Source organism: Colius striatus, chromosome 2 (assembly GCF_028858725.1).
Source record: "Colius striatus isolate bColStr4 chromosome 2, bColStr4.1.hap1, whole genome shotgun sequence".
In the NCBI taxonomy this organism is placed as follows: domain Eukaryota; kingdom Metazoa; phylum Chordata; class Aves; order Coliiformes; family Coliidae; genus Colius; species Colius striatus.
Genome location: NC_084760.1, coordinates 102739394 through 102875264, shown reverse-complemented (window position 1 = coordinate 102875264; position 135871 = coordinate 102739394). Strand labels below are relative to the sequence as shown.

Below are 135871 nucleotides of genomic sequence, written 5' to 3'. Positions count from 1 at the left end.
AGGACCTGGGAGCCCGTGGGGAGAGAGGAGCCCAGGCAAGAGCAGGTTTGCTGTCAGCGCTTGTGATCCTGTGAGGGACTCAGGCTGGAGCAGTTGGTACCTGAAGGACTGTTCTCACAGTAGATGACTCATATTGGGGCAGGGTGTGAAGAGCTGCCCCCGGTGGGAAGCCCCATGCTGGAGCAGTTCATAAGGAACTGTAGTCCATGGGAAGGACCCATGTTGGAGAAGTTCATGAAGGACTGTCTCCCATGGGGAGGAACCCCACAGTGTAGCAGTGGGAAGTGTGGGGAGGCCTCCCCCTGAGAAGGAGCAGCAAAGTCCATCTGTAATGAACCAACCACAACCCCCATCCCCCATCCCCTGTGCTGATGTGGGGGGAAAGAAGGAGAGTCCTGGGAAGAGGGAGGGGTGGGGAGAGGTATTTTAAGATTTAGTTTTATTTCTCATCTCCCTGTTCTGTTGGTTCATTAATAAATCAAACCCTTTTCTCCCAAGTTGAGTCTGTTTCGCCTGTGATGCTAATTGCTGGATGATCTCTCCATCCTTAACTGACAAACCTCTCCTTATATTTCTCTCTCTCTCCTGTCCAGTTTAGGAGGGGGAGTGATATTACGGGGCATCTGGCACCCAACCAGGGCCAAACCACCACAACACCGAGCTATTGATTCAATGGCATTGTCTAAGTGTCTTTCCTCATTCAAGTGGTCCCTATTTCATGCCACCCAAGTGCTCAGGAACTCATTTCCCAGCAGGGCAGTGTTTAATGCCCAGGAGTGTGACGAGCTCGACTGCCACTAGTTGCAGTGGCATTGTTGTGAAGCCATGGCTGCTGAAAGGCCTAGTGCCCACATCAGGAGCAGGCTGGCAGCCTCTGCATAGGGATGCCGGACATGTACATGGAGGGGACTGTCACAACTGCTAGAATGCTAGCACTCACCCTGCCAGCAGCAGGGACCAGGACAAACCCCAGACATCTCCTGAGCTGCTCATCCCTGAATATCTGCTGGCTTCTGCTGCACCCTGGATGGATGGCACAAAACTATCACTCCAATGCCTCTCTCTCTCTGTTCCCCTGCTCCCATCTTTTGCCTTTCCAGGAGCCAAGACACATCCAAGAGACCTCTGTTCCAGCCCTCCACTGTGAAGCTGCCCATGCACATACCATGGCTCAATGTGGGCACCGTGCTTTGAATGGAAGTTAACAATGTGACTTAGCAGAGAAAGTGTCAATGTTATGGCTCTGGAAAAGTGTAATGTGTTGTAACAGGTGTTTTGTGGGCTCTGCCAAGGTAATACCTAAGTGCATTAGGACCCCTTTCCAAGGACAGCAATAAGAGAGGTTTCTCCTGCTTTTCTTCTTTCTTGACTCTCCTTCTTCTCTTGCTCTTTCTTTTCATCTTCTCTCCCCCTGCTCTCCTTTCCCTTCTTTCTCCTCCTCATCTTCATCATCCTCTTCCTTCATTCCTCCTTCTCCTCCCTCTTCTCTCTTCTGCTCCTTCTTCCTCTCCTCATCCTTTTACTGCTCTTCTCCTTTTTTAGACTTGTTGAACCTGACAAATGTAAAAGCAATCTCTGTGATCTTTATTAGAAGGTAGCCTCCTTTTTCCCCTTCCATACCTGGCCACTAGCCACTGTGGTGACCACTTCCCTGCTGCAGGGAGTTGACACATCCCCTCAGATAGCCAGCAGGCCTGTAGCCACTCGTCTCTCCTCTACATCAGGATCTGCATCATCTTCTATCTGAAAACAGGGCTGTCCTGATCATCATTCCCACTCTTTCCCTCCCTTCATACCTTTCTTCCCTGCACAGGTACACAACCCCTTGCTGAGACCTGCAGAGTAAATTTAGCTCACTGGTGTTTCCAGCTCCTTGCCCTGGAAATAGCCCTCATAGAGGGCTCTAGGCCAGCATTACAGTTTTGAGCTAGAAGAGGCCGTGCTGAGCAGCAGTATGCCCTCTCCCCTGTGCTCTTTCCTTCTTATGTGAACACAGTGCAGGAGGGATTCTCCTTGGCAGCCCTTGACTTTCTCCTGGTACCTCCTGGCTTCTGGCACATTCTGGGAAGGGGAAGCTGTGGCAGTGGAAGAGGCAGACAAGGCTACCTGAACAGCATCTAAAGCGAGGAAATCAGTGATGTAGACTTTGCCAATGAGCTGCGCAACCCTGCATCAGCAATATCTGCTGGTCTTTGCACCTCTTCCAGTATGCAGAAAAGAGATGAAGTGGTTGGCTATAAGCACACAAAACTTTAGTGCTCTGAGGTGTTACCTGGGAAGCATCCCCTGTCCTCACAGAAACTTTAGCATTTCAATGTGTATTTTAGTTCTCTTCAACAAAATGAAAAAACAAAATATTGACAAGTTTTGGTCAAACTGTTTTGGTTAGGCATAGTTGAAACACAAAGTTTATTCTATAGCATGACACCAAGTGAAGAAAATGGAATCCAGCATAAAAGACCCACTTGAAATAAAACACTACAATGCATTTTAAAACCATTTTATTGACACTTTGATGAAGATCAGTGGATTCTCCTAAAGTATTTCAAGTGAAGTGAAGGCATTTTTCTAATTGAATATTGTTGTCTTGAAAACTTTTCACTGTCTTTGCTTGACCTAGAGCATTGTCTATTCCTGCAGTTTATCCATTCACCAGAAGGTGGGCTTAATGCCTTGTAAGTGAACTAGAATTGGAAGATAATTTTTACACAGTCCTTTGGATTAGAGGCCTTGTAAGTGAACTAGAATTGGAAGATAATTTTTACACAGTCCTTTGGATTAGAGGCCTTGAAACATATCTTCTCTCCTCCCTGTTTTGCAGAGGAAATCCTTTTCAATTATCATGACAGGTCACTGAGCCATAAAACCTTTTAGTCATGAGACATAAGCGGTCCCAGCCTGTCTGATCCCAGTACAATTTAATTGAGCCAAAATATCATCACCTAAGAAATCTCCAGTCCCAGCAGGCACCAAGTGCACTCCCTGTGTACCTGCAGGCCAGAATCTGGTAGCTTGATTCCTGCACGGTGGGTCGTGATGCTGTGCTTTGTGCACCTCTCGACAATCTTGGTCTACAAGCTCCCAGAAAAGCTCTGTCTGGCATCCAAACCACTGCTGCCTTGTAGGGGAGAATGCTGCTGCACAAAGGTCTTAACTCATCAACTGCTAGCCATTACTCTGCAAGAGCAGGAAGTCTTTTGGATAGTATGGACCCAAACCACACTGTGCCTCAGGGACAAGTCTCTCAGATATCCAACCTGAATGAATTCTTTGTGAGGCCATGACAGAGCAACTAGGATGCTGCACAGCAATGAGCTGCACCAGAATGAGCTTTCTCAGTGTTTTCTACTTACACATACAATGTTGCATAAGTCCAGTCTGAGTCATGTTAGGTCACATAACTGGAAACTGCCTAGCTTTGGCTACCTGCTTTATGAAAGTGCTCAGGACAAAGACTTCATATTGAGCAGCACTTGGCTAAAACCATAGCATGTCCTGCAGCTTTCCTCAGCTGCAGTCTGGGAGGAAGGATAGCTGCCTTCCCTGAACAACACAAGGAGTGTTTGACTCTAGACATCACTTGTTCATGGGCATCTTTTAGGGGCCAGAACAATGCAGTTTGATTTCAATTTTCTTAGGTGTAATTTAATTTAGGTCGTTTTCTTGGAAGCTGTGGGTGGGATGAGGTGCTGAAACCTCCTCTGTGTTAGAACTTTCCACTGAAACTGAGTGACCAGAGCAGCTGCTCTTCATAGTTGCAACTCATATTGAGGCCACAGAAATGTCTGGTTTGGGTCATAGCAAAGTTTGACCTTGATCGATGTTCTGTCCTTGGCAATGGCTGATGCTGAGGCAAGAGGATAAGAATAGACCAAATGTATAGTAATTGTCTCCTACAATACTTGTCCAACCAGCAGTGATTTCCAGCTGAAGGATTTAGGTGCCTCTAATGTTGATAGCCCTCTTCAACATTTTGAGCAGTTCTAGTGGGCAGTTTCCTTAGCTCCTGTTTGTTCTATAACTGGTTTCCCACTGGTTTTAGGAACAATTTGAAATTTGTTTTGTTCTAATGGACTCACTGGAAATTGCTTCAGCTTTGAGTGTAACAAATTCCTTTGGTTAGCCATCTGTGTGCTGGCAACATTGATCAGTAAAGATCCAGTTCTTTCTGTTTTACACCATTCATCAACCATTTGCTCAAAATACCAAAACCCAAGAGGGGTGGCCAAAAAAATCAGCCTATTGAATCCAAATAAGTGGTTCAATGTCATCTTGCGAAAAAGAAATGAGAAATCATTTTTCTGCATATTTTATTTCAAAACAACAGTCTTATCTCCACTTCAATTAGTGCGTGGTTTCTTCCCACTGCCTATTCAAAACAGGCCTCTCTTGCATGCTGAAAAGCAATCAATAGACTCATAGTGATATTGGCGCTTAGCAGAAGTTAACCACAACTAAGAATGATGTTAACATGGCAAACCTACTTGCTCAGGAAGTTCTTGAGACAAATCTGAAATGCAGTATTCCTGTCTGGCAGCAGAGGACAAATTAAGCATTTTTCTTAGCTCTTAAAATGCAGTTAAATGCCAGCATTCTCATGGGGAAAATTTGTTTCTGAAAAGAATTTGCTCAAAATGATCTTTGTACCCACTTCCCTAGAAAAGAATTGACTGTCTTTTATTTTCATAACCTCTGTGCCAAGTATCCCAAATATGAGGAAATATTGAGTTCTGCATTTTACTTGCAGCAGCAATTTGCCTTCAGACAGCCTCTTCTCCTGCCGGAAAACCGATGCCCAGTTCCCCTTGCAGCACGGTGTGGATGGGGCATGGCTACAGACCTCGTTAATTCTGGCTGCCAGAGCCCAACGGAGGTTGAGGTCTTGAGCTGTTACACCACGGGAGAAAAAGAGATGAACCCTGCCAAGAAATGCCTACGGGCAGAAAAAGGAAAGATGTACAACATCCAGGCACCAAAGGCTGATGAGAAATAACCATGCTGTGGTGAGAGTTTTTCAAAGGTAGATGCCTGTGGAAGTAGTCTAGATTACTTGAAAGTGCAAATGTGAAGGGAATCAGTTAAACCTCGTCTCCATGAGTCTGCAAGGATGTTTGCATTCAAAGTGAAGGTGTCTCAGTTGATGTTATTAAGCCAGTTTCATTTGACAATTTTCACAAATTCCATTGAAATTTTCTGAGAGTCCCAATGTGGATAGGCCATTTTTTTTACAACTACATTTTCCAAGGCAGAGCTAGAGGAAGGGAAGACAGAAGGAAGAGACGTCATTCTGCTTAGACAGGTCAGAAACAAGAGAGATGAGTGCCTTGTTAAAGAGATCACAGAATCATAGAATGGTAGGGGTTGGAAGGGACCTTTAGAGATCATGTAGTCCAACCCCTCTACAGAAGCAGGGTCAGCTAGATCAGGCTGCATAGGAACATGTCCAGGTGAGTCTTGAAGACCTCCAAGGAAGGAGACTCCACAACCCCTTTGGGCAGCCTGTGCCAGGGCTCCCTCACCTGAACAGTGAAATAGTTTTTTCTTACGTTTAAGTGGAATTTTTTGTGTTCCAGCTTCATCCCATTACCCCTTGTCCTGTTACTAGATACAATAGAAAAAAAGGGATGCCCTAACCTCCTGACACCCACCCTTTAGATATTTGTAAATATTAATAAGATCTCCCCTCAGTCTCCTCTTTTCTAGACTAAACTAGATGAGGCTTGAGCAGGGACTAGCCCTTCTCAGCAATTTGTCACGTGCAGAAGATCTGTGCATGAGAAAGCAATGTCAAAGGCTGAAGGATGTGAAGGAAGTACTGCGAGAAGAAATGGCAGATTTTAGAGAGATGGTGGAAGATGAAGAAAACCGATACATAGAAACAGTCATATGCAGAAGAGGGAGCAAGGGATCACGTGAAAGATGATACCCAGGAAAAGAACTGAGGGAACTTAGTGGAAGCCGAGATTGAACCACCAGATGCAGAGAGAAGAAAAGCCCAGCAGCTTCCCTCTCCCTGGAAGAGAGGGCTAGATCTGGTTGCTAAGAAAGGAGTGGCAGAGAAAAGGTGGGATGCTATCTGAGGATGAGGAATGAAAGGTAAAAAGGCAGGAAATGGGACTAGGCAAATGAAAATGGAGGGAGAACAAAGCAACGGGACAGGAATGGACAGGGAGATGAGTGCAATTGAAGACCTTTTGAAAATGTTACTTGGACTTCAGGTTGCTTTTATTTCCTAACAGAAAGGGAGGGAAATGCAGGTCTCTGAGACACAGAGGTGCCTCTTGCAGCCACAGTGCACTCAAGCCATTTCTAGCTCCTCTTCACCAGTCTGAGCTACACCTCCCTATGTGGCACCTGGATTCTGACAGTCCATAATTCACTCTTTTTGAGGCCCAGGTACCTCAAATGAAAGTACCTCTTCCCTGAAGCAGAGAAAGAATTTTACCATTGCAAAACTAAAGGATAAAACATGCTGAGTGACACAAATACTGCAGGAGAGATTTTCCCTATGCTGTGTTTCCAAACTGATACTTAAAGTACGCAGAGCTATCATATGCTGGAAAAGTCTTTCTCTCTATGGCAGCAGCAGCAGAGCTGTCCCCCTCAGAGCTTGGAGTCTCATGTGTAGAAGAGCAACCCCCTTGTTCTTGGGTTGTAGGCAGAGCCAGAGCATGTTGGCAGCGTCTTCCAGCCCCATTCAGCAGCCCAAGCTGTGCTTGGGGGGCATGCTACCCTCCAAACTGTGCTCCATGAGACCAGCTGGGTAATGCAGTGCCACTTTGGGGCCATCCATCTGAGTCTACGGGTCTGACAGAGACGGTAACTATATGTTCAGGGAAATCTTTGGGCAACAAGACAAAAGAGCCAAATATCAGCAGTGCCTGCTGCATAAATACTCAGCTATTGCAGGGTGGCAGCCAGGGTTTGGGGTGGGAATCTGGCCTTCCTCATGGCCCTGGTGACAGGAAGACCATTCATGGAGAAATCAGGCACAACCCTTCAATGTTTTGAGGGTTGGCTTATGCAACAGCAGTATTGTTTCCAGTCTCCAGGCTGACATGAAGATTTAGGCAATCAGGCTGCTTGTCAGGAGGGCTCTTTCTGAAGAGGAAGGGGAAGGACAAACATCTCATTACTGCAGGAGATTTGCTTCCAGCATGTGAGGAATAGCGGGGCAGGTGGGGGCCCTCTCACTAATTTGTGTATACAGAATGAGTGGGAGGGAGGAGGCCTTGTCCAGGATCCCCTTCAAAAGCTGGCATTAAATAGCCCATGCTCTGCATGTGTCAGTCTGCTTAATAGGTCTGAGTGATATTTTGTCTTCAAGTTCATCATGTAGCATATTGTAAAGCTCTTTGGGAAACCTTGAGTTGCAAATGTCTTTAATGACTTTTGTTTTGGGGGGGGATTATATTTTTTGAAAGATCTCTTGACCTCAAAAACGTTCATTTGTTCTTCTTGTCCAATTAATGAAAAGTCATGTCTGGTTACCACTTTTTCAATTATCCTTTTAAGATCTGCAACCACAAATAACTCCAAATATTTTAACGTTTTGCAAATCCCTCTAAAGTTTGAAAATCTTTTATCTTTCTTCCAAATGTCAGTAGGCACACCCACAGTTAATTCTAGATATTAAATACCACAGGTTCAAAGACTCTTAACTCTGCAGATCACCATTTGTACTTTACTGTGGTTTTGAGGTAGTTACTGAGGGATAAAGTGACCAAGCTACTGCTGCCAGTTTGACTGGCAGCAAACTGATGGGGTCATGCTGTGTAGCAACTGGAAGAATTAGTCTTGACTCATGAGATGCCTCTCTGCCTTGTAGCTGACAAAATGAAACACTAGTTTGAAATTCACTGCTTTGGATGCTTGCCAGAAAATGCAATGCAATGCAGTTTATTTGAATTCCAAGTGTTCTAAGCAGGGCTGAAGCTGGAGTAAACAATATCTCTAAAAAAACATTAAGAGAGCAAAGCTGTTGCAGTCATTAAGAAAAAGTAACCCCAAACCATTGATCCAATCTTAGTTGTTCTCCTTGCCAAGTGAAGACATTACAATAGTCTGCTTTTTTAACAGGAGGACCTTAGAGAAGGAATATGCACTACTGCTGTAAGAAATGCAGTTGTCTTCTCACTCTGGAGTTTCCAGGAACGTGAGTTTCTTGGAGATGCCTCTCAGGAATGAGCTGTGCTTGCTCTCTGATGAGGGAGCAGAGGAGCCCTTAAGGAAAAAATGAACTTGGGCAAGTCTCTAAATCAGTGGAGTTTATATGGGTCCAGTAGACGTTTATTAGAGTTGGGAGATGAATCCTATGAGGCTCTCATCTTCACGAAGTACACCTGAGACTCTCAACCCTTGTGAGTGCTGAGCCTAACAAGAGCCCTTTCCTCACAGGACCAGAGCTCCCTGTCCCTGTCCCTGCCCCTGTCCCCATCCTGATAGCTGTCTTTGGGCCAGCAGCCCTGGAGCTTCCCTGCAATTGCTACTCTGAGCTGCTGCCTCTGGTGTTACCAAAGAAGAGCAGCCCCTCCTGTGTCCTCAGCTCTCCTAATTGCTATCAGAGTGCTGTAGCTCCTGCTGTGTGAGTTAAGGGGAGGAGGGTGAAAATGAGGGTCTAGAAGTCCTAAAGTCTCCATCATGTAGCCAGGCTGTGCTGCACAACCCGTCCATGCAACTCAGATGTCCTCTACTCCTTGGTTCTGTGATAAAAATCTGTTTATTTTGCAAAGTGGCATGGGTCAGGGTTTTGTGTAGAGGCCCACACTCTATCTCCACTTGAGACTCTTTCCAGGGCCAGGTCTTGATGTTAGCACCAGCTGCAATGTGGACACAAAAAGGCCACACAAGAGCTGCAGCTTTGAACTTCTACGTGCCTTTCCAGTTCAGTGGTCTTCTGTTGTGTGGGCTCAGTGCAGAGGGATGATGTATTTTTCCTGTTTTAGCAGCAGCCATAATCATGTTTAAATTGGAACAACCCATGGTAAGAGTGGCCAAGTTGACACACCTTTTGTTAGACTGCTGCTTGACAAGATGAGGCTTTCAGGACTCAATACTTCTTTGTGGTGACTGTGAGATAATAGAAGTTGAAATGGTCTTGAACCTGGTCATCCAATGTTTCTTCTTTCATGGTGTCCATAATCAAAGTTCATTTAGTCTTTCTCCTTACAGTTCCCAGGGTGTGAACATTGATGTTCAGGCACCACACTGGCAGGGGTCCTGTACTTCTGAGGACTGCATGTTTCAGGCAGTCAACAGCACCCAGCTTGGACTGGTTTCAGGTCTTGCTTCATTGAGTTGTCAGTCCCAGAGCTGGGCTCAGGTTTTGTGACAGCATGACAGAACACAGGGAACTTGTTGCTGAGGCTTTAAATGTAAATTTTGCAAAGACTTTCATAAGCAGCTATTTTATTGCTGACTAGTTTGGTGCTCAAAGGTACCTGGTGAAGCAGCAAAAGCTATGGCTCTATGTGACTGAATTACATCAACTCCGTCTTGGCAATAAATGAAGAATGGGGAATTATGCCATCCTACTCTTACACTCACTGTCAAAATCACAGTGTAGAGTAACACAAAGTGTAGAGTATCTCCTTACCATAAAAACTAAAAGGAAAATATTCATTTGCTCTAGCAGCTGAAGCTGTTTAATAGAGAGGAACAATCTCTTACTGCCACTCAGTCTCATCATGTCAGATAACTAGTGTTTATGTAAGCAAGAGTATTAGAGGAGATGGAGAATCATGATTTGCAGGCGAATGCTACTATCATAGCAACAACTAAGACATTCTTCCCAAGGCAGACTGATAAAAAAGTGAGAAAAATGGCTGAAAGAGTCTTAGAATAAGTAGACTAATATAACTAACTTCTGGAGGCAAAAGGCTGAGGTGCTGTACCTTCCTGAGGCTGCAACCCCACAACCTCCCAGCTCCTAGCATGCTCTCACCGTAAAACCATATGCCTGAACAAAGCCGCAGCGCATTCCAACTGCTCATGCTGCTCTGCTTCATGTGGTGGGCTCAGTCTTCACAAAAGACCAAACAGTGGCCTGACCAGCTGTCTCAACAGCCATTTTCATGGGGTTTGCTCTCTGGACCAAGGTGTGCTTGCACGGCACGTGTAGGCAGGACAGTGTCCGCTCAGGAGGAAAGTTACAGCTCATGTCGTGACTGGAAACCAACTGTCTTGCCTTGGCTTTGTGGAAGAGAGGGGCTGCTAAGATGGAGCCCAGCAGAAGAAGCCTCTGGCATTTTGTGCCTAAAGTCACAGAATCATAGAATTGTTTCGTTTGGAAATGACCTTTAAGATCATTGAGTCCAACCAAAGTCAAAACACTGTCATTTTTGTGAGGAGAATAGCATGGAAAAGAGATGATTTCAGATGTAAATTATTCAAGAAACAAGTAACACCAGCTCTACAGCTGCCTGAAAAAATGCCTTAATTGCACCTTGCTTGTGTGCAGGCATTCTTTAATAACACAATCTCTTCTTTAGCTTTGTTTAAATGAGTCTACTAGATGGGCACACATGAATTCAGACTGCATTGACATTCACCTGGTCATTTAATTTAACTTAAACAATTTTTCAGTTGCTTCTGACAGATTATTTTTTTCCTGAACCTCTGTCTAGAAGCTGAACTGGATAAATATCCTAAATAGCTTTATGAGCATGGGCCTGAACCATTTCATTATTAAAATTATGGAAATATTTCCTTTGGTTTCAGGGGAAGGATTATCAAAGCATGTAAACAGAAGTAATTAACAAATACAGTAAACAAATTGTTTGCAAACAAGTGATCGCCAGAAGAAGATGGAAATTTCAGCAAAGACATCACTGACTACTGGGTGATTTGCCCATTGCAAGTAAATATTCTACCTTGTCTTCTTTTTAAAAAATGAGTATTTTATGTGATGCAACTATCTATGCTTTGACGAACCTGTGCATATGCTCACACTGAAACAGGACAACCTGCAAGGAATAGAAGTGCTTATCAGGTGCTCATAAGAGTTTTACATGGCTGGAAGGCATTTATATCTTGGCTTTCTTCCAGCTTCCCTTCTTTCTGTTAGTGGTCTTCAACAGAACTGTGTACTTCAACTCAAAAGCATTACATAATTAACATGCTTAAAACTGTTTCTGTTCATCCTGAAGTGAAATAGATGCTTAGGCTTATGCATATAAATAATCCTTTCACTTTGTGCAGCTTTAATGTTAAACAGATGCCAAATGTTTACAGGAGAAGAGTCTCAAATCATTTAAACAAAGTTGTGCTGAGGAATGATTGTCACTAGAGTAAGTGGTCAGAAACTGCCTTAGCAGTGTCTAATGCAGTACTCCTAATGCAGTACTCCTACTTTCTTGTCCATGAATAAAGCAAATGTCACTGCAATTGAGTGAAAGGCTGCTATCGTTTTGCTCGGATCCAAAGATGTGGTTGCAGCTTGCGTAGAGAAGGCAGCTCTCTCAGACACTTGTCACAGCAGATGTGGCTTTGGCTGCTGAGTGTTGAACCATGCCTGTATGGTAGCTCGCACTGCCACACCCACACCTGTGCTGATGCTGCTTTCTTATGCCTAAGTGGGCTGCAGACAGTGCTCCATATTACAGGGGAGAGAAACACTGTACAGAACCCTTGAGGTTGCCTATAGATACCCAGGCAATTTGACTTACTAAAATTCTTCTTTTACATGCATCTCTGTCTCTTTCTTCTATTTATAAACCTGCCTCTACTAACTGGTGGGATCACCATTCCTACCCCAGAGCCTGCAACTATCTTTTCTTTGCATTAATGACAAACCTTGTAGAAGTCAAGAATGAAAAAGCTTCTTTGACAAATGCAAAAAGCTGTTTCATTAGCTAATATAATTAGAAAAGCTCAAAAGAAGAGGAAAGAGGATGAGGTAAGAAGCTCTGTTGTATTGTGTCAGCTGAGAATCTGCTCCAATGTGTTTCTTAGAAATCCAGAAAGCGAGCTGCTGATCTGCTGCATCTTCTCTGCTTAGGGATTCTCTAGCATACCTTTCATATGTGACCTGATCTAGGTGGACCTGCTTCTGCAGGGAGAGTTGGACTAGATGATCTCTAAAGGTCCCTTCCAACCCCTACCATTCTATGATTCCATGATTCTATGATTATTTGTCTAGCTTCATGTAGCTTGAAAGAGAAGAATTCATATAAACAAGAGAGAAAGAATTAGCAATCCCAAATACCCCTTGTCTTGGTTTGGGCTATAATTTATTCCTAGATGTTACACTAATGTCAGCTGCGCTAATTACAGAAAATGCCTTTGCTGAAAAGAAAAACAAATTCCACATTACCATAGGAACAAGTTCACACACATTGAAACATTGGTCGGTGCCTGAGTTATTCACATTCTCCATGGAATTCTGCCTTTTAAATGAAAAACATCTAAGGCTCTCCAGCATGTACAGGTGAGCAGGGTGGGTAATTTCTTCCAGGTGGATGGTTGCACTCTTGCTTATGCAATCCTCTCTCTCCCCTGGATGCACTTGCACCAGGTGAGTGGTGAAGAAGCAAATGAGGGAAGTAGAAATCATTCCAGGTTTCTGAACTCTGAAAAGAATGACCCTTTCCAGTACATCTACACACCATTTTGTCTCCAGCTGGAAATTGCCGTAGTTTTCTCTTTTCAAAGACATTATTTAAAGAGCAGCAAGTGGACTTGAGCCTGATGAGTAATATCAGTTCCTGTGGAGGGTCCACTGTGTTGCCTCTGCCACCCATAACCAGCTAGGGGGTGGGGTGGGCATGTGGGTGCTGGAGGAGCATGCTGAGGCTGTGCCTCCTGCCTTGCCAGGTATCATTTGCTCCTGAGGGTGAGCTCATATGTCCCTGTCAGGGAGTAATGGCACAACCACCTTGTTCCACATCCACATTCACTGCGATTCCCAAACGGACATCATGTCCAACAATATCTTCCTCACACAGAAAGGCTCTTACTACAGATTTTAGGCAGGAATTAAACTTCTGCAATGCTGAGATCCCTGATTGTAATAGATCCTTCCACAGGTGTATTTGCTAAAAGTTTTGACCCAAATATTAAGATGTCTCAGTTTGGTCGGTTTTTTTCTCTAGCTGTCATGCTTTGTTGGTGGAATTTACTATCTCTCAGGAACAGCTGGTGCCCTATGTGAGAAGTGCATATGTAGTTAACTAGTCAGCGTTCAAGTCAGTCCTTGTTTCATAAACCAGAAAAGGGCTTTCAAAGTTGCACTCAGGGTGCAGGTGGCATTTAATGTAGAAGGCTAGGTAAGCTCAATACCTCACTGCATGACTGCTGCTTTTGCACTGTGAGCCACATCCTTGAGAAGGCCTCTCAGAAAGGGAGAATCAAAGACAAAAAGGGATAATGAAGCCATGATGCTCATGAAACAGGGGCAGCATTCAGAGCAATGAGGGGAACAGTGAAAAGACAGGAGAAAGTTACCATTGTTGCTCAGTTGGATGTAGAGCCAATAGGCTGCAACAGGTAGCAAGATATTGAACACTGGTACTACAGATGTACCTTACCTTGAGCTGTCTGAAACCCTGTCATCTACAGACTCCTTCTCTTTGGTATGTTGCTTTGTTTTTAAAATCCTTTTCCATCCTGTAACAGTCAGACTCTAGGAGGAAATATTCCAAAAATGGTGAAAAAAAGTCTTCTGGAGGCCCCTACAGCCAAGGGCTGGGACCAGCTCCCTTTTTCTTATCACAGTGTGCCTATGCCATTACATAGTTTAGCTTCCCGCTTCAGTTCTGCTCTACAGTCCCCACTTGCACACTGCTACAAAAGCACCATTCAGCTCACTAGTTAAGTCTGTCTTTCCCTCATTTCAGGCACTGCAAACCAACAAAAACACACATATGCAGCACCTGGGGCTGTAAGAAGACTATGTGCTGCTGTCAGCAGTGGAGGCACCAGCAGTGTGCTCCTGTGGGCAGGCGATTTGAATAGAAGGCTTGGAGCAGTGAGTGTGGCCAGAGTCCTGGGAGGAGGTATGTACAGCAGCAGAAATGTAGTCTGAGATTTCTGAGCCACCTCTGTGCCGGTCCTTCATACAGTTGGGTCACGGTGCTGTGCAGCAGCATGCCAGGGCAGGTGTCTGGGCAGAAGCAGGTGCGGAGCCAGATTCCTCTGCAATGCCTGCTAATGCCTGTTATTTGACTTTCTTTGAATCAGGCTTTTGCTTGTTTGGGCCATTTGGGAGGTTTGGTGGGGTTTTTTGGGGGGTAGAAAATGGGGGGTTTGCTTTTCTCAGTGCCTGTAGAAACTCTTGTATGTTATCTCTCCCTCCATAGTAGGCGAGCACTGTAATGCCCATCGTTGTTTTGGATTGGTGTTCACTTGGTTTTCTTTTCGTTAATTTCCACAGCAGAGGACCTATGAACATTTGGGTATCCTTCAGAGATGCAGCAAAAAGGAGACGAGGAGTGAGGGTTGGGAAGTGGGGAAGAACTGGACAAATCTGAGAAACGCCTTGTTGATCTAATTATGTATCTCTCCAGTGTGAGATGATTGAAGCAACAAACCTGGCCAGCTGTGAGGGTGAAAGTTCACAAAGAACAAAAGATGATATGAAGAAGGAAATGCAACCCTGTGCTGAAAGTTCTGTACAATCGTTTATAAGCGTGAACCCCGTGGTGGCCCAGGGCCGAATACCCACCTCAGCTGGGAGGGCGCAGTGCCGCAGGGGACGAGACCAAAGGGAGTATGGCGCGTTTGTAACACGCGTGGGCCAGCTGAAACACCCCGGGTGCCGGGGGTCTGGCTCAGAGACCGCGATCCGCTCGGGCAGAAGGGTTCTGAAAGAGCTCAATGCGCGCAGACCGAGGATGCGCCTGGGACCGCCGGGGCGGGTGCGTCGGGGCGCGGGCAGGGCCGGAGCCGGGGCCGGGTCGGCGGGGCGCGGCGGGGGGCGGAGGGCCGGTGCCCGCCTCCGCGGGGCCGCCCCGCTGCAGTGTCCCGGCAGCCCGGGAGGAGGAGACGGCGGGGCGCGCAGGAAGCAGCGGGGCAGCCCCGCGGAGACGGACCCCGGGCGGGCGGCAGCTCCGCGCCCCGCCGCTCCCGCCGCCCGCGCCCCGCGGCACCCATGGCGGGGCCCTGGCTCTCCCTGCTGCTCCTCGCCGCCCTGCTGCCCGCCGCTGACACAGGTAGGCAGTCGCGGCGGGCGACCGCCCCGAGGTGCCGCTGCGCGTCTGCTGCCCCCACGCGTGTCTCCGCCGGTCCCCGCGCTTGGCGTGCCCTGCTCGCCCCCGTGGGCTGTGTGGCGGGGACGGGCGACCGGGTGCTTCGGGGCGCCGTAGCGCGGGGCCGTGCCGCTCCCTCCGGCCGCCCGACCCGAGGACCGGCCCCGCAGCGGCGTCGTGGGGGACACCCGACCCGGGCTGCATTCCGCGCCCCGGCGCCGCGGCTGAGGCACCTGCCGCTGCCCCGTCCATGTGCCGGTCCCGCCGCCGGTGCCAGTGCGGGACGGGCGGCCCGGCCGCTGCAGCGCTGCTCTCCCGCGGGCAGGGCAGGCGGACCCCAGCGGGCAGCGGGGCAAGCCCCGGCATCGAGAGCCCCGCGGCTCGCGGGGACCGGGACTCCCCTTAGGTCAGCCTGCTGCGGATCGGCTGCGCTTGGCAAGCCCCTTCTGGGCTTGACTGGAGAGACCCGCTGGTATTGACTCCGGGCAGCCCTGGCGGTGAGCATCTCTCTGGAAAGTCCGGCGAGATCTCTCTTTTTTCGGACCCTGGCTCAGCCTGGGCGAGGCTGGGGCTGCTATCAGGATTCCCCGGGTTTTCAGCCTCTAGTTTAGAGTGCTCTGAAGGTGGGTTTGTGGGGCACTGTGACAAATCATCCCCCGTCCTTTCCCGCGTGGCAGCAGTGGAACGCAGCCCCCCCGCGACACCGTTTGCACTGAAAGCCGTGTCGAGCCTTGCATCTGTCTCAGCTTGTGCCCGTAAGGTCTTTGCACCGGGGCACGGCTAGAGGCAGGGACACAGGGAGGCATTTCAGCACCACATTTTGGCTGATGAGGGTTGCTATGGCCAGGGCAGTACGGGAACACCTGCTCCCTGGCTCTGAGTGTGATAGCTGTCCCATCTCCATCCCAGTGCTGTGGTTGCAGAGGAGACTGACAAAGATCTCAGCCCCTGGCAGCTCTGGGCAGGGCAGGAGTGCCCAGAATCTAATGTCACCCTTGGCTTCTGGTAGGTTTTACTGCATGCTAAACAAGATGGAAAGATCTACTTAACCTTGAAAAAGTAGAATATCTTTGAGCCCAGTTTGAAGACCCTGCACAGCCCTTTCTTTGTGGGCTGCTGACTGTGTGTGGGTGGCTCTATGGAAGCACAGTTGCAGAGTAGCAACAGAGTGTGTTTATAGGAGGCTGTATGCAGAGCAGCTTTGCTGACAGGTTCCTATGTATTCACTGCTGTCTCGCATTCCATGATGTGATGTGCTGTGCCCATCTGGGATAAGCCTGGCATCACTGTCGTGGAAGTGGATTTGTAGTAACGCTGCTCTGTGGCAGTGGAAAATGGAGGGGGGCAACCAGATCTGCTGTCCCTGGGGCTGCCTGCAGGCAAGCGAGAGGAGAAGGAGGGAAGGGAGCGAAGGAGTTTGGAGCTGATAGCATGGGTGACATCCATGGGAAATGTCACAGCCTCTGAGGAAAAGTGTTAACTGTTGAAAACAGGCAGGTTTTTGCTTCGAGTGGGCAGTGTCTAAAGTGATCCTAGGGGAGTCTGAAACTTCACTGAAAGTTTTGGATGTAACATCCATATAGTCTTCCTCCGTTTGCAGTCACACACCAATGTGCTGTAAAAGCAAGCCAATTTCTGAACAAACCCAAATGTCTTGGCATAGCGCTGCACACAGCTCAGTGTGCATCCCAGCTATGGACCTCTGGAGCACACCAAAACCTGCTGGGGTGGGAACACTGCACAGTTAACCCCTGAGCAGCTGTGCTGGGCTGAGGGTGGGCTGCATGCATGCTCCTTGTCCCTGGTGGGGTGCTAGCCACTCTGAGTGGGCACCACTTTCCTTCCCCAGTCTGGGGAGCGGTTTGTATTCCAGTAAACCCAGACCATGCCCTAAACAGGTTCAGTCTCAGGCAGGGTGGGCTGGTGAAGGTTAGATTCCTTTCTCAGGGGGTAAACGCTATTGCTGAGCACCTTGCTGCCCTTGGCTCTGCTTTCTCATCTTCTACCTGTGTCCTTCTTTCCTCCCCTTTCTAGCACATGCTCTGTGTAGGTGACCTGTCCCAAACTCACTTTGGTCTCTATGTGAGTACCGTGTCTGGGAGACAGGATGGCTGTCTTGGCTTGGCAGAGGGGCTCCAACATAGGAAGTGAAAGAGCCCTTCTTTTTTTTGTCTGTAGAAAGAAAGAAAACATTTTTCCCCAGTAAGGGTCTGGCATTGGACTGGTGCTGCCATTGACTGTACTTCTATTTATCAAAATGGAAGGTCAACACAGAGCCTGTGCCCGGTATTGCTGTGGACAGTCTCTCGGGCCAAGAAGTGTAAGAGAGAAGGGTGTTGTGCTGGAGCCAGCTTAGGGGGCAGATCCCATTTGTGTATTGCCAAGGGAGATTTTTGTTGCTTGCTGACAGATCCTGCCTGTGGAATGATGGATGCTGGCAGCAGAAAGCAGTCTTCCTTTAGAAACCCTCCTTGGTTGCTTTTATACAAACAATATTCGAGCATCACCTGTGGCCAGTGGAAGAAACTGGGAGGAACATTAAGAAGAGGCTGTGCTCAGAGCAAGAACCTTTCTGACGGTGGCACTAACTCTCATTTTTCCTCCTTGTCTAGACTGTGTGACATAAACAGAAGGGTCTCCAAGGGAATTTTCCACTTCATCTAGCTCTAAGAAATGTATCTTCTCACTTATTTAGGACAGTGCTGTAATGGTCTTAACTGTATAGCTCTGTACCAGCCTCTGGGTGTGTCAGAGGTATGAAAGCCCCTGTGCCATCAAAGTCAGTAATTCCAGATCTTCAGGCAGCACATGCGCTGAGGTTGGCTGGACATGTGGTTAAGGAGATGCTTTCAGAAACTGATCTATACAGAGGAAAATAGAGGGGGGGCTGAATAAACCATGCAGCAAAACAAAGACATGGCATGCTTTTTCTCTGCCTGCAGAGGGAATGGGATCTGTCTGTATGATCTTGTGCCCCAAAAATACATCTCCCTCCTCAGACATGTTCTTTGTGTCAGTGATATTTCTTATGCAGGACACTTAAATGGTAAATGTGGCTTCTGAGTTTCAAGTTAACTGAGACTGGACTTCATGTCTGCTCTGAGTTGCAAGTGGCTGGCTGCAGGTGGTCTGTTGTCTTCAGATCAATGAAGCAAAACATTATTTTCACCAGGCTCAGTTTCTGGTGCATGTCCAGGACCCGTGTGCTTTCTCCAACTGGCAGCTGTGTCACCCAGTTCTCTCCATCAGTTGGGAAGTGCTCAGGAGTGTTCTCTCCTGCCCACGCGAACCGTTCAGAACTCGATGCGTGTGTGTATCACGGGAACATTTGCTGCTTGTTGCATGTGTGATTCCCACCTAAAGGTGGGAAGGAGCCAGGATACTTGGCTACGCCTCCAGTACACCGCTAATGCACTAAGCCAGTGAAACGGTCACTCTCCCCAAGGGAAAGGCACAGACCTTGATGTCCCTTTCTCTTGTGCAGCTCGAAAAGCAGCAGCTGCTTTCTCGCCGAAGCTGCAGGCGTGCTCTGCTCTTGTGCTGCCGTGAGAGGGCAGTCCCGGCCCTGCGGCCGCTGCGCCGGTCCCTCAGGAGAGTACCAACCCTCCCCGATGTGCTTTTCTTTCCCTTCAGATCCCAATTTCTCTTATGCCTTTAAGTGCAGTTGAAATTTTAATGTGTTTTTATTGTTCCCCAAGATAAGAGAACGCATCACCTCTGCAGCCCGTCCTCTGCCCAGCATGGGAGAGAGGGATGAACTGCCTGGTTGTGAGGCTGCAAAATCCAGAGGAGAGCAGCAAATTGTGAAGATGTGGAGTTTCTTTCCCTCTGGCTCATAAGAAGCCCAACTATTTTGCTTCCTTGTGGGCTGAGAACTTGCATTTTGTCTATGTTTGCACTGACACCATAGCCTCTGAGGAGTAGTATGGCTTACATTTTCAAGGGCAACAGAGGAGTGATGGGTCTCTTGAAGAAATGGGAGGTTGTCTGGAAGATCCTTTGCTGTGCATGACCCAGTATAAAGCCTTTGAAATTGCGTTTACGTTTTCTTGTATTTGTTTGCTATACTGCCGCTTATTCTGCTGCGCTGTTGGCTGCAAAACCTACAATCTGTGTTGAATGTTCACAAACAGCAGTGCCAAAATAAGCACTGCCAAGATCAAGACAGTGGCTTAAAAAGCACAAGATTTTAAAAAGAAAAAAAAAAACCCAAGAACTGCTGAGATCTTTTGCTTTGCTGTCTGTTCTCTGAGTCTCAGGACACACATTTCTAAGATTTCCTCCACGCCCTGGATGTCTGGGGATTTGGAGGGATAGTGTGGTTTAGTCGGCATCTCCACTGCCTGTCTCTTACCAAAAAGGCACTCAGACCAGCAAGGGGATTTTGCACTGACTCTATACCTATCTAGCTGGATTCCTGATGCTCTGATCCCATCTTTGTCATTTACTCTCACTTTCAGGCACCAGCAGTATTTGCCTGCATCTTCCTTTGGAGATGTACAAGCACGACCTGGAAATTGCCAGGTTTCCCTAGTTCCTCTTTAAACTTTAGAAAAGATTATAATGAAAAGGAGCTTTTTTATAATGCACCACATGGTTAAGTGCTCAACTACTGTTACTGGTAGCTGAGTTAACAGGAGCAACATCAGCGTTTACATGGTGGCTCCTTTATTGCATCATCTTGTCTTGCTTGGGGAAATAGGAGTTTGTGCTGACAACTCATGTGCCTCTGGTCCCCAGAAAGACCTGTACAGACTGCCGAGGTCCCTCTGCATCCTTTGTCCTGGAGGGGATCCTGGTACCCACCTTGCTCTAGACCTCATCTTGTGTCCTGCATACATGGCACGTAGCTTCTTGGTTTCTTACATACATAGCTCTGCAGATGCCAGTTCCTCCTCCCCATTTCTCTGGGACTGTTCTCTGCCTCTCAGAGTTTCTGCAAATGTATGTTAAATTTTCAGTGTGTTTTGTAGCATTTACAGCATTTTCAGGATGGCTAAAGTCTATGTCTATAAAGTCTATCATACATTTCTTGAGCAGCAGTCACTGTATCTCCCTCTCACGGAACTCGTAACCGCTGTTAGCTCTTCGTAGGTGACATCTGTGCTGAGGGACATGGGAGCTATTTCTGTGTGCCAGGCTGGGGTGCATACCCTCCATGCTGCACGAAGAGCTGACCATGCTTCAGTGTCTCTGAAATCAGTCTCTGTATGTGGCTCTCTTTTGTTGTAGGTGCTTGCGTTTGGCAGAGTTGGTCTATATGTAAAGCAACGAGCCCCAAGGAGTGGAGAAACAAGGAAAGGTGGAAGAAAGACCCAAGTCATGTAGAAATTGTGTGCTCTATAAACAGAGAGCTTTTCCTAAAAAAAGACAATTTGTTAGTTACATCAGATGCAATACTGAAATCCTGTTGTATCACAGAATCACAGAATGGTAGGGATTGAAAGGGACCTCTAGAGATTATCTAGTCCAATCTCCTGCTAAAGCAGGCACACCCAGATCAGGTCACACAGGAACGCATCCAGGCAGGTTTGGAAACCTCCAGAGGAGACTCCACACCCTCCCTGGGCAGCCTGTAAAAGGAACGTAGCCCAAGCTTCTTCTCACACTGGAAGAAAACCTAAAAGGTACATCCAAATATAACTCTCTCTCTCTCTCTATATATATATATATATATATATATGTATTAGAAAGCAAACTGAAGAAGTGTGCATTTTGAGTCACCCCTCCTCAGTGAGTAACTTGATCATCAAATCAGCTCTTCATTAAACTGAGCAAATTACCCTTTGAGGACTGTGGAGTGTGTTCCTATTTTATTGTTCCAGTGCAGCTATTTCACTATTACTTAGTCATTAAGTCCTCTTGGACATCTCATAACAGTCCTGGTTTCAGCAAATCTTTCCAATGGTTGTATTCTTCTGGCATTAAACTCATTATTTTTCCACTGGAGGAGTCAGTCATTCTTAATACATATATCTGCTGTAAAATAAGGTACAACAACTCTTTAAGTGGTTATTTGCCATCATATTTACTGTATAGTCAGCTGCAATGTTTTGGCTGAAACTTTCCTGGGGAAAGAACACAGAATTCCTGGAGCTGGAATGTTAGTTTTTCATTTTCTCTAAAAAGAAGATTAAAATGTGAGAAATTAAATAATCAACATAATTTGTTGTGGTACTCCAATGAATTGCTCTTAGAGTGACATATGCAGTGGGAAGGGTCTTAGTGGGTAACAAACAGCAGCTACTGAGCTTACCTTAAAACTCTAGCAACAGAAAGCAGCAGATGTGACTAGCAAACTGTGCTTCCATGGCTGGTGGCTCATGATGCCCAGCATCTGGCCCCAGCCCTGCCTCCCACCTGGTCAGCCCTTGCACAGCTCCTGGATGCTCAGGCTGTGGAGGGAAAGGAGCGTGGGAGCAGCACACTGCCCACAGCACTAGAAGCAGTGAGCCCTGGGGGTTTGCCCTTTGGTCACTGGTTTCCTGCAGCAGAAGTAGCCTGGCCTCAGTGTTTTCAGCCTCAGGAAGCCAGCATATAGTTTTGCCTGTGCTGCTGAGGCCCTTGAGCCAAAGCGTCGTGGCACGCAAGCTGTAGCCAGATAGATGGAGGACTGGATTTAGATGCTATTGTTCCTGCTGGGTAGTTTCTTGCCTCTCATGGCAGCCCCACTGAAATACCTAATGGTGTCAGAAGCTGGCCCTGCATGAAAAGTTGAGCTGCATTTTTGCATGGTCTGAATGCCTTTCCCTTTCATCACCTTTGGAAGCTGTGCCGATAGTGGTGAGATCATTGTGTGGTCTTTAGCACTGGATGCTTTGCAGATGGCCCCACAGCTCACAAACAGAGAGGCTGTAGCAGCATGAAGCCAGTGGCTGGCCAGGCACTTGGCAGGAGACTTGGCATGTTTTGGAAGAGTGGGTGCTCTAGGTTATGTGTCACAGACTTACTGTCTGTGCCAGATGAGCTCGTGTCACCTCACCTTCTCTCCTCCCTGTGCTATTGGTTAGACATTTCTGATCTCCCAAAGTAAACAAATAGAAGTGATGGAAAGGCTCCATCTGACTTGTCTTCATCTGGGTCTTCATCCTGATTTCAGGTTGTACGTATTTTAAGATATGTATTTAGTAAGTGTCTGAGGTCTTACTACTGGGGAGGTGGACTGGCGATTACAATACGTGGTTTCATTCATATGTCCGAGACAAACTTTCAAAGTGGTATCTCACCTTTGCTGGCCTCTGTTGGTGCTGTTTTAAACATGACCCTGAATGCTTTTTCCATGCTGTGGTGCCGGAGAATTGCCTAACTGCTGTTTTCTTCTACCTGAAACTCTCCAAACAAGAGGTAATGACTAATTTTTTTGAGTGACATGCTCAGTAATATCATTGCAGGGTTTTATCAAACCTCACTAAGAGATAGTTGGTTTTGTACTGTCATCACAAGTATCATTCTTGCAAAGCAGTGAGCTGACTGTCCACTGAGGTGGAGAAGGGTGCATGGGCTCAAGTTCCTCTCCATGACTCAGGACAGATGTTTGGGTTGTCCTTCATGTCTGTTATGTATTGGACTGTGATTTGCAATACACTTACACACATGCTTATCTGTTGTGTGCGTTGGTACTCCCTGAAATCACTGAAAGAAGTACATGCATATTGTTTTGCCGGATGGACCCTGCAAACTTATGTGGCTTGATGTCTGCTTTCCCAGTCTGGGGATGTTACTCCAACAGCAGCACAGAGAGGTGTTTGAGGATAAATTCAGCTTGGTGATCAGGTTATGTTTCTGTGGTGAAAGGAAGAGTGAATATAGGCTTGGAGAGCCTGAAAATGTAGAGCATCCCAGCTTTCCATTTATTTCAGTCAGTAAACTCCAGAGTCTGCTTGGGACTGTTCAGAAAGTGATTTTTAATTCCCGATGTTTATTTAATTCTATGTTCTTTAACTTGAATTGTTTTGCAAGATAAATTATTTACTGTCACTCTAGATACTTGCTATGTTGTAGGATCTTAGAACAGCTTTGGTGATGCTGGAGCCCGAGTCTGAGGTCCAAATCTGTATGTATGCAGAGAAGAGAGGAAAAGCTGCACTTAGGCTGAATGTCTGTAAAGACCTGAATATCTTTTCCTAATATGATGACCGACCAAGAAGCTCATCCAATGGAATTCATTCCTTTGAAGCGTCTGGTGCTTACAGACACAAAAGAAATTGTTCTCTTGCCAAAGAAACAAAGCTAACAAAAAAAGAAAAATGGAAAAATAAGCTCTTCTGTGATGGCAGAGCAACTGCATTGAACTCCTAGAAAGCCTAAACCTTATACAGCAGTATTAGCAAACCACATTTTCTTGTTAGATGTGTATAGTAATGTACCTTTTTGTTTGCCACATGATGATTGCTGTGGCAGGGTACTGAGTTCCTGTTCTTCACTCTTAATGACTGCTGTAAGCCAAGCTGGTCCTCTGAGAACACAAGTACATGCTTAGATGGGTGTCAGGGGATCAACTGCTCAGCTGGCACTCTGTGAGTCTTTGTGAAAGCCCTTCCTAGTCAAGGTCAGAGCTGCCAGCTTTCAGTTGCTGAGTGCAAGGTAATACCTGTGCCTTGCCACGAGATGTCTCAGACCATATGTGCTCCTCAGCTGTCCTCCCTGCAGTTCCATCCCCAGTGCAAGACAAGGCATGCCATGACCTTGGAAGTGCTGATTGCAGAGAACCAGACGTGTCCACAAACACACTCACTTTCCTTGGCCAAAGCAGCTGTTTAAATTGCCCTCAAGGAGGGACAACGAGTGGTATGAGACATTGTTGAGTTCTGGTCATGTTTGGTACCATACTGTGCAGGTCAGGCTGGAAACCTGCAGCTGATGATGTGACATGGGAATGGGAATGTGTGTGAAACCTTGGAGTGGTGGAAATCTATTTCAGACTACCACTTTAGTAAAGTTAAAGGAGAAATTGCTTTGTATTGATGTAAATCTTTCCTTGTTGTGATGACAAACCATCTGTCCCCCACTTTGCTATCACGGGCAGTTGTAGCTGTGCAGGAAAGCTGGTGTAGACACAGCTGTGCCTGCGCAGCATTGCAGTGGGCATGTCCGGGACAGGATGGTTTCTGCACTCCCTGCTGGGGACGAAGGGAAGGAACAATCTGTGTTAAGTGTCAGCAGAGGGAATGAAGAAGGAAAGAAAAGAGAAAATAGGGATTTTTGTTTTTTCCAGCACAAGCAGGGAGAGAAAAAGGATGACAGCCCAGTGGAGAGAGCAGAAGTGAGAGTTCAGATAACTGATGGGATCTCAGGGTCTGGTGGGGTTAATCATCAGGGTAGCTTATGAGTTAATATGGATGTATCTGAAAGAAAGTGGTGTGCCTGAGGAGAGGGGGGATTGTTTTTAGCATGTTCCCACCATTCTACCTATTGCTTTCTTTGGGGAGAAGCCATTTTTTATTAAAGACCAGAGCCTTGCAGAACAAGCTGCTAATAATTGCAGTAAGGGTGGCAGAAAAAGACCCTATGAATCCCAACAGAAGAACCTCCATAAAATTAGCCGTAGGGTTTGCAAGATTTTTGGCAATGAGAAACAAGCCATTTGGCTTTCTCAGAAAGAGGGGCCTCTTGCAAATCTATGTTTTAAACTGCTTGTGCTGAATTAAAAAAACATATTCTATATGTATATAAAAACCAACCATTTGTTATGATTACAAGAAGTTCCTGTTAAAACCGAGAAGGCAAATAGTGAAACTTTGAAATGTCTGTAGGAGCTTTTGAGTAATTTGGGGCCCTTTTGTATAGAAGGAAATCACTGGGTTTCAGGAAGCTTTGCTGCTTTAACTAAATGTTTGTGCTACTGAACGGTAGCAGATGGCCAACCTAGAAGACGGTACTGAGTTGCTTGAGCTACTTCTGAAGTATTGCAAAATTCTTTGCCTTGCTAATAACAGCCAGCCTTGGTTTGAGGGATACAAGCTAGGGCTTTGTCTCTGCTGTCACTACAGGGCTGCTTCCCCAGCAATGGCCATGCTGAACATCCAGATACAGGCTGCCTATAACCATATTAACATCTCCTTGCATGCCATGCAGGTCTACTCAAAGCCTTGTGAAAATAGATGTTACTGTTGTAGAAGTAAGGGTTGATTTTCAGAAGGAGACTAGCTAACCCTGGTGATAGGAGCTCACAATCAAAGGAGGCAATGCCAGGGAGATATCTTGTTATTTTTAAAGCTTCATCCTTCTGAACAGCACCAGTGCCAGCTCAGTGTCAGAGGGTCACATAGCAGCAGAGTGCACCGCAACAGTACACCCTTTCATTCCACCCCTCCTTTGAAAGCTCTCACTTTGGGTGTTGAGAATGATGCATGAATGACATAAAATAGGAGTCCATGCACATTGATAATCTATGGGTCTGGCAGGCTGCTCGCTATGGAATGTTAAAGACTCTGGAAGTCTACCATCATCCTTCCTGAGACTTGGTCTCCTGATTTTTGCAGAGGCTTTGTTGACTTGAAGGGTTATGTTTCTTCCTAAGGTGTCTCTCTTGCTATATATCACACTGGTCAGAGATGCTCTGTGCTGCTTGGGAAGAAGCTGCAAGTTTTGCAACCTCAACATTGAAGGCCAAGCCTTCAGTTGCTTTGTATTTGTATTTTCAGTTCCAGATATCTAGATATCTCTGGGTAAACCAAGAAAGATGGCATGGATTCTCTTTCATAAACCTGCAGAGCTGTGAGTGCATCATTTTGTATGTTCAGCTGCTTTTCAAGGGTATTAATTAGCTAAAATCTTTGCTGACCATCGCAGATAGTTGTTCACAGAGCATAATTTGTAGACTGACATAGTGATTGCAAGTGGCTGCTGCCATTTGCCTCAGCTGTGTCTGCTCAGGTATGATAGGACTAGTTGTAGAGTAATGTGCAGGGCTCTGCATGAAGACACGGCCTTGAATATGACTGCAGAGGTTTGGTTTTTGAAAATGAAATGAAATAAGGTCATTTATTAGTAATGAAAGTCTGTGCTAATCCATTTCCTATCTGAGACCAACCTAGTGTAGAGCTCCTAAGAATAGTGATAATACCCTTCTGGCCGTTTCCTTGGCATGCATTTTATCTAATACCTATGAGTTTTGCACTTTAGGAGACTTGGAGTGTGTGTTGCCAGCTTCCCTTTCCAGAGTACAAAGCTACATATGTACTTTTTGTAGTTTTACAATAAATACTGTGGAATAAAGTTATTTAGAAGAGTCAGGGGTGTTGTTATTTCAAGACAGGAATCGTGAGCTGTTGGATATTACAGGTAGATAAATAATGTTTTAGTATCTTTTATTTTCATTTTTTTTTCATGAAGAGGAAGAAGTAAAGTGTTGATTTGGGTTATTTTTTCCAACCTTACAAAGAAACATAATCTTTGAAAGAAAGAAACATAATTAGAGCTGCTAATGAAAAAGCAGAGATTGACTTTGAGACAGTGTATTGTTCTTAGCAAACTTGTACCTTGGGAAATACTAAAACTTCTCTGATTTATGAAACGTTTGGAATAGGACATAAAAAAAGGAAAGTTTTAACCTTTCTTTCCCTCCAGTGCGTGATAAAACTTGAATTCCTACTCTGACTTTGTGAGTGAGGCATTTTTGTTAGTAGAAAGCTGAATGTACACTTCAGCTAGAGATGGTATCGACTTTACATAAAAATGTGAATCTTTAGTAGACTGAAAAATCTGTGCTACTTTAAAGGACTCTAAGGGACCAGGTTAGATGTATTGAAGTAATTTTGAAGAGAGGTGTAAACCCCTTACAAGTAACCCAGAGCCCTTAAGGAAGATGATTTGGGTAAGTTTGTGATATGCATGACAGAGTGAACCAGAAGTAGAACCAGAAGTAGAGCCACATCATCCAGATTACCAACACTTTGGGTCCAAAGTTGATCTTTACTTCAGAAATGGCTCTCTGCCCCTCTTTTTTCCTTTTTGTTTTTTATTTGTTTGTTTGTGCATTAAAATCACAGGATCACAGAATGATAGGGACTGGAACGGACCTTTAGAGATCATCTAGTCCACTCCCCCTGCTAAAAGAGGTTCACCTCGATCAGGTTGCACAGGAACGTGTCTAGGAGGGTTTTGAAAACCTCCAGAGAAGGAGACTCCACACCCTGCCTGGGCAGCCTGTGCCAGGGCTCCCTCACCCTCATGGTAAAATAGTTTTTCTTTATGTTTAAATGGAACTTTTTGTGTTCCAGCTTCATCCTATTACCCCTTGTCCTGTCACTAGATATAATAGAAAAAAAGGGACATCCACCATTTAGACATCTGTAAATATTAATGAGGTCTCGCAGTCTCCTTGTATCTAGACTAAACAGCCCCAGTTCCCGCAGCCTTTCCTCGTAAGGAAGATGTTCCAGACCCTGATCATCTTGGTGGCCCTGTGGTGAACTCTCTCCAGAAGTTCCCTGTCCCTCTTGAGCTGGGGAGCCCAGAACTGGACACAGTACCAGAATATGCCACTGGTTGTGAGTAGACCTGATCTAGGTTGACCTGCTTCTGCAGCAGGTTTGGACTAGATGATCTCTAAAGGTTCCTTCCAACCCTACCATTCTATGATGATTCTATGATGAGTATGGCTTTTACTGCTTTTGTTTTTTTGCAAAATGTAACTGGGCCAAAAGGCAGCCTGTATGTGGTATTGCATGTTACTTCTTTTTTTTTTTTGGTTTGGAGTGTTGTTTTTAAATTGGGAAAAGCAAAGCAAATCTATGCTGCAGTGAAATTCTCCCAACATAACTTCATTAGCTCTTGGTTTGACTGACAGGCTAGTACCATATGACACTTAGATTTTGAGATAAATTTCTGTACTCTGCATGAATCACAGTTTTCTGGGATTTTCAAAATCCTAGTTCTTATCTAAAGAACAGATGAAGCTGTGAGTTTTGGACTCGTTGTGTCTTGGTTAACCCTTGTTGCTGTTTCCACAAATGGCTGATGTTTTCCATTTGGTGGGTGTTAAAGTGCCCAAGATGAACAGGTCTTTCACTCTGTAGGGTGTGGATGTGAAGGTGAAGGTGGCTGACAATCCAACACCTCAAACCAATACAGAGAAGGTTAGCATTTGTTTCCTGCTTTGAGTATCTGCCATAAAACATCCCAGCAGTCAAGAGTTGAATGAGGTTTGGAAGGAAACAAAGACTTTGAATAGGAGTATTTCATTAAAAACACAATTCACAGATGAAGTGAATAATATGAACTAAGAATATAAAGCTTTGTGCTTTATGGATGTGGGTAACCACTGCTTGATGAGGTTGAAGTGAAAGCCGGTGAAGAAAGAGAACTGTTCTGCCTGCTGTAATTTTCCATAAGCCTAGTCGATATCTCCCATCAGGATAATTATACACAGTGTTTTCTTCAGCCTGTGAATGAGCAGGGCCTCATTCTTCACTTGACTGCCTTTGTAATGTACCAGTGATTTTAACAAGATTGCACTAATGAGGAAGCAGATCAATGGTGTGAAGATTTAGGTTCATAAGAAGCAATCCAGGTGCGCAGCATAAAGTTACTGCCATGGTTTAGTTAGCCTCTTAACAAGCAGTGCAATTTTAGTAGGTGCGTTTTCCGCCCTGGAGATCTATGACCATACCTGCAGGAAGCAGGACAGAGGTTGGCTCACAGGAATGCATGCTCGGGCTCTGACTTATGTCCCCTGCCAACCCACTTCAAAGCTAACTTAGTGTGCTGGGACACAGGGAGGGGAGCAGTGCTGGAGGGGATGCACAACAGCCTGGAAACAATATTCTCTTGTTTTTACTCCCTCACCTGTGGGCATCCTTTGAGGCCCACCTAGAGGGGAATAGGCTGGCCCACCTGCAATCCATCTGTACAAGGTTAGGCTTGTAAATGTGGATAGGCTGCAATCCAATGACTCGCAGACCCAGGTCCTGTGTCCGGACTGTGCAGTGGCATAAGATCTATGTTTGTGTCAGTGCTGAAGAGAAAAGTGTACGTGGGCTTGTGATCCTGCACAGATGGGTTGCCCTTCCAATCTAGCCACATCTGTGTGGGCATCAGCTGTGGGTGGAGAAGTACCAGTTTAATTTTCAGCTTAAAGAAAGCTCTGCATGTGTTCCCTCATGTGGAAATCTCTAAAGAAAACTTTAACTCAGTGGCAGCTTCACAGAATATGAGAAAGCCACTGAGATTACATCAGTCTGAGAAAAGTTTTTGTCTTATTCCATGTTTTCATGAAACCATCAGAAATTTCGGATAAACAAGGAGATGCTAGCAGGTAATGTCATTTCTTCCTACAGCCACAGTGGATTTTACCATGTGCATTCTTCTTGAAACACACATAGAGATTATGGCTCAGAAATGGCAGCTCCCAGTGTGGGAGTTAGTATGTTTTACAAGAGGTTAATATTCATCCTAGTGCAAGTTTTGTGCTATCTTTGTGCCCCCTTCTGCTGTTGTTGTGGTCAAAATTGCCAAGCTGTTGGAGGAGAATGAGAGTGTTGCATGGGTTGTGCAGCCAAAGTCCTGCCTGGGCTCCAAGAGGCGCTTCAGGTAGCAGCAGGCTGGGGCAGCTGAGAGTAGAGAAGTTTTGCCTTCCAGGAGCTTTCAGTGAAAAGGCCCGTTGAAACCTACAGATTTATCCTGGTGACTAATGGATCACTTTCTGATTTTGTCAAGCAGGTTTCTTTCCCATCACTGTACTCCTGAACAGGGCTAGAGAACAGCCTATGTAAGGATTATCTAGTGGAAAACAGGCTGTTAACTTTATCTTGTGCTTTTGTCATGTTTGTGATTGCAGTCAGATTAAATTCAGACCTCACCCCTTACAGTACCCTTAGGCTCTGATTTATCTCAGAAACAGGATTTAAGGTGTTGTAAATTGATATTTGTGCTATTTCTGCAATTGAATATCCATTGAAGCCAAGGAATGTGAATTTCTTGCCCGCTAGGAAAGATCTGAGCATGATAGGAGCCACCAGCTGAAACAGCCAGGAGTCTTGTGGGTCAGTGCAGTCTCAGCACTGGGAAACCTCAGGTGCATCTTGAGGGAGATGCACTAATATCCCCTCTTTCCTGAAGACAAGGGACTGAAGAGATGTATGTGGAGTAATTGGTTAGGATCAATGGCTTTATCAGGCCTGTTGACAGCTCTTGCTATTCTTCTTTGTCATATGGATGGTGTAAAATAAATAGGTTAGCTTTGCTATAAACTTGTTTACCTGTTAAATCGCTGAGTATTCCTTCTTGCAAACCGAATTTCCAGTGACAGGCATGAGAAATGAGAGATTCCCACTGAAGCTAGGGAGCTTTGGGTCAAACCTGGAGTACCACAGAAGTCCAGTCCCTCCTTACCTCCTTCCAGTTTTAAGCTCAGAAAAGGTTAAAGTCAGTAAACACAGATTAAAAGGATACCTGCATATACATTTGAAACTTGCACAAATATTACTGATTGGATATTTATTTGTTATCAAAAGTTTAAAGGTTCTGAGCCTAATTCTGCTGATGGTGCCACCCAACCCTCTGTGCTCTTGTCTTGTGACTGGACTCTTGAGGAATAGCTGGAGTCAGAGTTGTGGCTTTGTCCTGCGTGAGAAGACGAATACTTGCATCATCAGTAGTTTTGGTGGTATCTGCGACCAATATGGTTGAGCCATGCCAAAGAACAATATACCAGAAATAAAGTTGGTTTTTGAGGATGAAGAACTTCAAATACTTCAAATGTAAGCAAGCTGATAATATCAAGACCTTGAAAACCGCACTGAAGGGAATCCCAAAGGAAAATTAGAAAGAGCCCTTCTAGCAAGAAAAAAAAGGGCAATACCAACATGAGTATCAGCCAGCCAGGTTGAGGAGATGTATTTAGACAAAGGGATAGTTCAAGTGGCAGGTTTAAAAGCCACTTTCCAATGCTGAATTTGAAGTAGCAGACTTTGAAAGACCTTCTAAAATGGGTCTGCCTAATATTAAGCTTTTTCCATTTTCATTTATTAGGGAGTGGAGGATAATTACAGTTTTTATGATGTGAAGTACATTCTTCACTAAATGTCACTCCACTTTCTCTTAGCAATTGAACATTTTATTGACGAAGGGTTACAGCTCTACATACCGTACTTGACTTTCAGTCCATGCTGTATCTAGCCATGTTCACCTCACTGCCTTATGCTTGGAAGTGTTCACGAGGCCTAATGCAGGAAGGGGTTTCATGTGTTATTCTCCCAGAAGTGACTGCTGAGTCAAACAGTGGGGTGTAGTTGTCCAGGAGCTGAAACAGTGGCCTGATGTAAACCATGTGTTTTGGAGCCCAGGCTCTGCACTTTGTGTGGATGGCAGCAAGGAGCCTCAGGGGCCACAGCAGCCAGGAGAGCTCACAAACCCTCACATTCAGTTCTTCTGAACTGACAGGGTGGGTCTTTTGTGATCTTGATGGACCTGAAGGAGCAATGATTTGACGTCTCTCCCTCTCTCTCCAGAATGGGAGTTGGTTTCAAATTCAGCTGGAGACAGAGGGTGCTACTGAGGTTTCAGCTCTGAGTGTATGTGTTGAGGGACATTTTAAATGCTTGTAAGACTTAAAGTCTCCCAGTGGTGATCAGAAATGAAAAATACATGCTGCAGTTACACAAATATCTAAAAGAAAGGAAAAGGGGCTTTTTTTTAAGGTGTAGCTCTCCACAGCATCTCAAGAAGAGAATAGAAAGGGAAAATGTAAAATACAAGCTTTCCTTTTTAAAAAATTGTAGCAATAGTGGATCTGGGAGCTGTGTGGCTCGGAATGGATGGCTTTTGTCTCAGTCCCTGGATGCTATGATGTTTCTCCTTTCTTCTAGCTCCGAGGTCAAGTTTTCTAGATCTCTTGCTATGTTTATAACTCTCCTCCTGACTTTCCTCAGTGGGCCTGTATCTTTCTTAAAACATAGTGACTGACTGTGGAACACAGTACTTAGAGCAGTGAGTTTTCACTCCACAATGGAGTAAAAAAACCTTCACCTGACCCAGTCAGAATCACATTGATCTTTTTTATGACATCTCATTGTTATTAATCACTGGGCAACTACAACCGCCTTGTCTTGAGTACTATTGCTTTGCATGATCTTCTCCATTTGATGTTTACTTCTGTGTAGTGTCTTTGATTTCTTTCAATATGTGCTGTCTGTTCTAAATTTCATCTGAGTCATATATCTCTATTTTGTATCCATGTGTATGTAACTCTAGGAAAATGTGAAGTCTGCAAAAACATACATATTACTAGAATGTCTTTATTGTTATTTATCTATCTTATTTTTGAAAAATCGTAGTGTTAAAAAGCCTTTAACAATAGACATTCAGGAAACTCGAAAGTTGCAGTCTTGTCCCCATGGCAATGTTAAAGTCTCACCCAGAGGAGGTGGCAACATCGAGTCCTCTGCCTGCAGGGAACAGCCCAGCACCGTTTCTGCAGCAGAGCTTGTGGAGGCCTGTTCATGTGGTCGGTTAGTTGAGTAAAAATTCAGTTGAGGGTAAATGTTAAATGGTTATTATGATTTACAGACCAGCTACCAGGCTCTTTTTCGTAGTCTGGAATAGTGTTTGGAATTATTTTTGCTGGTAGATACTATCATAGTAAAAATACATACATCTATCATTTTGGATGTGTCTGGAAGACAGGGATGAAGCTGTAAGTCTGTTACAGGTGCTGTGGCATCCCACAGAGCTGTGCCACTTGCAGATCTTCTGTCTTGTCCTCCAAGCTTACTGAGCCGAGCTGATGGTAGGAAAAATTCTTGGTTTAGGGCATGTCTGACAATGGAGACATGGAGCTTGCAGAGCAAGGCACAGACTAGTTTTGATTTTAAAAGATTGCTCTGCCATGCATGAGATGGTCCAACAACCAGGGCTGCATTGTCAGAAGGGGATCTGCGGCAGAAAGTATTATGAAATAAACTGATTGTACCTCCTTTGCCCTGTAGCAGAAGTGCTTCTTAATCTCCCAGCTCAGCACAGTGCCACAGGTTGGCCATTGTCAGGGCATCCCATACCTTTGTCAGCTGGTTTCACCTGCTCTGTCCCCGCAAGGAGCCGCCAAAGGTGATGTCACTCCAGTACCACCTTTCGTCTAACTCAGTGAAGAGGTGAGTGTCGGAAAACAGTCCAGATGGATGCTTGCAAACCAGGGCCATGGCTGCAGCCTCATTGGGATTGCCGAGGGGAGTTTACAACCATGGTGGTTTGGTCAGTGGAGAGGCCTGGATGGGAGGTATGCAAAGGCAGCAGGTGTGAGAGACGAGGGTAGTCAGAGCTCAGTGGACTCCCTTCAAAGGACACTGATGCAGGAGACGTGTGTGGGTATCAATGGGAGAATGTGAAGCCTTCAATAACTCATTGTTGGTTGTTCTTAAGTCGTAATAAATGTATTAATAGTGTAGAAATATGTTGTTGAGTTTGGAAAATGCTCTAGCCCTACTGTGCTAAGCATTCAGAGGGCTATTCAAAGAGAGCACTGGAAACTTCTGTTGACAGTGTCAATTTAAAGAATGTCCTCCCTACGCCAGGTAGCTCCTCTACAGATGGATAACGAATCGCTTTGCTTAAATCAGACATTACCATTGGATGTTGGTCCTCTGCCCAAAACTCCTGGCTGGGGACTGGCGAATTATGGCACACTTTCCATTGTGCTTTGCAGGAACTAAAGCGTTCCAGTCCTTGCTTTCTGTGCCAAGCCAAAGTGTGTGGAAATGTGCTGAACGACTATTTTTTTTTCTGCAAGAAACAAAGGATTTTTGTGTCGCTTGCCTCCACTGCTTTAACTGATTGGCTTGTTTCCAGGAGGAGATCTGATGCTGAGTGTATAAATTAGTGGCTTTTGAAAAGTTGATCAGCCCACAAAGGGACAAGGTTGACAGTGCATGTAGGAGACCTACCAAACTGGTAAGCCTGAGGCTAGATCTGTTCTCCTATTTCCGTCCTACTTTCTCTGATTGTACCTTTACACTTTTGCACATTTTAACTGCTACAATGCTGCAAAGATCCCTGCTAGACCTAGTGCCATGGCTGATCTGAAGGAAATCATTGAGCCTATAGTCTTCTGGAGTTGGAGTAATCAGCACATCTCAGTTCAGAGGGCCACATCAGCACTGTTTGAGCTGGCTCACAGACTGCAGGAAATATCTTTGCAGAGTGAACTCTTCGCAGGATGGCCCTGATCCAAGCCCTCATTGAAGCTGGTGGAATTGCTCCCATTTTCTCAATAGAATTTGGATCAAAGCACCAACTTTAAAAAAATAAAAAAGCCAGTCGTACTTTGCCAAAGTGACACGGTACATTAACTTTTTGGGTGGAAAATGAGTATCTTCCTGTGGTATTTTGTCTATCCTTTTTTTTTTTACTTTTCTGCTGATGTGGCTTTGAGATAGCTGTATGGAGATAAGTAACAGTGAGAGGATGTGAAGGTGAGGAGCAAAGCAGCCACCCCTGTGTGGATTGCTGGCTTAAGAAAGGTGGCACGTTCTCTTTCCCTTGTGCTACTCAGTTATGGTAAAATGCTGTTTTTCTTTTCCTGTTCATGAATAAGAGCTGAACTGAAAGCCTTGATTTGCACAAAGGAGTTCAGATCTTCAGACCTTTGGCTCAGCTAGTAAAGCTCTACTTTCTCCTTTTTTCAAATACACTCTGTTTTGTAATGTATTTCAAATCAGGTGAAAAAATAAAATGATATATTGGAATTGTCCCAATCCTTACAGACAATGCACAAAGTGATTTAGCTGCTGGAAGATGGAAGAGCATCATGTGGAAGACAACTCCCTTTGCAGGCATGAAGAAGGGTGAGGTGATCACATTACAAAGCAGTTTTGAAAACAAGAAACTATTTACCCTGGTGAAGGGCTGGCCATGATACAGCCCTCAGTATATGAACACTGCTGCCTGAGCACAAGACTTTTCCCACCTGTCTTCCCTGATGCATCCTGTGTAGCTGATGTCCCTCAGTCTTTCTGTACCCCTGGGCGGATGCCTGTCTTGGTTTCAAGAGCTGCCAAACGAGGGCAACTTAAGACGTGCCCTAGGATGTATTTGCCATGTGTGCTATGAACTCGAGCATCATCACTCAAGGAGTTGCATTTAGGAGAGGCCGATGCAATGGATGTTTTACAAAGGATCTTACCTCACAAATGAAATTAGTTTTAGAGTTGTCAGCTGAAGAATCCAATAAAGTGCCTCCTTGATTCTGTTTTCTTTTTCACCATCATTCTTTGCTGCAAGTAGAGCTGATATCTTCATGGTGGTAGGGCTTGGACACTTCTGAGAGTGTATGGTATACGGGAATGTTATATCCCAAAGAAATAGCTCAGAGATCTAGAAACAACAGTTGGGTTCTTTTCTAGCCCTGGTGGTGGATTTTGGGAGGGACACTGCAGGCTGTTTGTAAACTCAGTTGCTCAGCTCAGAAACTGGATTGCTCTTGAATATTGGCAGCAATGCTGGGTTACTACTTCAGACGACAATTGGTTGTGCTTAGGGAGCAGTTAAGGACTACTTAAGACACATATACTCTTTGAGGAGGGTGAATGAACTGAGCGGTTTGGCATATTTTATTTAATCTCCTGTTCTGTTTTGTCTGGTAAAGCATCAGTAGTCTCAAATCCAGGATGCAGAGTCAGTCAGTCTCATTTGATGCTTAGAACTTGAGTTTTAAAAGAAAAATAAGAAAAAAAACCACCCCACCCCACACTAACAACAAAACTAAAGAAGCAAAAATTCCCACCAGTTTGCAGTTGCAGTGTAGACTATGATGTTTTCTGTTCAAGTTGCCCACGACAAGATTTAATTTTCCAGCTGGCATTTTTGGCCTTTTCTAATGAAGGCAGCTGATCACTTTCTGATGAGTTTGTTATCTCTAAACAGCAACAACTTTTGTCTTCAAGCTGTTACGTTGCCCATGACTCAGTCACTGTGATTAGCCTCCCAAACTTCTGCCTGAACTGAAAATAGAGGTTGGTAGATGTTTATAGACTATATTAATATTGTCTGCTGTGCCAAATTTGTGTTCTCTCTGCATTAGAACACATTTTATAAATTCAGCTTTTCAGTCCTGAAGTAATAGCACATAGAGGGAAATGTAGAAAAGTTTTTGCTGACTAGGCAAGGCAAAACCAAACATCTTGTACCCAGACTTGAGGTGGTAAATTGAAGTGCCTGTGTTTTTGTGACCTCATGTTTTGATTGATTACTTTTTTTCACTTGTATCCTAATATGTTTGAGTTGCTTTGAGTTGTTTTTCCCCACAGTTATAGATTGATTACTAGGGTCAGTGCTTCCCTTTTCTTCTCAAGCTATTTTGTGTTTTTCTTTACTAGATAATTGATGAGGTCCTCTGAAGAATCTGTGTGATTTGGCAAGTACAAGCTGCCTCCTTGTGTGGTTGTTTAGAGGATGATTTACCCTCAGCTTAAACCTCATGTTCTGGGCTTACATAATTCATAAAATGTTCTCCCACAATTCTGACACACGGAGAAACTTTGGCAACACTAGTGGACATTTCAACTGTGAGAAGTCAATACCAAAGCTTTAATCAGCCCTGCATTTTTGAGGCCAAGATACTATGCACAAATTCCTGCAGCTGTAGGTAATGTTGGATTTCTACACTGAAGGGAGCACAAGGGAGTGACTCTTTCTCATTTTCTAGAACATAGAAAAGGATTGGATTTTGTTTTAATTGCAGGTAGCTCTTTAGATGAGGTTTGAAGATGTTTACCAGTTGATTTAGTTTGGCAAGAACAAAGATCCATAAAACTGTTAAATCCATTTTGGAACCAAAAGTGAAAAAAACACCACCTTAGTGATATTTATAGGGACAAATAGTGGGGAAATGGGGAAGAATCCACCTTCAGTTCAATCAAGCACTTGGTAGCTATTCACAAAATTTGTTAGGAAAAAAAAAAGATTGAGAGTGAATGCATCTGAAGACTTAGTTTTTCCATTGCTACTGATCTGGGACCTCATCCAGACTTTGCTGAAATCCAATTGAGTTCCTGGTGTGCCAGAGTAGGTGTTAGATGGGAAACAGGCAGCCACAGTCCAGTACACTTTCCTAAAGGCCATATCTACTGTCCATGACAGGAGAAACCACAGGTGCTGTAGTAGTTGTCAGCTGTGCAGCTTTCATACTGATCCAAAGTCTTGTCTTGGGATCTGTTAGGGCCATCTTCATCTTCAGGTAACCTGCTCAAGTTTAGATGATTGCAAAAGGTAGGAAGAGATACCTGGCAGGATGAGACTGCAGCCCAGGGAAGTGCTGGAAATGTTCCCCACTTCTCAGAGCCCCTGAAAGTGATTGGTGTCCTGGGCCATTTCTGGATGATCATTTATCTGGGTTGAACTCAGCTTGCCTGAGTGGAGCTATGCTGCTGATGCTGGAAGTGGGTGGCAGTGCAATATATCCATTTTTTGACATGAGGCTGTGTTATGTCAGGTAGTGAGCAAGATACTGAGGTTTCTGTTTGTACTTGGTCCTCCTGATGGTAAATCTACCACCTCCTGCATCACTAGGAATGCAAACTCCCAAATATAATCTGTTGTGTCTTTTCTCCCTGTGGGAGGATGAGGTTTAACTTATAGATCACTGCGCCGCCCAGCTTTATCTCTGTGCGGCTGAGCTCAGGGCCTTCAGCCTGATCCCAGACCACACTGATAGCCACCGGGCTGTGGACTACAGTGGATTAGCTCCTTCTGCTGCTCTTTGGTTTTAATGAGAAATCCCTTTCATGTCAAGTCTGGTACAGACTTCACACAGAAGTACTGGCTTTGATGGATCAGCAGTTACCAGCAAAGACATTTAAGCCATTTTGTGGTAGCTCAATCCTGGATGCCTTCAGGTTCCTACTGGTCAAACTGTGACAAGGAAAGAGAGAAACTGGTGAAATAGGAACAGTGAGTAGTAAAGTGTGCTGCTCCCATGAGGAAAGACATTTAAGCCTTAGAAAGCCCTGGTTTTAACATCTCAACTGATCCCCTTCATTCAGCATCAGGTTGATGCTTCTCTTGCCTAAAACCACATTTGTTTTAGATTGAATATTTTCCATGTGGCCCTCTCTGTCTGGTCTGTTTCCTTTTATATGCTTTGTCCCTTACAACTCTCTATTTGAATTCCAACTAGAAGCTGTGACTTTGACTGGGAGAGCAGGGATGATGGGCTGCAGTGTCTCTTCTGGCTTCCCTGGGCCAGCAGGGTCTTGGTGCTCTGTAGCATTTTGGGCCACCAAGAGGAAACCTGAACTATGTGCTTGCACCACAGCCCAAGAAGCCACAGGTGCCTGGGAGAGTGTGTATGGTCCACTGGAGGTGTTACTCCCATCTGGCCAGGGCTCGACTGCTCAGGAGATATGATGAGATCTCGGGAGCTGGTGGATACCTGTGGAACATAGGCTACAAGAGGCCCAGTCTGACAAACAGGAGGACAGGGCAACGTCACATAGCAGCCAACTGCTACTTGATTGAGGACTGCAAGGCAGCCACTTACTGCTGGTGCTAGGACACATGTAATGTTGTAAGGCTGAGCAGCAGCTACAAGTTGCTGTTTGTGAGATCTGGGCTGAACATTAGGAAAATGTATCAGAAATTGTGTGGCCAGCAAGACTATGGAAGAGATTGTCCTCCTGTACTTGGCCCTGGTGAGGCCCCACCTTGAGGTCTGTGTTCAGTTTTGGACTCCTCACTGGAAGACAGACGCTGAGGTGCTGGAGCGTGTCCAGAGATCAGCAACAAATCTGGTGAAGGGTCTGGAGAACAAGTTTGATGAGGAGTGGCTGAGGGAACTGGGGATGTTTAGTCTGGAGAAGAAGAGACTGAGGGGAGACATGATCACTCTCTACAACTACCTGAAAGGGGGTTGTAGTAAGGTGAGGATCAGTCTCTTCTCCCCAGTAATGAAAAATAGGACAATGTGGGATCACATCTGGAATATTGTGTCCAGTTCTGGGCCCCTCAGTTCAAGAAGTACAGGGAGCTGCTGGAGAGAGTTCAGCACAGGGCCACCAGGATGATGAAGGGAGTGGAGCATCTCCCTTATGATGAAAGGCTGAGGGAGCTGGGGCTCTTTAGCTTGGAGAAGAGGAAACTGAGAGGTGACCTCATAAATGTTTACAAATATGTAAAGGACTGTTGTCAGGAGGATGGAGCCAGGCTCTTCTCAGTGGTGTCCAGTGATAGGACATGGGGGCAATGGATACAAGCTGGAACATAAGGTGTTCCAAAGGAGCATAAGGAAAAACTTATTCACTGTGAGGGTGATGGAGCACTGGAACAGGCTGCCCAGATGGGTGGTTGAGTCTCCTTCTCTGGAGACATTCAAAACCCAGCTGGACAAGTTCCTATGTGATCTATTCTAGGTGACCCTGCTCTGGCAGGGGTGTTGGACTAGATGATATTTCAAGGTCCCTTCTAACCCTTAAGAGTCTGTGATTCTGTGACAAGAGGAAATGGCCTCAAGTTGTGCCAGGGGACGTTTAGATTGGATACTAGGAAAAATGTCTTCACCAAAAGGGTTGTCAAGCATTGAAACAGGCTGCCCAGGGAAGTGGTTAAGTCACTGTCCCTGGTGATATTTAAAACATGTATATATGGGGTGCTGAGGGACATGGTTTAGTGGTGGATTTGGCAGTGTTAGGTTAATGGTGGATTCAATGATCTTAAAGATCTTTTCCAACCTAAATGATTCTGTGATTCTATGACAAAAGCTTTCACCTTAGGCTGCTAGTGCAGCACTGGAGCAAGTCTACAGGGAGTCTGTGCCATCTTCATCCTAGGATGTTTTGAACACTGAGCTAGGGGAAACTGGCTGCCCTCACATAGTGTTGGAGATAGTTTGTCTTTGAGCAAGAGGTTGAAAAGACACCTCTGGAGGTCCTTTCCAACTTGAATTTTGCCCTCTTTTTGTTCTCCATGATGGTGCTGTGAATGAAGGCTGTGTGCTTACATGATCAGTGACCAAGTGGCTTTGAAAATCTGTGTTGAGCAACTGCTGAAGAGAGCAACAAAAGAAACCATGTGGGAGCAGGTTTTGTTTTTTTAAAGAGTGCATGACTAGGTTCCTTGAAAAGTGAAGCACAGGAAAGCACAGGGAAGCAACCATATTTATTGTATGGCAAAAAGCATTTATTGTTTGTTAAACACTTGGGAGCAGAACTGCTGCTGTGATCCAGCTAGTATACACTGCTCCGGCAAAACAAAGTGTCTGTGAAAGCAGCTTAATTGGCTGATTAATCTGGGTTTATAGCTGCTTCATTTTACTGGGGTGGTGAGAAGCAACCAGAAGAGGGAAGCTACTGAAGTCCATGTGTTTAAACTGATGATCTGTCTTTCTGTAGGTAAAATAAAATAGCAAGTTTTACCATGCTGAGCTGCTTCCCAGTGTTTTGATGGAAATGCAAAATTCCCTGGAAATATGTGGTTCTCTGCATGTTATACACCTACTTTAGCAGTGAAACCTTGTATTTCTCACAAGGATTTCAAGAGAAGCTCTGCAAACAGCTTTCAAAGCCACTATGATGCCTTCTAAAGGGTAATTTAACAGAGGTATTTGTTGTATGTAAGAAGATGCAACCTTGCCAGCAGATCAAAAATAGTGAGCAGTTTGGTTATAGAAGGTGTCACTGAGCAAAATTATTGGAAAAGGACCTGCTTTTTGTGTATATAAGGACAAGAAGACAGCAATGCATACTTAACATGTTTAAGTGCTGTCATAAATAAATATGAGTTTCTGAGCTGGTGCTGAAAAGAGGATTTTGCTATTAGTCTTATGGAGGATACTGTGGTGTGTTGTCTTTTGTTGTCTGTCTAGTTTTTTATCAGCTGTTGCTGTCCCAGCCTCTTGTTCTCCTGATGTTGCTGTGATTGTAGTGACTGGCTTAGCCAGTGAGTGAGAGGGTTTGATACAGCATGTAACCCCTGTGCTGGCAGGTTCACACAACCTTGCACTTGGTGGCATGGCATTGCTAGAAGAGAGTGAGAGAGACCTGCTTTGAGTGTGAAATACAAAAGATAAGAGGCCAAAAATTGCTACAAGTGTTGGAGATCTCAATCCTGGCTGCCAGCATCTTTCTTGCTGCTGTCTGCTGTGTTCACAGCTTGCACAGTAGCATGGTGCAGGTTATAAACAATGGACAATGCCACAAAAACTGGAGATGCCATTCAGAGTAACCAAACCAGTTGCCTGAATGATCCTTGCATCAGTTTCACTTATTGCCAACTCGCCAGCAAACGTAAAAAAAAATGACTTGCATCAGGTACTTGTTAGAGTGCTGGATGCCAAGGGATTGTATAATGGGAATTTGAGAAGTCAAGAGTTGAAGCACATGCAGAACAGACCCATTAAATATGAGGCTGTCAGAGAGCAGAACTGTTAGTGAGGGGCTTAGGAGAAGAGAATCTGCTTTTAATATGAATTGCTTTCTAAAATAAAGTTTTAAAATAGTGAAATGGTTCTGTGCTTCATTTTATATCGATCTGTAGCACTTGCCAAAAGTTAATGTACTGGTGGCCCTGAACTAGGGAAAGGGGATTTAAGAAAAAAAAAAAGGAAAAAAAATTAAACAGGAAAGCTACAAGACATCTCCAGTTTCTGGCAAGAGTCTTTGTATTACGATCTGTTTTTACTTCCAGTGTCTTGCACCAGTCTGTCTGAAGAGCGTGGGAGAAGATGCTACTGAGTATCATACATCCCACTTGGAAAATTTGTTGTTATGGCAATTGGGTTTTATAGCAGCATTAAAAAACCCTACAAAATTATTACATTTATTCTGATGTTATTTAATAGATGTGCTTGCAATAGACATACATATATGGACTGCTAAACAGGTCACATGCTTCATAATAACTGTGATGGATTTTGTGTGTGTGTGTATGTGTGTTTGCTTATTTTTTGAAGAGAAGGACATGCCAAACAGACCTCTGAGAGTGCGCACCCAGTCTCCAGATGGCAAGTTATCTTCTCGATGGAAGCCACCATATGCAGCAGGCTTCAGAAGTCCACGCAGCAGATCCCAAGGTTACCTCCGTGGGTATGGAGAGAGCAGTCGAAGGATGAGCTATGCTCCTCTGCTGCAAGAGCAACGAAACCAGGAAGCAAGAAAGCTAGGTGAGTCAGATTTCCCTGATAGCATCTAGCTGAGTTAGCAGACTTCTTTAATCCCCTGTGGCTTCTGGGTGATCACAAATCACGTGTTGCTGCAGCCATTAGAATGACTTCTTCCTATAAATGAAAATGCTCACTAGAAATGTATTCTGTGACATGTTCTTCATAGAAAAATATGATGACCAGGATAGAAAGTGTAGCAGAACTTGATGCTGTATTAAAGAGACACCATGTGCAAGTTCCTCATATTAATAGCAGAGGGTCAGGTGAAAAGAACCATAGCTCAGATTCTCCCTGTATCCAGTGAGACTACTCTGAAATCTATTGGTTTTTGTCCTCTTACATTTTGTGTCCCTACATTAGGCTGGTGGAGGGAAAAAATTAATGCTTTAATTAAATGTATCCATGCTTACCATTAAAACTGTTTCATGGTCTCCATACTAGAGTGTAACATTCTTTTATCCATGCTCTCTCCAGTTCCTTTGTAAGATCCTGGTCACTAAGGGCTCCCGAGACAGTCAGGGTGGCCGCTTCTGTGCTCCCTGCCTTGCTGTACTGTGATGGTTTGCACTTGTGCCCTAAATCACCTGCTCTTGATTTAAAGGATTTCCCATCTGATGGTATCAGTAGAGCTTGCAACAATTTTATTTCTCCTGAAGCTGAACATTTCCCTTTGCACTACTTGTGTCTTCTGCCTGTGTCATGTTCTGTCCTGCTGCCTGAGCTCCTCTTGTCTGAGCAACCACTAGGTCTGCACTCATGAGTCTTATATTACGCCTGTGGTGTGTGTTTGCTCAAGGTTAGGCTTCTTTTTCTCCAAATCTTTCCTGTAGACTGGAAGCTCATCCCACAGATAGTCTAGTCTTGGTTTACAAAATGGATGATGATTCCAAAATCCCACATGGCTGCTAGAATTCCTGGCTTTGCAATTTAACTGTCTATTTCCCCTTCCACTTTGTGGGTATTTTATTACACACACATCTTTATCTCTGTTTCTCCAAAGAGAAGGAACTCCTCAGTCACCTTTATCAGTTATTCCCCATTTTCCTAACAGTAATCTTGTACTTATTTCTCATCTCTTCTCTAGCATTCACTTTTCTGTCTTTCTGTGCGCTGCATGTACAGGGGACACTCTTAAATCAGTGCCGAGGTGACAGGGTTGAGACATCGTGTGGGTCATCAACATCAAATTGTTTGATGCCCAGCATGTACCACTGCTTTGCAGGTTGAGAGCCTATCCAGGCAGTATGTAAGTCAATGGAAATCTCACATACTTTGTGGGCGTTCAGTAACAAAATTAATCTTGATGAGAAATACTGTGTAACATGGTTTGGAGAATCTACTTATTGTTTTTATTACTTTTATACCACAAAAAAATATGGTCCTACAATATAGGACTCTTGTAACAGTTTTTTCTTTTTATAGGCTGGATTGGTGGGCCTCAGCTTGAGGTTCAACAGGTCAAGTACCAGGTCCTGCACTTGGGCCACAACAACCCCATGCAACGCTACAGGCTTGGGACAAAGTGGCTGGAAAGCTGTCTGGTGGAAAAAGACCTGAGGTGTTACTCAGCAGCCAGCTGAACATGAGGCAGCAGTGTGTCCAGGTGGACAATGGCATCCTGGCTTGTATCCAAATTAGCATGGTTAGCAGGACCAGGGAAGTGATTGTGCCCCTGTACTTAGCATTGTTGAGGCCACACCTCAAATACTGTGTTTAGTTTTGGGCCTCTCACTACAAGAAGGACATTTTGCTGCTGGTGCATGTCCAGAGATGGGCACCAAAGTTGGTGAAAGGTCTGGAGAACAGGTCTTGTGAGGAGCAGCTGAGGGAGCTGGGGAAGTTTAGCCTGGAGAAGAGGAGACTGAGGGGAGACATGATCACTCTCTACAACTACCTGAAAGGAGGTTGTAGCGAGGTGGGATCCAGTCTCTTCTCCCAAGTAACAAGTGGTAGGACAAGAGGAAACAGCATCAGTGGAGGTTTAGATTGAAGATTAGGACAACTTTTTCAGTGAGAGGGTTGTTAGACAATGGCACAGGCTGCCCAGGGAGATGGTGGAGTCTCCATCCCTGGAAATATTTAAAAGACACAAAGATGAGGTGCTGAGGGACATGTTTTAATGGTGAGCTGGGCAGTGTGAGATTAGTGATTGGATTTGATGATCTTAAAGGTCTTTTTCAACCAAACAATTATATGATTCTATGAGTCTATGTTAATAATTTTCTTTCCTGCTTCTAAAATACCAACTTTACTGTTCTTACTACAAACATATTGAACCCTCATACTTAAATGTTGTGACATTAAACAAACTTTCAAGTGAGCTTCTCCTTTTGTATCTCAAAAAAGAATAAAACAATTATGCTTGAAAAGACCGCAGTTTTGGTTCTTTTCAATGAAAAAGGTTACAAGAAAGCCTCTGTGTTTTTCTCTTCGTGTACAGCCTCTGAGTCAGTTCATGTGGTTTCACTGCCATCAAGGAGCTCTCAAGGACGGAGCCAACCTGTTTATAGGTCATCTTTAACTAAAAGAAAAGTCACAGGTGTGTTTCTTTCATATCTATTGTCAATTCATGGTGACATTTGAATGCAATGAGATAGTTTTGTGATTTTTAGACTGCTTTTGGGACTGGAGTTGCTATTTTTTTTTTCTCTGTGTTAAAGAGTTTGATGTTTGTCTTTGCTTTTCTATTTCAAGCAGGATACAAATCTGCAATGTGGTTTGGTTTCTATTGTTGGTTTTTTGTTAGTAGCTTTCTCTTAATCTCCTCCTCTCTAGCTGTTGGCAAATGTCATGCACTGCAATGACTGTATGAGAAGACTTGATAAAATCAAAGCTAGGACCTCCACAATGCTATGCTGTCTTGTCAGATCTCTGCCCCATTTTCTGAAGGGCTGATTTTCCGAAACCTAAACCTGGTCACCAAAAGTTTTCACATTCTTTTGGAAAGAAGACGTTACATATTGATGCCAAGGTTAAAAAGTATGAATGTGATTCTGAGTCATCTCCTTGCCAGCATGGCTTTTTCACATGACAGAGAGAATGCTGTGGGGGCGGCATTGTTTCAGATATTTTGATGATGATGGAGAACACCTTTGTCAGAACTGAGAATGGTGATGTATGGAAATCCCACCTCACACCTTTTCTGAGGAGGTGATGCCATGCACTTTTCATGATCTCTTTCTCTCCCCAGATGTTCTAATTGCAAATCTTTGTTAAATAGGTCCCCAAAGCCACTGTAAATAGCAAATGGATCCTCTCAGCCACTTTTGTGTAGTAGCTGTTGGTCTTGGAAAACCTGGGATTGTCTGAGAGAGAATCCTTTGCATTAAAAAATTGATTGGAAGAAGTAAAATGTCCTTCCCTGCTGAGTGCTTTCTGTGTGGGCAATGCTGGGTTTAAGGGTAACATGCCCCTTGTTGAAGAGCAGGGCAATCTTTCACTGGACTACAGTCACACATGAGTAAATTCCCTAGAGAATAAAACCATACTCAAGAGTTTACTGGCCCTTTCCCTTTCCTGAGACATCAATATTTTTCCGGTGTTATTCTTCTGGAAAGTTGCACCTTGTGCATTCTGTGTCTCTGGGATACTTGGGATTCGTCTCTGTGACACTGATAAGAAGAGTAATAAATCTTTCATGGGGCAGTAGGTAGACTGATATGTCAGAACAGCTCACTTCAATGATTTTTTTTTCCTTTGAATGTTTTTTTAAAAATTATTACTTTGTATACCCTAACAAAACAAAAAAGCTGAATTCAAACAACCTGTTTGAAGCACTCAAAAATGTAAAATATGCAGGAATTCTACTTTGTGAAGAATTTTTGTCAGTCTCTGATTTTATTGCCCTTCAAAATGAAAGCAAATTTTAAAATCTCAGAATTTTTCATACAACAAAGTTTCTGTTACTGAGACAGCTCTGGCAGTGAGTTTGCCAGAAATGATGAATGTCAGTATATTAATAAGACATTTACTGTAAGTAACACTTTTTTGACTATTGAAGGACTGTAGAATATATTGGTACTCAGGTCTTTTTAGCAGAGAACTAATGGAAGAAATTACATTTCCATGGAGTAATCAATACACGTGGCAATCAATATACGTGGTTTTCCACTGCTGCTGTATTTGTTACTCATCTGTGCTGTGTGTGTATTATAACATCAGTTGAAGACAGTTACTGTTATTTATGGGAACTCTGATGTTATTATTGATTTGTTATTTTGTTTTGCCATTTCAGAAGAGGAAGAAGTGGACGTGGCACAAGACATAACTGTTCGAGTTATGTCCTCTCAGTCCGTGCTTGTTACTTGGACAGACCCACTGTATGAAAAACAGAGGGCTTCAACAAATAGGTAGTTACCCCTGTGCTTTTCTGAATGTATACTGAGGGTGAGCTGCTGCCAAGGCATCACTGATTACTTCTGCATTTATTTAATTTCAGTTGGTTTTGAGGATAATTTAGGTTAGCTCATAGGAATTTGCATATCCCTGCCTAAGACAATGGCTGGTAGGAGATGCTTCAGACAAGATATTAAAAACCTAATGTGGGTGCATGTGGAGTGATGTACTCTCCACCCTGCACGTGGTCTCTAGTATGTAGAGGTATGTGTAAGTGCTGGACAACATAGGTTTAGATCCCTTATGAAATAGTCAGCATCAACTGGGGATATTTTGCTGTTCAAATGTCAACAAATCTCTATACATGCATGGGGAAAGAAGGAGAAGGGGACAGGGCACAGACCCAGAGGTGAGGTGTTGAGTTGAACTGTCAGAACAGACTATGGCTTAGAGATGACTATATGGTGAGTGAAGGAAGCATCACTGGAATAGAAGGAGGCCTGTCAGGGCCTCCTGCATCTGTTGACCTTCTAGAAATTCTGTGCAGCTGAGGCTGAGCAGGTTGGGAGCTCTTGTGAGTGCGAGAGCTTGGCTTGCAGCAGTGAGCCACGGCAGTTGGACACCCAAAATAAACAGAGAAATAGGCTGGAAACTTCTAAAGGTTTGAAAATGATGAATTGTTGAGCGTTGCTTAGCTTGGGAGCACTGAAGGGCTGTGCAGCCTGGCACTGAAAACATCCCAAGGAGCATGACAGGAGAAGTGGTAACTTTAGATGTTCTCAGTTTCCTTGTGGAAGTGGTTGTCTGGGCCAACACATGGGAAATGAGCTGCCTGTGCTACTCTGGAGCAAGGGGCTCCCAGCCGTTCAGCCATGCTCATGCCTGTGGGGCAGCCAGATGGTAGTGTGGAGCCCCTGGGGATACTGGGCTTGCTTCAGAAAGTGCTGTGCCTTCCTCCCAGGGCAGGAGGTGTTTTGATTAAGAGGCTGGAAAGAGTGGTCTGTCTCTTGGGGTGAAAGCAATCAGACTCCGTTGGAGGAATGCACAGAGTTTGCTTAAAAGATGCTGGCTCTCAGTGGTAGTATTACTTTGTTGTTTGCATTTTGGTAGATTCCTCAGGCATCTCAGCAGGCTAGGTGAGGAGGAAGCAGCCCGTCCCTCTCTGGTTCTGCTAATGCTAGGTTTTGACATGTGACTTCTTATTTTTGTGTTTCTGATCACAGGCAATATAGTGTTCGCTATCGGGAAAAGGGGGAATCAGCAAGGTGGGATTACAAGCAGGTGCCCAACCGGCGGGCTCTGGTGGAGAATCTGATGCCAGACACCATGTATGAGTTTGCTGTCCAAATATTGGAGGGAGGAAAGGAAGGCAAATGGAGTGTGTCTGTTTACCAACGGACCCCAGAAGCAGGTATGTGTTAAAAAGGTCCTTGGAATAACATAAGTCTTAGGGTTTGAGCTGTGAAATAGGCGTGACTTAAGGGAAAGACAGAATAAGCAGTTGCCTGAGGCAGCAGAGAGTTGGGACCGTGGGAAAAGCCTCGGTACTGCTGCCTACATCTCCTATCACTGTAAACTACCGAAAAAAAGTATTGTTCCATCTTCTTGACATACACCTTTTAAATACTTGGAATTATTAATGAGGCCCCCCCCTCAGTCTCCTTCAGACTTAGCAGCCTCAGGTCCCGCAGCCTTTCTTCATAAGGAAGATGCTCCAGTCCCCTGATCATCTTGTCGGCCCTGCACTGGACTCTCTCCAGCAGTTCCCTGTCCCTCTTGAGCTGGGATGCCCAAAACTGAACACAGGACTCCAGATGAGGCCTCATCAGGGCAGAGCAGAGGGGGAACAGAACCTCCCTTGACCTGCTGTTCACACTCTTCTTGATGTATCCTAGGAAACCATTGGCCTTATTGTCCACGAGTGCACATTGCTGGCTCATGGTTAGTTTATTATCAACCAGGACTCCCAGGTCTCTCTCTGCAGAGCTGCTCTCCAGGAGTTTGACCCCCAGCCTATACTGGTGCATGGGGTTGTTCCTTCCCAGATGCAGGACTCTGCACTTGTCCTTGTTGAACCTCAGGAGGTTCCTCTCTGCCCAACTCTCAAGCTGGTCGAGATCCCGCTGAATGGAAGCACAGCCTCTGGGGAATCAGCCAGCCCTCCCAGTTTGGTGTCATCAGCGAACTTGCTGAGGGTACACTCTGTCCCCTCATCCAGGTCTTTGATGAAGATGTTGAACAAGACTGGCCCCAGAAGCTATCCCTGTAGAACTCCACTGGCCACAGGCCTCCAACTCAGTTCTGTGCTGTTGATCACCACCTTCTGGATTCTATCATTCAGCCAGTTCTCAGTCCTCAGGGAGAAGCAGCACATTGGGGCTGTTTTTGTGGTGTGAAGTGGTTTGGGTATTTCTGGGACTGAGGTCACCACCTTGAACTCTTGCAACTGGATATGCCCCTTCCCATGGGAAGAGTAACCTGACTGCTATCTCTCTCTGTGGGCAGCATATTTAAATCCTGCCTCCACTACTGAGAAGCTGTGGGGCCCCTTTGGTTCAGGGAAGTGTTCCATAACAACTGAATTACCACGTTGTTCCAGCTAAGCTACAGTAGCAGTCTTGTGCAGGCAGCCTGTTCTTAAAAGTGTGGAATAAAATTTCACCACAGGAGTCTGATAGAGAGATGTAATTCATGGATCTGAGCCACGTGTGCTTTTCACATTTGCCTTTGAAATGGCTATATAGGAATTTACTGCTATGAGAAGGAACAAAAGGTCTATACTGTGTAGGTCAACCTTTCTTACTTGCCTCTTCTGCATATGGTTGCTTCACAGCTCCTGCCAGTGCACCTGAAAATTTGGATGTTTGGCCACTAAAGGGGAAACCAACCTCTGTAGCAGCATCCTGGGATGCTCTCCCAGAGAGTGAAGGAAAAGTCAAAGGTAAGTCATCCCTGTTGTTTTTAACACCCTCAGGTAGCTGGTCTTCTTGAAACCAGACTGCCACTCCACAGCAAACTAGAACCACTGACTGTGCCAGGATTTTTTCACTTGTTGATGGCTAGATTTTCATGTTTCCAGCCCAGCATCTCCACACCCCTGCCAGGAAGCCATCATCACCGTGTGCCTGGGATGTCTTAGAGCTTCCTGGGCTGTCAGGAAGCCTCTTCTTCAGTTAATAGGCAGATCAAAGTATAGAACTCAACAAGGAAGTTTCCCAAAGGATTTGTAACAGTTAGATGAAAAAGGAGAAGTTGGGTAGTTGCCAAGAAAGTGAGTTTGGTTTACTTTATTTCTAGTTAATCGTGGAAGGAAAGCATCAGCTTAAGAAGCAAGTGCAAATAGTGATTTCACATATAAACTTGGTGTACTCTAGTGGTGTTGTACGTGGTCATAAAGCTAATTTGTCAGTGGCTATTTACTTGCATAGGATTTTTTTAAAAACACTTTCTCAGACTTTTTTTCCCTTTTTCTCTCTGAAAATGAACAGGCTGATTCTTTTTTGTCTGCTTCTGTTCTCTAGTGGTTGATGGGATTGTGTTCTTGAGCTACACAAGCTTCTGAAGGTGCTTTATCAGCATTGTAGCATCTCAGGATTTATAAACCTTTGTCCTGGAGGGAGGTGTGCATACAAGATCTACTTTATGTGGTCTTCAGGGCAGTAGTGGAATTCCTTCCTGAAGGGACACTATCTCAAATTTCAGATCTGCTCTTAATTTTCAGCAATGTGTAGCCCTTTGTCCATTTTTGTCTGCTAATCTTTAGGTGATTCATCCAAGGAAATAATTTTAAAGATACCTGATATTCAAGGGCTGAACAGTTATATGTGTCTAATATTTTTTTTTTCTTGAGAATGAAGTATTACAGGAGAAGTCTTATCTTAAAACTTAATAAATTACAAAAATTGTATTTGTAGTGGCTAAAATAAATCAGTGAATTAGCACTTCATAGTTTTTTTTGATAGCACATAGTAATCGGGAATTTTTGTCTTTTGGTCTTTCTGTTTTTCTACCTGTTCTATTTATACAACATATTCAAGTAATGGGAGAAAATGCCCTCCAACAGCCATTTGAGAATTACCAGAAGTTACACCAAGGCCTTTGCAATTGAAGGAACTCCTGTGTATCTTAAAACAAACAAACAAAAAAATCCAATCCAAAGCTTACTGTGGCTTTTTTTTTCTTTGAGTGAGCATTAAATGCATTTGGATATAAAATATTGATGATTTTTTGGACTTGATTTTGTTCACTTATGCATAGCTTATTTCTTAATTAATATGGTCTCATTTTCAGAAAAAAAAATCCTGGTTTTAAAGGTGTTACTATTTTCTTGAGTTTTCGCATCATGATATTGTGTCTCCTCAAGTATTTTTGTATCTTTGTGTAGAGAATGAGAACTGGAAGCCCTTGGAAATTATTTTCAAAACCTTTTTTTGGTCTGATATCTGTGCCTCTTGCAGAGGACTGAAAAGAAAAGGAAGCCTTCACATGGCTGAGATCTTACCTGCATTCTTGAGAGTGTAATGGGAAGACTCCTCTTCATGCCTGTAGTTATTCCTATAGGGGTGAAATTTCTCTCAATACAGAAGGATAATACAGAGCAGAAGTACCACAGTAATCTTAAACTGAAAAGTGGGAGCAGAGTGAGTTTATTAAGTGGCAACAAGACCTTGGTTTGCTGTCTCTTCAGTAGCATTTGGCCCTGGCTATAGTCAAGCACAGCATGTCAGATTTTGATTTTGTTGGACAGGCATGATATTGCTACCATTTGGCAATATGCAGTGCTGTTATTTCCTGGTAGAAGTATCTTTTCTGAAAAAGAATCTCCATCATCCAGTCATGATTTTTACCTGCTGGACTGTAGATTACAGCTAAAACCCCTCTAAGCAAAGACTCAGCTGGAAACACTTTGATTGCACTAATATTGTCTCCAAGATTAAAGTAAGCGCTCTCCTGTTTTCATGGGGATGCCCCCAGGCTCCAACACTGCTGAGGAATGAATATATGGACTTTGGAGTTGGTAGAGTTTCACCACAGTGGACTGGCAGAGCTGCTTTTGCATGACTAGGGTCAGGAAGTAGACTGCAATTATAGCTGTGTCAACTCTGCTGAAAATGTAGGATAAGAAGGTAATGAATAAGGTCACTTGATTTTAATACTGATGTCTTGAATAATAATTATGTGAATACATAATTTTGTTCTTCTTTGAAATCATTTCTGTGGGAAAGAAATATTTTAACATTCTTTTTTGCTGTGGACATAGCTACAGTCATCAATGCAGTTGTATATTGTCTTCCATTGTGAGCAAGTTATGTGTTGGAAGAATATTCTCTGGATCATGTGTTGTTGATTGCAAATATCTTGGTAGCTGATCAGTAAGTTCAAAATTTCTCTTTCTCTTGGGAATTCTGAAATCTGCTTGTGATTCATCAGCCATAACAACACGAGCATTCTGATCACAGAGATTCACACCTCCTAACATTTGCAGTCTTTCAGACTAGATTTCCACAAGCAATACAGCAGTGCATATTTTCCTGGCCACACTCATACGTGTTTTCTGCCTCCAGTGCATTTCCTCTTTGCAAGTTTACTCTATTATTTCAGATTTAGGGCAGTTAATTTTTCAGAAGAGTCATTTTTTTTCCCCCCTGTATTAGTTGGTGTCCAGCAACACCAAAGGTCTCTTGGTGCAGCACACCAAACTGCACAGCAGTTGATACTGTGTTTTACATCTTTCCAACTTCTCTGGAAGTGTGCATGGCTGTTGTCTGACTCCTCTTAGCGACACTTCACTCTGATGGGCATTGTCACTTATGTATTTTTGCAAAGGCTTAGCTAACATATTTGATCTCAGTTTTCAGGTCATTGATGTGATTCATAGCTATGTATAAATATCTCTCTTGTGTCTTTATGCTCCAGCTGTGTTGACTTGGCGTGCATTGCTAGTGTATTAGTCTTAGTAATGCACGTTCTAATTCATCCTACCCATACAGTCTGTCCGCTGGAAACAGGACTGTTTTCAGTTTCCTCCTTCCAACCGTCTGCCAAATCATTTCAGAATACATTCTTTCATACGCCCCGGCTCTCAAGCCATTTGGAGCCAAGTCCATCACCTACTCTGGAGCTACAACATCAGCCATAATAGATGGTCTGCAGGCCGGGGAGCGCTATATTTTCAAAATTCGTGCAGCAAACAGGAGGGGACCAGGTCCTCAGTCTAAAGCCTTCAGTGTTGCCATCCCAGCAGGTGAGCACCAAGCCCTATATCAATTGTGTAGTCCACTCATTCTTGCCTTGGTCCCAGTTACATTAATTCTTACTGATTTAGATTCCTCTGCACTCTAACCAACCTGTGAGGTGTTACTTCCTTAATACCATTTCTTTTCACTCTTTGCATTACTACATTGTCCAAAAAAGTGCTTCTCACTTTGCAGCATGTGAAAGGACAGTTCATGGACATTCTAACATCTTTAATAAATGCACGCCGTACTGTATTTCCTGCATGAAAACAACATGTGCTCTTGTTATCCAAAGGGCAAAGAAGTACAATGCTTTGGAGTTTTTGGTTGCACTATTCCTGACAGCTCCTGCTCTTGAAAGTCACTTAGAGTGGCTTACTCACCTACTACTCCTTGCGTTTGCTTCTTGCCAAAAAGATGTTTCAAGATGCTGTGGGGACAGATTTATTGTTAACTAAAAATGTATGCCACAGCATCAGATGGGATAATGCATCACCGTGCCATCAACATGACTAAGCTCTGCCAAAGATTTGATTCCACTGATAGGATGCTGCAGGCCCTGCTTTTTAGGTATTTGATTTTAATTGCTGTAAGTTTTACCCAAGTTATAGTAATTCCACAGAGATACCTTCCTACTAACCAAAGCCTACTCAGCTGGACTCTACAGGCTGGTTAATACAGAAGTAATTACTGTCTCTGTTTCTTCAGTTGTTTTGTTCTTTCTACCTATCTGGTTTCTTCTCTTGATCTGTTTTTTTGTGCTTCTGCTATCATTGTGAATAAATGCTTTCTTTCCCCCCAGCTGCCCATGAGGATTCAGTTGCTCACCAACGAACAAATAAGGATAATTCAGAGGCTAAAACAACTGGGAATACTCACTCGTCTCCTCAGACTTCTTCTATTTCTTCAAAAGTCCAGCCATCGCTTTCCTCTAAGCAGTCATCTGTTCATTCACCTCATGTTAGTGACAAAAAGAGTCTTCTTTCTGAATATAAGAATAAAATCTTGACTCGAGGGGTCCTAAGTAAATCTCAGTTACCTTCTAGAAAGGTGGAAGAGGTGGAATCTGATCTGCAGTCCACTGAGGTGACAGATGATCATGATTCCTCCCAAGAAGCTCCAACAACACCACCAAAAACGCAGGATCAGAGGAGGAACGGTAGACCCTTGTCACCTAGTCGCCCAGTTCACCCTGTCCTTGCCTCAGGGAGGACCTCTGTTCGAACCCACACATCAGAGGGGTCACAGCAGAGGAGCACAGAGAAACGTGAGCCACCAGCACCGTTGCCATCGTCAGCACAACACTATTCTGCCTCCTCTGTTCCTAAATACACAGATAATGAAACAAAGCAACTGAGGCAAAGCAACGCTAATGTGCCTTCTAAAACATCTTCCCATCCTCTTCCTGACAAAAATCTTGTGGGAAAAGTGGAAGGAAGGCCAGACCCCGTACTGGTGAAAGTGTCTTCTAAAACTTCAGAGCCTAGTCGCCCGGCTATGCCATCACATCGTCAGTCTATCTCTCATGAGGTTGTCCCAAGCCATCCCAGTAGGTCTGGGTCTCTAGGTCATTCACATCAACCCTCTTCCAAGTCATCAAATTCCCATGTTCATGATAGCCATGAGTTTGATAATGAAGAAGCAGAAAACAGAGCGGAACAGCCCACTTCTAGGTCACAGCAAACAAGGCTTCCCTCAGGCTCCAGTTCTCGCATGTGGAAGGATTCGAAATTAGCTGCGGTGGCAGTCTCATCGAGGTCTGCAGTTTCTGGTCACACTTTACTTCCCTCTCAGTCCTCCACCAGTGCCAAATCTGACAGAAAGGATGTTGATAAGAATTATAGGGAGGACTCACAAGATGCAAACCCCATATTTCCTTCTCTACCCTCTTCTAGGCAGTCTTCTTCAACAATCTATTCCAAGAGAAGAAATCCTCAGGTCGATTCTGATTCTCATCCAAGAGAGACACATGGTGTAAAATCACCCCACTCTGACTCAGAACAACGGAGTCGAGTGGCTGCTCCAGAAAAGCATCCTCTTTCCAAACATAAGCCTGAAGAGCAGGACAGTCAAGAGGTAAAAGAAGTGCTTGGTCGATCAAAACCAAGTGTATCTTTGCCTAAAAAGATGTTCCCCTCTCATCATTCTTTGGAAAGGGCCTCCCACTCAGAGTCTCCACAGAGGGCACAAACCAGTCCTTCCTTACTGCATTCAAGGGGCCGGCGCCTCCCATCTCATGTTTCATCCCAGAGTAACGAACAGTTGCAGGAAGGTGATGAAGAGGATGTAACAGAAGGCAGAGACAGAGGAAGCAGACGCTCTGTGTTTCCCAAAGAAGTGTCTTCTTCTAGGGGATTACCTGCATCTTTCTCTCAGGGAAGCTCAAGTTCATCTCTGTCAAAGCAACAACAGCCAGATTCTCAGCCAGATTCCAGTTCTGCCAGTGACACAGCAAAAGACAACCAGTATAATCCAAGGTTGTCACCCAATTTTTCGAGACAAGTTCGTCCTTCATTATCTACTCGCTCGAGGGTTCCAACAAGAACAATGTCCCAAACAGAGAAAAAATATGGCCTGATACCCTCAAAAATGTCCAAAGCTGAACTTCCTCAAAAAGTTCCTTCTTCCTCTTCATCTAAATCTCGTCAGTCAGTTTCTGATGAAGAGGATGATTATTACAGTGAATATGATCAGAAAGAAGTGGAAGACAAACCCACATCTTTGGCAAAATGGTCCCCTTCTCTTTCCAGAGGTAACAAAAACACATACGATGATTCTACTAGCAATAAAAGGAAATCTATGGACACTCTTCTACCTCACAAAGTAAGCTCTGAAGAGGAAGAGAAGGAAAAAGCTCCAACATTAAAAATATCTCCTCTAGAATCACCAGGAAGTTCCTCTGTAGCATCATGGATTACTCAGTCCTCTAACAAGCATACCCCATCTAAACCAAGCTTTGTCTGGCCACGTTCTTCTGTATCTACCACCACACACACTGTTTCTCCAATGGTTTCCTCTTCTACTTTGTCTCCTCGCCAGCGATTGTTGAACTCCAGGATACGGAGCTCTTCCCAACAGCAGTTTGTTAGACCTCCTTACAGACAAGGTATCTTGTCTTTGCTGTAGTAATCTTGCTGAATTTCTGTTTTACTGAAGACCAGCAGTTAGATGAAAAGTCCTCCATCAGAATGCAGGTTCAGTTATTTAGTATTATGTGTTACTTTTTATTTTGGCAATTGTCAGGAAGCCCAGTTCTTGAGGACACTGGTGCCCCAGACATTTAGTCCTGTGGACTGATCTGCACATGATCCAATAATCCACAGAGGAAGTGAAAGTAAGGTACTCTGTTGGAAAAAAAAGAAAAGGCTATATTGCTTATGAGCAATTATTTCAACTTAATGCTTACTGAAGCACATTTGTACTTAGAATTTGACAACCTCTCAGGTATATTGCTCCTCATCATATGGATTATTAAAAGGGAACTTCTGGGAACTTCTGGAGAGAGTCCAGCGCAGGGCCACCAAGATGATCAGGGGACTGGAGCATCTTCCTTATGAGGAAAGGCTGCGGGAACTGTTTAGTCTAGAGAAGAGAAGAATGAGGAGTGATCTCATTAATATTTACAAGTATATAAATGGTGGGTGTAAGGAGATTGGGACATCCCTTTTTTCTTTTGTATCTAGCAACAGGACAAGGGGTAATGGGATGAAGCTGGAACACAAAAAGTTCCATTTAAACATAAGAAAAAACTATTTCACTGTGAGGGTGAGGGAGCCCTGGCACAGGCTGCCCAGGGAGGGTGTGGAGTCTTCTTTCTTAGAGGTCTTCAAAACCCGCCTGGACGCTTTCCTGTGTGACCTTATCTAGGTGGACCTGCTTTAGCAGGAGGGTTGGACTAGATGATCTCTAAAGGTCCCTTACAACCCCTACTATTCTATGATCCTATGAAAAGGCTTTTTTAGATTATATAGTGCTATATTGCCCACACCTAGGCAGTAACGTGTTTTTTCATACTGTCCTGTCATTCTGTGTTTTCTTTAATGAAATTGTATGTCACTACAGTTTTGTATAAGGATAGAATTGAAGAAGTGGTTGTGTTTAACAATGGTTTCTTCCTTCACCTTATTCATCAAATGCTTACAAAGGTGACAAACATTTTAATGGCTGTCATCTAGAAATGTTGTCCTGTTTCTCTAAGAACCAGGAAGGAATACAGAGACCAAATAACATGGTGGAAACAAACCATTAGTGTTTAACCTCTTCAGAAGAAACCATTTCAGATGCTTGTGTCACCTGCAAGGATCTGACAGTGGCACAACAGTTACTCCATACAGAAATTAAACGCTTGGCTTGACAAGTGTGGTGAGGGCACTTTCTGCTCTTGTTTATGTCCAGATTGGTCAGAAAATGCACTTCTCTGCATATTAAAATGCAGTTTGTAGGTTGCACAGCTTTCTTCTCAATAGTATGTTTTCTTTTCTGTTTCAGGTTACAATGGCAGACCTAATCTTACAACAAAAAATGGAAATGGAAATGGAAAAATAGTACCTGGTAATAATGGAAAACCAAGTGGACAGAGAGTAATCAATGGCCCTCAAGGAACAAAGTGGGTAGGGTGATCTTCTCTCCAAATTCAAGATGTTTTGGCATTTTATTGTACTTATATTTTCATTAAGAAAAGAAAGAACAGTGGCCTCAGTCAATGAAACTGTTAAGTAAGGTTATATTTAGGGATCTAGTTTCCACTCTAAAATCAAATGACAAATTCTTCATCATTTGAACATTTTAAATGTCTGATTTAAAACCTGATGGCTTATATTTTCAAGTATAGCATTACTCTCATAAACTTAATGAAATGGTTTTTCCTCAAAGTCAATGGAACTTATGGTCCCTGGTGAGCCAGGGCTTGTCTGCTGTGCAGTGTGAGTAGGGACTGCCCAGGATAGGTGCTGTGAAAGACATGTTCAGCAATGCTTCTAGACTCAGGCTCGAGGGAGAAGCACTTGAGCAAGAGGATCAAAATGTAAAGTTACTCCATAAGTGTCACAATGCTTTAAGTGCACATACTTAGGTACCCTTAAGCATTTTGCTGTTCATATAGACATGTTTCCAGTAGTATGCTCATAAGAGCTCAGATGCCATTGGTAGGAAAGCCCCATTAAGTGCCTACATGTGCAGTCCTGGTCTTTTAAAATCCTTTCCAGTGAGTTTATAATCAATCAATGCAGGGAGGATTGAAGAAACTGCTGTTTCCTGTGAGGTTGCCCAAATACTGAGCAGGAAGAGCCAGAGACCAACCTCCCTGATATCTATAGAGTTTCTCACACATGGTGTGATACGTAAAGACATTTATCGTATGGCCACTTCAGTCTTGCTGTTTGCATTAGGAAGAACATAAGAAGGTTCATCAGGTATGTGACATTCAAGGGAGGTGTTTTGAAAAGCATGCACAAAGCCCTTTAAACTCCAGAAAGTAGGTTAGAAAGGTCCTTGGGAGGCTGCAGGGCATACCCTTTATTCCACAAGAGTAAGACGTGTAAAGCAAGAGGATCTCTGTCAACATCTGGGACCTAGATGGCTCCAGAGACTGACCTCATGATCTGCTGTCCCTCCTGCTACAGTACTAAATGTAAATGTTTCTTGCTAACCTGGAACTGCTGCTCACCTCCTCTTCCCAGTTTCCTCACAGCCCCTAACCACTTTTGCATTTCTGTGTTCTGTGGCTCAATATCTGAAACCTCAGGTTAAAAGAGCATACAATTCTGCTGGTTTTGGTTAAGATACCAATGAGGACTGGATTTTAACTGCAGTTACCTCTTGAATTCAATCCAAACTCCCAGACAGATTTGATGGATGAGACAGAGGCTTTTCTTCAGTCTCCTAACCCAATAAAAAGCTACCATGTTTTCAATGATGTTCCAATCTAAATTAACTAGGGGGTTTTTTTTCCTTTTTTTTTTTTTCTGATTAATTGACATACTTTTAAATACCATCTTCAAAAGGACTCAGGGTCATATTTGGATCAGTATTACAGGAATCCACCTTAGGAGTTGCATAGCCCACAAAAATCAATTGAGTTGCTCCTTTGCACCTCTGAGTTACAATAGGCAAAATGAGTTTGGCTATCATGCAACTCTGGGGATTTATTTTCTTCAGCAGGAATTTTTCAATGATTACTATACAATTAGTGACTCAGCTTTTAAAAATCTGTGGGTGTTGTAGCTATTCCTGAGCATCACAGCACTTGAATTTCCCCAGGATTTCTGATGCTGTGAAGCTTCATTTCACCTCCTCTTGTGTTAGCTAAACTTCAATCCATCTATTGCTTTTAGATTGTAGATCTTGACCGAGGGCTAGTGTTAAATGCTGAAGGAAAATACCTCCAGGATTCCCAAGGCAAACCTCTCCGAGTGAAGTTAGGAGGAGATGGGCGTACAATTGTTGGTAAGTGCAGCTTCCTTCTTATAGAAAAAATCTACAGATTATGTGCACATAGTAGAAGTCCTTGAGCTATTGAATGCTTCAGGCATCCCCAGGTCCCCTGCAAACCATTTGGAGTTGCTTGTACCTCAGGTGTCCATCAGGCAGTCAACACATTGCAGCATCTGGAGAATTTTTGGGTCTCCAGAGTATGAGGCAGCAAGAATCAACCAAGTCTGTCTCACTTGTATCAGCATTAGAATGGGCTGCAGAACTGAGCTAGAATAATGACTGGTGCTTCTTTATATCTTTATATACATATACATAGAAATAATGATTTCCCACCACTAGCAGTGTACTGGTCATATGTATGTGATTATTTTATTTTTTCTTCTGAAACTAACCATAAACAGTAAAAAGTCTTGTGTGTGATCTGTGAAAACACTGCTGTTTACATATCAGTCCATCCTTATAGATCTCTTGAAAGCATATTCAGTGCCAGCTGTTAAACTGATTACCACGAATAGTTGCAGTATCTAGAGTTTGGCACAAAAATTTTTCTGCAGTGACAGCGTCTCACCAGCTCATCCCAGTTTTTTCTTGCACGTATTTGACTTTAGGGAGCAGAATATGGGTTAATCATACCTTTCCTCAATAGTTATCAGATTGACTTAGACTGAATGCAATGTTGTGTTTCTGAAGCGAAACCTCCCTGCAGTCTTCCCTTGAAGTTTATCAAACAGCTGATAAAAGTGAACACCCCTGTGGTTTATCTGAGGTTCTTCAGAACCATTTCCCAGCTTCCTTAGCCATGAACAACCTTCTTCTTTGTCACCTTCTTATAGCCTTATTAGAGGCTGTAGTCACACTCTCAGTGCTGTTATGGTATCTACTACTTTTAGCAACAGTATTTAGCTACCATGCTATAAACCTGAAATGAACGAATGGTGAATTTTTTGGTTTGTTTTGTTCTTTTCTCCTAGATGAAAAGGGTGCCCCAATGGTGAGTCCTGATGGATTACCTTTGTTTGGACATGGCAGATTTAGTAAACCTGTAGCGAGTGCACAAGATAAACCAATAATAAGCCTTGGAGGGAAACCTCTGATTGGTCTTGAAATGATTAAGAAAACAACGACTCCCTCAACTACTACAACGACAGTGCCCCCAACAACTACCACAACAACTACTACGACAACGACGACAACTGTTGCTACAACTACCACCACCACTCCTGAACCAACCACCACTGAACCGCCCACTGAGAAGCCACCCCCAACCTGTCCTCCAGGCACCTATGGGGAGTATGATGATGAGGGCAACTTACTGCTGGGGTTCAATGGCCTGCCAGAGTGCAATGCAGAAGGTAACTTCTCTTGTTTGCTGTTTCCTTTAGTTGCGCTGTTCTGTTTATACAGTGTAGTTACACAAATGTAAGGTAGGAGAGAGTCTGCCTCTGAAGTTTTTGGTCCATATGGTAAAGCAAGAACTGAGATTAGAGCAACTGCAGAAGGATTTGAGCATTAAAAGGTTTTTCATTGGAAAATGTCAACTTTCCCCAAAGCTAAAGCTTTTCCTCTAAATATGTTGATTTGAGCAAAATTCTTACCATGGATCAGATCCAGTCACGTCACATGTTTTCATGCATGTGAGCACAAGTACAGACAGCAGTTTTGTGGTCAAAGCACTCACATATAAGGAAGTCCTCACTCCAGTTCAGGCCAGAAAAGGACCTGAAGGCACTATACATTTTGTCTATTTTGTGTTCATTTCTCACAATAAATCCTGAAAAGTCTCTCTTTGGAGCCATGCTGAAACCAACTTTTGCAAAATGAGATTCTTGTTCTCTTGCCAGCCCTCGGAGACAAGAGATTGTCTAGCAGGAATGTAGCACAGCACAGTGAAGCTGGGTAAGACAACCCTGGTTCTGCACAGACAGAGAGTTGTACACTAATTTCTTCCTCATCTGAAATATGAAACAGTGTTGGTGCATGTAATTATTTTCTTATTGCAATTGTACATGCTTAGGATGTGGTGCCAAACTGAAATCCAAAGTAAACAAATATAAATACACCGGAGTGTATCACCGGTGTTGCGTCTGTTCCTACCGTGTTTTACCCTTTCATCACCTGAATGTTGCATTGCAAAACAGCTGCATATTTTGCAAAACCAGATCAAAGAGCACTGTTTTAGGTTATACCCAACTCAATCTACAAATGGACAGTAGCAGCATGATTATAACCAAAACAACAGGTTAGCAGTCAGACATCTTCTGCCAACTGCAGTAGTCAGTTTTAATGGGTAATAAAACCCCATTACTTTCCCCCCCTAAACCTATATCTCTGAAGCCAAAGTAGTCATGTAACTACAGCCTAGGAAGCTGAACTATTGCTTTGAAGAGCGCAGGGGTATGGGCAGATGGGGCTTCATCAACTCACAGTGAGTTTAAGGATGGCATATTTGGAGAGGATCTCAGGAGCAGAAGACTGAAAATTCCTTTACCAGCTACCCTGGGTAAGTAATGAGTTAGAAATGTTAAGGCCTTGTACAAGTGGATTTGAAATGAGTTACAGTGTTAATATTTACAATTAGCCTGACGTTTGATGGTGTGCATTTATAGCAGCGTGCTTGCATATGCACAAATGCCTGGGTGTGTACACAAACATACGTATATAAAGGTGACCATCATCGTTAAATATTTCTTTGAAGATTTTTTGTGTTTCCCTTTGGTGCTTTCATTGTTCTTAATTGTATTTATGAAAGTGTTACAGATATTGTTATATATGGCCACCCTGGCGTTTTCAAAGTTGCCTCAAGGGGACCATTAGTTTTTATAGAGTTGAGTACCCCCCACTCCCACCACTCCCACCATTTTGCTTACCTTAAATGTTGTTTATATCCCGTTATGTTTTTTTCTTTTGGCATCTACAATTTGATACCTGAAGTACCTCTTCTGAGAATACGTATTATACGAACAGTAAGAGTTCGTGAAATAAGGCTGGGGTTGCTCTGAACATAGGCTCCAGGGGCTGAACAATGAAATGGTTTGCAATGTTATTGCTAGCAGAGTTGCAGGCTGGGCAATTTTCACATGATTTTATGAGCATTTAGAAAAGTTCTGCTTGAAGTTTTTACTCTCTACCAGATGGTCTTACTGAATCCTTGAACTTGGTCAGAGGCATGAATGACAACTGTTTTTTTACAAAGGCTTCATGTTCAATGCGAATGGCCCTTAAGTCACTCATAAGCTGTCTGACATTTGGACAGTATGTCTGCAAATGCATCACAGTGGGAGACTGAAACCTCAAGATGGTCGTGGTGCTGAATTTCTACTTCTTACCTGCTATATAGCTTGAGCAATGTTAGTCCCTATGTGGCAGTTATGAAAGTTTCTCTGAAAAGTAATTATTAGGATTTTCTTGATGGTCTGGCTTTTGTTTTGTTTTTTTCAAATCCCAGTGATCTGCCTCAGCACTTCACAAACAGCAAAACAACTTGCCCGTTGTTTATCAGAGAAACTTGCTTGAAAAGAAACCATCTTTTTGGCATTTATGTCATGATGGCATTTTTTGTTTAACAAGTGCAGTGTCTATTTCAAGAGAGATAAACAATTGCTACTTGAACTATCAAAACATTTAATGTAGTTTTCCTTTGACCATTTCCAAATCATCTTTTTGTTGTCTTTCGCTTTAATCTGAGTCTAGAATATACTTCAGATCGTTTCATGAAATGTTTTTTTCTGCCAAAATTTCATACTTGTTGCTAAGTTCTTTACTCACAAACAGCCAGCAGCTGCAAGTGCCAAAACCCACCACCAAACGTTCTACTTAAGCTTTGGCAAATTTGCTTACTTGCTGGAAGGATTTTTGCTCAACCCAGCAGAATTTATTGTCAACATTTCACTAGATTCAGCAGTCTTTAACTGTCAAGGAGTTTGGCCACACAAGCGTGATTTGGCCTTGAAATCAGCTAAACTTTTTTTCATGAACTCACAAGTTAAAAAACTGGAGTCTTACGTGTGATAAAATCAAGTGATGGTTGTGCAGTCCACTGTCTTTACAGATGCCAAGAGACTATGGCAAGCGATCATAGCAAGGCTTAACCTCATTTGGTATAGGCAGAGTTCACTGAAGAGGAGGGTTCAAAGGAAGATGGAGCAAGCTGGAGAACTGCAGAGAATTATAAAGTGAAAGGTCTTTTTTGAAATGTCCCTATCGTTGCCATGCCACATCTAATGAGAAAGAAGCATGTCTAGTGGAGTATATAGAAGCAAATACAGTGGAGTAGAAGAGGTTGAACAAGTACAAAAATAGAAAATAAAGTTTGTTCCTGTTGGATTGTACATAAGCTAAAGTATGATTAGCTAATAGGCGTGAATCTGGCCATAAAGGACTTCAAATTTCTGCACATCTGATCCTCTTATTTACTTGAATGTAGTCAAAGGTAAGTGCATACATTATAGTTGTTGGTTAATGCTGGCCAACTGTAATGAGGAAATCTGCAGAATTCATCAGAGAATTTACTTTGCTACTGACTGCCCTCAAAGGAGTCAAGTGGATTCTAAGTGGATGGTTTCCTGAAGGGTGGCTACAGAAATCTATAATGTGAAAATGTCAAATTTTGCTTTATGAAAGTCTGACAAGAATGACCCCATTTCATGTGTTTTCAAAGGGTTTTTTGGCATTAAAATCACCATCGTGTATTTAAAGGAAACCTCTTGTGTTAGGGAAAAAAAAAAATAATCAGTCTTATAATTGCTGGTCCTAAATAAGAAAAACCCTGCAAAATGAAAATGTATCATTCATATTATATTTGCAAACTATTTCACATTAGGAGTTGAAATTTTGCATAATTTATATTGCTGACTTAGCAAAAATAATGTTGTTGCTTTTGTACCAAGTGTTCCGGGAGCACTACCAGTTTCTGTGTAGTATCCTGAGATCAAAGCTGTCTTTCTCTTGTCTATGTTCCCACTCTGGTGTCTCTGCAGCCCCAGCCCCTTTCATTGAAGACTTCTGATTGTACCTTCATTGGGTTTCAGCGCAATGCTTTTGGTTTGTTTGCATTGCTTCTCATGGCTAATCAGAGCTTTATGTACTCTGGTTTCCTTGGATAATATGTGGAGAAATGCATTTCTCAGAGCATGCAGGAAACCACCATGATGCACAAGATGAGGTACTTGATAGGTGATGTATCTGGTGCTGGATACATGACCTGGAGGTTTTGAGATAGTATGCAGGGATAGGTATCTGGGAAGTCTGTGGGTGCATTTGCATTGGTTTTGGGGCGGATCAAGACAGTATTTTTTATGTGCACCTCACAATCATCTCTTCTTGCTATGCTTTGATTTGCATTGTGAAGGAATCTTGGTGTGCACAAAGTAAATTCCTGTTGGGTGAAACTAAAGCAGAAACAATCCTTCAGGATGACACATGTACCACAACCTCTAATGGACATTCATTCAGTCTGTAGCATCAGACTAGAGCTAGTGCAGAGTAAAACCCTGGAAAATCCAGCACCAGTTGCTTCATTCTACAGATCCATTCCCTTTGGGCTGCATTAGTTGCTGATACAGACACAAACTCTGTGGATTGTCTTGTTTGTATTGTCATGCAAAAAAATAGTTGAATTCAAGTTCTTAATTTGCTTGAATTATTTGGTTGGGTTTTTTTTACATATAAATTTCTCACATTTGCTGCTCCTCCTGACCTGAACATTACATGGTTGCTAGCAGCCTGCCTTTGCTCCAGAGCTGCTGTGGCCTGGGGCAGAGCTCCTGAAAGGTGCATTACTTTAAATTTTGAGTCACAGCCCTGAACGCATTTTCCCCCTGTAAAACTCATTGCTACTGCAGTTAGTTACTTGTCTGTTATTCTAAATATACAGAGCAGACTGTCACTGTGTTAACTGAAAACTAGGCAATGATCTTAATTCTTTACAAATCAACTAGCAAATATTTGTATTTTAAACTCTATTCCCTAAGTATTTTACTAGGAGGATGGAGATGGGACCACTGAATTCTAATAGTTTTTTTTGTCTCCTTCAATAGATACATTCTCAGGACTGGATTCAGATGTGACAGCAACTCCAGAGGCATACGTGATATATGATGATGGTACTGTTTAACTGAAAAAGTCTATTGCAAGTGACATATTTGGGATTGGGTTTTTTCCTGTCTTCTTTCTTTAGAATTGGGTTTGAGAGGACAGGTTGGTGAATGAGAGTTTCAGAAAGCACTGGTAAACGGGAAGAGCCTTTCCAAGTCCTGCATCAGATATGAAAAGCAAGGATGCAAAGGCAGCTGTTCCTGCATGTGAAAGTCCCTTCCTGTCAGTCCTGCAATCTCATAGGAACCTATTTTGGAAATAAATTATTTTCAAAGCTGGGTCATACAGTCACCACTTCAATCCCAGATTTACTTCCTCCAGGACAACTTCTAGCTCCAGCCCAGTCAAAGTCAGTGAACTCTTCTAAAATAGAAAATTAAAAAAAAAAAACAAAAAGCCCTGGAAACTTTAAATATGTCAGTGAGATTTTAGCACTCCACAACACTGTGCATTTTTTTTTGGTTTTTTTCTTGATACATGATCTTCATTTAGCCTATGAAACATAGTCATGATGAATAAGGTCACCTACATATAAAATAATTATTCATCTGAATTCATGTGGAATTTATCTAAAATAGGTTTGAAAACAGACCAAAAAAAGAAAAAGGAAAGATTTTTGCAAAGTTGTGTTGGTGCCATCTTGATATTATAATCCAGGACACATTAAATTTAACTGAAGAGGAAGCCTAAAGTTACAGGATTTAATTATAGGTTTGCATAGGGAATGCAAATTCTCAATTATTGGAACTAGCATTCACTTTCTGCCATCAATAACTTGTGATGTTCTGCTCCTTTTAATCTCCAGATTCCTGCTCTTACCACTGCATATGAAAGTGGCCAAGTACAGACCTCTGTTAAACTAAAAAATTTTTAGTAGCATTTATGGCTCTAGAATAACAGAAGTTTTTTCTTTGTGGATACAATGCTGAGATCCTAAGTCAAACCACCACCACCAACAGCAGAAAAGCATTTAAAAGGAGTATGGCAGCTGAGAGGAAAATACCATAGACTTTTGTGCTTTTTATTCTGACTACTTCATACTGAGGCTGATGTTTAGAATGTGGGAAGGAGAGGAAGAAATAAAAGTTGCATGAGTTCTATGTCATATTCCTTACACCCCATTGGAAGTGTAGCATCCTCAGCACACAGGTCTTTTGACAGGCTTCCCCTTAGGTGTGGGTCACCTGCAGAAAACAAATGTTTAGCAGTTTAAGCAGAAAAAGATCAAAGCTATGAGCCAAGTCACATAGTGTGCATGTGGACATGGCAGGTATGCCACGTACTTCCTTCCCTTAGTATTGTGTGTCAGTCTGGTAGTGCAGTAGCTTTTCAAAAACATTGGATTTAATAAGATTGAATATCAAGGGGGACTGAATACAAGGAGATTGATGTGGACCACACAATAGGCTCCATGCCTATTGAGTTGCAGAACTGTTTAAAAGTGGTGTGAACCAGCTCTAGTATTTTATAATAATGGCATAGAATTTTTGTAAAAAGCCATTTTAAGTACCTTATCTCCTTCCCTTATTCTCTGGCTGTGGCCAGAGATTCAATTACTATGCTGGTCTTCTCTTGGGAGTTGTGAGGCAAGGCGACAAAGTCTATTCAGGATACTGCTGTACGAATACATTTGTTTATTGTCATCCTTGTTACCTGTGTGAGCAAGGTCTAAATCAGCAATGATGCTAAGATTCTAAGGCAAAAGACTTTGTGCTCACTGTCCCTCAATTTGGTAGAAACCCTTGCAAGGCTGCAGTGTGATTAAGCCTGACTTAGAGGCCTCTAAGGAGCGTGAGGCAGTTAGGGCAAGGTGTGTGGCTGTGGCTGGTGACAGAAATGTTTCCCTTCTCATAGTTCATAGTTAAGCCAAAGCAAAATGAAACAAGCTAACTTTTTGGTCTTATGTTTCCTCTGAAGATTATGAGTTTTTTGAGAGCACTTTGCCACCAACCACCACCACTGTCACTACCACCACTGCTTCTACGACGACAGAATCAGAAGTTGTCTACCCGGAGACTAGTGTTGTTGGCACCGGCCCTGTGTCAGAATATGATATTGCTGGAAAGAAGCGTTTCACTGGTAAGGGTGTCCTTTGCTTTGTGTAGCTTCTTACTTGCACTGCAAAGAGTTCTTGTTCTAGTAAGATCAGCTCTTAAGCTGAGACAATTGCACGAGTATGTCCAACAGACATCTGGGAAACCCAAACAGCAGTACTTTGTTCATAGCTTTGATGCTTGCATGTTTACACATGGACCTACACCGATTTTGTCGAAGCAGTGCAAACCTCTTAGTACACTTTCAGTTTTAAGTGCTCTGCTGTGTATCCTGAATTGTGTTCTGTTTAGCTGAAGTCAATTAAGAGAGCAAGAACGTCTGCTCTGGTGCTCAGTTCAGCTCAGCTGCATCATTTAAAGTTCACAGTAGTTCAATCGGTGCAAGTCTCTATGTAGATGAGAGTCTTCCTCTGGGGGACCTAATTGTTTTCCACTGGCCTATGCAACCTCAGTGATTTCACTCACTTTGCACAAGTATGTATGTCAAAAGTATACTTCAAAGTTAAGGAATGAATGATATTTGGGATATGAACTTTCAAAAAAGGAAAGCTGATAGTGAGAAATCTGACTTTGTTATTCATTTCATTCCTCTGTAGAAGCATATTGACATGACGTGAGCCATGAGGCTGGCTCCTGTGTGCGTTAGCCATTCAAATGTATAAGTAAGGTGTTGCAGCTCTGACTTGAGAGCTCCTCTGAGTCTTTGTCAGAGAAGTAGCTGGGAGGGCAGACTGGAGGGATTTGGAGGTTGCAGGGTACTGCATTCCAACCTCCACCTCAGACTGGTGACCTCCCCACAGCACTTTACAAACCTCTGGCACTTGGACTGAGGTCAAGTCAGCTGCTGGCTCATCTGGGATTTCAGATGGGATTTCAGGCAATGGAGTCAGCTTTGACTCATGTCTTGCCTTCCCTTCCAATATCCACAAGCTTCACGTGGCTTAGAGTGGAGCTCTGCTGCTGAAGCAAAAGATTTGGTTTTATATATACCAAAGCTTTTTTCCAGTGCATCTTCAGCTTCCCTGTCCAAACAATTTCATGATGTTTCTGTTCAGCTCTCACTGACGGTGCGTCTTGATTTAACTGGAGAGGCTAAAATTAACTTCATTGCAAGATCTGGAAAAAATCCCTTTAGGGCATGAAATCCAATAAGATAAACCAAGAAATGTTGTTTTATGAACATTCCGAGGCACTAGGGAAATAGTATCACCACTTCAATGAATTGTATTACTGCAACTGAATAAACATTTCCAAAGCAAGTTTTGTAGTCCTTACTTTGAATGTTACAGTGACTTTTAAGGCAATAAAAGGATGTTTTAATTTTTTCCTAAACTGAAGTGCAATTCCAGGCAATATAAAGCATTTAAAAAGAAAAGCTACAGGTTGAGAGCACGTGCCTGGAAGGCAGGGACTCAAGACTCTTGGTCCCTTATTACCCAGAGGATCACAGCAGTAATCGATTAATTTAACGTAGTCAGACTTCATTTTGGAATTACTCTTGTTCTCTGTGTTGTTTAACTTCAGTTGCAGGATGGTTGTATAAGAACCAGCCACTTGGACCTGTGAAGTCTTAGACAGGCTAAGATCCCTTTGGCAGAGATCCCTTCCTACATGTGGAAAAGTATAGAATTTGGGTGACATTTTCACCCTACCTTCCAGAGCAGCTGGAGATAGCATGCAGAGTGTCCTGCAGTTAGACTGCTCTCTTCTGCCTCTCATAGCAAAGATCACCTCCTGTTTTTGTATAATTGGAGGCAGTTGTGAGTGTGGGGTAGACCTGAATATTGGCATCCCATTCTCCCTGCTCATCAGTCAAATTGAGTGAGACATGCTTTGTTGGCAGCAGTGAACTGTATCTGGGCTGGAAGGGCAGGGGTTTTAAAATGCATCACAAAACATTAACTCTCACTTTTTCAGGAAATTGCCAGCCTGTATGATACTCTGTGGTACCTACAAATTGCTAACTAAATGTCACCCTTCCCTGTCTTTTCCAGCACCTTATGTGACCTATCTCAATAAAGATCCAGCAGCCCCCTGCTCCTTGACAGAGGCCCTGGAGCACTTCCAAGTGGAGAGCCTTGATGAAATCATCCCTAATGACCTCAGAGAGAAAGATCTACGTCCCCTGAAAGCCCCTCACAACATCACTGTCGTAGCAGTTGAAGGCTGTCACTCCTTTGTCATCGTGGACTGGGCCAAGCCTGCTGAAGGAGACATGGTTACAGGTACTCTCCTGAGAGTTTGTCTCCTGATAGGGTAACAGGGAGGGGGAGGGTTTTCTTAAATGACAGTTTATACCTTAAACTGAACTAACAGCCCATGAAGTTCTCCCTCCTCTACAATCTTCTGAGGGTAGGTAGCTGTGAGAAAAATCCCTCTGTTGTCCCTCAGTGCCAGACTGACTAGCCCACGCTGGTCCAGATATCTCAAGATTTTGGTGCTGATTTTGTGCCAGTGGTTCTGAAGGCATCACTTCTCACTTTGATGGTAGCTGCAGTTATGCTTTGCTCAGCCAAGCACTTCTGCCCTCAGACAGGGTCCTCTGCTCCACCACAGGCACCTCTCAAGCCTGCCTTTGGAGTGTCTTCCAGATACTCCAGCAGACAGCTTCAATCTGCTCTGAACAAAGGTGACTGCGTGTCTGGAGCCAGTCTAGGTCCTGCCTGGCTGTAAGTGTGGCAGTCTGCCTGTAGGAAGGCTTCTGGCTTGGCACTTTTCTAGTCTGCTTGTTTTTGTAGGAAAAGAATGGATCAGTTGATAATCTCGAGTGGAGTCTGTGGCCCAGGCTATGCTTAACTTGTTTTAGTGATATTTTGCTCAAATATCAGTCTGACAAGCAACGTTCAGGGATGGAGAATGCGTCAAATAGATTTATTAAATTTGGTTTCCTTTAATGTCTTTAGACCTTGTGAGAGACAGAGAGAAGCCCAGCTGACTTCAAGAATGAATCTTAAAAGCTACTGGAAAGACACTAGTGTAAATAATAAAAATATTTTAGAAATAAATCAACCACTGCTTGTCAGTGGACCTAAAAGATCTGAAGTAAGCCTTGGAAAAGGCCACTGCTTCAATGCTAATATCCAGTTTCCAAGGAGCCTTGCCCAGCTCTGTGGCTCACAGCCATGACAGAGGGGTGAGAGCTGGTGGAGCCAGAGCAGCGATGATGATTGGGAAGGGAGAAGATGTACAGGCTATGTGGTATCAGTCCCACAGCATTTCATCCCTCAAAGCTATTGATCCAATACCTTAGCAAGCACAGTCTGCATAACTTTTTTATTCTCTTTTTTTCAGCTCCCATCAATGTTTCTAACTATGTTCGTTTATGCACAGTGCATCACTTGAAACAGTAACTAGATTACCTCTGTCATCTTTTTGCCTTCACTAGGTTTTAAATCAGAATTCACACCTGAGTACTATCCTCTGATGTAGTGCCTCATCATTATTAGCTAATGACAGGAAATTCTTGTAGCCTGGGATTTTCCAGGAAGGTTGGGTGTTGAATAACTTTCATGTTCAAGGATGCTTCCATTCCTTTTAACCCAGAAAATCTACTATGACACCTGGGGATATTGTTACTTACAATGCTTAAAAGTGTTTATCATTCCTGTTTGCAGGCTATCTGGTTTACAGTGCATCCTATGATGACTTTTTAAAGAATAAGTGGTCAACAAGGACTGCAGGGACTACTCATTTGCCAATTGAGAACCTGAAGCCCAACACACGGTAAGGATTTGATCCACACTTTTTCAGTTCTATTAGGGAAATAAAACAAATATTGAGAATTTTGAATAGTTTTGTCTTTGCCTTAATATAAATCTTTACATCTGATCTAGATTTTACTCATTCTGTTTGACAGCAAATTGTTTTGTATGCCACACAGCTACTTAACATGAAATCTTTACCATATTAACCTTGGAGCAGACGACTGTGTGTACATGCATATATATGTTTGTGTATATAAATATACCTTAATAACAAAGAAAATCCCATTTTAAAAATACATTTTCTAGTCTTACATGTAACAGAATAAAATTTTGGGGGAAAGAGTATACTAAAATATACCCTTGGTGTGATGTGGCCATTCCCACATAGTGATGTGGCCGAGATTTGATACATAAGGGCTGGTGTGGAGAGCTCTGATCTGGTTTTGCTGTCTGTTCAGATGAGCTGTAATGAAAGAGGAGGCTTGGTGTTGTAGAATGTGGCCATGGCAGCCATTCAGAATTCAGTTTGACAGGAGCTTCATCTTGCAAAATATCTCACTGAAATGTCAGAATAAGAATGCATGCTTTGCGAGATACTGGAATAATTCTTGGCAATTGGGTGGGAAGTGAAGAGCCACAAAAGGACTACATTAAAATTACTTCTTTTGAGAGATGCCCATTGTCTCTTTTACCTTCCTCGCCAATTCTTAGTCTGAAATACCTCTGGTGCTGCCTTGGGCTAGGTGATTGCTCTTCACATACTGATGACTACAGTCTCTTAGACACTGGTGGCAAGTGGTGTTCATGTATTTGGTAACATGAGAGTTGCACTGGGATTGTAGGCTGGGACTAGCATGATGCACTTTATAATGAGCTACAGACCAGAGCATCCACTCCTAGAAAAGGCACATAGGGTTTGTGCTAGGGTAACACAGAAGAGAGGAATGGTGTCACCTAAAATGACTTTTCTTTCCAAGATAATTTGTAGATGAGCTTTCACTCCTTCACTCTCACTCTGTCCCTCACTGTCTATATGCCCCAGCTGCCCATGGTTGGGCTCCTCTGTCTCTTGCTTCTCTGCCATTCCCACCTTCCAGATGCAGGTCCTCACTTCTTCACTGTCTTTCAATCAAATGTCCATCTCCTGCTGCCTGAAGGACTGTGTTGAAGGCCAGCAATGTTTCTCATGCCAAACATCTAAAGGACTCCAGGTCACCAGAAAGAGTGGTCGCAGTGAAAGCCCCCAGGAGCACTGCAGTCACTGTCTCAGCCATGCTCAGTGCAGGGGAATTGGTGGGAATCAAACTGCCAAGCTTTGATCCATCTGCTGAGATGTATATTAGCTCGGGGTTTCAGAAGGTCACAATTTGGCTGTATTTGAACAGGAACAGCAAAGTTATAAGTTCATGTATCTCCATGAACCTGGTAACTCCTACATTGAATGTTAAGGTTCTGTTTCAAAGTAGGGAGGTCCAAGCATGTGCTATTTGTCTTAAGCGTATTATTTCCCCAGCATCTTGCTAAAGAATGGTATAAACCATTGGCCTCTGTTGTACGCTCTATGGAGGCAATAAAGGCTTCATGTGGAGTCTGTGGTGTACAAGGAGGGTTCTTTGCAATACAGAACTTGTGTATCAACAAATCTCATTTACTTTTTTCAGACCCACAGATGGAATTGGTTGCATTTTTTTGGTCTTAAAAATAACTCCCTAACCCCTGGGAAAAGACCTCATACCTAACAAAGAAAATATGATGTGAAATCTGAAGTTAGTCTGAAAATCTAGTGTTTGCATCGTTAGTGTGTTTTGTGAGACAGCTCTGATTAAGTCTTATTTACTGTATGCAGATACCACTGACTGCAGGGCATCTGTGAGGGGCTGTCTGTGCTGCGATCTTGTGGCATGTGCAGCCTGTCAGAAATGGGTTGGCATCTTGGCAGAAGTCAGCCCCAGAGACATTTCAAAGCTGTCAACGTATCCTGGAAAACATCAGCTCTAGTGTTTAGGTTTTACAAACAAAACAGTAGTCTATGTTTAACCTGTGTCACAAGTTTCCTCCTGAGGCCTGGCCTAACCTCCTTTTGAGAAGTGGAAGTTTTTCCATTAGCCAAACTCTGGTTAGCTTCAGTGGGCACAGGAGTTGCTTCCTTTGACATGTGCATGTAAATGCTAAAATTATTTTAAACCTTATTAAATCTTAAAAACAGAAGTCTTGACAATGTCCCTTCCCTAAGCTTAAATCTTAGCTGTCACAGAAGACCAATGCAAAGGACTGGACAGCATCCACTCAACCACTGAACCCAATTTCCTGCAGTCACAAACATCATAATTCTTGTCGTAAAATGTCAGTCTCTTTCTTGAACATGGTTAGGTGTTTTTCTGCCTTTTTGCAGGAAAGCTGTGTCAGTGCCTGACTGGAGTGGTGAGATAGTCTTGTGATTTAAAACGTCATCTTTTACCACTGTATCTCCATGTCTCATCAAGTCCTCTCCCCTGTCCACTTGGATTTTGTTCCCTTCAAAGATATCATGATCCCATAGTGCCTGCTACCAAGAAGAAGTTTCTCCTCATGTTCAAATGGAACTTTCTATACTTCAGCTTGTGTGCCTTACCCGTTGTCCTGTCACTGAGTGTTACAGAAAAAAAGACCAGCTGCATAGTCAGCTCCTTTTCCAGCTCTGCTCTAGTATCTTACTGTATTTGTCCTAAATGCTCATAACAGATGTAGTGCTAGGCTATTTTTGATGGAGGGAGACATTTTGCACTAGCCTGTGAGCCTGCAGACAGCTGATTTACTTCTGGAGGGTATTGTGTCTGCAGAGTGCTGTCACATCAGTTGGTCCCCGACAGATCCTGGGCAGTGCATGTCTGTCCCTCCCAGACCCCAGGTCAGGGACACCAGTTCCCATCCCACGGGCAGCAGCAACATGCCTTGTGTGTACCCTCTGCACATCCACCCTGGCTCTCACTCAGTGCTGATGAAAGGCCAGCAGCAGCCTCAGCCATTCAGTGGCATGCAGTGCTATGGCTCTCGCCCTGCTACCTGTGTCCCCCATCCCACCCTCTCAGCCTGCCACCGGGTGTGAGGCTGGGAGCCCAGGCAGGCTTGCCTTCAACAGGCTGGAAAAAGGATTTTACAGCTAACTAGTTTTACTTTTTTTAAAAAATAACCCAGCTGCCTCCCCTAATTAGCATGCTGAGTGGTTATCTCACTTGGTAGCTGCTATTTAATTCCAACAGAAGGGAGACACCTTGAATTAAGTTGTAAAATCATTTTGCTTAAAGTGACAGGTATGGTGATACGATTAGTCTTATAGTCTAAATGAATAAAAATACTACATATTCATTGCCCCATTACAGTTTATTGTGTTCTTTCTTGATGTGTGAGTAGAAGTGGTGTATAAAATCTCAAAGGAGGTTTATTCTTAGGAGAAGAAGCTTTGTTCTTGTCTATATTGAAAACGAAGAACATATTGCATCTGTTGCAGTGGTGGTACTTCTGTAACCCAACTGAACACTGATTTGAGATTTCCTGACAAATTCATCATCTGAAGGATTCCAACTAAGGAAAATGTCAAATGCCTGGACCTAGAAAAGCATTTATTTGTCATGTCTGAGAACGAAATATATCCTGACTGCATTATTTTATTGACATTCTTAATACAGCAATCATAGCTTTGTCTATGTTTAAGTCATGGGTCAGCAAGTCATGAGACCTGGCTCTCTTTCTGGCACGACTAGAGGCTTCTTGTGTACATAAAGGCTTGGGATCTAATTTTCCAATTTGGTGAAGAAAAATGTACTCATAACATCATCGCTGTTTTTTCCAGACAGTCAGGAGGGCAGCTGCAACAGTCACGTGTCCCAGACAGGCTTTTATGTATGTAACAGGACAACTGTGCCTATGTACATAACAGGACACCTGAACTCACAGTTGTCCTGATTGCCTACAAGATCAATTCCTGGATTATGCATTAGATACAAAACTGCACTTTTCCCTCCACCCCCTCCACTTAAATTGGAGAACAAGATTCTTGGTCTGCTCTCTCCTATTTCAGATGTGGATCATTGCACTTAGGTATCTCATTGAAAGGGTTGCTCAGAAGGTACCACTGTGTTACACAGATGGTATCTATGCCGCTTTGGAAGCAGTGCAAAGTTAGGCATCCACAGATGTTTTCACTATGCTTTGAAGCATTATGGAAAAGATGTGGACTGGAAAGCCTTTTTCTCTTACTCTTCTGAAGTAATTACAGCAAGTGCTGGGCTAAGTCAGTGCTGTGTTGCAGTCATTTCAGGAGCCAGTGCAAAGAATCACTGCCCTGTGTCCTATCCCTGTGGTCAGCCTTATGCTCCCAGCTCCTGCCCCGATCCAGGTGGAGAAGATGTGAGTGGGTAGTGGGTGAAAGAGGTGTGGGTAGGTTCAAGTGTCCCATGAGAGCACTGGCAATTCAGAGGATTAAAGTAGTGTTCAGGCTGCTGCACCCTGCTCCGGTGGCCAGAAATAGAGGAGCACATGGGGAGGCTTTTTGCCTTCTTTCTCCTGTTTCTCCAGCCATGCTAAACACTCGAAAGCTGTGACCAAGAAATGAAGATCAATACTTGAAACCACAGGCAAATATTTCTGCCAGCAAGAGGATTGTGCTAGGCATGAGCAGAAAGAACAGCCTTGCTGAATTTCACTGTTTGATGTGGTTTCTTTTTGTCACGGTGTATATGTCTTTCGAAAGAAAGCCGTGAGTTGTTTGTGAGCATCATGTAGTCATTAACTATAGGCAGAACTAGCTACAGAAAGCAGGACTGGAGATGTTTTCTGGTGTCAGCTGTAGGACACAGCAGGGATGGGAGGCACGTCCTCATGCAGAGGTGGGAACGTGTTCCATAGAACATGCATATGCTTCAGGTCTGGCACAGTTAAAGCACGTGCTATGAGTGAAGTCCAGAATGTTTCAATTCCTATACCATCCACATTGGTGTCACCTAGAGGATATGCCTATAGTTTTTAGAGTAAATAAGATGTCGTGGCACATAGCACTGGAGATAAATGACTTGATATACAGCAAAACTCAGTGCTCACATGACTGCCACCCTCTTGCTTGAGGAAGTGAATGTTATTTGCACATCTTTTCATAGAGATTAGTTTGATTTTTGAGGTGAAACAGATCACTTTGCATAAAATAAAGGCATTTATTTTAATGAAAAAGATACTTTGCCAAAGGGCTGGTTCAGCCAAATCCTCTCTGGGTTATTGTTGTGAATAATTCTGTATGTGCTCAGCTGGTGTCAGGCCAGAGAGGGTCCTTTCAGGAGCAACCTGCAGGCTCTGCTCAGTGGCTAAGTCCTTGAGGAATGGACATGTCTGATGGTACAGGAAAGTGCACACAGTAAAAATAGTGGCAGACTAAAAACCAGCAAAGTTCCTGCAACAGGATTATGTTTGTCCTGCTGCCTGGTAGGCTGCAAAGCATGAGCAGTTTATGTGGCACTAAACCACATTACATTCTGATGTTACAAGCGCTGCTTCCATCTCTTGTGGACTGAATGGAAGAAAAAGGAGCGACATTTTTAGTGTGAATGGTGTCCATGCTTGGTGCATAAACTGTGGCAATACCTTCCAGGGATGTCAGACCACCTTTGCTGTGAACCACATTGTCTCAGCCCAGCGTAGGCCACACAAGCACAGCAGCACTGGCAGGTTTTTGTGCAGGATGAGGAGAACTTTACCAAGAACAGCCTGATATTTTTAATGGGGCACGCTCACTTTCAACAGCTGAGGAGCATCAGGCCTGCCACTCAGATGGAACCATGCCATGGGAGATAATCCAGAGCTTGGTGGGAACCATCCCAGCAAGTAGGCACTTGCCCTGTTAAGTGGGTCATGTGTGGAGCTTTTAGAAATGTCTGCTTTTAGATGAGAGACTAAATCAAGATCCAAATGCTATGTGGATATTACAGAGGAGCAGTAATTACTTTTTTTTTTAAATTCATGTCTTTACAAGAATGAAATTGAGCAAGCAGACAAGAAAGGAAAACCTAAACTCAGGCACTTTAAATAAGCTGTGCTGGAAATTTTTACAGGAATCTTCCATTCTATTTGGTTTCTACTGGACTGGATGCAGAGATAAAAAGGAAGAAAAAAATCCATTAATGTAGGGAAAAAACCTTAGAGTAGGCATCAACTAAATATCATTGTATTTGCAAATGAAGTAAAAACGTGCTTACACATATCTTCCTCTAAGGGTGAGAATAATTTTGCTTCTGTTGAGCAAAGAATAAAGTTCTAGTGGCAGGTCATATACTTTGAGTTAAGCATGATTTAAATTCTTTGGGGGAATCAGTAAGGCAACATGTGAAGCTTTCTCATTTTACTCAGGTACTGTAACCTTAATGCTACTAGAGTTTTCACTGAGAGGTCGAAAGCTTAGCTCTTATCTCATATAAGTCTGATTCAGTTTTAGTTTGCAATTTTGCTCACTGCTTTTGTAGGAATTAATCTGGTTTAAAACTGTGCCAGATATCAGAATTTAATTTCCTTGCAATTTTTTCTTTTGGTCTGTTGCTATTGGTTGTTTCAAGTAAAAAGGATGTAGTTGTGTTCTTTTTGGAAGGGAGATGATACAAATAAATGATCCAAAAATATGCATGAGAACAATTGCAAAATGAAGACATTTGTCTGTAACAGCCAGCTCATACCCTGGTTCAGTATCCAGCTCCATTTAATACAAAGGACACCTGAACTCAGTGTCATTCTGTTGCTCTGATTCTCACCCCATTTTAGTAATATTTATCATTTGGACATTGCAGTGGAATGAATATTTTAATCTTAATTTCCCTCTCTTTTTCTTTCAGGTATTATTTTAAAGTCCAAGCAAAGAATCCCTTCGGTTATGGACCTGTTAGCTCTTCAGTCTCATTTATCACAGAATCTGGTATGCTTTGCTCTTTTTTTCCAACTCAAAACCAAATTCCTAATAGCAGGTGTGTCAGAGCAATGACTGAAACCAGTACAGTAATAATGGTGATTATCCTGAACTTGTTGATTTCAGATATTTTTCTTTTAGGTTAATTGTTTTCATTAAAGCCAGGAAAAGAATATGCACTCCTAATACCACTATTTAAGTATGTGACAATAAAGTGAGCTTTAGGGGAACAGGAAGTTGAATTTCAAACCCGACTATTAATGTTCAACAGTACAGAAGCAATGGGAAGTTGAATGTCTTTGATAGATTGACCAAACATTTAGTAAATTAGCTTCCTGATTGTGAACAGCTGAACAGTTGGAAGCAGTTGTCTCTGGAAGGAATATAGGAAACAATTGTTCCATAAGACGGGCAAAGTTCTCTGTTCTTTTTTTGACAAGGCATGCTTCTCTTTTGCAGGGCTAATAGTGTGTTCAAGAGCAACACCCTCTTCTAAAAATAGTACACTACATGAGCTATTTTTACCCATTTCTTCTTCTCTTCCTTTTTCTTCTCCTTCTCCCTCTTCTCCTCCTTCTTCTCTTCTTTCTCCTTCTCCTCCTCCTGGCTGCCAGTCTATGGGCCTGAACGCCTAGTTTTACCATCTGAAATCAACTACCTTGCAAGCTTTATTTAATAGGTTAAATTCACCAGCTTTAAGGTTTTATTTGCAGCACTGATCTGTCATTTGTCATGGGGCCAAAGGTGGCTTTCCAGCTGGCACAAGTACAAAAGCAGCTGCTAAATCTAAAGCCAGATGGTATAGTTTCAGTGACAAGACAGAAGAGAGAGAAATTTGCCAGTTCAGAGTGTTCTTCTAGGTACAAGTGAAAGGTTTGAGCTGATGGAAATATTCAATAAAGAATGCTATTGTAGGATCAAGCAGCTTATTGAAAATGTTCAGTCTTATGCCTGGTAACACACTTGAATAGAACAGAAAGTCGTTGTTCTCTTTCATCAAACTGTAAAAACTCCCTGGAATTTTTCTTCCTCATCTTCTAGACAACCACTCTTCTTTTTCTTCAGGCATTTTGTGTATGATAAGGGCCAGCTAAGAGATGAAAGAAACTGCAATATAATGAATACAGGCAAGATAACATCTTAGATCACATTGCTTTGCTATCCTTACTCCACAACTATTCCATCCTTCTTTATTTTAAAAAGAGAGAGTATTTCAAGTAAGTAGAATCTCCTGAGGTAGTGGACAGTGCTTCTTGCACTGCCCAGGGAGCTCTTGCATAAGTTCTGCTACTATGATGAAAAAAAAAGTTAAAATTATAAATGTCACATGTTTATGAACAGTACTAAACAACTATGCTAAACATAGTGGGTGTCTAAGACTGAGATTTGCATAAAAGAGGTAAGTTATGTTTCCCTCTGGAAGGTAGGCCTGAACTATATATTCAGAAGCATATGGCAAAACCCCTCTCACTCTGACAACCTTCTGAGAAGAGGAAATCAGTTTCAAACCATTGACTGCAGGGGCAGGAGCTGTCTCACCATGGGCTGCACCATGGGCTGTAGGGGAATTTCTGGTGCCTCCTCCCCTTCCTTCGTTGACCTTTGTGTCTGCGGAGATGTTCTCACATTCTCACCCCTTACTTCTGCTGGAGTTAAGTACCAGCACAGTAACTTCTTCCCTTCTCAAATATTTTAATTCCAGAGGCATTACCTCCATCACTAATTGGCTCAGCTTTGGTCAGCTGCAGGTCCATCTTGGATCCAACTTGAACTGGCCCTGTCAGATACAAGGGAAGCTTCTAGCAGCTTCTCACAGACCCCCTGTAGCTCCCCTGCTACCACAACCTGAACACACAAACCCACTACAGAAACATAGTGGAATAAAAAACACTCATTAAATCTGCAAACTGGGGAGACATGTAAACCCCACGTTCATAATGTAGCTACTCTGCAACTGACAGTCCTTGACCGCACTGTATATTTCATGTTATAAAACAAAGTTTGGAACAAAATACTAATTTTTTTTGTTTCCTTCTTCTAGACAATCCCCTCCTCATTGTCAGACCACCTGGTAAGTCTTACTCTGCTGTTTCTTTCATGAAGTGCGTAAAACCTGCACAAACCAGTTAAAATATAGGTGTTAGAACCGTATATACATGCAGTTCAAGTTACAGTTTGAAGCAGGAACAGGTAGTAATTCTGTATGCTAATTCACAAAACATTTTCTATCTTAAGACCCGTTATTCTAGTCTTTGAAAAGAAATCTTGCAAAGATATGTTAGAATGAGCACTTGATTTTGACGTATCTTTTTTCTGGTACAACAGCTTTAATTGCTTAGTAATAACCACTAAAATATGTTTATTTTTTATCTGTGTCCTTCAGTTGTCTGAGCACAGCTTGAATAGCAGGATGAGGTTTTTCTGTCTCTAGCTGTTATGCTCATCTATACCGATCATTATGCTCTTATAAATACTAAAAAATTCAAGGATTTGGTGCTGATGTGAATAACATGCCACAAAGCTGCTGAGCTTGATTTGCATTTCCAAATTTGCAATAAGCCAGTTCAGCCCCACATCAGAAGAGCTGATTTCCCCAGTGCTGGGATCAACCTTGCAGAAATGTATGTTGGTGGGGTAACCCCAGGCAACACATGCTCTCAAAAGAGATGCAGGAAAATAGACCTCAAGGCTGTTACCCTCTGCCTGCTTTCTTAAGCATTTCAGATGATTGCTTCTGGGGCTTTCCAACTACATTGTTCGTGAAAACAATGTCCCATGTCTCCCTCCTTTCTATATTTTACTACGTTTGTTGGCCTGTTTATTCTGTGTCCTCTCAGATGTCTCTGATGATGTACAGATATGTCTCTGTACATCAGATGTCTGTGCAGATGTCTCTTTCAAACAGTGTGGGAAACCTCTGAGAGCAGTGGCCTCCCCGTGTCCCTGGTCACCCTCAGGTTTTTTGCTGTCAGTTATTTTGTGGGTCTGTTCATGGAAAGGAGGTGTTAGAAGGTGATGTCTTTTGCACTTTTAATTTCTGCTTCAACTGGATGAAGTGGAAATATTTTGTGTGGCTACAGCAGTAGAGATAGATAGACCAAAAAGAGATGGCAAAGCTCTGGGAAACTATGGAAATTAAGAGCTTCTGAACATCCAGCACAGCTCTTACAGGACAAGGTGATCAGGGGACTGGAGCATCTTCCTTATGAGGAAAGGCTGCGGGAACTGGGGCTGTTTGGAGAAGAGGAGATTGAGGGGAGATCTCACTATTATTTACAAGTATATAAATGGTGGATGTCAGGATGTTGGGACATTTCTTTTTTCTATAGTAGCTAGCAACAGGACAAGGGGTAATGGGATGAAGCTGGAACACAAAAAGTTCCACTTAAACATAAGAAAAAACTATTTCACTGTGAGGTGAGGGAGCCCTGGCACAGGCTGCCCAGAGGGGTTGTGGAGTCTCCTTCCTTGGAGGTCTTCAAGACTCTCCTGGACCTGGTCTCCAAGACTCTCAAGACTTTCCTATGTGAGCTGATCTAGGTCAACCTGCTTTAGTGGGAGGTTGGATTAGATGATCTCTAAAGGTCCCTTCCAACCCTACCGTTCTGTAATTGTATGACATGTTTGGTTCATCCTTCAGGATTTTTGGGAGTGGGCAAGAGTGATGGACAAAAGCACACTATTCACAGCAATAAAGCTGCATTTAAAAAATAATTTCATGTTTTTTCTAAAGAGAAGACTGTGACCAAAATCCTCCAGACCTTTCACCATGTGACTAATTGCGTAAAGTCAGTCCAGCTACATTTGTGTCCATATGGGTAGAGTTTTGAGGATTGCTGCTCAATGATCAGCTTCTCACATGGAAGAACTTGCAGAATCTGGTCCACGTGCATAGCGAGAGAGAGGAAGAATGATTAACAGCAATAAATTTCAGTCTCATTTGTAAACGGCTTCCAAATAGCACAGTAAAAATGGGACTTTGAACTGTAGCTAGAGGGAAAAATCCAATTATCACTTCAGAAGCTCTTTGTGTAATTCAATATACATTAGTACAACAACAATTTCGAAGGTTAGTATAAAGCAAATGTTTAAGTAAGCCAGTAGGAATATTTAGTTTTATGTGATACAAGTAGGTGACTTGTCTACTCTGCAGCAGTGGTCTGGACAGAGTTCCCCAGGAAAGGTCTTGCTTGTTATTGGAAGCTCATATGTTTTGATGTAGTGTAGGAAAACAAAACAGAAGAGTACATTTCTGATGTGATCTTTTTAATTAAATAGACTTTACATCACAGGCTGTTACTCATCACAGAATTCTTAGCATCTCTTCTTTAGCAAAAAGGTTTTCTACTTAGTGTTTAAATGCAAATGACTGTAGTCTAAAGACAGTGTCACTGTCAGTCCTAAGATCAGGCTCTACTGAGAAAAGAAACTGAGTATCACTAGATAGTGAAGATGTCTTACTAAACACAGTGACACTTTTTACTAAAACTGTGGTTCGATACATGAAATCATATTTTTAAGATCATTTTAGCAGTTATTATTGTTTACTGCCTAGAAGGGATTTAATTGTTCCCTTTGCTTTTTAATTCTTTAAAATAATGCTTGTCCTTTTGAAGTAGTATTTCTGGATATAAAAAAGTCATGCATTAATCTGCTGCAGCGTCCCTTGTAAAACATGTAACATACATATTCAGATGTTAACATCAGCAAAACTCAGACTGAAATGCTGAAGTCTGTCCTTAATACTGATTTTTTTTTTCTCCAAGGTGGTGAGCCTATCTGGATCCCATTCACTTTCAAATATGACCCCACCTATTCAGACTGCAGTGGCAAGCAGTATGTGAAACGAACTTGGTACCGCAAGTTTGTAGGAGTGGTTCTTTGCAACTCCTTAAGATACAAGATTTACCTCAGTGATGACCTGAAAGGTAGGCACCAACATTAATTTCCTGATATTTGATTACTTGTCATCTCCATCTTCTTGCTTTCTTCACTTATCTGTGACAGAATTGTGTAACAGCCATCTGGGAGTTCTTCTCCCAAGGAGGTCTGATGTGATAGCCAGGCTGCCCTGCTTTTCCCTTACACTCATGCCCTGGGCATCAGCTTTCAAGCAGAGCTCTTCAGATAGAGGACAGGAGGAAGTTTCCCGTGAAAAGACTGTGTGTATTTGTATCCTGAGAAAGCAATGTGCTTTGTACTTTGAAAATAAAGCACTGCTCCCTCCACATCTCCCTGGGAAGTCCCACACTTGTTCTATGGGTGAGTGAGCCTCAGCTGCAGGCAGTCAGACAGGGCAGATCAAGTAGGGCACAGTGAAGGAAAGGCTGGTATTACAGTAACTGGGCAAGCAGTAGTCAGTAAAAAGTAGCTTTTACATGGGTGTATTTGCTGAGAGATAATGAAGAAAGCTTTCTGTATTGTTGATCTAAGGTACTGAGACTATCCCAATGGCTTTTCAGATTATGCTAATGGTTTGTTCTTACTTCAGTGCATTGGTATAAAGACAGTGTTTGAATATGCAATAAGAAACAAACAGGATGGCAGGACCCACCCCATCTGATAGAGAAAGAAAGCTCCACAGTTTTTAGTTTTCACTTGAGACTGCAATCAAACTCATAGTGGTGACATATTGAATGTTTTTTGCTTTCTCATGATTGATTAAAATGACTCATCCAGTTGAAATGACCTTCACCTGTCACCTGTGGTGTAGCATCCATGGATTTGCAAAGCAGGGACTATTCCTGACTGATTTGTAACTCATTTCTCTTTTCCACAATTTCTCCTTCCATACTGTGAAGACAGCATTCTCCCACTTTACAGCCACTGTTCATTGGTAATGCTGCATTTGTGACCGAAATAGTTCTCCTGCTTTCTCACAAATCTGTTCTTGGTGGTAAAGAGCATCCAAACAAAAATAATACTTAATCAAATAATCTGTCTGTATCACCCTTCAGACACCTTTTACAGCATCGGGGATAGCTGGGGAAGGGGCGAGGACCACTGCCAGTTTGTGGATTCACACCTGGACGGAAGAACAGGACCTCAGTCATATGTTGAAGCCCTGCCCACCATCCGAGGTACAGTAATGGGGTAGCAAGGTGCTGGCCAGGTGCCTGTCATCCTCTCCATAGGATTAAGGGGTAGGAAGTGGAGCACAGATTGAGGCTCTTTGTCCACAGCTGCTGGCAGCTCTCTGAGGAGTCCAGCTGATGCAGTAGTCATTAAGGTGATACTGTACTCAGGCCTAGCTGGACAAGTTATGAAAGTCCCAGAAGGATTCAGAGGATGTTGAGAGAGAAAGACAATGTGAAAGAAAGTGGCATATCGTAGAATCATAGAATGGTAGGGTTGGAAGGGACCTTCAGAGATCAATATAATAATTTACAGGAACAAAATGCAAAAAGTAAAAGAAAAAGACTGTGTAGGTCTATGAAACCTTTCTCCTAATTGTAAGACCTGCCTCATTGAATCAATGTGCATAAAGCACGTCCACACTCCACAGAGGACCAGTGACTTAAGGTTGAGTATGTCCAATGACTTCTGGTTGGACAGCAGGACTTTTACTCTGGCCTGGTAGATATCTCCCTTTAAGTGGAAATTCTCACCTTGAAGTAGTTCCTTTGAATGAACTGCTCAGATCACATAGCCAAGAGGATGAAGACTTGCTTCACAAAAATGAACCCAATCATGAAAGGCAGCCAACCTTTTCAATGGGTCTGTTGAGTTAAATTATTCAGTTGGCTATAATGATTTCCATGGTAAATTATTTGTTGCTTTCCTTTTCGTTGTGGCGTTACCAGGAAGAAACTGAAGTAGTCGCTGATATTTATATATCACTGGGAAGTAGTACATTTCTCGGTTCAAAAGAGGGATGATTAATCCAGATGTGTATTACTAGGTCTGGGAGACAGCACATAGAAATTATGTTATTGGCACAAGACATTGATGTTTCAGATGTTCCAGTGAACGAGCTATGCAGAGAAGAATGCTTCACCTCTCCTAATGCTTTAAGCAGTCAAATTCTTTCTGCAGATGAAGAAAAAGGGGGAGAAAGGGATTAATTCCATATTTACTGCATGAAATGATACCTTTTCATTTTGTGAAAAGCTGATGTTTGTTAAAAGTCTCTTGAGCCCTATGAAATAATACAATTTGATGGTATTTTTTTGCCTCAGTTTTCTTTATGTGTTTAAACTGATGTACAAACTTAATAAACAAAGCACACCTTTTCAAGTGAAGCAGCATTACAGAGTAGTTAAGAGATTTTTTAACAGTAAACCAAATCAAAACTACAAGAAATGTAAAGGATTGGAGGTCAATCATTCAAGAAAGATCTAGGCTAAATACCAGGGCATGCAAATACCTTTCTGACAAAATTCCCTACTAGACAGCTTCTAAGTTTTCATCTGGAATGTGGGATTGACTCTGACTGTGTCTGTTGCTTTCATTGAACGACTGTGTCTTTGTTTTGACACGCAAAGGGGTGTTTTTCTGCCGACAGGGTATTACCGCCAGTACCGCCAGGAGCCTGTATCCTTTGGACGCATCGGACACACAACACCCTACTACTACGTGGGCTGGTACGAGTGTGGAGTGCCCATCCCAGGGAAATGGTAGCAGCCTGCTTTCCTGTCTTAGGCAGACCATGCTTTTGAATCATTTCTACCGGAGGACTGTGAGCAACTGATTCAGAAAAGAAGTAGAAAAAAAAAGAGAAAAATGAGGCAAACCAGTGAAGACCAGCTGCTCAAGAAAGCCTCCTGAAGCCAAACATGGTCCCCCCTTTACCAGCCTAAATCTGTGGTGCTGTTTGATTTCTGCTTGGAAGCGGGGACGGGATATAAGTTTGGTGTTCTGCCTTCCTCCTCTGGGTCTTTAAGGCACGGAGAGGTGGTTGCAGTGTGTGTGACCTGTGAAAACTAGAACTGTATTAGCCGTGAAAATTTGGAAGTTTCTTATATCTTGCAGGAACGACCTAAGCATGCTGTGCTTGCTTAATGGGATGCTAAACTGTCTTTTGCTGCCCACCCGGGCTCTCCTATGCAATTGTGCCATGTAACTGGCCATTCACCAAAGGCAATGTATTCTCCTCAAGACTTAGATCCTGTGGGTTCGCCCGCTGCTGGACTAATCACCTGATCACAGTGTAAATTCACTTTGAGATATATGTATATCTATATCTATATAAATACTGTACTGTACATCTGAAGAAGTACTGCTTAGAGATGCTGAGATTTTCTTGTTCACTAGATAAATATGTTTGGAATTTTTATGTAAAAGGTGCTGTTAATTCTTTGAGACCTTGCTATGCACAATATATTAACCAAGGAAAGAGCTGTATTCTTCTTGTGAGTACTGTTGATCTGACATTTGAATTATTGGTCAAAGACTCATGTCACACTTCCTTACGGCCTTTGGAATCTGCCCCTCTATCCATGTTAGAGTGGCACTGTATAGTCCAGCAAAAACACATATTCAACAGTTTATCTGCATCAGTTAAACATTCTGTCCTTCACTGTTTCAAAGCTTTAGTGCAACTTTTCTTCAATCCATTCTCATCTTATTTGGTATGTTATTTATTCCTTGTCAGTATCTTCCACTTCACTGTGCTGAGGCGTGGGGTGAGTAACTTGCAGATTAGAAACTGCTATTAATTTATTTGCCCTCCAAAAAGAAGCCCAAGCTACCACTACAAGAGTCAACTAGGAGGAAACTCATTTGACTTGAATCCATACTTTAAAATACTACCAAAATCTCTTCCATCCAGACCAGAAAGGAAGAGCTGACATGGATGAAAGGTATGTTGATGATTTTTCAGCTGGCATTTGGAAGCTTGCAGTAATGTAAGAGTTAAGCAGTCTTTCTGGGCCATCTAGCTTTAACGGTTTACTCAGTAACTTTCATGGTCTTACTGTTTCATAGTAACATCTCCACAGCCTTTGGTCATCTCAGTAAAACTGGCCCATTCTGAGTAGCAGCGTGCTTGGGGGACAGATCTAATCTCTGATCAGTCACTCATATTCCAGTTCACATGTAGTAAGGTCTAATACCTTTTCAGTTGCTTCCTGTAGTTATTGCAAATTGTATGGGGATAAAAAAGGGAACTAAAGGGATTAAAATAACAATTTCTTTTTCATGGTGATTTAAGTTTTAACATCTTAGTTATTCTCACATACTTTTGCTTCGGTACAGTGCCAAATATGTGGTCTTGAAGTATATATTTTTTTTCCCTAATAAACCTATGATACATGGTTTCATTTCTATTTCATCCTTTCAGGTCATCTGAGTCAAGTAATTTGACAAAGTGATAAATCTTTCAAAAAGTCTTCCTTGGGAGAGGACTAGGTGTCACCTTTTTCTAAGGGACTGGAAGCATGGGAGTGTGTTCCTTTTTGAAGGTGATAAGCAGCTAGCATGAAGACACCAACAGCAAATCATGCTTGACCAGCCTGATCATATTCTTTGTTGAGATGACTGGCTCTGTTCACAAGGGGAGAAAAGTGGATGTTGTTGACCTTGGCTTTTGTAAGGTGCTTGGCATGGTCTCTCACTGTGTGCTTCTACTGAAGTGTGACTTGGATAGCTGGACTTCAAGATAGACGTAACATTAGCTGCTTTATGGGGCTTGAAGGATTGTGATAAAAAGTAGTCCAAAGTTCAAATGACAGCTGGTTTCAAGTGCCACCCTCAGGGGCCAATACTGGGGCCATTGCTGTTTAGTGACCTGGACGATGGGATGGAATGCGTGAATGCATAGATGGAGTGCACCGTCAGCAAGCTTGTGGCTAATACTGAATTGGTGCTGGGGAGTGGTCGATGTGCTGGAGGGCAGAGCTGCTCATCAGAGGGACTGTTACAGGCTGGAGAAATTAACCTCAGCTGGTTCAGCAGAGGGAAATGAGAAGTCTCATATGTGGAGTGCTGCCCCTTGCAGCAGTACGAGCTGGGGTGACTGTCCAGAGCAGCTTTGCAGAAGAGGACTTGGAAGTCCTTGTGAACAACATATTGAATGTGAGCACTCTAGAGATTCATTCCAACCTAAATTATTCATTGACTTTTTATGATTCTAGATTGGGCATCCAGTAATAAAATGTCTTTGTTTCTTTTATTGAATCAAAGTCATTGCCTTGGTCCAGAGCCTAGTCTTCAGCACGTGTGAATTGAACTTGCGCCACTGATTCTACAGAGCAGAGCCTGTTTTCACCAGTCATGGTTTGGCCTACTGCTTAAAGATGGATGTTCCCTTCCAACAGCCAATGCATTCTGCAGTTACACCTTCAGAGACCATGGCTGTGTTTTGATTTTTTTATCTGCAGAGATGTGGTTCCTTCATTCTCTGCTGGAATGGTCCCGTTCAGGGATGTCACCATGGGTGAAGAGCTGAGGCCAAAGTTTCTTCTGCAGCCTCAGCTGGGGAGGAACTAGGGAGTGCTGGGGGCAGGGGTGGAGGACCCTGTGCCCTCTTCCCCTCCAGTGTAAATCTTCTCTGAGTCTAAGTTAACCAGGACAGAGTCAGCAGTAGGACACAACAGGGAAACACTTGAAATGCAATGTACTGCAGATTGTTCCCTTCACTCTGAGGTCTGGGTAGGTCCTCCATAAGGTCATCAGACTGACACATTTGCATCCTTTGCCCCATGCACAGTGTAACCCATTATTGTCATAGTAGGTAGTTTCTTGAAGAGAAAATACTACTTTTTCTCTCTGTGTATCTAAGAGGTGGTGAGATTAATAAGACAACTAAAGGCATGTGGGTCAGGAAAGCCATTTCCCATCCAGATCCTCTTTCCAAGGCCCTGGCAGTGCCCTGACCAATGGACCCTTTCTTTGCCTCTTTCCCTACTGTTCCTGTGACACACCAGTCCTGCTGTGTTACCATAGAAGCAACATGCCTGCTTGGGGATAAACTCTGTCTCCGATGAAATAGCTGTACAGCTTTGTGACTGCGTTGCGTACCAGGAGATATCATATGTCTCTAATAGAATGATGGGTCTTTCCCTCCATCAGCTCTCTTCCCATTCTCTCCTTGCTGTCAAAGCCACATCTGCATCTGGTCTCCAAGCCCTCGATGCCAGCTCAGAGAATGTCATCTCCCTTCAGAGGCTTTGAGGGGTGTTGCACCAACCCTGCTTTCTTGTTTGAGCAATCCTTGAGGGAATGGGATGAAGGAGAGGGAGGATCTCCTCAGAGAGAAAATCTACACAACTCGTGCCTGTGTTGCCTCTGGTCCAAGTCTCTCTGGGGCGGATGGATGCCAGGGCTGTGCCTGCCAGCAAATTGTACATAGCTGGAAAAGAGAGAAAAGCACAACAGGGGAAGGGGTGGGGAAGAAAAGACAGGCAAAAAAGTTAGCTTGAAGCATTGTCTGGCCCTGGTCAGTTCCAGATGCTAATCTCTGATCACTGTACCATATTTTTGTGAGAATTGGGTTTTCTGCCTCAAAGGCAGCAGGAACAATTGCCAGCATATAAGAAATGCCAAGGGCTTTCAAGGGCAGCCAAAGCTCAGCATGTGGACCCAGGATGCGAACAGAAGAGCTCTTTGGTGATGAAGGAAGCATTGGGCATTGCTTGGAAAGATGATTGAAGGCCTTCACGGGAGGTAACCCAACCCACTGAACAATGTTAAGTGCTCTTTGTGATTCCTCCCTACAAGAAACTATATGGTTTTCTGTGTCCAAAACTCATGTCCTTTTTTCTCATCAGGCAGATATGAAGAGATGCCTTCCTTCAGCAGAAGATAATGAAGTAAATGCAGAAGGGAATGAGGACAACCCTGCAGCAGCCTGTCTCTCCTTCCCAAGGCAAAGCTGGCATCCGTAGATGTCTAAAAAAATCCCACCCCTGGAGAGCTGCCAGGCTGCCTAAGGGCCCTTAGCTGGTAACATTTGAAAACAAAGCCATGCCTTGTACTGCTGCTCCCTTTCTCATTGTGCTTCTGTGTCCAATCAAGCAGGAAGCACTCCCGCAGGACTTGTGCCAGCTGCACCACAACAGTCAGTGAAAAGTATGACCCTTGTGGGAATGAGCACCCAGAGAAGAATAACACCAGAATCATAGCTAATCATGGTGTCAACATAGGGAAGTCAAGTGTCAAAGGCAACAGCCCAGGGGCCAGGCCCCTGTTGTCATAAGCCCTCAGCATCAGTCACATTGCTCAGCAGTACCAGTTATATCAGCCAGCTCCAAACACAACCTGACCATCAGAAGGACCTCCATGTGGCACATGCTGAAGAAGCACATGCTCCTGGCAATGAAGGTCAGTGAGAGACCAGGCTATGTTAGCGAGGACACAGTCAGTCACCTCAGTGACACGCTTCTCTCTTTAGCATAGGTGAGCCTGCACTTAGAGTATCACACATAGGGGACTGCAATGGCTATGGAGGCTGGTGTACAGGACGTACAAGGAGAGGCCAAGTGCTGGATTTGCTCAGCTTTGGGAAGGAAGGCTTGGCTGACAGTGGTGGACATAATCAGTATCTTCAATGGCCTAATGGGATTGTAAAGAGGATGGAACTACACTTTTCTGAGAGACAGAAAGTAAAATGATGAGGGCAATGGACACAAACTGCAACAAGTTTTTATCATGAGGGTGATCAAGCAAAGTGACAGCTGCCCAGAGAGGTGGGGAAAAAATCCATCCCTGGCCTCAAGAGGACCGTGTTCTAGCTTTGATGCTGGCCTTGCTTTGTGCAGTGTGTTGGACCTGACTTCCAAAAGTTCCTTCCAACCTGAAGAAGTGTAGAAGTCTATAAATAATATCAGCCACTGCATCATGCAGCTGGGCAAAACCAGAACCAGAATTTCACAGAAGCAAAACAGAAACTCCAGGAAGTTTTCCACCGTGGGTTTATTTCTTGTACAAAAAATGATCATAGACACATGGAATGGCTGAAGTGGGAAGGGATCTCTCACAATCATCGAGTCCAATACCCTCTGCTGAAAGCAGGGTCAGCTATACCAGGTTACTTAGGTCTGTGTCTTCTCTCATTTTAAATATCCCCAGGGGTGGAAACTCCACAGTCTCTCTTTGGCAAGCTGGGACGGTGTTTAACCACCATCTCACAGTAAGAATAATTTTAATTTGTTTAAGTGGAATTTCCTTTAATTCAGTTTGTGTCCATTGACTACTGAGAAATACCTAGCTCCATCTTCTTTACTCTGCACATCAGAGGTAAGATCATACTGAGAAGATCACACTGAGATGTCTCCAGTCTGAAAAGTCTTGGCTCTTTCAGCCTTTCCTTATATCAGATTTGCTCCAGTCCTTTCACCGTCTTCATGGCCCTTCGTTGGACTCTCTCCACTATGTCCAGATCTCTCCTGTACTGGAGACCTCAGAACTGAGCACAGAATACTCCAGATGTGGCCTTGCAGGTGCTGAACAAGGGGGAAGGATCGCCTTTTTGGAAATAAACATCTTAATTTTTTTAAAAAATGCCTGTTGTTTTTTGTTTTTTTTTCTTCTAAATGGAAGTTGCAATCTGGCTCCCAGATGAAAGCATGGCCATTTGTGAGGAAGTGAGGGAGGCTGCAAGGGAAAGAGGGGGATAGTCTCATAGACTCCCGTGAAAAACTTCTGACCTTGGTTTCTTGCTGTGAGTAGTTCCTGCACATGCTTTCCAAATGTGACTTGTGCAAGCTCACAGCTGCCTCTGGGGCTTAGGTCACACATGAGTGTTGTTGATGCCCTCATGTTTATGCAAAAAGCCTCTAGATGGCAGGAGATGCTGTTGGGACCTTGCAACAGGCCCTTACTGCAGGGGATGAGTGACAGGCATGCAGATGGCACCTACATTCAACACTGCACATTCACAGCAAGAAAATTTCTTTAATGGGAGCACAGTTTTGGTTTGGGAGCAGCCACATCCATTCATGAGTCTTAGAGAAAATCTCTAAGAAGGAGTTCATCCCTCACAAGGAAAAAGTTGCAATCTGTTATGTCAAAACTTTGTCAGGTTATAAGCAGAAACAAAGTGTGAATACCTAATGTCCTCCTGCTGCGCTTTCTCAGGAGATACTTTTCCTAAAATTGCAGACACTGTGATTTTCCCCAGAGTACCGTGGTCAGCAAAAAACAGTTTATCTAGCAGTAAGAGTAAAAACATTGCAGAGTATTTCCAGGAGCTTTTCAAACTCTTCTTGAATGTGATTGTGATCGTGTTTCTGCCCACCTCAGGACTGTGTCCTGAAAGTATGGTCTAAGGTGTGTCCAAAAATGCTTCATAATGGAGAACTCAAAAGATTAATGTTCCTACCTGGCACCATGGGCATGATCGGTCTTGTCCCACTCTGTCTTCTATCAGATGTTTAACCTACCTTGCCCATGCTACCACAAGTCTGTAAGTCCACCCAAAACACTCAGTAGCAGGATTTCCTCCTTCCCTATGGTCAGTAGCATCATGAGGAAATTAAATGGAAGCAATAAAAGATAGGAGATGACCTGAGATTGAATCTTTTTCGGTTCTCCATCTTACTTAGCATATCTGTTTTTATGCTGGCCCCTGTCCTGCCTATCCCAGGCTACAAAACTTCTCCTGTATGAGGCCTTCTTCCGCTGCCCATGGATGTCCCTGCTGAGCAGGAGTGCTGGTGTTGTGTCTCTTGCTTGTGGCAAACTCATGGGCTGGGCTCAGGTACTAATCAGTCACCTTCTTCCCTCAGACTTCACACATGCCATTACACTAGGTGGGGAAGATTATTTTGGCCAGGCTTGGAAGGTCGATATCAGCTGCACAGAGGTATGAAGGGGCTGCTCTGAAAGGGCCCTCAGAGCATCCTGGCTGCTCTCCTTTTTGGAAAGGCAGAGGGCCACCTGCAGAGCTGCGCCTGTCATCCTCCCAGACCTCCTTGTGCAGATGCTGGGAGTCCAAACCTGTGTGACATGGTAAGCCATACAGCAGAGCTGCCTAAGGGCATGAGCATATAGATGAAAGGCTGCAAAGAGCAGACACGCTATATGTTTTTGTGCTCTCTACCAACAGCAGACTATGTAAATACAAGTCAGGTGAGGTCGTGTTTAGTTTATGCTGCTAATCATCTGAGAACAAACATGAGAAAAGGGTTCCAAGCTGTGAATATGTTACCATTTCCTCTCCCTGAATGTAAAAAAAACCCCAAGATCTACAAAATGAATAGGATTGTCAACACCAGCTTTAGGTAGCATAACCTAAGCAAAAGGGAAAAGTTACTAACCAGAATGAAAACTCATCCATTAATTTCAAATGGCACTATGGGTTATTGTTACTGCTTCTGTTCAGTTTTTGGTACAAGCCTGCTCTGAATTTTGACTTTTCAGAACTTCATGCTGATAAGCTTAGAGACTGTACTACATCAGCCTGGGCTCCTGCACAGAGTGTCCGTGGTCGTGCTGCAGGCCATTGGTTCTCCTGCCAGGTACCCTACTAGTCCTTGTTCTGCAAAGACTCAAAACTGATCTTTCTGACAAACACAGCATGACTTTTAAGGTGATAGGGAATCTTTCCTCTGGTGCTTATTGCACAGATATGGTCCAGGTTAGGCTGGAGCTTATTATAATTGACCAATTCCCAGCTGCCTTTACAACTACCACAGCTCTCATTTTACATTTTAAGGTTATGCTATTTTTTCTGGATTCTCAGCTCTCCTACTAGTAATATAATTTAAGATCTTTCATTCTGAAGAAAAATCTACTTTGATTTCTTCCTTTTGGAATTTTCTTTTGCAGAGAAATGTGCTTAGGCTGTTTTCCTTTAAAGGTCCAAAGATTTAGAAGGAATAAAAAATATATTGCTTAGAGTAAACAAAATGCCATATGTTCATACAGATTAGTGAATTCTTGTGTATATATGGAGTACAATATTGTGGACATCAATCAGTATATAGTCTCACATCTGATAAACCTGTACTGAAAACAGGATTACTTCAAAGAGCCATCATGTAAGACAGAGATGAAAAACTTTATAATGATGGTTTGAGTTGCACCTGAGGAGAAAAAAAATATGGCACTGAAGTATGTAGTAGATGTACAATACATGGTACTATACAGTCCATTCTTAGAGAGTCTTAGTGATACACTAATGCTTCTAGCAAATGGATTAAGCAAATATTAGAAAGGTCATCACACTTACACATTTTTCCCAAGACTGAGTTTGTGTCCCAAGACAGAGTGAGGGCATGGGCTTGCTATGGTACTGAAGACCCACCACAGTGCGCTTCTGCACAAATTGCAAAGTTATGGGACCTGCTTTAGAATCCCAGCAGCAGAAGGAGAAATAACTTCCTTAGACAAGGCAAAGATGCAAGTTGCCAGAACATGGAAGATTTTGAAAACTTTTAGAAATCTACTACCAACCTGTAAGAGGCTGCACAATGTCCCTTGCTACTGCCAGCGACCCCAAACAGCTTGAGGTCAGTTCAGCTGTGTGATCAAAATGTGATGTGCTTTTTCTGAGCCTTCAAGCTTCTGAGATTCCCAGGCCTTGAGATTCAGGCTTGTGAAAAACATTTTCTTTAAATAATCATTTAATATATCGGTTTGAGAGTAATGATGATATAATGTCAAGCAGGTCAAGGGAGGTTCCTCTTCCCCTCTACTCTGCCCTGGTGAGGCCTCATCTGAAGTACTATGTCCAGTTAGTTCTGTGCTCAAGAGGGACAGGGAAGTACTGGAGAGAGTTCAGCACAGGGTCATCAAGATGATCAGGGGACTGTAGCATCTTTCATATGAGGAAAGGCTGTGGGAACTAGGGCTATTTAGTCTGGAGAAGAGGAGATTAAGGGGAGATCTTTTTTATAAATATCTAAAGTGTGAGTGTCAGGAGGTTGGGACATCCCTTTTTTCTATAGTAGCTAGCAACAGGACAAGGGGTAATGGGATGAAGCTGGAACACAAAAAGTACCACTTAAACATAAGAAAAAACTATTTCACTGTGAGGGTGACAGAGCCCTGGCACAGGCTGCCCAGAGGGGTTGTGGAGTCTCCTTCCTTGGAAGTCTTCAAGACTCCCTTGGACATGTTCCTATGCAACCTGATCTAGGTGACCCTGCTTCTGCAGGGGGGTTGGACTAGATGATCTCTAAAGGTCCCTTCCAACCCCTACCATTCTATGATTCTAATGTGAGTTAATCTCTGCAGCATACAGAACATAGAGAGTTTTATAGTTGCTGTGTAAAACAAATGAGGTTGCCTAATTTGCCTCTCTCCATTCAAGGCTTTATTTGTTGGCTCCGTTACTGTGGAAGGAGTGAGCTTCTGTATGGTATGCATTTATGTTTCTATAGCTATCAGCTGCTGTCAGTCACATCAAACACAATACATTCAGTTTCAAAACTGAAGAAAAATCAGGAATCAGAGCAACAGCCAGTTATCCTCTGGGTTTTTGCTGACTTTGCCATATCTCCCTCATTCTTTTTCATCCCTTTATGATGATATATCTTTGGCATGCAACTAAACCTGAGGTCTTCTTACATCCCACACCTGTCATTTCACTCAACAGCAGTATACTAAATGAAGGCTGCTTTGGTCCTCTTGGTTCTCATCCTGACAAGAAATAACAGGAGAAAAGATTGCAAGAATATCAGTGGAGCCATCTCTGAGAGTTTTCGTGTGTAAGAGAATCCCCTGATAAATATTATCCTTGTCTTAATGTTGCCTTATGGAATTACAGAAGTATAAAAAGGGACCTTCCAAAATCCTCACTGACTTCTGATGCTTCACAGAGCTGGACATAGATCTTGGGGATCTCTCAGCACGAATCAAAATCTGGCCATGGGTTTCTTCAAGTTTCACTGCTCCTGGGAGATTTGTGCATTGTTTAGGAAGTCCAGTTACAAGGAAAGATCCTCAGCATGGGATCTTGTTTTCAATTTTGTGTCTTTTCCACTACCTTTTGTTTCTGGTGTCACTGAGCCTGAAAAACTTTGTAAAAAGCCACATTGGTACAGGATCCACCCATTTCACACACAGGGGGCTGTGGTTCTTTTTCAAGGCCTCAATTAACAGCCAGAATCACAGGTTCCTCCGTCATTTAAATATTCCAGGTATGGGTTAGCCAGCTACTAACAAGTGCAAGGAAATGGGCTGGAGCTGGAGGCTCTGGATCAGCTGATTCATCCCCACCTCCTTCCCTAGATTGCAATACGAGACCTTTTAAATTCTTGAAAACGCAGAATCTGCTTTCTGAAAGCTGAGATTTCCTATAAAACAATGGCATTCATTAGCAGTAGTTGATTGCTTCAGTTCTGGGTTGCGGACAAGTTATGGTTTCACCTCAGTTGTCTGCCTCAGGAGAAGAATATTTCGTGAATGTTCTTGAATTTGAACTGGTACTTAAAATTGGACAACTGCTTACAGGCGCAATACACTAAATGCTGGTCTTTGAACTCATGTATCAGTTTCTGCCTTTATGTGCTGCCAGGGGGGCAGAGCATCCACAACTGTATATCCATGCAGTATGTCAGCAGATAAGTCTCTGTTGTGCTTCACCTATGAGACTCATTACTTTTTAGGTTGGAAGTCACCATAGAAAGCTTAATATTTTAGAAAGTGCGAACAGTGCCTTCTAAGGGCTTGTTTACCATTTCCCCCATTCCTGACTGATTTTAAGAGTCTGTTCTAGTTGCATAGCAAAGGCAGTTTTCTTTACATGCATATTAGCACTGTGTTTCCTCATTTTATAGGAAATATTTATTTGGCTACTGTTATGTTGTTTTGTGTTTTATGATGTTGATCTGGGAAGTGGTTCTCCTCCAAGATCTAAGTACATCTAATGGGAAATAATATACGCCAGAACATGCAGACATGGTTCAACAGAGACAGCCAAATCTCAGATGAATCACAATTCTTCATCTTAGGTGGGAAATGGGGAGCTTAATATCTGGAATTAACTACAGAGAAGCCAGCAGATCAGTGCCAGATTTACATTTGGCTCCCTTGCTGTGCAGATGCTCCAGGTGTTGGCTGTGTTGGCATGGACGGCTTAACCCACTGTTGAACTCCAGAAAACGTCTCACTGTTGAACTCCAGAAAACATCTTGAAGAATGATGCATCCACATCTGAACATGTCTTCCTGGCCTAGACTTATCTTACAGAGCTTTCCGCTTTTTATATAGAATTTAAATAGGCCACGTTCAGACACATGTATTTGCTTATCGAGTTTATCCCTTTAAAGCTAGTAGAAGCTAGCCACTGTAGAGGGGCTGGAAGCCAACTCTAGAAACTTTGCTGGTTTTGAAAACAGTCAGTCAATCAGCCACATGCTTCTTGCAATGTCATGTGATGAATTCTTCATAAGAACTAGCTACAGGGGGAACTCCATATAATAAATTTTGGCACTGTAACCAACATTTTATATTTTACTCCTGTAAATGGTCTTTAAAACAAACTGCACCGTACTTCCAGAGTTTCCAAGCAAATAGGCTCAGACAGTAAGTAATTCTAATCTAGAGTTGCATAAGAAAGAAATGGAGGGTAGAAGTAATTTCTCATCCTCCAAAATATAGGGAGGGAAAGATTTGAATTAAGATGGCTAATAAAAGTGTGCCATCAACAGAGAAGGAGGGATGCAAGCTATGTGAGGGATGATAGTGCTGGGGTTGCATCACAGGGAAGTGTGGAAGTTATCTGAGACCATGGGGACTCTTTTACTGTAATCTTTCTATGCTCCTGATACGAGGTAAAATTGCTGTCAAATGCAAAGTCCTCCACTGGAACTTTGCTTTAAGGAGCCAGAGTGTTTCTTTCTAAGTTGGTAGTATAGATGGCATTAAGAGAGATGAAGGCATATAGCTATGGTTAAGACATGTTCCCATAATGGGATATGGTTGAAAGCAAGGACGTTTGAGTGCCCTTTAATAGCCAATAAAATGAAAAGAGGCACATAGCAGACTGCAGCTGCCTCAGGAGAGACCTGGAGATGAGAAGAACCCAGCAGAGCCCAAGGACAAGATGGTCAAAAATCCCTTCCCCTTCTTTTGACGTTAGTGGAAGGAAGAGTAGCAGAAAACTTGGCATTCAGCATGTGGGAAGCTGACTTGTATATAAGTGGGAGGAAAGAGTTAATTGCTGAGTAGGAGGGAGGCAGAACTTCACACTGGGAGGTTTTACTTATTTTATGGGACTTCCTCTGGGCTGTAGAGCTTTTATGGGTCTCTAAGGAATCTAAGCTGGCTAAAAGTTCTGCTGAGCTGGAAAGAAGACAAAACTACAGTGAGCTGGAGATAAGAAAAAATATTAAACCCCATTTATATTTACCCTTTTTGTAATCCACACATTATTCATATGCCAATATTTGCCCTTCCCCCTACAAACCCTACCAATAAAGCTTTCAAAGCACTGAAGTGTCAGAATATTTTTTTTTTTGCTAAAGAACACTGCAAAAGTGCCCAGAAATCTTACATTGAAAAAAGGATTACATTCCTAAGCCCTGCCATTTCCAGGACGTTGGGGACAGGGACAAAAATCCCTCAAGAAATGAAAAATCATCAGCTTGGTTTAGGGTTTGAATGGTTTTACTCTTTAGCTTGTGCTGAGAAGGCATTTCAAAATACACAGCTCTTGCTAATGCCACTGCCAGAGCACTGCTCCCTCATCCCTGTTTTTAAGAATCTTCTCATATGTATGAAGTAGAAGAAAGGGCCAAGAGTGGAAATTCTGAAGACTTAACTAAGCTGGAACATTTCTGAGATGGGTACTGTTGCAATGGTGCAAGCAATATTCACTCAAAGATGAATCTAGAGAAGCTAAGTAATGCACATAGAGAGACATAGAGAGACATAGAGAGACATAGAGAGACATAGAGAGACATAGAGAGACATAGAGAGACATAGAGAGACATAGAGAGACATAGAGAGACATAGAGAGACATAGAGAGACATAGAGAGACATCCAACAGAATTGACTCAAAGCCACCCTTCCTTTGCTAGCTACTTCCTTATATGCTGCTTCTGTCAATGTGATCACCCAGGGCCCAATTGATTAACTTGCAGCACCTGTTTCTGATAATTGGAAGTAGCTTGCCAGCTGCATTAACTTGTCCCTACCATCTTTATTCAAGCTGGCTGGTCCAAGTCATGTTTGTACCTACATGTACCTACATATTGCATCCAGACCGTGGCTGGCCAGGATGAGTTTGTGTTTGCTCTGTTCTGCCAAAGCAACACAGACTGATATGGGGTAGTTGGAATCCTGTGTCTTTTTGAGCCGTCACTTCCCTTTGCAACTGAGACATCCTGTTCCAGGTCCAAGTTTCCCTTCCCTCCTAGAAGCTAAAGGTAAGTTTTGTGAAGCAAGCAGTTTCTACAGCTTAGCTAATTTTCCACTTTATAAATACGATGCAGAAACTGGAATGCCATTGAAATGTAGACCCACATATAAGATACCATTTGACACTTTGAGGTACTGTAACAAGCCCTTTAGAGCTTCATGGAGCACAGTGACCACCAGCAGAGCTCCAGTACTCCCATCTATATTAAGACTCTACTATGAATCTGCTGGTTAACAGAAGCATGATCTGATTGTGAGGTTTAAGAGACTTCTACTACCCCTCTAGGTTTCCTTGAAAGGGCTACTTCATGCTCCCTTGTGAGTTATATCCCCAGATGCATGACTGTACAGAATACTTGGTCATACTGGAGCTGTATCTGCTATTACAGAGCATGAAGCTGATGGTGATATTCTGAGATGTGGTGAAATGCTGGCTTTACAAAGTCAGTGAGAGCCAAAGGAAAATTTTTGTATTACTTCAGCAACGTGAGCTGCCTGTTTGAATCTGTGATTATTTCTTCACGTACTTTGCAATTATGGTCATGGTGCTGCCTCAAAAACATCTGCATGGGCTCAAGGTCAGCTGCCCACAGTGTCCTGGAGGCCTAGGAGGACAGGTGCCACTAGCCTGCAGGGCACTGACAGAGGCATCACTGTGATCAGGGGCCTGGAGTGATGAAGTTGCATTTCAGAAAACAAGAAGATTGAAGTTACAAATTCTCTGATGGGTTGACTGGGATGGACCTGGAAAGGTTAGCTATTTCTGGTAATGTATCATATTCTTTCCATATGCCACAAGTTTTTATTGCCATTTCAGCAAAGTTTGGTTAATTTCATTTCCAGTGTTTTTTCTTCCCTAAGATGCTCTCTGTTCTTCGGGGGTCTGACTAATAGTAGAAGTGCTACAATTCTTTCCACTGTCTTACTCCTTGTATTTGCAGCCAAGGGTTGCCGATCCAGAAGGTTTACATAAGTATAACAAGCATCCAAATTTCTGCACTGGACCCCTAACCATTGGGAATTTTGCTGATCATTGCTAAAAGTTCCTCTTTGGGGTCTCAGTTCTGTAAACACTTACATGCATTAACAACTTCATTTGATTGATGGACTCATGGGCATCTGCAGGATCAGATCATTAGATATTTGTTTTGCATTCAAGAGATTTTCCACTTAAACCCAGGAGCTATGTTTTATGGATCCAGTAAAATGTTTTGGGTCAAGATTTCAAGATGATTAACATTTTGAACTCTTGTCAGGGATATGAGTCCATTCCTGGCCAGCAAGGCAACAAGCACATGGGAGATAGATAATTTAGAAGGCAGGTTGGAAAGAGAGAAGAGTTTAACTAGTCCTTAGCATTAGAGCATGTGGTTGAATTATTGTAACTCACACCAAATCATCAAGTGTGACACTACTTCTCACCCAAAAGATAGTTGTATCCCTTTAGTAGTTTTTAAAATAGCAAATTCAGAGTTCTCTTCATTTCCATTTTTGAGTTCAAGGTTTCCTCTGAGATGGCAAAAGCTGTGTTCAAGAGACAGATACCTCTGATGTCCTGATTTCAGAAGTTACAGGGTGAGAAAACCACCAAGCACTGCAAGAATTGCTCTCAAAGAGGGCAAATTTCAATTAAGAGCAGATAGTGCTACATCTGGGCAGCACTGTGCTCTTGAGAAGCAGCTTGGTGTCGCAATGTGCTAACTGCATTTGCCACCCTTTTTAGCCTTAGAAGTGGGTCAGTGATCACAGAGAAGGGGGAGCAGGAATAGTCATATAAATAACATTAAAATGAGCTTGAACTAGTGACTCCAAGTGCAGCCCAGAGATGAAGTGATTTATGTTTTTAGAGGCTGGATGAGCTACAAGCAGCCCAGCAGGTGTGACTCATATGCCAACAGGTAGCTGTCAGCCTCTGAATGCAAGCTGAGCTGGTGCACCTTAGCCCAGCTTGCTAGCACGAGTGAGGCAGAGGTGACATGAAAACAGCTTTCCCCTTCTCCCTTTCTTAATAATACCAGCTTAGTGATTAACTCATAATTAACCATTTCCTACACACTCATTTCTGTACCCTCAGGCATTCCGTATGGATTGGGAAAGCTTGGTTTGCTGTGATTTGTGGGAAAGATAGTTGGAGCTTCCCATAGTTAATGTCTTGATAGCGTCCCTCTCTGGCCTTGCAGGATTATATCCCATCTGCCAGTTCCCAAATGGCATTGCTGCAGGTAGGAGGACCATGGTTCAGTCTGCTTTGGTGGAGGCAAAGAGGGGAGTTATCCTGCTGTCCCTGCATTGGACTACCTGGGACAGTGTTGACACCGTCACTCAGCTGGAGCACTTTGATTTTTGAAGCGAGTATCTGCCTCCCCCATGCATGACCTGCAAGGATTTCTACTACAGACTGGCCTTAGGGAGCTCAAACTGGGCTCAGACCGAGTGAAAATAGAGTGAAAGTGGTAGCATGTAGGCACCCAGTCCAGGCTGGACTGAAGAAAAATCCAAGATGCTGAGTAGTGTGAGGTGGGTCCAACTGTGCTATACTGGTGCAGATGAAGCCATGTTCTCCTCTAAAATCCACCTCAGTTATGAAGCACAAAGTTTTGAAACTAGCTAAACATTCCTTGGAGTGGTTACATACAGCAACAAGCTAGGAAATCATAGCTAAAAAACAATCCTGCACACAGAGTGAAGCTTGGAAATCTGGTTTGGATAAAGGCAGCACAGCTTTGAACTTTCACCCAGTTTCAAGCTGCACTTTTATGCAGTCTGCAGAAAAGTCTTCACCTTGCCTTCCTCCAACATCCTCCAGAACCACTTCTACATCTGACAGCCTTCTCTGGCTCTTCATTGCTCTGCTGCTTTCAAATCCCATTGTAGTATCCCTGTGAGTGCACACTCCAAGCCACAGAGAAAGATAGTCATGTTTATTATTTTTAGAAGAGTTCATGCATTATGAACAAAGCCAATGGCTGGTGGGGCCCTTTGAACTGCTAGGGTAGGGAACATGGGATACCTGCATCTGGAGAGCAATGTGGGGCATTCGGTGCATCTCTGAAATCTTAATACATGCCATGGATTCAGAAAGTCTTGTAACATTAGCAGAAGAAAGAGAACAAGGGATCTGAGTTCTGCCTGTCAGCACCACTGGTATACAGGGAACATCCTTGGGAATTTGGGAACCTGCACGGTATTGGGAGCAAGGCATTTATCATGACTTCATTACATTTAGAATATGAGATCCCCAGTGAGAATAAACACAGGGTAAGGGAGCCTGTACTCACCGATAGCCTGGTGGATGAAACCCAGGAATGTCCCAGCCGTCTTGGGCTGTTGCCTTCACAGGGTCAGAGAGAGGGCACTGCCAATACCTTAGAAATCCCCACTTGTCAAAAGATAACTTTTGACATAGTGATGTTTTAAAAATAACTCCAAGGACAACAAACACGTTAAGGTTGAAGGCCAAATTGCCAGGTGACAGCAGATACAGGCTTTCTCTTTTCTTTCAGAATCGAAGTGCTGTTAAGATTTGTTACCAGTTTCAGGCTGCATTTATTTGATTTGTTTTTTCTTGACTGGAGAGAAATGATGAAAAACAAGATATTAGTAATAATGTTCTACATCTGTTTGGCAAACAATTTCCACTTATTGCTTTAAGCATGTTCAATAGCTCTACATCTCTGCTGGTCTGAGAATATTCAGTGAGCTGCAAGGATGAAATATATTGACTTCTAAATAACAGCATTCAAATTGCAACAAGAAGAGCAGAAGGAGTGAAAACTTCAAAGTTCTAATTCTTGTATGGCTTGGCACACTCGTCCCTGTTTATTATCTGTACTGGTATAGTTCCTGCATCAGGGAGCAGTAGCCTGCTGTGCTTTGGAAAGTGGCTAACAAATGTATTCTTGCCCTGCAGACCTGACAAGCCAAGTCAGAGAAACAGCAGGGAGCATAAAATTGGTTGAATTCAAGTGACACATAACTGGGAGAAAGATAAGCTGTCTGTGGATGAGAGAAAGTAGAACCTTTGTTTTCAAATGACAAAGCTGTAGGAAATGGGATACAGTGGAAGCTGTTTTCAACACTGATTTTTCTTTATCACATTAAACAGTAACTTTTGTTTGCGACATCTTTTTCTACTCTGGTGGTGGTTTCCTTTTTTGAAGAAAATTTCTCAACTGGTTTACAGTCCAAGGGCCTATTTCTCATACGAATGATGCATGCACAGAAAGGCCAAGTGGGAGAAGCCCCCACAAGGACTGTCAGAATCTGACATTCTTTTCTGACCAGACAAGAAGAAATGTTGAAGGCCTGGAAAAAAAAAAGTTATGTGCAGCAAATCCAAAGGAAATGAACATTTCAGACTGGGTGAGCAGATTCTCTGTTTTCCAACTGTTTATTTTGATTTTGACCTTTTAAAAATGTTTCCAAATGTTTTTTTCTTCTCAAATAACTTTCCAAACTATTCAAAAGGAAATGCAGTTTCAAATGTTAGAAAGCAAATCCTTGGGATGCTGGAGCATTCAAATATTCCAACTATCCCCAAACTTTTCTCTTTACACCAGGACATACCTGAAGTGAGAGCTTTGTGCAGTGGCAGCTCCCCAGCAAGGCATGGGGATGGCTAAAGGCAAGGAGTGGCAGACGTTTGCCCATGGCGTGGGTCTGATGGCCAGACTGGTGCTGGCTGCTCCTGCAGAGATCAACCCCAAAAGGACCCCCACCTGCTACCTGAGATGTCTCCCACTCCATACAAGACGGTGTGTGTGAGTGAGGTTTTCCCTAAAGCCATATTTACTTATCTTCCTTCTGTCAGTGGTGGCAGCTGGAGGTACTTAAGGTTCTCAACAGTCCCGTTTTGCTCCAGTTTGCTTCTGACCCCAGGCAAGGGTTCTTAAAAGACAGTTATTGTCCTCTGATCCTTTCAGCCACGACCCACACATTCATTCAGCGTAGAGCCTGAGGCTTCTCTGCTCTTCTCTCACACTGTCTGCCACTGTATAGTTTGAGAGAAAATTGGCAAGGAATAGTCTGGCAGTCTGCAGAACATGAGAAACTGCCTTGAAAAGTTTCTCAAAAGTAGCATCTGATAGATTTTAATGATATGAAAGACTTTCTGAACTGATCCCAGGATCAAATTCTTTAGCTTTAGGATTGTATCTCAGACTGATAGCTAAAACAATTTAATCTGTTTTATGCACCTGCCTATCAGAAGCGATGATTCCTCAGACCACCTCCTCTGAAGCATAATTTATGACAGCTTGAAGCCCTCAGATGAGTTGCATCACATTCCCAGCACCTTCCAGGCATCTCAGATCTGAGTTCCCAGAACCTATCTCACATAAATCCTTCCAAACCCGGCTCCATTGCTCAGTAGTTTTGTCTGCCACAGGGAACTTATAGCTTGAACTTTGATCGAGTTCTGCTATCAATCAAAGGAATATTTTACTACCATCAGGAGAAAAAAAAGAAGAAAGTGTATAAAGTTTGCAAAGTTTTGTGACTTGGAAAGCAAGCCTAAACACTTGAGAGCCCACTCAGTCTTTATCACAATATGCCACCCTTGTGAACTGGAATAGACAATCATGACAGAACAAATCTCATCAAGAGCTCCTGGCTCAGAGGTGTTTATTCTCAGTTTGTCAAACAAGTGAAATCTTGGATTGCAGTCATCTCCATGCCAGAAAGATTAAGTCTCTCTCTCCAAGTTAATGGAAGAAACTCAAGTGTGCCAAAGGATGAATCCTTCTGACAAGCAGCAGTTTTGTGGCTCATCATCTCTTCTTTTCAACTCGTAAGACTGTTTTCCCCATAAATATTTCAGCATCCAGGAGAACGTGGTGGGAAGCCAGAAGCACAGCATGAGACCTACTCTCATAAATTTGTGTCACTCTGAAATTATCCTGAAGCCTGTCCCAGCTATGAGTTTCATCTTACACAAGCTGGAAGAAAGGGAGGAGGGCTAGCTACCTTGCTGCTTCAGATGCCCAGTGTAACTGGTCTGCCTTAACCATGTAGTCTGATACACAAAGGTGGAGGGTAAGCATGACCTCCTCTCCCATCTAGTCAGCAGAAGTGAAGCCAGGCATTTGTCTGTTGCTATGGGTGGTAAGTGGAAATAATACCACATACATTCACATTCTCCTGACATGGCCATTGAGAAGCAACTGTCCCAAACAGACTATTTCAGATCCTTAGAAACAATCTCTACAGGGGAAAAGCCAGCACATTTTTCCACGAAAAGAGTAGCTGAGCTTTCTCACTTTTCATGCAGTGGATATACTGTTCTTGATGATGATTTATAGTTGTTAAATACATAGGCTTAATACACATCAAAGGATAATTTTTAGGTTTTCTAGCTCTTATTCTCTCACATACTTTTTAATCAAACACCATTATTCTTATCTTTGCACACTTGGATCTTGTGATTTGACTCTGAGCTCCTATTTCATCTGTGTATTCCTCTAAGCCTTTGTACTTCTTGTTTATCCAGTTGCTCCCATCTCTCCTTGCTTTTCACCTTACTCAGTAAGTCTTTCATGGATTCATACATAAGTTTTATTCTTGCTTTTTTGGGTTTAAGATTCAACTTCAGTGTTTCAAAGCAGAAGGTCCCATATATAGGAAAGATCTGATCAGTGGTAGCTGAAACTGTCTAGACCTTGAAAATGAGCATTGAAAGTATTGCCCTTGGAGAATGCCTTGCTTGATTTGAGGGTAGCTTGGGATCTGTTCCTGGGAAACGTCTATGCACTAAATACAGTATGTAGGGGGAGATTGAAAGTCAGATCCAGTAGTGAGCAGGATTGCACCCTCCCAGCATCCACGTCTGCCCAAAGAGTGGGTCATGGTGTGGGGCAGGGCTCAGAGCACAGCCCAGCTGGACAGCAAGCAGACATGCAGTCTGGTCTGTCTTGGAATGCTTCACAACATTGTGTCAAACATTTTGACAACAGTCCTGCAGACTCGGCAACATCAGGTTGTTTTTACAGCAGCAGCCCCTGTGTGCTCAGTAAGTTGATACTTCACTAACCCTGTGGTATTTGCATTAAAAAGAAAAGAAGGGAATGAAAAAAACAAATCCTGACTGTGCTTGGTTAGATATAAGCAAGAAGTGGCCTGGTCCCAGAAGCATTAATACAGCCCTGCTAGGTGCACCTGGGGGTGAGAAGTTGGTGACCAGGATGGAGATGAACCTGTGCCAATGAGATGTCTCCATTGCCCATATGAGACCTTGCTGGCTGCCCTCAAGGAGAGCCCCCTCTGCTCTGGGTTTGTCTCCAAAGTGGGAACATAAATTGTGTCCCCTTGCACATTAGAAATCAGATGGTCATCCATAGCCACATTCTACAACCAGGACATCATTTTGCGCTGCTCTTCACCTTGTCCCCTACCTTTACAGGGCAGAAAGAGGAACACAAAGCAAGAGGAACCATGGAGAAGGGTCAGGATTTGCCTCTGACTTTTAGAGACACGGGAGAATAGAGAAACAGTAGCTGTCCTAAAGCCACACAGGGCTTATTCTGCTGTCACTCCAGATGCAAATCTGCAGCTATGAACTTGTAAGCTCTACAGAGGTTAAAAAATACATGGGGCAGGGTGGTGGCAGATAGTACAGCGGTCTGGTGTGCCTATATCCTAACACAGGCTTGCAGAGTAGCCTGAAAAGGCTACTAACAAACACAGGTAAATGAGAGCAGTCTGCAGGCTGCCTTGTTTTGACCAGTTTTAGATCAATCTATGTCAGAAATGGAAATGGGAAGGATATAAAGGATCATGCATCCCCTTTTAACACTTTCTCATTCAATTTTATGGAGAACACAGTTTTTCTGGAAAGCACAACGTCAGCATTGGGCACAAGGCCATGACAATGCATGGTGGTTTCAAATCAGCTTGTAGCAAGACTGATGTGACCTCAGCTTGCAGTTTGCTGTCCAGTATCCTGGTTTGAAGGCACACAGCACTTTGAATGCCAAGCACTGCATCCAGTGTGGTTCCCTAGGCCAGACCAGGAACCAGGCCTGGTTTGCATCTGTCTTTGGATGCTTCTATGCTGGCTAAATTCATACACATCCATGTTTATGATACATTATCAGGCATTATCTATATTTATAGATCAAAAAGCATTTCATTTTCATATGAGAAATATAATTTGGAAAACTGACCAAAATAACAGAGGGCTGTGAGGCCACAGAGGGAGAAAGTACCTCCAGAAGCAGCTGGAAAGGATCGAAAGCCAAAACCACTTCTTGAGAAGGTGATGATAGTTAGTAAAGAGAGATTCTGTTCAGTCCTGGGATATTTGTGACCACACCTAATCATGACAACCTTCTTCATTGGTTTTGGGCTGCTTTTGTAACATCCCTAAGCATTTTTCCATTCTTTTGGTTTACAACTACTGGTCAACAGTGTGAGAACATATTTGTATGTATAACAACAGAAAACAATAAACCACTCATGGATTTGATGATCACATTCCACTTACTGTTAGCTTGTTATCTTATCCAAACCTCAAAGGTGAGAAAGTGTTTTACAAGGTCTGGAAGAGATGATAGAGCAACTGTGTTACCTGTTGGCACAAAACTAGGAATAGGAATTAGAGGGAATGTGGCAGTAGAAGCTAGTGTGGTGGTGACTGATGCAGACTTCTGCACATTTAGTCCAGTATATGGAGAACAAGCTCTCAAAGTTATGTTGGAGGGTTGTTTAAGCAGTTGTTCTTTAAGACTAGTGATCATTTTGTCTAGGTCAGTCTATGCTCTCTTTCACACATTGCAAAGTCCTTTCATGTCAGGATTTAGCTCGAAAAACAGTGCACTGGATTTGTACACAGTAAGGCTACGAATGCTAGGTCAGGACTAGAAGTCACAGTTTAATCTAAAGAGAGATTTGAGACAGATCTTAGCTGGCTCCAGCCAACAGCACCTGGCAGAGGAATTACACAGGAATATTACAGGAGTGAAACTCAGGGTTTCTTAGGCGAGAGAGAGGTAGACAGTGTTCATACCATCTAATTTCGAGCATCTGGCCCAGAAATAAGACGGTTTCCAGAAGACAATGAAGACTACCTTAATGCCTCAATACCATCATTTGCCCTCACACAACATACCCTTAAAGATATGTCACTGGTGTGGGAATTATCTGTGCAACAGAGGATCAGAGTAAGAGAAGGAACTCTTGGGCCCCAAGAGTATAATTCACCCTCTGACATCACTTTTTACTTGAGAGAAGGTAAAAAGCACATGATGAATTCTACTTGTCTTGTGACTTGGATAGGGTAAAACCCTCTGGTTTTTGAGTTGTTTTCCTTGACATGGAGCAGCTCTGTGGTGACATGTGGATTTAGGACATATTGTAAAAAATTGGCAGACTGGATGCTGCACAGGGTGTTAGATACTAGGATGAAAGTGCAAATGCCCAGGAGAGCTCAGAAGTGCTGGATGGATGGGTTAGAGCCAAAGTCAAGGGGCAAGAGAGACAGCATTACACAGTGGAAATGTATTTGCTGTTCATTTCATTTTATAACATTCAATCACCAGTCAGAGTTCAAAGTTAGCTCTAGACCTCACTAAACAGACATGTGTTGAGTTTTGCACCCATTACAGGCATTATTGTTCACCAGGAGCAATGTGCTAATGTCCATGCTGAAGGGGTGGTTTGCAGACAATCGTACTGCCTGGGATAAACCAGGCAGGGAGATCTCCTTGTGTGTCAGCTGCCTGGTGCAGGAGGGCTGTCCAGGGCATGAACTGTACAGCAGTCTTAGACAGACCCTCACTCTTCTTTCATTCCTTTCCAAACCTTGATTTTTCAAACTGATCTGTACAAGCAGTGTTAGGCCTTACATGCACTGACAACAAGGAAAGGAATCTCAGTTTTAACCAAGCAGCCTGCCAGAGAAGAAGAAAATGAACCACTGTGGCTCCAAAAGTTAGGAAGGTTGTGTCAAACAGATGGCTGTGGTAAACATAAAATTTCCAAGCCTTGGTAAAACACTTCCCTTCTTATAACACAGATGGGATTATGAGAAGCTTATTGTGCTTGGTAATCGATCAAGCTATTTAAAATAGTAAGAGAAAACACCAGTTGCAATGTCAGTGAAAAACATTCACAAAAGTGCTGATGAATATTATTTTAATCCCATATAAAATTGTGGTGAGAAAAAGAAAATTTCTGCTGGATGCTTGCCACAGTAAACCTTACTTCTTGGTCAGTATTAATCCTCTCTAAATATCTTTTGGTCTGATTATATTTTACAATAGTGTGGAAACGTACACCAGGCAAATCCTGCACTGTGCTTTGTCCAGGTAGCTTTCACATGGAAGGAAAATACTAAATTAATTCTGGAAAAGTAAAAAATTCTTGGTATTGATTAGACTTTCCTGATTGTTTTAAACCTTCCACAGTCCTAGAGGTAGAAATAAGTGAGCTGTCTCCCCCTGAGAGGCTATTATATTTCACAAGCAAGACCTGGCCCTGCCAGACTCTAGAATGGGACGGACATTTTGAGGAATAGTTTGAGGTTCTGGTTTGGTTTCTTTTCCTTGGGAGGGATGTTGGGTCTAACTGAAGTTTCAGTTGAGTTTTGGCAAAGCTAATGCAGAGCTAAATACAGCCAGGGAGTAAATTTTAAAAAAGTTTTAGTCTGCCTTCCATTTTTGTTCTCTTAAGTCAGAAAATTAGATTTCCAGGGGAACATCTGCATGGGTCACAGTACGGTGCAGAGATGTCTCAAACAAAGTGATCTGAGTAGCAGAAGTAGTATAGTCATTGCAGCACAAAGCTCCTCATTGACTGTTTTGCAGATGCCTGGCTCAGCTGAGGTGCTATCTCCCTCTTCCCCACAGGTTGCAGGGTAAACGTACTCCACTGGAGTCTCATCAGCCTTTTCCCCCAAAACAAAGACTGTTATGCAGACATCAATTCTTTCTGTGCAAAGGTCCCTGTGGACCTTACATTGAAGTCTGCAGTACCTAGGAAGTGTTGCAATTACAGGATGCAAAGACACAGCAGTCAAGTTCCTTGTTGCTATGACTGCTCTTTTGACCAGCTCATCTACACTAAGCTCCAACCATTCTGAACTGCTCATTGCCCTTCAAAGAGTTGTGTTATTGAGGGTCTTCCATGGGCCAGGCTGGATCATTCTGAAGGCTCACCTGATGTGAAAGCAGGGTCCTGAAATAACTGTAAAGTGCATTCCAGTTGCAAGAAAGTGATGCAGAAAATAGGCCAGTAATAACAAGCTGGGATTTTGTTAATATTTGGTGAATCTTGGGGGAAGAGTCATCCCTGACAAAATACAGCGTCTTCTCACTAAGTGCATGTCCATACCCTATAGATTTGAAAAGCAATGAATCAACTAGGAAAAAAAGCTCCTGTTGTAAGACAAATTAGTTAAATCCACATACTGTTTCGTATGGATGTTATCTTACATGATAATCTTACTGGACTCCAATCAACACAAGCCAAGTTTAAACCAGTGTTAGCGACCGAGCTAGGAGCTAGAGTCTTGATCCTATCTAGTCTAAATGGAACACCATAGTGTGCAGATCAGACCTACAGAGGAGACTGCAATGTTTCAGTTCTTTTTGCCAAACATCTGTGGCTTAACTTCTTTCTAACTTGGTTAGTACTCAAAGCTATCAATAAGTCAAACAGCTGCTCCTAAAATAGTAAGTACTAGCTGCTCTGTTGTGCAGTATATTACTTATACATGTCCTTTACTTTTAAATGCAGGGCAAGGAAAGGTTTCTCTCAAACTCACACCATGGTCATACCCATCAAAAACATTTTCTGCCATGTGAAGCATTTGTAAGCGGTGACTTAAAGCTTTTTCCTGTCAAGTTGACATCATTAAGTCACTCAATCACTTTTGAATATTGGTCATCACCTCTCATTTTTGTGGCATTCATATTAGAAACAACATCATTTAGTTCACTAAGTTATAGTTAGGAGTCCCACTTGTTTTAATCATGCAAGAAGCTCCATTAGCCAGGTAATTAGGATTTGGGTCTCTAAAGCAAAGATGAGAGTGTCAATTACACAAAATAAAAGAAATTCGGCTTTCCCTGACCGAAATCCTTCTCACTTTATGCTTTGCATTTGAAAAGAAAATATGGAGGAGATTGGATTGGAAACGGCAATGCTCTTCAAATTACAAATCGAATTTTGTTACAGGGGCACTGGTAAGACATAATCAGCAGGGTGTCTATAATTTGTTGATATGTACAACAATTCAGAATTATGCACATTTTTATATAGACACTCACTTTGATCACAGTGTGCTATCAGGGATTTTCATGCTGGGATCTGACCTTTTCCATGTGAGAGCTCAGTGTTCCCAAGTACCAAAATGTCTTGTAAACACTCTTATCTGCCCTCATGGTTGAAGCTAATGATTCTGCACATTAGTGGATGGAAGATCTATGAAAAGCCACACAGCCCTGTGGTGCCTCCAGGCACCTGTTTCCCTTAGATTTATTTCTTCGGTTATTTGTGCAAAGTTTCAGGTTTTTTTCATTTCCTATTTGCAATGGCTTTTCTGTGAGGAACCAGTAGGAGAAAAAGCCCTTTCATATTACCTCATTTGATTGTGTTCTTCTCCGTCCCTCTACAACACAGTCTCTGAGTACTTTAAATCCCTAGGACTAGCTCAGGCCTATCAGGTGAAGCCACAGGTGTTTCTCTAATTATTTAAAAGCTCATATCAGAAGCTGAGAGATGTACAAAACTGCATCTCAGATTTGTCCTTTTTCTTAATATACATCTGCAAGGGGCTTTTGGTTTCTGCTCGCTGTGGCTGTTTCATATTTTCACACACCACATTCAGCATTAGAGCTAGTATTGGAAAGAGTGTGCAGTGACCCATTTGATAATTTAATACAGTTTATCTTCTGCATTTGTGTGATATCCATCAAAATGTGCATTTGGTCAAGCCTTGGACAAGCAGTGGGCACTGCGAGAGTCATGACTTCTCTCTAGGAAGTGACAGAGCTTTAGAGAGTCAGTTATGTGAGGGGACCAGGTGTCAGTAACATGCTTCCAATGTGGCCATTCACACTATATGAAGGAGGTAAAATATACTACCAGGCCACACATCTGGCATGGCTATGAATGGTCACAAAATCAACAGGGAAAAGCCAAGCAAAAAGTTGTCTTAAGATCACCTCATTGAGAAGATTTTCTTACAAATATGTAGGTGAGCAAAAGGAGAAATCTGCTAGAGGCTGCAAAAATCCCTGCCTTGTCTATCTGAATTTGGCTCAATGCAAACCAATATTTGTCATATTCTCACAGCAAAGCAGAAGAATGTGACAACAAAAAGATAAAATCTGTTTGTTCCCAAACTACTTGAAATGTTAAATTGCTTTAGAGAACATTTCAAAGGAAAGGTATAGGGGGAAAAAAAAAGCCCTTTATAAAAGTGTCTTCTTTTTCCTGAACTGGGATGGCAGCAGACAGCTTGATTTACCTTGCTAAATCTCTGGGGCACCCTGAATCAGTGAAACCCATACCTGTTGTTAGCTTGGACTTCTAGGCGACATTAGTTCAGAAAATGACCACCTGAGCTGCTGGGTCTTGTCCTTGGGGCCAACTGGTGGCAGGGGCTGAGATGCTTGTATTGAGAGACCTGGCAGACCTCATGTGCCACATGCTGGCAGCCACAGCATGCTGCCAGACACCTTACAGCCAACTCCATCCCTTCAGCAGGTGAAGCCACTAGCCAAAAAGTGATCACGTGTCTCAGGAAAGAAGATGGCAAGGTCAACGGTACTGTCAATGTCTTCAGTCCATGAAACAGTAGAGAATGTAGGAAGATAAAACTGAGATGGGAATTTCCTCGTGTTCCAGAGTTGCGAGGATAGTGTCTATATAACAACTTGAGTTGGCCTTCTGCCATCTCTAAGCTTGACACCTGGAAGAAGCAATCTGTGTTACTGATGCTCATGGAGCTATCTGCCACATTGGTCTGTTCAGAAGAGGGCTTATTTCCCCTTCTTCACTTCAGAAGTCAGAAATAGTTGGCAGAGCTGTTCTGCAGAGATCAGGATCCAGACTCCACATGAAAGTGCCTTGGGGCAGCATGTGACACATGCATGTACAGCAGGCTGTGGCTACCCGGGTTTGGTGCAAGTTTGCCATGTGTACCTGAACATGCCCAGAAGCCCTCCAGCTGGATGAACTGGGACGTGGAGACACACACAGACGCAGCCTGTCCCTAGTCTGCTCCCCAAGGTTTTTTTTTCTTGCCAGAAGCACGCTGCATCTGTGTCCCTTGCTGCATTTGAGCTCTCTGGGTGCCAGAAGTGAAGCTGGAGCTGCCACAGCCTGTGCACTGCCTGACGTCACTGACTGGCAGCCCCTCGGCCTTCTGCTATGTGGCCAGTGGGTGAAGTCATGAAATTTTCTGCAGCAGAGAGGAATTTGAGATACCAGCCCAGTTCTAGTCTGTAAACACATTTATCTTAGTGCTGTTGTCACTAGTGTGATTAGAAGAGGAAAAAGTGAGAGAGACGAAAAATCTGTGAAAGACTAATATGATGAAAAGGGTAAAAAAGAAGAACAGAAAATAACTTGATTAATGGACTCGTATCCAGGCCAAGGGATGGATACGCTGAGAAATGCTTTGATTCATTTTCTATTTACTTGTCATTTTGTTGCACATTCATTTCTCCAAGGAAGAGCTTGACTGGTTCATGCCACGTGCACACTGCCACTGTGTCAGCAGTGGCAAGAAGGTGGCTGCACAGATATGTGCTGCCCTGCCATCTCTCCTCCCTTGGCTTTCTCGAGAGGAATCTGCACAGGGATGGGAAGAGGCCCTGACAAACCTTAGGGTTGTGTCCCCATTGCCAACATACTAGTTTCCAGTTCCCTGTGTCTCTGAAGTGGCTGTGGTCCAGGAGGAACAGGCAGCACCACCACAGTGAACGTTGACATGAAAGCTGCTTTGCAGTCACTGCAAACTGCGTCACAGTCACATTTAGGCATCATATCGTGCCTTTCCCAGACTTGTCATTAGTATGGAAAAATAGCATGCCTCACACCACCTCAGCAGTGATGGTAATTCAGAGGTCTCCACATTGCTTGAGAAAAACCTCAGCTCCACAGTCCAGAAGGAATGCTGAGCCTTCATTTGTAGAAGCTTAGCAACAGGTAGTAGACTCTCACTGTAGTAGACTCTCCTGCCTACCTGGATATTAACGGCAACGAATAAGATGTGCTCTTCCCAGTATGACAGGCACTGAAAGTTGTACTATTGAAAAGCTCCATGAGTAAAACTTGGGTGGATAGTGAAGTAGTGACAACCTTTGTCACAAAACTTTGGCTTAGTTCCCAGACAGCTATTGAATACTTTTGTTTCAAGCCATAAAATGTAAAGTTCTAGCATTACTAGCTGGAAAATACCATTGGGTTTTATCCAGAGATTTTGCTTGCAGTTTTGCCTTGTTAAAAGCTTGATTTATTTTCCACATCAGGAGACTTCGTTCTAACACAGGTTTAAGGAGCAGCTAGGCTGTCAGCAGTATTCAAAACGATTTTTCCAATTTGCCATTTACTAGAAGGACTGACTTCTCCACTCCCCTCCCAGTGCCTGGAGGAGCTCTGCTGCTCAGATTAGCACAGCAGAAGGCGGTGGTAGCCTTAGAGCAAAAGGACAAGTCCTTAACCTACCCTTCTTGCAACAACATGTCAGCAATATATTGAGGGTCTGTTTCACTAACTGACTCCAACTCTGGAAGATTTCCAGTCGTTTTACAAAAAGAGCATTTCATGGTTTCTGCTTTTAAAGAATCTTCAAATGGCCTGGATGCCCAGAAGAGCAGATGCTGAGGCTCATCAGTATCTTGCAAGTAAGGAGCTACAACTGACAGGCAGAGCTATGGGAAGTTAACATAATGGAAAAAACAGCACATTTTCCATGTAAAACTTCTCTGATAAGTAGAACATGGCTGTATAGATTTTTTAAGCGTTAGTCTTCAAATCCCATTCCATGACCCAGAGAAGAGGAAGTATATACAGACCAAATGCTGGGAAGAGAGAGGAGATTGAGCTGGTTACTTGCAGTCTGATTGCAAGGAAACCTTAGCACCCTGGGCAATCAGAGATATTGTGCAGAGTACACACCTTTGAACACCATATCTGGCAGGTGCAGGCCATGGAACCAACTTCTGGCTGCTGTGAGACTGACTGAAACAAAGCGTGTTCTTGGCATACCCTATGTGATCAGTCCTACCTTCTCCTCCTCACCACAAGGTGCATAAAACTATTCTTGTAGGCTGAAATGCATCTAAAACACATTTCCCTGCATTGCCCAGTCAATGACACTGTCCAGCTGGTATGACTGCAGGAAGTCACTTGGAGGAGTTTCCATCAGGGTGCAGACCAGTTGTATAAATGGAGACTATCTGATGTGAACTTACCATGCATACTGATGGAAGTATGACAGCCCCATCTCCCAAGGAGACAAAGACAGCAGTAATGCCTGCCAACTCATCTGTTCCCAAATCTGCCAGCCTAGAAGCTTGACAAGCTAAAGCTGCCACCCACGTGGGGCACAAATACTCCTGGCTTTGCCTTTCCAATACACACCTCCAGCCTGTCACAAGAGAAAAACCCTGCTTGTTTGCTGAGGCTGCCTGCAGCGTGGCTTGCACCAGCCTCAGCCTCCCATACTTTTCCTTAGATGAAAGGGCTTGACAGCTCTTCAGTCTGACAGCTCATTCTCCAATGGCTTTAATGAAGCCTGTAATTGTCTTGGACTGTGGTAGTTAATTTTGGACTGTAGAAGCAGTCAGTAACTGGATAGGAAAAGAAGGATTCTTTACATTGCCTGCCAAATCGACCTCCTTTTCTCAGACACCCTCTCTTCTCCCACTGAGACTCAATTGCAATTTTCTTCTACGTCACTGGCACCAGGCTCTCCTCTTCTTCCTAGGGAGATCCACATGGCTCTATCTTTCCCAAATTCCCTGTAATGCCTTTCCCTACTCTCCCATCTGGTGTCAGATGACATCCTGGTCCACTCTCCTCCCAGCACAGCCCCAGCCGAGGGCTTACAGAGGCAGCAGAGTGCTGTTTATACAATGACCAATGGTGTCTGCAGAGCCAGGTCAGTCAAATGGGAGATGTCAGTCTGAATATATTTTAAAATTGCCTTCATTTTTAACTTTGACTGAATTGCATGGGCACAACTTCATAGCAGAGAAGGCTTGTGCTGTTAAGCAAGCAACAGCCCAAGGAAGCCCAGGAACCTTTCCAAGTGCAGAAAACAGTTTCATCTCAGTAAAGTCACCTACTGAGGCTCAGTACAGCACCACACAGGTACTTTGAGTTAGGGATATGATTCAGTACTCTGCTGTGTCCGTCTCAAACTGTGCAACTACATGATAGCAAAGAAAAATGTCTCAGCAAAATGGAACCAAAAAATTGTGACATCTTGGATACAGTCTCAGAGAGAAGCCATGAATTATCAGGGCATATAATACTGCCTGTTGATATCAATGTGTGTATACGTTGAACATCTTTCCTTATGGGGTTTGTTTGCCTTGAGACGAATTTCATAAATGAAAAAGAAAGACAGGTTTTGATTCTATTTGAAGCAGTTTATCAGAGCAGAAAAGGTAGTTTTGCATGTGGGGCCAACTGTCAAGCTGTGCTTTGCTCTGGGGTGGCAAAACAAAGCAAGCCTGTGCCAAGTTTGTGTCTGCCTTGCCTCTAAAGCCATCAGGTAAGCAACCAGTTCAGAGCCATGGCATGGGGTTGGAGCAGAGCTGAGCAGGGTGTTCTGCTCAGCCGTCAGAGGCTGCAAGCGCCTGCAGCTTTCATGGTGTGTCAGTGGGCTACTGATCTTGTTGCTTGTTTTTAGTCTGGGAGGCACTGGATTCTGCTTCTTTCCCATGACACTAGTATTACATTTTGCTGACCATGATGGCATTTTAAGGGACTCTGCAGATTTCTTTGTTAAATCAGGCCTTGTCAGTCTCAGTTCATTGTCACTTGGCTTACTCAGGCATGCTGAACTTGTCAATAACAATTGCAAATGAATTAGAAGGTTATTGCTTGCCATAGTCCTGTCAAGAATTCAAACGTGTACTGGGCTCATACAGGGGGCCTACTTTTGCTTTTTTTCTTCTGGGCTTTTTGTATTGCAGTAGCATAATGGAAAATTCTTGTGGCTCCAAAGCCCCCAGTAAGATCTTTGTGTTACAGCCCCTGGGTAAGGGTGAGCAGGGGAGCAAAGCCATCCACAGTGAGTCAGGCAGCAGGAGCTTCCTGTGCTGAGCTGTAGCCCCTGCTGAAACCCAGTCTAGTGAGATGCTCTGAACATCCACTTGCCATGGCTAGCGAACACCTCAGCTCTACAAGCTTGCATTGCACCTTGGGCATTGCATGGGTGTTATGGGAGATGATCTTTCCTTCTGTTTTTAATTTGCTGACAGATATATTGCTACCTGAGAGTAGGACACATTTCAGAAAGCCTTTGACTGACTTGCTTTGCCTCCTAGTGACAGCCATCTCAGTGTCACATAACCACACGGCCTTCAGTGGCAGTATTGGAGTCAGATCTCCAGTGTTCAAGATAAATCTCATGCATGGATATGGTTGTTTAATCTGATTTCTTTACAACATAGCTGGTGCATAGTGAGCAGTTCCCTGCATCCATCATGTCCTGTGAGCAGCTTCATTGACCTCAGCTCTGGAGAACATAATCACAGCCCTTTTCCAAATGGCCCAGAGTGGAGTAACGTGACTTCTTCCAGTTTTTCTGACAAGTGTGTGGTTTTGGCCACATTCAATTATGGGCCAATAGTTATCCCAGCAAGACACCCATGGATCAGAGACACGAGGCTTGGATTCCTCTAACAAAGGACGCTTGTTTTTGCAGAGGTGTTTCAGCATGAAGGCAATTGATATCCAGCTCTTAACGTTGAGGAATGGCTGGTTTCTGGATGAGCATCATTTTTTCCTGTATGTTGTATTCTCGTAGCTCCTGAGCAGACAGGAAATTTGGACTCAAGGAGTGGAATTTTTTGCTCTGAGGAGAGAAGGTGATTACTAGAGACACATGACATTGGACTACAACATGCAAAGGATAAAACATTAATTTTTGTTTTAAAAATGTGCTGTTAGATATGGTGCTCTTAGCAACAAAGCACCTTTGCTTGCCAAGTGCTGAACCTTAACAACACCATATTTTTGCTAATTCCATCTGTTTTAGTTCAAGACAAGAGTTACTAAATGAATCACAGCAAGCAATGTGCCAGTTTCAGAGATTTAATAAAAAATATAATACCAATGCCATGTAACCTACCATCTCTGAAAAACTGAATTACAGCCCTTGTCCTGACACTTCTGGATCATGTGGAAGAAGCATGCAAAAGAGAGGAAACACTGGTATGAAGTGTTAATTACTTTATGCTGCTCACTGATATACTATTGGACTTCATACAGTTATAAACCTCTATTTTTAGATATTTCCCCAAAGTCTTGGCTAATGTAAACAGAAGAAACTGAATGGCCAAATGCACAGAATAAATGTTTTCCTCCGCTTTATGTACTGTTTCTTTAAATAACTTTGGGTCTCCTCAGAAAGAGGAGAGTGAACTGAAGTTTCTAAAGCCTGCAGAAGTGAATGCCACTGCAATTGGCTTCAGCTGTGAGCAAGGATACATTCCGAGGGAGACTGTGCATCACCAGCGGCAATTCACATTTCTTCTGGAAACTCCTTCCATCTCCCAGTTTCAATTGCTAATTTCAGTTAATAACAAGCAGCTTCTTGGTTTGCAGTTGCTGTTGTCTCTTCTTAAACTCTAGTAGTGCAGATTTTAATACTGACCTGGAATCTTTTAAAGCCTTGGGTACATCTTTTCATGTGTCTCTTAAAATTTTCTGTCTATTGGATGGTTTCTGACACACAAAGGCCTAAAGAGGAATGGAAAAAGTTGTGAAGTGCCAAGACTTGGGATGGATCCATTGCGGATAGCAAGGGCCCTCTCCTAGGGCTGCTGTACCCAGCTGCAGATTTTTCTCACTGGGGTAAACCCATGGGGCCAGAGACATACTTGTTGAGGAAGGTCTTGGGAATTTAGTTTGAGGTGTGACAGAAAGTTCCTATGGCTGTAGTGTGCAGAGAGCCTGGGCAGCCTTGTGTCAGCAACATGTGACTGGATAAGGGAGGTAGAAAGTCTCAAAGTACTAGGGAAGGGAACACATGCCTGTGGCATCTCCATAGGAGCAGATTTCACTGATGGTGTCAATTAGAAGCTTATGTTTTTTATTGTTGTTTGTTTCCTTTTAAAAGATAGACTACAGGGTGATATTAAGAAGCATCAGGAAATTATTATAAGATTAAGAAGCTTCCTTTTGCAACTGTCAGTCTGGCACAAGCAGGTTCAAATATTCCTCTTTCCCTCTTCCTTGTCATTTACATACAGTTGAGTGTGTGTCCATTCAATGTGACTAGCCATGTACAGGCAGTAGAAGAAGGTGCTAGGATCAACTCTAAACCCTATTCTCTTATCTCTAAAAATGTTACTGTTAAAATTAGATTAAGAACTATTTGTGAAAGTACATAGAAAGTCATAGGTCAGGGAATTATTTTCAAGTGCTTACACATCTTAAAAAAGTGAAGGTCTTTAAAAGTCCAAATGTTAAAAAGTGTCTTTTTCCATAGGAAGGCATGACCTTGGGCTTATTTATTTATTTATATTTAGAATTGACATTTGGAAATATACACAGCTGAAAATGTCAGGAGTTACAGGACTATGTGATCTAATGTTGGTCATGACAGAAGAATCAGTAAATGCGTCTCATCCGGCAGAAACAGACTGTGAGTGGCATAACAAAATAACCACTTTTAATCTCATTCCAGATGAAGCTCATTTCAGTCATATTGTTAGCTTCACCTTCCATCATATGGCCACTAATTACTCCAGAAGAATATTTGCAGAGAAATAAAGCAAGCTGCTAGGTTCAAGGAATTTGATTCAGATGTTCTCCAGACAGTTAAATATACACACCATTCACAGAGTCAAAGAGTATACAAGCAAACTTATTTTCTATAAAGATAGGTGGACAACCAAGTGCTAGCACAGGAATGATCTATGCAATGGAGCACTGAGCTTCTGAGCTTGCTCTTTAGGATCTGACTGCACAGCATTCATGTCTTTTTATACCGGGATGATTAGACTGATTTACACAAAGAGTAAAATCATATTTTGGTCCTGCTCTGACTTCTGAAAGCTATTCTGTAGTTACCTGAAATGCAAAAGATTCTGACCATTTTCAGTCTCCCATATTTCAAGTAGCTTAGTGAAAGATCTGTCAGCAGAGCTGGTCCAAATTTACCATAATTCTTTTTGCCACAGTTTATTACACAGGCACTGGATTAAGTAGTATGTATTACAGGAATAGAGAAAAACTGAGTGAAACTAACATAACCTGAATTTATTCCCTGTCTAAACTGCTTGGTTTAGGTTCATCTCAAAGTGGGGAAGTAGAGATGGACTGCAGCTCAATTTCAGAAGTGGCACCTTGTCGTGAAGTACACTCAGGAAGACCATTGTTCAGCCATGAGTGTGTAGCAGGCACGGCACACAGATCCCACAGGTGGCATGCAGGGTGCTACCAATAAAACATTCCAGCTCTATGAGCTGGAAAGCAGCTCTTTCAGATATCAGAAGGGCCATGAAGCTAGAACCCAAGGGGATTTGGGCAGAATCACACATGGGCTAAAAAATAACTCAAGATCACGTGTGCCTGTTAAGGATTATTTATTTTTTTTCAGTAATAGCATTACTTCTGAGTAGTGGCCTGCACTAGTCACCTGACAACTGCCTTATTCCTCCAGCACTTCTCAAATTTTTGGCCCCTGAAGTGAATTTTCAGGTCTTTGCCAAAACAATTTTATACTTTTTATCAGAGTTATGTATTTTATAAAGCTTTTTCTAAGGAATAATTCTTTCCTGTATTTTTCCTGCTTTGTATCATCACATACTCATTAATGCCAGCCTGCATAAACTCCCCTTTCTAAGTCACTTTATAGTCCACATGTAAAACTCCATACCAGCATGATTTTTCTCTTGTGAGGCAGTTCCCAGTAGGTTATGGGCAAGTATTTGTTCTTCACAGGATGAAGGCTTCATAAGCACCCCTTCAATTGCACACTGGTACTCAGCAGAGATCATTCAAGACTGCTCATTTTGGGTTGCATGGCGTTGCAGGCTTCAAGTTTTCATTGACTTCTTTCTGTTTTCAAAATTGTTTTTTCTGGAAAAGTGATAGGGGCTTTAATGAAGCCTGCAAAAGGTCAAGAAGCAACCTCTTTAATTGAATACACTTGTGGGAATTCGTTTGGAACTAACAGTACTCATTTTTTGTCTCCCTGTCTGGTTGCCAGTGTTGAACCACAGAATTAAAGCAGCCTGCTAAAATAAGCTGACTTGTGTGTCAGGTCCAGCCACAGTCATCTCTAAACCTTTCCAATTTCTGATACCAGAAGAATAATGGAGTGGAAGCATGCAGCTGGGGTGAAATGTAAAGATGTGCTGAAGGTGGCTTAGCTGAATACAAGAAACGTCTTCCTTCTGGTAATTAGCCCCTGCAGTCCATATGTGAAGGACCACAAAGAGAAAGGAAAGGGCATATGACAATTGTTTCGGAAGAAAGCCATGCAAAGTTCTGTCCTATCTAGGGCTGACAAAGTACAGTCTTCCCTCTTAGTGTCTCATCTTGCAAAATCTTGGAGACTGAAGCAGACAAGCATGTAGGGGTCCAAAACCTAAAGGAGTGGAAGACAAGCAGTGCACAGCAACCCGTCTCTATTGCTGGTGTCTGTTAGCTAGACAGGAGCAAATGCATCACTGCGGTCTCAAAGGGAGGGGACACACCCAGCACTGTGATCGATTGACACTGGCCTTACCCTGCCTCAGTCAGAGCAAATTTGGATCAAGTTGCCAAGTTTACCAAGAAGCTGCACAAACCGTAGTCAGCATCTCCCCAGGTAGCTTAGCTTACAGTGAACAAAAGATGGACAAATCCCACACAATCTCCTGCAAACCATTTCTTTAACATCTTCAGTGCTCCATCAGCCAATGATAACTGCTAAATGATCCTCTCATAATTGTAACCTCAGTGATGAGCTGAGATGCAGATATGATGATATTTTGTCACCTGCTGACAAGCTCCTTGAGACATCCAGACACCTTCAGGCACAGCCATGAAGACGCCAGCCTCTGTAAATTTCATGCTGGCAGTCCAGGAAAGAAATGCCATCAAATTAGATCATTGTAGAGTGCTGCCAAGCTTTTATTAAATTGAAAAACTTAAGTCCAAATGAATGAACAAGCATCTTCAGATACCAAAATGGATTGCACAGGAGTATTTGAGACTTTCCATCTTGTAGAGAAAGCTTATTTTTAACAAGTGGGATTGATCTGCTGTGCTTTCCTTCAGTCAGTTTGCTCTCATTTCTAAAATGCCTAGAAAAAAAGAATTTTGTTGATGTAGAAAAATGGAGAAGGATTCATACTAAAGCAGTGTCAGATCAATAAAAGTTGACATAAATGAAGATTTTGTTAATGATAGGAATACAAGGATTCACACTTCTTTAGACTATTTTCTTATGAGATAAACTTAAATAGATACCTGAACATGGTGTTCACAGTCTTATCTGTGCTGCTGTAATGACTCAGTTCTATGGGATTTCATACCCTGTCACTCATGGCAGTATGGGAATGATTTGTCTTTAAGAGAGGTAAAATGACAGTGATCTATGCTTGTGACTTCTGAAGTCACCATGGTTGGACAGGCAGAGTAGGAACCACATCAGGAAATAAAGGAATTCTTCAGTTCTATTGTGAGGTTAAAATCATGGTGTGTCTCCTTCACAGCAGAGCTTTTGCCTTCTCCCAGGACAGGTTACTGAAAATCTGCTGTTCCCAGAATTTCCCATTTGAGGCCACCTCACTTTACCAGTGAGGCACTGGCTGACAGCTCAATGCAGAAATCCTCCTCCTCCAGAGTGTGATACAGCACTTGAAAACTACTCAGTCAGGTACCGCATCATATGCAGGGAATCATGCTATTTGCAGCACTTGTATTTAGTGAATTAGTTCCCTCCTCCTGCAGCCCGTATGGGCTGGGGCAGCCCAGAAGTGCTCTCATAGGTTCCAGCACTTGATGGTGTAACCTGCAGTTGAGCTCTGTTGGTCCAAATGTGCCAGAAGGATGTTATCAAGGTGTAATTGAAATAATGCATAATTCACTGACACAAAACAAAGTAGGACAAGTATGACTCTGGGCTTGCTCTAGGGCTAGTTACAGAGGGCAACAGACACCTGATTACAGTAAAATGGCCAAGGACCTTCTGTGCAGTCTTTCTGTGCTGGGTCTGCCACCTCTGGAGGCATGGAATAGGAGGCATGGGAAGATGACAGCTGTTAGTCACTTGCCATTCTTTCTCCCTCCCTTTTTCTGTCCTGTCATAAGGCCTTATGGCTCCAGACCTGACCCTCCTTAGGGAAACTAGTTTCAATTTTCCTCCGCTGCTGGGAAGCCCGGTACAAGCTTTGGTATGACTAGTTCCAGTGAAAATGTGAAAACGCTTGTTGAACTGATTTGCTTCATATCTATCCACAGTGTGAGAAGATCATCAGGGTATGCAAAATGTCCATTTCTCTTGATTGCCCTTGAAATAGTAATCAGAGGTACCTAGAGAAAAGCCACACATATGGACATGCCTTTGAAGAGTTTCTAGGTGAACACCATCTTGAGTAGCAGAGGCTTTTCCTTTTGACCAAAGCACAGAAGCAACGAGACTTGTTTCCTCTGAGCAGAGGGATATGGAAAATATTGTCCTTTTCAATAAAATCCAGCTGCAGGTTTTATGCAATAGTCAATAGCTCTGGGTCTTCAAGAGACACATGTCCTCAATGCTGCTGTGGGTTTCACAGCTGCTTTCTTATTAAAGTTAGCTGTAGGAATGTGAGACTGGTTCAGCGCTGGGAGACCAGGCCTGACAGATGTTCATCACATCTGCTTTTCAGAGCTTCCAGTGGACAAGAGCTCACTGCAGCATTTCCTCAACCCGGCAGTCACAGCTTTCCCTCATATTGATCCAAAACCACCTGTGCCACAAATTAGGCAGATTTCTTCTTGTCCTCCACTTTAAGCTATGTAGGGAAACTGGTGAAAAAAGAAATGAAAAATTCTACAAGGCACAGATATAAAGAGGAAGACCATCAGCCAGACAGGAATGTTAGAAAGAAAGGTCAAATAACTATACATAATAAAAAATAAAATGAGTCAATAGTGCAATTTTGGTATCATCTCTCACTTTTATTGAAATAATTTCAGATTAATGCCTGCTCTCACTTTTCTTGCCAATAAATTTTACAGGATTTCTCTCTATGCTCAGATCCAAATTGTAGATGGAAAAAGTTATGGAGCAGATATTTGGATTTCCTTGCTGGATATATGTGCTGGACTGGACAGCATGACATAGAGACAACTGCTCTTTGCATGTGGTTATACAACCAGTTGTGCACAATAGTTCCACAGAGACTATTTCAATTGGTTTCACAAAAGAAAATCAAGGTGAAAAGTGTAAAAAAAGATAATATTTCTTGTTCCCCCATTGTTGTCCAGGTGAATTATCCTTTTGCAGGAAGAAACTAGGTTGGTCTGAAGCAGTCAGTTCTGGACAAGAGTATCCTGATGGCTTTTTTCCCCTCATTCTCTTTCAATTCTGATTAATTGTTTTGTTAACAGCCATGGTGTCATGGACATCATGCTGATGTCTGAGTCATTAAAAGAGCATATGACTGTCTGCTTCCTGCTGCTCTCTTTTGATGAAAGGGTCTGGGTCCTCTGGGGCTAAGACAACAGATGCTAGTGAAACACCTGCCAAAAGAACAGGAGGGGACAGATGATGCATGCAGTGGTAACCAGCACCATAAAATTAATGAAACTGAAAACCTGACTGTTTCATCACTTCACCAGAAAGCCACAACTTTAATGGAGATCAGAGAGTATCTTAACACATTCTTGTGTGGCATCCCAGGCTTACTGCAAGTGTTCTTCCAAACCAGGGACTTCTCCCCAGAAGGATGTTGGTTCGGGCAATGTCTCTCAGTAAACACAGTTAGCTCACAATGCCGCAGATGACATGTGCTCTGAGTACATCAAAGTACAGCGTACTTACCTGGCTCACCATATAAGCCAACAGGCTGTACCTCTGATCTGTAGGAAAAGCTCTGCATGCTTGTGGTCTCCAGGCTAAGAAAGGTGGGGAGAAGCAGGGCTAAGGTTGGGCTGCTTCCCTCTGCCTGCTCAGCCCAGACAGGCAGGCAATGCCTGGAGGAGCTGACAGGGCAGGAGCTGCTGAACATATATGAATGGGGCTGTGAAGAGCATGTGTTGTTGGCCAGGTTCTGCCTGCCCACAGACTAAGGAGGTCAGAAACTGTAAATACTGGGTGTGCAGATGCCCCTTGGCAAGACCTCTTGGGAACACCCAAGACTGGAGGGGACTGCTCTTCCACTCAGGTCAGCAAAAGATGTGAATGGTCTGTAACACCTTTTTTTTTTTTGTGCCATGTGACAAAACACTGTCTTGGTCCTCACAATTTCCCTGCTTTTGTGCTCTTAAACTCAGCAGGCTCCCTGCCATGAGTAGTTTAGATTCCCATAGGCATATAGGTGGAAAATACTCTCTGACACTTTAGTTTACTGAGCCTGAAGAGCAGTGTGGAGTTAAATGGCTGGCTTTCAAGCTGCCAGTACTTTGGCAAAGCTCTCAGAGGATAACAGAAACTTGTAATAACTGAAATCCAGACTACTCAAAATGACCCAGTGACAATTACTCTCATGGATATTGTGAGAACAGGAAGGGGGCTTAGAAAAAAATAAAAACAAACCCAAAAAGACATCTCTAGGGGAAGTGTCAAGTTCTGCTACTGTGGGCTTCTGGAGACGTCTCTGCAGATTTCCTCAAGGTTTGTTCCAGATTTATATATCCTCCAATGTAAATGCAACTGACTCAGTTTCTTTTCTCAGAGGAATGCTAAAATGAGAATTTCTGAAACAGAATTGCTAATGTTTCAAACAGTAATTTTACTAATGGTCACCCCTTATTATTCAGTCATGAAGAGTGTGGAGGTCCTATATATAACCAGATTCTTAAAACTATTGGCCTGGAAGTGTTGCTAACATCAGCACATATATTTTTCTGTATTAACTGTAGTAGAATATTTCTTTGAAGGTGGTGCCTCTATATGATTTGGATGACAGTGTTTTAAACATCTAAGATACTTTCTTCCTGAAACAGTTTGCTGAATAAGTGGATTCGGGGCTGAGTTCTTCTCTTTCTTATGTTATTAACTGTCCCATTAGCTTCAATGGGTTGGAATGAGCACAGTTCTGTCCCCTGTAAACCAAATCAAAACCAAGTCTTTTACAGAACAAAGACTTGCAAGGACAGAGAAATCCGAGCCTGTTTTACTGGCAGATCTAGGAAGTTCAAGAAAACCACCTGAAAGTATGGTATGAATAGATATATGCCTTATTAGCACCATGAGCAATATTCCACAATGAAGAATGTTCAACAGGTTTTGTTGGTAAGGAGGTCCTGAGACTTCTGTAATTACCGAAATCTTGTTTCATATTTGTGGGTAAACTGGAGTGATATAAAGAAATACAATAAAAGTCTGCGTTAGGTCTTCAAAAAACACTTGAACTGGGTCTGAGTTCTTTCCTGTACCTCACTGCATCTTGACACAAGACAAGTCAGAGCCAGACAAGGCTTTTGAAAATCCCTTCATCTTTTCTCCAGCATCCAGTTTCAGTGCTCCCATGTAGGAAAATAATAAACTTTCTTATCTCCCAACTATAAAATTATATATTTCAATTCTGATGATTAAAAACAAGTCTAGTTAGGCCTCCAATAAAGACTGACTTGCACCTCCTACCACATACAACATTTTACTCTAAACTTTTAGCACAATTTCTGGTCCAACCTGTACTGCAAGACCACAGTGGGCTCATATCTGTGCTCCTTAAACTTATGCTTGCTACACTTGAAAGGACTAGAAAGAAAATTGTCTATTCTTCATAAAGGTTTTTCACAGAATCACAGAATCTTAAGGGTTGGAAGGGACCTCAAAAGATCATCTAGTCCAACCACCCTGCCAGAGCAGGACCACCTAGAGTAGGTCACACAGGATCTCACCCAGGTGGGTTTTGAATGTCTCCAGAAAAGGAGATTCAACAACCCATCTGGGCAGCCTGTTCCAGTGCTCCGTCACACTCATAGTGAAGAAATTCTTCCTGTATTTCTTTGGAACTTCTTATGTTCCAGCTTATACTCATTGCCCCTTGTCCTAAACATTGTTCAAAGTGAATTGCCAAAAGCCTGTAAATTAGAGGAAGCATGTGAGAATGACAAAGGAGATTGACTAGAAGAAAATTGTGTCAAGACTGCGGTGTATTAAAAAAAAAAAAACCAAAAAAGGCTGAAACAGAATATTTTTCCCTCTTCTAAATTAAGTCCACCAAGTTTGCACCTAGTTTATGTGCTTCAAATCAACGTAATTCCTGAGCTGGTGGTCAATAATGTCAAGAAACCTGATTTGCTTTAAATTGCCAAGGCTGAAAGAGGCTGTTGATTGCTGTTTCTGGGCTCTGATCTCTAGTAAGAAAAAGGCTGTGCTGAAGTCTTTCCTTCATTGGTGGCACTAATAGGGTCAGCAGCTTCTGTACAGCCATCTCAGTCCAAGAAACATGGAATGATTTTGGAAGTTAATGTCTGTGTCTCTCCTCTGTCAAACCTGAGGAAAACTGTCTAGAAGGTTCAAAAGTTATTAGGAATACATATGCAAAGGTATACACCTATATATTGTTGTCCTGCTTTTTGTCTGGGATAGAGTTAATTTTCTTCCTAGCAGCTGGTACGGGGTTGTGTTTGGGGTTTGTGCTGAGAACAGTGTTGATAATAAAGGGATGTTTTGGTTATTGCTGAGCAGTGCTGCACAGCATCAAGGCCTTTGCTGTTTCTCACCCTGCCCTGCCAGTGAGGGGGCAGGGGGTGCACAAGAAGCTGGGAGGGAGCATGGACAAGGCAGCTGAACCAAGCTAGCCCAAGGGCCCTTTCATCCCACAGAATGTCATGCCCAGTATATAAACTGGGGGGAAGTTGCAGGAAAGGGTGGGTCACTGTTCAGGTATTGGTCAGTGGGTAGTGAGCAACTGCACTGAGCATCATGAGTTTTTTTCCTTTTTAGTTCTCTTTCTTCCACTATATTCTTTACTATTATTATCGTTATCATTATTGATGATAATACTTTATTTCATTTTAGTTCTTAAACTGTTCTTATCTCAATCCAAGAGTATTACTCTTTTCCTGATTCTCCTCCCCATCTCACTGGAGTGGGGGAGTGAGCGAGCAACTGGAGTGGTGCTTAGTTGCTGGCTGGGGTTAAAGCACAACTATGATTACAGAAACCTCCGTTCTTTATGAACACAAGTTAAAAGTCAAGCAATTTAGACTGGAGGTAGAGTTGAGTGAAGAATTCTTCAAAGACTTTAGTCAATCCTAAATCTACCAACAGTAGTGAATAATCATGTAAATACAGTATTTTCAGCAATGATTGTACTGAAGCTGCCCTTGTAGTCCTTCAATTGTAGCTAAAAAGACATGCAACGTCATATGACTTTGGCTAACTAACCATGTAGCTCAAACATTGGATCTCAGATACGTGAATGAACAATTATGGTGAACAACTCGTGAGCCAGCCATAGACAGATGTTTAGTTGTGGTAAACATTCAGTGAACAGTAAGTATTTCTGGAGAAGTCACGGTCCGTCCACAGGCAGTTTTTGGCATAAAAGAACTATATTCGTCAATTAAAATGTTTAGTCTGAGTTGATTTCCAACTCTAATTGAAACTATATTAAGAACTAGCTAATTTGGGTTGTAACACTTTCCTTTTAAAATGCTCCAACACATATGCCTCTCCTTGATTGGTAATTGCATGGGTTTAGTCATCTTTTCTCAAGGATGTGGTAAGCATGCTGCCTTTCTTGACCTTTTGTGCTGGTTGACAGCTTCTTAGTGAATCGTCTCTTAAAACTTAAGAAGGAAATTAGTAAGAGCAGGAACTTGTAGCATGTCCAAATAATGGCATTGTTATCACACAAGTCTGAGAAACAATGGCAATTCAGTTTAGGAAGAAGCATCTTCCCCCTGTGCCTTTCCATGGAAGCAATGCTTTCTGGAACCTTGGCTGGGGCTCCTCATCAGGCTGCACTGCTCACTGTCTTGGCAGTAGCTCTCACCCAGCCAGGGAGAACCTACTTTCCCCAGCCCATTTCTCTAGCCTGTCTTGCTGCTTCATCTTGGGAAGGAGGAACTTGATGTCTCACGGCAGCTGTGTAGGAGAAAGAATCTACAGTAGGCGTCAGGATGATGGTTGGCTGCAAAACCACTGCAAGACAAAAAACATTGCTGGCAACAAGAGTCTTGCGGTAGGAGGGCAGGAGGACTCTGCAGTTTATGTATGCTGCCAACATTTTTGGCAATATCTGAAATGACAAGACCTTTGAAAAGCCTTCCCTAAAAGAGAAAAGGCATTTGAAGTACAGATTAAACTTCAAATTCAGGTTAGAGGTGAGAGCACCAGTCACTGCTACTGCAGCCTGGGAGATGCCTTGGAAACAGTGTGCAATGTAAACTCTTCTGGTCCTTCCACAGGAATGTGAATCTAGGATCACATCAGAACACACTGTGTGCCGCCCTAGATCTCAGGGATTGCCCAAAATTTTGGTCCACCACAGGATGTTCTTCACCAGGAAAGTCCAAAAGCACTTCCCAAGTGGGGCTGTCCATAGGCAAATGTCAGAATGGGGCAAAATGAATGGGTGCCCTTTCCTCTCTGCCCTTGTTTTTATGCAAGAGAAACCCAGGTTTGGCGGGAGACAAATCATGAACTCTCAAGACAGTTTAGGGCACTGGTCCTGAGCTCGCTGCCTGTTAAATGAAGCTATCAAAGGTTCATACAGGCTGGTTCTGACATTCAAATGAGTAGTGTTGACAAACTAACTGTTGTCACTGATCACTGATTTTCCAGGCATTTGGGAGCAGCTGGATCTCTCTGTAAGGGAGATGTGACACACCGTCTCTTAGTTTTATTGTTGTTTTTGGCAACGTGGAAATATCTTCAGCATGCTCCATTACCCAACACCAGAAGACACACAGCCTTCTCATAGAGAATATGGTTTCAACTTGTATCTTACAGTGTAATGAGCAAGATAGATTTGAAAAACATTACACTTAGTGTCAGTTTAACTGTATATACAGTCTTTGGAAAGCATCAACAGCTAAAGAGAAAACCAATATTGGTACTCAAATGTCTCTAAAACCACAGAGCCCATGACCAAAGCCAAGAAATAAAGCCAGTATTCCTGCTCTATGAGGATTAAAACAGGAGTCATTTGGGAACCAGGAGTGTTGACCGAGCTGCACAAGCTGTTGGAATGGCAGGGTGTGCTACAAGTCACAGGCAAGCTAATGTCTCAAAACAAGAAGTAGTCAGTGCTTTTTGGATAAACTTGTTACTGAAATGCTGGAAACATCTTTGTCTTTTGTTTTGGTAGGAAAGCCAAATGCAGTAAATTAGGTAAGTTTGCTGGGCACAGATCTCAGAACAAAGATTTTCCATTTGACAGCTTTATTCAGGTTTTCTACTAAGCTAATGATGACAAATATCAGAGGCCTCAAGTGACTAGGAGAATGTGACTAACCTTTAACAAATGCGTCCCTCAATTCCACAGTGGAAAATGAATGGCGGAAGCAGAAAGTGCAATCACTGCTTTCATGTAGTATCCAATGTCATTTCTTCAAGACATTGCTCCATGACAATGAGTGAATCCTGGCCTTAATCGTCATTATAAAATTATATAGAACAATGCAGGCTAGTGAACACAGCCTTGAAAGCTCAAAAACCTGGAGGCAAGAAAAAAAATACACCAAAGACACCTCATCTATTATTTCTGAAATCCCATGATTTCTTAAACTAACCTGATTTACATTTTCTGTATACTGGGGCTTGACTGCTTAGCACAGACCCAGACAAGCCACAGCAGCGTGAGAAAGAGGAGAGGACTAGGTGGCAGAAGGTGGCTCAGTTCCCTCACTGGAGTTGCAGAAGTGCTGGATTGGTTGGTAAGGCAAACAGATAGCAAACAAAACATTGAGCCTCTGCTGGTAAACAGTGCTGGTAAACTTATGTCAGTGGAAAGAGCAGTCCTGACCTCAGTGAGCACTTCTGAGTGAAGACAAAAAACCAAAAGCTTTCCAGAAAGAACAAGTAAATTAAGGAAAGTCCAGGAGGAAATTCCTGTGGGAGTGCTGTCAGCATTACCATGACAGATGCTGGTTGCAGTCCTGGGCACAGGCCCATACAGCCCATACAACCCAGACACAAACAGCCTTCAGCCAGTGCTGTCCAAGTAGTGATGCCCTGCACCCCTACAGAGCCCCATCAGCTGTCCATGAAAGGGTTTGGCTCCACTGGTGCCTCAGTCAAATATCTCCATATCTACTAGTCACCAAAACACTGTCATAACCCAGAACTGGAAAGGGGTCCCACTGATTTGGAAGCAGGCTCTAAGGAGCTAGAAGAGCACTAGCAAAACATTGGCTCTTGGAAACCTAATACAGCATTTCTCAGCTTATCTGTGTGTCTCTGAGAGAACCACAAATTTCTGATGCTTGGCATCTTCTAAATGATATAAAATAATTGTGAGATTGCAGAGCAGGGCCAAAACTGTAGCTGCACAGAGCTCCTTTCCAGATAGTTGGAAGTATGTGTGTGTGTGCATCCTAGAGATTTTCATCCCCTTCACAGCCCCAACACCGGCTTCTTCCTCAGGCTCATCAGGAGAGAAGTGGAGCTGAACTCAGCTCATGTACATACAGCCTGTCCTTTGAAGGTGTCTGCAGACTGTGCATGCCAGGGGAGTGCTGCAAACCCTATGCTTCCAGTATACTTTCCCATCTGGCGGCAAACATTCTCATTAGTTTGAGTGACAAGGGCTGTGCTGCCAAAACGAGATAGTTTATTTACTGTTTCCCTCCCTCCTCCCTTATGGAGTGGCTGTAAAACTGCTCTCTGCTGAACCTGAGCCATCCCAAGGAACTGAGTGAGTGAAATATTTAAGAGGGCTATTTATTTAGGCATCAAATCCACAGGCTTCCTTCATAGTTGTCTGTACAACTCTGAAGCCACTAAATATTTCCACAGCAAATAATATGATTTATTAGGACTGTCTTGGGTTCTTATGCACAAACTCTCTCAACCATTTCCATGGATGGATGGTACAAAATGGAATCAAATAGCAGAGGAGCTGGTTCAAATCAAGGGACATCAACATGAGGCCACCTTAGACTGGAAGGCACACAGACCAGGCTTTCTGGACTCCTTCGTTCTTGAAAATCACACCTTGCATGAAGTCTTCAAGAGTGGGACAAGGTGGGATTAGTTTATTGGGAAACAAGGAAGTCAGTGTGCATGTACTTGCTCAAAATGCTAGTTTAATTATAGTATCTCTCGGTAAAAGGACAGTTTAACTGTTGCAAGATTGTGATGCCCTTGTGCTATCTGCCAATATACAGTCTATGGAACATGCAGGTAGTCATTAGCCTCGTGAGTCTCACAGCAAAGAAGTAGATGTGGTTAATAGATAACAAAGTGGGAGATGGGAATAGACAGCATGAGATGCCCAAACCACCAAGGAAGCTGGTTGTCCAGATAAAAAAATTCTGAAGCATGAACACAATCAAAACAAGACTTGGTTCTTCTTACTGAATGCTGGTAAAGAAAATGAAAGCACTTTTCTGTGTTCTCCATGGGGTAAGTGAGGCAGCAAAGTGAATGAAGCGTTAGTTGCAGGAATGCTTGAAACTCCTTGAAAAAGCAGATAACAGCACTGGAATGTTGTGTGAATTCAGAGATGCAATATCAAAATATTCTACTTTTTTTGGTTTTGGGGTTTTTTTTAAACCCAAAAGTGAGAAATAGAGGAGGATCAAGTGTTCAGAAATCATCATTATACTTTGACTATTGTCTGTATGCATATTTTGAAACATTAAAGCAAGATCATACATGGGAATGGGATTCCAGCCTCCAGGGTAAAAGAAAGTCAATCTAGCCCCAAGGACAGGCTTTCAAATACCAAGAAGAATCCCAACAACGATGGCCATATTGTGCACAAGGCCACAGACTTAATCTGGGGCAAGCCAGGAAGTAAGACAGAGACACATCAAACTAATAGAGACTGAAGGAGACAGATTATGTTCCTGGAGATTGAGGACAAGCAAATGCAGTGCCCTTCCTTTAGAGGAAAAGGTGAGAGAGACAGGGAATTACAGACCAACCAATGTAATTTTAGTTAACTGCAGAAATATCAAAGTTATGAAACTATTTATGAACTCCTAGAAGGTGAAAAAGAGTTGAAGAGCAATTTGTCTCATGACAAATCATTTCAAACCACTCCTCATCCTTTCAAAGACAGAGAAATGAGGTGAAGCAGAGATGCAATACATTATGACTTTACAAGATTTTCTCTCGGTGTTTTGCAAGCTATCCTTATAAAATATCCTGGGAAACAGGAATCAAGTGTTCCTTCCCAACAGAAAGCTATGTACACAGAGTTGCTGACACTGGTGTAACACTACATTGAAAATTGGGTACTGAATAGACCTCTCATTGGGACAGCAGCATTCAGTTTCCCTTAGTGACTGTAAAGATGAAAGAAAGAGCATACTTATTAAATTTAGATTTGCTGCTAAATTTCTGAAATGGTGGAAGACAGAGCGAGAGTTCAAAATTATCTTGCAAGTTGGAGCAGAGATCTGAACTGATGGAAAAGGGTAACTGCCATCCAGAGAGACCTTGACAGACTTGAGAACTCAGGAAGTTAAAGAAGGCCAAGTGCAAGGTCCTGCACATGGGTCGGGACAATCCCAAGCATAAATATAGGCTGGGTGGAGAAAGGATTGACAGCAGCTCCACAGAGGAGGATGTAGGGGTATTGACTGACAAGAAGCTCAACATGACCTGGCAATGTGCATTTGCATCCCAGAAAGCTAACTGTATCCTGGGCTGCATCAAAATAAATGTGGTGATTCTCACCCTCTAACTCTGTTTTCATGAGACCTCACCTGAAGGTCTGCATTTAGCTCTTGGGCCCTAACATTAGAAGGGTATGGGCCTGTTGGAGTGAGTCGAGGGGAGACCCACAAAGATGATCAGAAGTCTGGAGCACCTCTGCTATGAAGAGAGGCTGAGAGGTTTGGGATTGTTCAGTTTGGGGAAGAGAAGGCTCTGGGGAGACCTTACAGCAGCCTTCCAGTGGCTAAAGGGGGACGAAAAGAAAGCTGAGGAAGGACTTTTAACAACGACATGTAGTACTAGGACAAGGGGAAATGGCTTTAATCTGAAAGAAAGTAGGTTCAGGTTAGATATGAAGAAGCTTTTCACTGTGAGGGTGGTGAGGCGCCAGAACTGGTAGCCCAGAGAAGCTGTGGATGCCCATCCCTGAAATTGTTCATGCCCTGGTTGGAAGGGGCTTTGAGCAACCTCTTCTAGTGGAAGGTGTCCCTGCCCATGGTAGGGTGCTGGAACTAGGTGATCTTTAAGGTTCCTTCCAGTCCAAACCAGTCTATGATTCTCTGAACAATTCAGGAAGCAAAATGGAAAATGCCATGCTTGGATAGAGCAAAATCATCTACATCAGCATAAGATCAGATAAACTGGCAAGACTGTAGGCATGTAGAAGAAAACCTAGGGATTACGTGTAATGTCAGGCTGCTTGAATTCAACAGTGTCAGACTGCACATAAAAAAGAAGATACTTTACTGGGGTGTGTAGGCAGAATTGTTGCAAGGCATGTAAAATTAGGCAAGGCTGAAAGAAAGTTGGGATATGACAAAAGCCTTAAAGGAGATATTTTAGTAGTATTCAAATATGTAAGTGCATAAAGGAAGATAATTACCTCTTTTCTGTGCCACTGCTAGGTAAGATATGGAATATTGGAAGAAACTGAAGGACAAAAGTTTTGAGGTCAGTTAGATATCAGGAAATATTGTCTCAGTAGTCCAGCAACCACCAAAACAGATTCCCTAGGAGAACTGTGAAATCTCCACCCTGGTGAGAGGCCAGAAGTAGATGAAGTTAATCCTGTCCTGAGCAAAGGGAACAAATACATGGTTTTATGGAAATGCTTTTTCAGCTTTGTTCTATGTTCTTCTGGGGCTAAGAAAACAATGACCCAAACCAGTGGCTTGAGAAGGTGGGATTGGGGGCAGATCTAGTAGGACTTAAAGGCTTGTGGGTGGTGGTGCAGCTCATGTCTTTGGCTTAGTGAGCACACTTTTCCCACCTTCCCACTCAGTGCCCAGCAAGGGTCTGGGGGTACCCAGCTGCTCCCAGGATGTGTGAAGGAAACCTGAGCCTTTGGGCAGGAAGGGGGCTGTGATGTGCAGGATGCTGAGGGCTTGAGACTGCAGAGGACAGCAGGGAGCAGGGC

General features: G+C 43.1%; 1 protein-coding gene across 1 annotated transcript; it reads left to right on the top strand.

Moving 5' to 3' along the window:
- Positions 1-15054: 15054 nt before the first annotated feature.
- On the top strand, positions 15055-86375 carry FNDC1 (fibronectin type III domain containing 1). The gene is made up of 20 exons (XM_061990251.1): positions 15055-15149; positions 42061-42270; positions 44711-44809; positions 46505-46619; positions 47829-48016; positions 49439-49546; positions 52661-52849; positions 53644-55947; positions 57330-57451; positions 59174-59285; positions 60245-60625; positions 65309-65374; positions 67284-67445; positions 69415-69645; positions 71035-71143; positions 77973-78052; positions 80085-80114; positions 82810-82971; positions 84001-84123; positions 85548-86375. Exons 1-20 carry the CDS (start codon positions 15089-15091, stop codon positions 85661-85663), a joined length of 4968 nt encoding a protein of 1655 aa, XP_061846235.1. The 5' UTR covers positions 15055-15088; the 3' UTR covers positions 85664-86375.
- Positions 86376-135871: the final 49496 nt, after the last annotated feature.

Excerpts from the sequence above, each read along its gene's own strand:
- FNDC1 (XM_061990251.1), top strand. The coding sequence starts at position 15,089 with ATGGCGGGGCCCTGGCTCTCCCTGCTGCTCCTCGCCGCCCTGCTGCCC. Across the intron at positions 55,948-57,329 it reads TAGACCTCCTTACAGACAAG|GTTACAATGGCAGACCTAAT; the intron begins GTATCTTGTCTT and ends TTTCTGTTTCAG. Across the intron at positions 57,452-59,173 it reads GCCCTCAAGGAACAAAGTGG|ATTGTAGATCTTGACCGAGG; the intron begins GTAGGGTGATCT and ends TATTGCTTTTAG.